The following is a 144,179-nucleotide window of genomic DNA, read 5'->3' as shown; positions in this document are numbered from 1 at the left end:
TCCCACTGGAAGACTCATTTTCTTCTCTTTTACTTTTCTTGACTCTTCCTGTTCCAACAACTCTGCAAAAATTCTCCCTTCCTGATATGTCTGCTTTTCCACTCCCACTCTTCTGCTTGCTCTAGGCTACAGCATTCAAAAAACAGGATGTCAGCATTATTGCCTGATCTTCCCAGCTGACCAGCAGGCTGCCTCAGCTGGACCTGCCCTTCCACCTTGTCACCAGCACCAGCCTTAACAGAAGAATATAAACCCCAACTCTAGAAATGCCATTATGGTGTTTTTCCATCTCCAGCCGATTTTTTGATCAACCCCAGCCACATAACTTGTCATCAGCTGAAAGTGGGAAGCTGCCCTGGCAGTCCCCAGGCCGCTGGGATGTCTCCTCAGTGCACTCCCCTCGCAGCATGCCTGCCACAGTGACAGCCTGCCAACGCTGTCAAACCCACCACCCAGCCTACCTGCACCCAGGCTACATCAGCAGATCCATGAGTCACCCTGAAGCAGGAGAGGACTCAATAAACACACATTATTTTCCACAGTCAGGAAAATAATGAGCATAACACCCCATACCTTTTCTTGTTCTGTTTCCTACTGCCACTTACTGCATGGGCTTAGTGCTAGGACTTCTGCAGGTTTTTATCACAGAATGAAGATTCAGGTGTCTCTGGACCATTTTTTGAAAGAGAAGATAAATGCACTGTGAATGAGAAAGGAGGTTTTTGTTCCCTGGGAATGCTTCCCAGGAGAGCAGATGTCATTGTGAAACACAGGGGGATTAGCCTCCTGTGCTGCTCCTACATCCAGCCCCTCCTCTGCTCCCTGCTGCTCCTGCTTCAGTCAGTAAGGAGGTATCTGTGCAGCCTTTTCCTGCTGTGCTGACTGCCTGAGGAGCTGATTATCCCAACTTCATGTTTTCTTCCCTTCACATGGAATCTGTCTCCAAAGCCACCAAGCCTTAGAGGGTTTCTGGCCTGACTTCCAACCAGCACAAGCTCTTCTTGTGGTGTTGAAAGAAGAGACACTCTCTTTTGTGATCTTGTGATGATAGCACAGGAAAAGGCACTCACTGGCTACCTGAAGTGCTGCCTGTGAAAGTTTTGGGGAGGATTGTGGGCATCTTTTTAACTGTGCCTCACTCCAAGTGGTGATACAGAGCAAACATTTGGATCCCTTCATAGTGGTGTAAATGCCTATGACAAAACCAGACCTCTTTGAGCTGCAGAACCCTTCTCCAGGCCTCTAGCCTCTGCCTTACTCACACTATATCTTTTCTGTTTTCCACTGATGAGACATAGCACCTCGTGTTTCAGTCCTCCTCCCAGGTGCTCTCACTGCTTTGCTGCTTGCCAAAGATGCTCAGGAAAATTCCTGCCTCTCCTCATAACTTGGCAGCTGGTGCTGCCCACCAGACAGCAGCACCAGATGATGCCTCAGAGGCTGGGGAAGCCCAGAGCCTGCAGAGGCCTGGCAGTCTCTCCAGTGAATGCCAGACTCACCAGCTCCCATGCAGTGATGTGCCCAGATTATGCTGGATGACTCAGGCTCAGCTTTAGCACCAGGGAAGACGTAAGGATAAGAAATCCACACACTCATGTACAAGAGCACAGTGATGGAGCAGAGCTGTGAGAAGATAAAAGCCAGAAGGAGCTGCTGAGGTAGTGCTTGGTCACTGTCTGAGCATCGATTCCCTGCTCTGCTTACAGCTCACTTGCTGTAATAAACTTCTCTTCATTTCCAGCTGCTGAACAAGGCCACCAGAGAAGCCGCGTGCTTCTACCTCCCTCTTGCTCCCTTGGACTGGTTTTGGGAGATACTACAGGGCAATGCACACCATCTCCTCTAGATGTGAATGACATACACATTTTTAATGTTTTAATCAAGGCTGCCTTCCACAGCTTACAGCCTCCTTCAAATATAACATACCATGAGCAACCATCACTGCACACAACTTCTCTTTAAGTTCTGCACAGGATGTGCATGTACCAGAGAAACTCAAATACATCTCATAATTGGCTTAAGCTACTATGCCCCTGAACTTTTTCCTTCCCTGTTCCTCTCCCTGGCTGCAATGGTCACAGCAGTTTGGGGTGGGGGGAGGAGGAGAGAAGGTTTCTGCTTGGAAAAGTTCTATCTGCATGGTACAGTCACACTCAAGGGAAGGCAGAGTCACCAGCATGTCATGCTCACTGTGCACCAGGACAAAATGAATTCATATAGAAAGTCAAATTACAGTGGACCCAACAACCACCCACAACATGTGTGCACAAGAGGGACACCATATCCATCCTGGATTATCGAGTTTCATTCCCTTCAACATACTTGTATCCTTATTTCAGCCCTTTATGTCCTAATTACAAACATATAAGGAAGGCTCCCATATTTACAATCTTAGCTCAGCCTATCATAATATCAAGGAGACGGAGACATTACTTTAAAAAGTCTCCACTTTAAACAGAGCCACCAGTTTTGATGAGTTCACAAAAACTGCTTCCATTCTCTTTATTTTATGTTTCACTTCCTTCTCCTTCTCTTCTTCCAGTGTTAATAGATGAAATGTTCCCTCATTGCTTTCACGTTCAAGCACAAAAAGATTTTCAATGGCATTTTGGAAAAGAAGCTGCATGAAAGTTAGTTCTCTCATAAGTATGTCAAGAGGTAAGTACACAGATTTTTTACCTTTGAAGTCTCTCTCGTATTTATGTGAATCCACTTGAAATTCAAAAGTGTGCAGATGAACATGAAACCATGGCACCACATCTGCAGAAGTTACAGGGGCAGCACCTTGTTCTGGACAAAGAAGAGAGATATTTGTTAGCAGTTGGCTTTGGGCCACAGAGGTGTCACAGACAGCATCGTGGATTTAGCATCTACACAAGTTACAGGGAGAACCAGTGATTTAAACCAGTCAGATCATGGGCTTGTCTCTCAGCTGTGTCAGGGTTCCTCTGATGTGTTTCATGGAATTTTAGAAATATTTAGAATAGAATAGAATTTTAGAAACTATTTTAGAATAGTTTGAGTTGGAAGGGACCACAAAGATCATCTAGTTCCACTCCTCCTGCGGTGAGCAGAAACACCTTCCACAGACTGCTCAAAGCTCTGCTCAATCTGGCCTTGAGCACTTCCAGGGATGGGGCATCCACAGTTTCCCTGGGCAACCTGTGCCTCCCCACCATCACAGGAAAGAATCTCTTCCTAACATCTAATTTTGGCTTACCCTCTTTCAGTTTAAAGCAGGTTGGAGTGTCCATCTCTTCTCTCTGTGTCCCCCAACCAAGGACCACTTGTGGCTGCAGTGCCATCTGATTACTTGTGCATATCACCTCCCTTCACCCCTGCAGTGCCACCCTCTTTGCTCCCTGATGCCCTTCACTCTCCCCTGACTGCTCTCAGAGGTGGAATAGAGACTCCCCTGAAGAAGAAAGTGCAAATCCTGGCTCTGGAGCTATTTCCAAGTCAGCTTATAGATGGTTTTGGCTCCTGGTTTGATAGTTTTGATGGGAAAAGCAGGTGATTTTCTGGGATTTGTTTTTCAGCAGAAGTATGCACAAAGTGAGCTCTTCTCACACACCAGAACTTTCAAATTAAAATGAGTTTTCAACAAATTCCCAAGCCATCTGTAAAGGCAGCCTGTTCTCAGAGCTGTGCTTCCTGGGAGCATTGAGGAAAATTTAAAAAAAAAAGCAAAAATGTGTGAGGTGATGAAAAAGCACTGGGAGAATATCGGCACCCCTTTTATTAAACAAAGCTGGCAGGTGCTAAGTTCAAAGCAAGGCAAAGGAGAGGCTCCCTCAAGCAATATCCCGTTCAGCTGTGGGAATATTTGCTACAAGATGTTGCAGAAGGTAAAATTTTATATCAATTTAAAAAATGATGGAATAATCACTGAAACAAAGACACATCCAGAGTTATTACATATATAGATACCAACTCTGGTGCAAGAGATCTCCAAGCCAAAATTTGCCTCAGGCAGGCAGAGCAGTTTGGAAAGGATTGCTACAAGTCTGCCTTGAGCTTCTAGTTTTGTTTGGGCACCTCTGTAATCCAGTGATAGGGACAGGCTCTGGTACACCTCTTGTCCTGATGTGAGACAGTCTTTCCTACATTGTGGGGTAAGAAGAGGAGGAAAGGAGTGGGTGCTGGGTGTGAGAGGGAGATGTTCACTTGCTCTCTGTATTCAAGCCAGTGGCTGTGCCCATCGGGCAGGTTTCCATCCTGCCCACACAGAGGGCCGTCAGAGATGGGCAGATAGTGCAGAACGATGGGCACGGGCAATGAAAGAAGTGCAGAACGATGGGCACGGGCAATGACAGAGGCAGATGCTGTTCTGGCAGTGCCAAAAGCCTTGGCATTAAGGGGGCAGCCCTCCGGTGCGCTCTGCAGAGCGCCCTCCCTCACAGACCCTCCGGCAGCTCTGTCCGCTGAGGGCCCCGCTCCGCACGAATCCGCACCTGGTGCTCAGCAGCAGTGATTAAAGCGGGACCTTCCGGGGAGATGCCCGTGAGGGACGGGACCCCGAAAATGCTGCCCTGCTCTCAGTTCGCCCTCAGCCGGCCCTGCCGCAGGGCGCCGGAGCTGGGCCGGCTCCTCCGGCCTGCCCGCCCGGCGGCGGCTCCGGGCTGGGCGGGCACCGCCACCTAGGGACAGGGACAGGGCCCCGGGAATGGTCCCGACAGCGCTCCAGGGGCTCCTTCTCCGCCCGGCACCGGCGGAAACGCAGGGAAATTCGGCTCACCTTTTTGGGGCACGCTTGAAGTCTATTCTCCTTTTGTCATGTGCCATCTCCACTCTCAGTGTCGATCGCGATGACTCTGAACGCACACAACCAGACCTGTCTGACAGCCGAAGAACAGATCGTCGCCTTGTTTTGCTCTGTTTCAAGGAGCTGTTTGCTTCTTGGAGATACCCAGACCAAAAGATAAGGGACCCGGCACAGTCAGTCCTGCAGCCACGGTCAGGGGCTTCCCAAAACCACCCTCAGCTCCCATCCTGTACATCTCTCTCTGCTTGGGCTGTATCCTTCCTTGCACCAACATCTGCATTTATCCTTGTGCCTGCTTAGCAGAGAATCCCCTTCTTTCCACACTCCCCTCCATGCTGCTGTAGCACTGACTGCTTAAAATCAGTGAAGAGCTTTTCACTCCTCTTATGTCCTGGCCTGCAAGCCTTGCCTGTGCAGGACATGCTACATTGCAGCACCAGTCACATCCCACCTGCATCAGAGATCAAGCAAACAGATGCTTCACCTTTGATTTCCTACTTCCAATAATTTGCTTGAAACTGGAGAGTGCCAGTCTGGTCAGCCTGAATTACCTTCTGTGACTGTGTAGAGGTTAAAGCAGGAGCACAGTAGTTTGGAGACTTAGAAATAAAATAAAATAAAATAAAATAAAATAAAATAAAATAAAATAAAATAAAATAAAATAAAATAAAATAAAATAAAATAAAATAAAATAAAATAATCAATCAGAAAATCAATTAGCTTAAAGGACCTGCAGAACAGCATTTTATTTGCAAACCAGATGCAATTGCCTACAACTTGGAGTTTCCCAGTGCATTCCAGCTGAACCCCACCTCCCATCACAGCACACATGGCTGGGGACTGGTGGGGTGGTGCCTCCCCAGAGTCCCATCCATCTCTGCAGTCTGTGCTGCTTGCTGCTTTCTCCTCAGCCCTTCCAGAGAGGGTTAGAGAACATCACCACAGCTCTCAAAATAGTCTCCAAATGATCCAATTGTCAGTACATAGCAGAGCTTTCTGGCACTGTTTTCTGCTGTAAGTTAGGATTTACACTCTCCTCATAGATGCACACATATAAAAAAATAATAAAATAAATTTGGAATGCTCTGGTTTGGTTAAGAAAATAAACAACATTCAGGCCTCAGCCTCTGAAGGTCCCCTCATGAGTGATATAAGTAAAATTATGAGAGGCTGCAGAATACATCAAAATGCATGTAGGGAGAATCTGAGGCAAGGCACAAGACCTGCAGAGAGCACACAGACAGGGAGTGAGAAGAAAAAGTTTATCAGCTTCTGGCAATTTGCTTAACGGTAGTCTTGAGAGGGAAACCCAAAATCTGTCCATCCTCCAAATCCTCAGGGAAGAAAACAAGTCCTAAAAGGTTTGGATTTTCTTTTTGCCTGTGCTCAAACTCAGGCATGCCATTTTCTGCCCTCTGAGTGTGCCAGCCCACAGAACATGCACTGAGCTGACACCCGAGCTTGGTTAGTTAACAATAGTATTATTTGCTTGTTATCCATGTTTTACCTGTAGAAGTCAATATTTCTGAATTTGCCTAATGAAAAAGGCAAGTTTTTATTTATAAGTTCCTCAATTAAACCTACACAAGTGTGGGAATAGATCACCTGGCTATCCAATCCATGTAGCTCAAGCCACTGCAAAGAGCTGCTTCTCTTGATGAACAACAACTTTCACAATCATCTTGAATTAACAGTCATTAGAGGATTATGTTAATTTTTATGTTGCTTGATGGCATTTAGATAGAGAAGAGTCCTGCAAGTTGTCTTCCCAGTTATGTAATGCAGCTTTTTTACTTATGAGTGTCATTAATTATGTTTCAGCTCAGGAAACTGCCTAGATGCCACACGTTTACAGGAAAAATAGAACTGTAAGTTGAGGGGAAGAAAAGAAAAACAATCCAAAGGTCAGTCTGGGAAGGAAAAGAAAAGCCAGTGATCAAGACATGTCCTTGAGTTACTCAGACTGTTTAGGCATAGCAGCAGGTGGAGAAGATCCTGATAGGAAAACTATTTTCTCAAAGTTTAGGTTTAGTTAGTAGCCTACAGTGAAACTAATCACATTTCTAGGGAAATGTACAGAGGACAGTCTGTTAGTAAGAAATTTGACTTGCTCAGTGAAAAAAAACCCAACCAAACCAACCAACTGACCAGAAAACACCACAAAATAAACAAACAAAAAGGGAATTTTTAAAGACATTAGGATTGATAAGAGGACTTTCAATCAAATAAGTTACATGAAGACAGATTGTGTCACTGCTAAAATGAGGTCATATTGTATGAGGATCTAAGAGGAAAAAGGATATTAAAAAAGACTCTTGGAAGAACTTGCTTGAGCTGAGAGACAAAACAAAGGTCAGGTGGCTTTCAGGACAGCAGAATGGATCACAGCTTGAGATGGATGCTACAGAACATGGTAAAAAAGCCCAATAAACCTGCAGGAATTTTTTACAGAAAAGCAAACTGGAAATTGCAAGGATCTATCTGCAAAATGCAGTCAGAAAGAGCCCGCAAGAAGCAAGAATGAAAGGGTGCACAAATTGTTTAACCAGAGACCAATGTGACTTCCAACACCTGCTTTGGACTTACTAAAGGGAAAATGATATTGAAAATAAAATTCAGTTAAGGAGACCAAAGCTGAAGATACAGACCAAGAAAAAATATTTGCAGAACACACACTGAAATAAAACTTCTCCTTGGGAGTGAGTAAAGACAAAGCTTCCTTCGGTGGTGGGGATATCACGTGTAGACATTTCCCAAGCATTTCTAAGTTGAACACTGGCACACCAATTAATGGGCCCTCTGACATCACTGGAAACCATCTGGAAGGGAAATCTCAGCTTATTAAGAACAGATGGATAAGAACCAGGTCAGCCTTCCCTGCTCCTATTTGTAAGCTAGATGTAAAAGTAACCTTGTAAAGACAGTTTGAGATGCTCTGGGAAATCGTGCCTGGGACTCAACATGCCAGACAACAGGCACTGAAAAAGAACAGGAACAACCAGAAAAAGCTGTTGCCTGGGATCTGTCTCCTACAGGCCCCTAACTAAAGGCTCCTGCCCTTCCCCAAACCCTCAGCCCCCATCATTACCACAGTGATCTGGGTTCATTATTCCCTCAATCTAGAAACAGCCTCATTAAATAATGCAATTGTTGAGCATGTCATGCCAAGAACAATATCTGTGTTTTCTTCACCTGGCACCCATACAGTGGTCATGTTAGGTTATGGGGCTCAGGTTGATTTTTAACAGTTTGAATGTTTTGGAAAATAATATGTCATTCAGCACATTCAATCAAGCATTAGGTTTCTGCAGTTTAATCTTCCTGTAATAAATTCCGTCAAAATTGTTAAAAGGTTTCTTAAAAATACTGAGAAGTCAAACTCGGCACCAGTAAATGAAAAGAAAGCCTGAAAACTTGCTGAGGTGTTATTTAATAGAAAGCCTACACCAGTTGCATGAATATGTAAGCAACTGTGTTAAAGCTAGGCATGCTGTGAAGCCCTAAGAGAACCACAGTAAAATCAATTAGAAATACATTATGAAGAAAAGATCACTTGAGCTTGATCCTTTCAGGCAAAGACAGTACATTTGAACACATAGAAAAAATACATTATCTATATGAGTACAAAATGCATCCATTGATCCTTATGAATAGTTGCTGGTTCCTGAAAAGCAATTGCTAAAGAAATGACTGGAGAAGCTGCTGCTGCCCACAGCAGCCTGTCCAGGAGATGACAAAGAGAGGCTGCTGCTGCAGAACAAGCCCCCTGCAGCCCTGCCCATCCTGTGTCAGCCTGGCTGAGGTAGGAAGAAGCAAACCCCTCAGAAGTCAGTGTTCCTCAGGCCAGATCTGTCCCATCGTGGTGACTGTGAAACTGTCAATCACATGCATGAATCAGAAACAATTTAACCCTTTCTCAAGAGATCTTAATTTTTTTCAGGGGGAAAAAAATGTGAATGAAAAGCCAATAGATCCATGCTTGGTGCCTGCCAACTAGTGCACACATTGATGATGGTTTGCAAGCATTTCTCATCTAAAAGGGTGCTGAGGAATGTTTTCTGCTTAGTACTTTGAAGGCACCCAGGTTCTCCAGAAGCAGCCAGAGGTTGGGAAGAAGATTTAGCAGATTTATGATCCTGAACAAAAGTCTCATGAAAAAGTATTCATAGATTTTCACTTTTACTAGGAGCTTCTGCTCTCAATGCCTCACTGGCTGAAATATTCCCAAATCTTTTAGCTTTAGATTCCCAGATCTGTTTGGGCTAGAGGTTCAGGATCATCTTATGCCAATTAAAAATCATGCTGCAGCCTGCTCAGCATTCTGTTGGTGTTGACACGAGCAGAACTGGAAACTGCTCATGCTGAACACCATATTTTGGGTTTGGGTTTTGTGGGGGTTTTGGCTAGGTCAGTTTTCAAGCAGGTGAATTCCCTGCATCTGCTCCCCCCATCCAGGCATGGGGGAAACAGCAGCAGCACCCACCTGGAGGGGGGAGTGCTCCTTTGAGCAGTAACACGAAGGGAGAGTTGCAGAGAGTGACCCTGAAAGAGCACGGGCTCCTCGAGGAGAACTTCCATGTCAGATCTGGTACTGCAGCACCTGCAGAGCCCCAGCAGTGCCACCCCACTGCACACTGTTACAGCTGCTCACACCAGATCCTGCCTGATCCTCTTGATATAACACCCAGCACCTCATTCTGGAGGCAGCTGGAGGCAGTGAGAAACTCTCCCTCTAGTCAGAAATAGTTTTGACTTACTGGAAAATCTTATTTCTCTTCCAAACTGTGCATGTTTGCACCCGTCCTCTGTTCTCTGCCTGGTTTCCTCTTTTTCAGATCAACAACCCCCTCCTTTTCCTGTGGCTGGCCTGCTTCTCAGCAGGCTCTTCCTTACCTTCTCCTGCCTCTGATGAATTTGGCAATCATACTCTGAAGCCCACCTTGCTGGAAATAACTTTCTCCCACATGATGAGTGGTTTCTTCTGTCATGGAGGAGAAGAATGGGGGAAGATGATTTATACACAGGCATCATTCCACAGAGTATTTTGTATAATTGCAAAACTCTTCCCAAACCCTCCATCTCCCAGCCCCTGTCCTGCCCAAAGGCTGCACATCCAAGTCCCCTTAAGCTGATGAAGCCATGGAGGACATCTATGGAATGTTGCAAGGACCAATGTAGGGTGACAGCTAAAAATGGTCACTGTTCAGTCCCTTGCCATCCCCTTTAAGTCACTTTAGGTGACTTTCATTTTTACTTCCTGACTGTGGAAAGTTCTCTGCTCACCTGTGGCTGACAAGACTAGATCACTAATTTGCAAAAGAAGAAACTTTAGGTTTGTGCAAAGCAGTGAGACATGGAATTGCATGAATTAGTGCAGCTTAGAGACTTACTGCAGTTACCTGTCTTTCAAAATTCTCCAAAGGCACTGATTGTGCCTGAAGATAGCAGCTTTAGGAAAGCTGATGAGATTCTACACACAGCCCTCCTCCTGGTTCCTCCCAGCTATGGCACACACAGGTGAGCTACTTGTGACTCCTCTGCTGAATTACAACTGACACCTCATGACTGTTTTAAAATAAACCATTCATTTTTGTTTCCATGCTGTCACTCATCCCAAATGTTATCCCATTATCCACCAAGTTTCAAGTACTGTGACCACAATTCAAGCTTTCTCCACCATCCATCCTAGCTGGAGCACACACCATTGGGACACTTCTCCATCATCAGAAGTTTCAGGCAGCAGCAGGGTAATCCAGAACAGCCACCACCAGTGCCAGCCTGCAGGGTGGAAAGGAGGTGCCCATGCCCTCACAAAGCCCCTGTACCTCACTGCTGCAGGAGCTGGCTCTGCAGCCCTGGTGGGACAATGCTGTGGGCAATTATTCAGCTCACCATGGACTTCTCACTGCTGCTGTCATGGTATGGTGGGGATCTGACTTCAGCAGCTGCCATATCCTTGCTTTTCTTGACCTGCATCCAGTGGGAACAGAGGAAGGACAGGGTGTCACAGAGACATGCAGACTTGACGCAGCAGAACAAGATAAGAAGAAATGTCAGCAATGTGACCAGGAAACAAAGCAAAGTTCTTTGCCAGCATTAATTACAAAGCCTTCAGGGTGCAGGAACTTCCTGCCATTTACTTCAAAGACAGGCCATGATTCCTCTCTTGAGCACCATGAAGTAGGTACTTTCACTTTTCCTTCTTCCACATTCCCTGCCCAGCCTCCCTTTGGCATATCAGCACCATCACAGGCAGGAATCAAACCAAGGTGAGCATATCAGTGGATCAAGGTAATTTCAACTCAGCAGGTGTCACTGCATCACGGTATGCAAGGCAGGTACGTCCCCATTCCAGGCTAGAGATATGCTGAATGCTAAAGCTTGGCACTGCTTCTGGGGAAAGAATAGCCCCTAACAAAAAACTATGCCCCCCAAACAATCAGGGGATTGATGGCTCACTGCACTACAAAATGCTCTAAAGCTACAACTAAAATTGAACAAACATTTTTAAAAAATGTATTGAAGAGTAATTTATTCAGTGTGAATTCAAAAGACATTCCACCATTCACTACAGGACCACACAGCTGGTCTCAAGGCTGTATTCCAAGATATAGGCAGGGTAAACTTGTTGCTTCTCAAAGATGACAAAGATGGAAGGGTCTGTGGGGTCGTCCACGCAGCTGTCATAAAGTCTGTTTGAGTTTTTGTCTCTGGGCGGAGGGCGGCAGTACTCAGGGCTGCCCCGCACAAAGTCTCCAGCGAGAACCTGAGCTACGAACATGCGGTAGCGCCCACCGAGAGAGGAGCAGTACTCGTGGGAATAGCTGGCATCTCTGGCAAAGTAACTTCCTAGGGAGCAGAAAAGGCCACAGGTCAGCACACCAGCCAAGGGACAAGCACCTGCTACCAGCACCTCGGCAGCCAGCAATCCAACAAGCCCAGCGAGCCCTACAACGTGTGGGGACATTCTTGCCAAGTGTTGCCACACTGGCTTATTGTAAAGTACTGACCAACTCCAGTCCACATTTCACCATCACCTCCCAGTCTCACCTGTCCAAGAGCAGGCACCTGAGGCAAAGAGAGGTGATTTTAGTCCTTCCTGGAATGGGATTACTGCTGTGGGTGCTACCTAAAGCAATGCAGATGTGCACAGGTGACCGTGCCCTAAAGGCAGGAGTATGTGGGTCAGGAACCATCAGTCACTTTGCACCCACATCCCCAAGCCTGGCTGGGGTCTGCAGTCCCTGCTGCTACAGCCCCTACACACTTCTGCACTTGTACCTTTTCCATACATTGTCCCATGAGTCCCACAGAGCCTCCAGTCAAAGTTCTGCTCACAGATGGCAGACACATGGGATGAACTTGTGCCATGGAACAGGAGCCTCTCGTTCACCCCTTTCGATTTATGAAGCTTCTTCATCTTTTCTTTTTGCCTAGAGAAAACAAAAAAAAAAACCCAACCAAGCAAAAAAACCAGAAAAACCCCAAAACAAAATTTTAAAAAACCCACCAAAAACAAACAAAAGCACAACAAAAAAAAAAACCCAAAAAAAAAAAAAAACTAAAAAAACCAAAAAACAAACCCCTACTTGTTTTCCTGGTTCAAACAAGGAAAATTTCCCAACTCAACTCCTCCTACTGCAACTCCTCCTACTTCTGGGTCATGGAGGAACAGTGACACAAACCACTCTTGGTGGGGTTACTGCCTGCTTTGCACTTCTTCTGGTACTCTGCCACAGCGCTGGCTCCTGCCAGCAAAACAAAAAGTTCTCTGCAGCACTATGGATTGTGTCTCCCACAACTTCATACCACATGAGAGAGTAAAGAGACAAACATCTCTGACTAGGAATTGGTCAGTTTCCATGTTATATAAATCCTGAATACATAAATATGATTATAAAACAAGAGCTGTGTGAAGCTACAGTGAGAATTGTATAATCTCTGCCCTTATCACCAAAAAAAACTCTCCTCCTTTTTCTTTTTTTCTCCTAACTCCTATGTGGAAGAGGCTAAAACCAAAAGAATAAACCTGAAACACTAAAGCTCAGTTATGATGAAGGAAAAGAATTTACTTTTTGAATAACACTATCAAGAATCACACACATATCTTGCTAGGGATGAAAGGCTCATTTCTGCACACACAAAAGAACACAGATACAATGCTAACAACTCAGTCACAGAGAGAGGAGCCCCAGTCCCCTTCCATGACTGCCCCAGGGAAGCCTCAGCCTCAGGGAGCCAGGTTTTGGGACAGTCATAAGTCTGGGCCACCAGCCAGACCTGGGCAGAGAGATTTGTGTCAGCCTCACCTCTACTGGACTGCTGAATTTGGCAGCTCCAAATGTAGACTATGGAGGAGAAGAGATCAGGAAATACCAGTCTTCTCATACAGTAAGGATAACGAAATAAAATAGATACAAACCACTGAAAGATGTCCCAAAGTGTTGGGTTCTGAATCCTCTGCAGCTGGTTGATGCAGTAACCTTTCATTGTCTTCTCAAACAGCCTCTTGATTTTTATATATTCTTGGGAATCAGTGCTGAGCTGTATTAACTGAAAAGTTTTAAAGCTCTAAAAATAAGGTATTACTGGGAGTAACAACTCCCAATCCTTTCAAAGGACTCCTCAGCCTTCTCACATCTGCTGAAAAGTCCTTCCACAAAAATCACAAACTGCTTCTGCTTTTCCTATCAACCCTCCTTTACCATCCGTCCCCATGTGGAAGCACAGGCACCAACTGAGGGAAACCAGTGCACTCCCACACAAGCTTCCTTTTGAGGGTGCACCTTCATATCAGGACTATTTTTAGCTCAGAGTAACCTAAAGTTGAAATGCACAGCAGCATTCAGGCTGAAGCAGAGTGAAAGTTTCCCCTTTATCCAACACACTAGTCTACTCTGCCCTACAGGGCTCAGCTGCAGTTTACCACAGCAAATAACATCCTGCCCCAAACTGACAGAGGAAATACCACTTTAAGATACATTTAATCTGGTTTCTCAGGGGATGAAGTGCCTTGGGAGAGTGTAAAGGACAGGTATGAGCAGCAATGGCCTTTCTTACCCTGTGTGGTATTATAGGGGAGATGATACCACATCATTCTCAGAGAGCCTCCCAGGAAATGCACGTCTGTTCTGAATATGAAACTGTCAGTCTTGTTTCACACCATAGCTGCTTATTTTACAAGACACATTTAAAAGCTGGTAACATCTCAATTGCCTTGAATTATGGTCTTGGAAAAAAAAATCTGTACAGGAGAGAGCTCTCCCCACCCACTGGAGAGCTGTAAAGTCCTACCTTGTACCCAATATCAGGCAGTGCAGTTTGGTCCCACTGTGGAGGATAGGCAGGATGTGATAGAGTCATGTTTTGGCTACAGAATAGAAAAAGGAGCCAGTCAGCTGGTGATACTCCTAACCAAATCCCCCTCCTGGTGAATCTAACCATGGGCTCTAAAGCAGCCTTCAGGCATCCACTCACAAGCTATAGTTTGTTTTCTTTTTGAATGAACACACCTTAGGTTGAACCAACATTTTAACTGAACCCTCAGCTTCACATGCACTCTCTGCTGGTGAGTTGCTAAAGCAGAGACAGCTTCTACTAAAAGAAATCAGTAGCACAAATAACATTTATAAGCAGATATGTTTAAATTAAGCTGAACTTATTTTAGAAAAAGCCATAAGATAGGGTATCTCAAGTAAGTGTCTCTAATTCACTTTATTTCAGTGGATTTGACTGTTCTGAGTTTTAGTTTTTCCTCAGCTTTCCCAAATGACATCCACATGCACCACAGCTCTTGGATTGGCAGTCCCTCGCTCCTAATTGCTGCACAGTTTATTTATTAGTGTTGGGGCATAAATCAAGGAATAAAAATTCCTGGCACAGTTGTGTCAGCCCTATGTGGCCTTGCCTCTCACAGAGAGAGCAGATCTGCTCTAGTGGTCTATCACAGCTGCCAGAGACTGCCAGCAAACATCCCTCCAGAGAGTTTTACAGAAGCGTTGCATAATTTACAAATACTGTCACTGCAAAATGTACTATTAAACCAGTCACAAAAAGGTATCTAAAAATTAATTAAAAAAATATAACATTGCATTCTAGGCAGGTAGGAGGAACTTCTTAGCAGAAAGGTGCTGTCCTCTAGAGACACTATTAAACAATGAATGTGTGTTACCTTCCATCTTGTCCATCTTCAGACTCTTTAGGCAGTCGAGTAACACTTCTTTGAGTCTTAAAGAGCACATTTGTTTGGACCATGTCTTGAAAGAAAAACACACTAACTCAATAATGAGATAATTCATTGTCTAGGGACAAGCTCTTCCATGTTAAGTAAAAATAAAAGAGGAGGTAGCCCTGAATATTGCATTGTGGTGCCCTCTCTATCCCACCCACCCCAGTGCAAACTGTATTCCCACTTGCACTGCTCCTACTTGGAGATCAGCAAGGTCAGCCACCTGCTAGCACAGGCTATGAAACTTGGAGGCAACCAAGCACCAACTGCACCTGCACTGGTATTCACATCCAGGCTGCTGGCCAGAGAAAACCACATCTGATGGCAAGCCTGCAGCAGGAAAGAGTTTTCAGTGCAAACCTGGCTTTCCTGGCAGCACAGGGCTGCTCCATGGTGCTAAAAGCAAAGCCTGCCCTCCCTTCTTGGTCCTGTAACAATATCACAGAGCACATGCTGTGTGACATGGCTAATTATCCATTGTTTCCTCCTTTAAACACCACTCTTTACTCATGCCAGGAAACATTTAAAGTTTGGAAAGCTAACAGGAGTTTTAAGATGAGTAAATAAATTAGAAACAAAAAAGCATTTTTCATTTTCCCATTTCTCTCTCTATGCAACCAGTCCTAAATTTTTGTTTGCTGCACTGTGCTTTCTCTCCCTGTAAGAAGCTTCCAAGATGTTCAGTATAGGCTCACTTCTTCACCTTTTGACTTTTCAGTGCCTTTCCCCCCCTCCCGATTTCTCATTCTTCTTTTGCAGGTGTATAAACACAAATATGTAAGCCAAGGTGCCATTTACTCTCAATTCTTCTTCTGAATGTACAATATTGTCAGGTATGTTTTTTTGACTACAGATGCCCCAAGTGTAGAAGCTCAAGTGGGGCATGTCAAAAGTTTAGAGAAATTTACCTACTACTCAATTTCTGCTTGGAGAAAATTTGCAGGAGGAAGAAGAGCTGTTCAAAGAGATGCAGACATAATGTGAAAACCTTCAAGCCAGCTGCACTATGAAATGAAATAAAACAAGGAGATACTTCACCTGCAAAGTCTAACTGATACTGCTGAGAACCAGCCCTGAAGAAAATAACACCATTCTTGTCAGTTTGATATTCATTCTCCAGAAATGCAGATGTTACAGTGGCAGTGGCATGACCTGGGTGCTGCAGAAAGAACAATGAAATTACAGGTGTTAGAAACCACCCTTTGGTTTGGGTGCTACTGTGGGGAAATATCAATGTTTCCCCAGCCCCTATGGCAGGAGAATGTTTTGAAGTCTCTGTGGCTTCAAGCATTTTGTTCTCCAGAGATGGAGGGGTGCCCCACCGAGCACAGCTGCTTCTGACAGCAGCAACAAAGAACCCCACAGCCTGTGTGGTCAGCTCCAGCCAAATGATGTTTGTCAGCTCTGGAAAATGCACCCGCTTCCCAGGCCAGTCCCTTGAAAGCTTTCAGGGAGTTCCAGTCCTGCTTTGAGGGACAATTAAGAAGACAATTCCACGCAGGCACTGGAGCAGCACTGCAGGGGCACCCAGCAGTGCGTGTAGAGCTCACCAGCTGCAGAACAACACGCTCTAAAGAACTCTCCAAAGATGGCTTAACAAAAGCTTTTGGCATGAACAGCAGATGAATTTCACCTCTTTCCCATACTCAATCCACTGGTTGGAATCATCGAGCCAATACCAGACATACTCCATTTTCAGGAGCAGGCAGATGAGTCAGGAGACAACACAAGTGCAGAAGAGCTGATGGGCACCTGGCTGCTTGCTCTGCCCTGCATTGGAAAAGAAATCCAGATCAAAGTAGGGGTCTTTTCCAAAACTGTTAAATTGTGCAGTATCCCTGGTCTGATCAGAAATCTCTTCACTTCTTAAAAAAGGAGACCCCTCCCTCCAATTGGAAAATGCAGAACTGAAGAATTTGTGTTTGGATGCTTATGGGGCATAGTTAGTACCTTACAATGACCCTGACCTCTGTGGCTTGGACCTGTGCCACTGACTTTCTCCAAAATGTATCTTCCTAAAAACACATTTTAAGAAAATACACTTGACACCAAGATTCCCCTGCAGCCCATAGAGAAGGCCATGGTGAGACAGCTGTGCCCCTGCAGCCTGTGGAGGTCCATGGAGCAGAGATCCACACAGCAGCCCATGGGGAAGTCCATGCTGCAGCATGTGGACAGGCCCCGAGTGAAGCTGCAGTCCATGGAGAAGAACCCATGCTAGAGCACGTTTATCCTGAAGGACTGCAGCCCATGGGAAATGAACCCTGCTGCAGCACAGGAAATTGTTGAGAATGATGGAGGAGTAGATGGCAAGTCTTACACACTGAGGACAACATCCATTTCCCTTCCCTTCTGCATTGCTTTGGTAGGAGGGGGTAGAAAAGTCAGGAATGAAGGAGTGAAGTTGAACCTGGGAATCCATGCAGGGGGGAATAAGTGATCTAATTTTCTTTTCTCACAATTTAAATCTATTTTAATTGGCAATAAATTAACTTCCCCCAAGTGAAGTCTGTCTTGCCCAATGTTCACCTTGGCTTTATCTCAGCTCATGAATCTTATTTTCTCCCTGCTGTCCTGTTGAGGACAGGAGTGAGAAAGCAGCTCTCACTTGCAGGAGGGATATCATTACTTACCAGCAAAATCTCTGCTCTGCACTCTATCCTAGACACAGCACCTACAAAGAGAAGAAAATGAAACAGCCACCAATAATTCCAACCCATGGGATTTTACTTTTCTTCCTGCTGTGCTTCACCCTTCATTTAATCTCTCCGTATTGGACCCAGAGAACACCTTTTTAAATGTATCTCACCAATTTACTGCCTCTACAACATCGCCTATCATGGATCACATATCCATAGCCAAAAGCTGCCAGCTATTGAGCTTCCAAGGGTCTGTGACAGAGCTGCTCTGAGCTGCCTGAAGAATCTGAACACGATATCGAAACAGAAACTGGAAACGATCACGTATCCAGCTCTGACGCCCTTTGTACTTTGGCAGGGATCAAGGGTATTCAGAGCAGGCCAATGAGGGGAAATCATTACAGGAGCAGCTCCCTCACAGAGCTGTTTACAGTGCAAAGGTCCCCAAAACAAAGGCGTGGCAGCCCTGCACTGCCAGAGCAAAGAGTGAGGAAGAACCCGGGTCTCCTTCGCAGACAGACCTCGTTCCAGCACTGCCTGTGTACGCAGCAACACCGGCCAGGCCTGATCCTAGAAAAATGCTCCAAACTATTCTTCTCTCCCATTGCAGGGCATTCAAGAGATCCAGCACTACCAGGAGATGTTTTGGACATGGCTGTCCCTTTTTTCCCCTCTGCACAGCACGATGATGCTGCTGCTATTGGCACGGCTGAAGAATTTGAAGTTGGCAGATTTGAAGGGTGGAATTTGAGGAGGGAGGTGGGGAGCGGGGAAATGGAAAGGAAAGCAGGGAAGTGGGGTGGGATGATGTTTCCAGGCAGCTTTTTTCCACTGCTGCCCGACTCTCTCTTCCCTCTATCCCGACTCCAGATAACCGCTGCTAACCCCTGCCAGCTCCCCTGCCGAGACTTGGGGCTCCCAGTCTGCCCTAATCACATGAGCTTGCAAATCTGTCCCCTTGTGACATTCTTTCCTTTTCACTTTCCAGCATTTCTGCTCCATGCTGGGATTCTCCACTAATCAACTAAGCCCAACTAGAAATAAACAGAGGTGAAACACTTCAAAAGCAGACAGAAATGTTTTGCCAGCAAGAGAGGTAGCGTCTTTCACATTTTGCTGAAGATTTTGCTACATGGTCTTGTGCAACTCTGCATTTGCTTTTTATATCTTAACAGGAATAACTTTATACAGAGAAAAAGTTATACTTAAAAAGCAGCCTCATGCCACCTTTTCCCTTACACAAGAAAAAAGATGAATGAATGAAGATACAAACACAACTTACAGCATGACAAAGTGCAAGCAGGTAACCCTCCAGCAGACGCGAAAGCCAAGCCCACAAGCTATGAAACCTGAACTTCCTGTGTGTCCAATCCTCCCCTCTCAGTTGCATCCTGGGAAGCTGTCAGAGCCCAGCATGTGCCACTTCCCTGGCACAGTTCTGTCCTCGGGCTGCCCAGTCACCACCCTCAGGAGCTGAGGGCATCAGCCTTGTGCTTGCCAGGCTGCATGAGCCTACTTAACCCTTGCTCTGCATGACAAAGGTGCCCCGGGTGCAGCAAAGCGAGCCAGAGCTGGCTGTGAGGGTGAGCAGAGCTGTGAGAGCTCCCTGTGGACTGCCCACAGCACATCTGTACCTCACTGTGTCCCTCGCAGCCTCTCTGTGGAGCACGGTGCTTCTCTGCCACAGACCCTTAAGGAAGTGGGGCTGAGTAACATTTCCTTCTGCTGGTTGCGACAGACGCATGCGCTTCTGCCAAGCACGGCCCAGGGCTTCAGCAGATACAGCTGCAAAATCAGTGTCACTGCAAGCCAGCAGAGTTTATCCCTGCTTCTGGGTTCCTGTCATTGCACTTACCTAGAGCCAATTCTTCTCAGCCTTCCAGTGGCTGGGGATATTCAGGACTTGCTCCTCTCTATAACATGCAGCTTCTGTTTAACATCATTCTTGGAAAGCCAACAGCTGGCATTGCCTTGCAAAGTGCCCCCCCAAATCTCAGTGCAGGAAGTGGATGTTGTCCATCCCCCTCTCTCCAGGGCTGTGTGGGCACTGCTGGGGGGTTTGCAGCAAGCAGAGCCACACTGAGCCTCCCAAACCTATGTGTGCTGAGCACAGAGCTCTGCAAGACAGGCTCGCTCAGCCCTCAAAGCTCTGCACCGTCGCAGGTGTTTGTGTTCCTGCACCTTGAAGTCTGAACCTCCTCTCTGCTCCTCCCCACACTAATCAGACAAGGCTTAGGAGCTTTCCACTCTGACCTCCAGCCTTTCAGAAGCTGACAACATTTCCCAGCAGAGCTCTGAGGCATAAAGCTTAACAGCATGTCAAGTAGTTTTAAGATGCAAACTTGTTAAGCCAAAAGCATTTCTTTGACTTTTTTTTCATCTCAGATTGTGTTCAGTTGAACTGCCCAGAACATTTTTCTTTCCTGGCATTCCAGTTATACCAGATCAGTAGCGGCTGAAACACATAAATCTCTGAGTTTCCAGAGAGTGTACACTCTGAGTGCATTCTATAGTCATAGCATTAAAACTAACAAATCAACTCAACAACAACAAAACCCCTAGCACACACAGACAAAAACCAAAACAAAACAAAAAAAAACAACACCACAAATGTGATTATGAACTCACTTTCTTTCGCTTCTGGCCATTCTTGAAGCTCTTAGACCCGCTGAGGCCTAAATGCTTCAGTAGAAATGAGACAGGAGCTTTAGGAAGAGCATTCTGGCTTGGTAGAAAATGTTTACATATCTTTGCTGGGAGCAGCACACCATCCTCTCTAAAAAACAAACACCTCTCTGCAAGCTGGAAACTTGAGCTCACTGTAAACTGATATCTTCTGAACACCATATTTTTTATTTTTATCCTTTTCAATTCCAATGTCATCTGTGGAGCTGTTGAACCTCTGATTTCTCAGTCATGGTACTATATCTGTCTGCATTTTCAGTATCTGGGAATGGAACAGGTCTCAGAGCAGTCTTCCTATGTATAGCCCTGCAAGATCATATTCCTGCACAGTCAGCGGAGGCACCCAAGTGTGGTTTCCCAGCATATGTCAAATGACTTATCATTTACAAAGAAGCCATGGTCCAGCAGGTAGCATTACTTAGTTCCTCCCAGGAATTTCAATTCTTGTTCACTTTTTCTCTTCAGAGGAAACGGACAAAGAAGGGACTTTTCACGCTTTGTGTGTGCCTCTGTGACACGCAGCAGCTCCTTTGCAATTTCAGACTGCTCCAAGGTTTGGTGTGGGAGTCCTGGTCCTACAACACGTGCACACATGTGCTCACAGGCTGGCAGTACCTCATGCTTTTACCTTAAGATGTGTAAAATCCCCTAAGCCAAAGTGGGTGGACCCAGGAAATGTTGGGGTGATTGAGCTCACCTGGTTCTGCAAGGTCTTCTGCAGGTTGGTCCCCCAGCCACCCATACTGGGTGCTGGTCCACCACTGGGTGCTGTGGGAAGGTGTGCCAGGCGGTTCAGCTTCAGGAAAGCCTGGCACGAGGAGGGATTAGCTCTTGTCTGGGATCCTGGAAGCATTTCCAGATCTCACTTGAATCCATTCTATCGTTTAAAGCCAGTAACATCTCCTGTAGGGTGTGATGGTTTCTGCTGTTAGGATTTTCCCAGTGAGACTGTATTTCCTGTTGGACAATGTCCAGTGGCTTGTAAATTAAATTCTTGGAGGGTAGTGGGGAAACAAACCCTGCAACCACACTGCTGCTGTCCCAGCCTAATTCAGCACAGGAACAGGAAGCAATCACTACAAGAATAATAGTTCTCAATTGCTTTGAAAATAACCCTAAAGTTGCGTTCCAAAATTTTACATGTTTCAGTAGATTACATTGGATTTGTAAATGGTACTTTGTTTTTATTTTAAGTACATAAATGTTTGATACAACGGATTGAAAAATGCTCCACATTCTGCTGTTCCTCTTTCCAGCAGTCATTAGAGGAGCCTCAGCATGCTACTTCCCATCTTTTAGGAACCAATTAACAATTACGTGATTGTAAATAGGTAATTGCTGTATTATCTGGACATAACATCACCACATTAATAATGTAATAATGTAAACCAAAGTAATCCAATAATGGAAACCTTTCTTATGCCATTAGTTCAAATGAGCATTTGTGGATTAAATCAGCAAGTCATGCGCAATTGGCAAGTTAAAGCTTGGATGTGAAGTCACTCATGGCTTCTTACAGCACCAGAAGATGCATTTATTCAGGAATCTGCCCAAGTCTCATCAGTGGTCCTGTCTAATTAAAGGAGGAATTGTATTTCACTGGAGCTAGGCCAAATTCTGAATTTTCAACATCACTGGTAAGGAGTGGGTCTGGGAAGCTGGGGGAGGGACCAGGATGTCTCCTGTCATATTCTAGATGATATTTAACTGATTGTTTTAAAAATGCACTTGTACATTTAAAAATGTAATTTCAGAAAAGTAAACTTCAAAGTTGAAAGATCATTTCAAGGCTAAAAAACTCATTCTGCTTATACAAAAATCAAAGCAAAACATTCTGACTTTAGTTTTATTAATACTTGAATTTTGAGTATCTTCTCAGTATCTCAGTCTGCAGTTTCTGGTGGATAAAATTTTATCCCCCTGTATTCCCCTTTCCAATTCATCTGCCTTATCTCTAATTAGCTCTGCCCAACAAGACTGCTGTAGTGGTTCTGTTTGAAACTTGCATTTTGCTTCCATGTATTGGATTCTAAGTTTTGCAACATGCCCACTTCCTCTATTTGCCAAGCCAGGAAAACAAAATACTGTCTCTGTACTCACACACACACACAATTTTTCTCAGGACTGGGCCAGGCTGCAAAATTAGGATCTTGGTTTCAAAGACACTCTGCAGGCAAAGCAAGCTCATTTCAGAGAACTAGTTTGCTTTTCTGAAAAAAATAAAAGGGCAGGAACAGATCCCAGTTGGCAAGCTTAGGAACACTTGCAGCAAGGTTTTGGCTCAGTCATCCTCAGTTGCACTGACTAAAAAGAATAAAAGCATGGACTGCTTTTGGTAGGATCAAAGGTGTCAAAAATGGTGTGAGCAGATTTTTATTGTCTTCTCTGAGTTTTCATGGTTTTCTCAGTAAGTCTTGATTTCTTGTTGGACAACTTCCAGCAGTAACTGTAGTTTGTGTGTAAGATAATCTGAAAGGGTGGGGAAAAAAGGAAGGAAGTTTAGTCCAGAAGCAATCCTGAGACATGACTGAAAATCAAGAGCATCAGCACTGATGGCTGGAGCACTTAATGTTGGCAGATCACTGTATCTGTTTCCTTTCTTGCTATGTGTTGTCGTCTATTGAGTGGTTAGCGATGCACCTCCATCCAACATCAAATCAAAAGAAAACAAGACTTGGAACAGAAACAACAATTTAAAATCAAACCCAGGCTCTCATTTCTGAAAAACCCCTTGTGCCGCCATGCCTACATCCAAAGGAAGTCTGTACTACACTGCCTAGAGTGGAGATGTACTTCATTTCCACAGCTACACTTGTACCCAAACCATCCTGGCCTCTTCACCAAGCACACAGACCTCTGGCAGTACTCTTCTCCTAGCAGTCCTCTCCCCTGCCTTTCAGCAAGCAAGTTTATGCATGGGCTTACAGCATTTGCCTGTAGCCCCTCCATCCTAACTTGTCATCTTTCTGCTCCATGTCAGACAAATTTCACCCAGAGCTGGGATCCCAAAGATGTGATAAAGTTTAGTAGGTACTAGGGCTGGGGTGGGAAATAGACCCTATCTGTTCCCCCTGTTGGTAGACCTCAGCCTTGTCTTTGTTAAAACAAATTTGGCTGTGGAGGCTGTGCCTTGGGAAAGACACCAGAGTGATGCCAGCAGTCATGATTTAGGTTTCATGAGGTCTATTGGTCAAGGAGCAATTTGCATCAGAGGTGAGCCCTGGCAACAAACCAGCCCCCTGACCCTTGGGCATGTTTAGGTCCACAATACTGAAAGTGAAATGCATACTTACAAAACAGGTTGCGGCAGCGGTCTGACATCTGCCTGTGAATGATGAGGTAGTAGACTGGAAAACCACTCAAAACTATGGTGCATCCAATGCTGATGTTCACAGGGTCTGAGTAGAAAGACATTGCCACTGTGAAGAGGCAGATGATGGTAAAAGAGACAGGAACAAACAGGGGAACCTGAGGAAAAGAGCACAGGAGACTATCAGGGAAAACTGGTGGCTGTAGCCGATCAGCCTCTGTATGTGCCAGCACACGCTGTATCCATTTCTCTGCCTAAAGAAAAGGAGAATAATCATAACCTGTCCTGCAGAATGCTTCTGTACTATCAGACTGCAAACAACTGCATCAGCTTCAGAGCCCAGTGTGCCCTGTGAGGTGCATGCCTCCTATATTCATCTGCACCAAAATCTAAACCTCACTTGCAACTGGAAGCCAAGCAGGGGGAGAAGCCACCTACAGCCCATGGCTCTGTGAATGTCCTGCACCTGTGCATGCCCAGGCACACACATACCTATGTGCCCCCTAAGGCAGCCACGGAGGGAATATCTGAAACCAAGAAAGAAGAGACACTTTGAATCAAACTGTTCATTGCTTATAAATCCATGACTCATGTTGACCTGCCTCCAGCTTGCCTGAGACTTACAGTGACTAAACCAAGACAAACCAGACTCCCTATCTCTGTAGTACCTGCAGCAAAAATTTCAGCTTCAGTGACACCATGGTGAAAATCAAAGCAGCACTCAGCTCTTCAGCCATACCCTATTGGATGAGCCAATTCATCTGGGTTATTTGGAGAGCAAATAGGAAGACTGCAATAAATAATAAAACTGTGAAACACTCCCTCTGTCTTTGGATCCAAACTCTGCCAAGCAATGGCAGATGGAATGAAGGAGCTGCTCTCATATAAGGTGAAAATCTTTACCAGTAATAATGATTGTATTTTAGATACTCAACATGCCAAGTTGGAAGAGTTCTGTTGCTCTAGGTATGGCAGCCATCCAGCCATAAAACTTAGGTACTCTTTTCTTTCCAGCCAGAGCATCCTCTGCCAGCCGCTCCTCCATGCACACGCTCACGCTGCACACATCTGCTTGAGAGGTGTGCGAGCGGACTGCTCCCTCCTCTTTCCCGTGTTTTCTCACCGTTTTTAACTCAGAATGCTACAGAGAGAGCAAGTGCCAATGTTGTGCCACGCTTTGCTGTCCCCGGGCACGGCAGGCGACAGCCGCGGGCGGCCACTAGAGCGCAGCACGGGCCCGCGCCACCTGCGCGCAGCCCTTGCACAGAGCTGACAAAAACCAGAGGAAAGGCGAGGGGAAACCAGCCGAACTGACCAAAGGGCCAGTGTTTCCTTCCCTCGTTTAATCAGCATTTACGAGCCGCTAGAAGTCTGAAAACCAGGGCAAAATCTCAGCATCTGAAACCATCTGCAGTGCCAGCCACTAATAAATCTCCCCTGAGAAGATTGGTTTGAAAGAAAAACTAAACTAAACTTATTCAGTTTGGTTCTGGGGGAGTATGCGAGTGCAGACAACCAACAAACTGAGAAGCCTCAAGGTCTCTGCTAAATGCGGAGACCGAGAAGAAAAATGACCCCAAACTTTGCAGGAGGATGCACCCAGCTCAGAGAGGACCCCTGGGAGCTGCAGGAAGCATTTCTGTCCTCTGAGCTCCTCACTGCCAGTGCCCACAACCCCGGAGGTCCTCTCTGTTCCCGGGAGCTGCTGCCAGGGGACACCTCGCAGAGGCGACCAGAGTCAGGAGCAAACTGCACCCGCCTCAAGCACCGCCCCAACCTAATTAATGCCTCCTGCACATTATCCGGCAGTGGGAAAGGTGCCCAAGCACAGGAAAGCTGCTCCAGCATCCCCTGCTGACATGAGGGGGGATCCCAGCACCCAGAGCAGTGAGAAAGGCCACAAGAGGGGCCCACTGCTTTACATGAGACAATATTTCTATTCCAGCAGAAGATTCCTCCCAAGTCAGGTTTGCTCCCAGGACCCCTCCATCCATGCTCCTTTTCCTCCAAGCCTGACACCTTCCTGCTTCTCAGCCAGACCTGAGACTTACCTGCCACTGAAATAACATCCAGGCAAGTAACATCCTTCTTGTAGGCCACAGGAGATGAGCCAGAGAACTTCTGTCTGTACATCTCCCAGTCCCAAGCCTGAAACTTTGTCCCTTGTACCAAGCAGTATTCTAACAGGTGCATCTGGTGAGCCCATGTAGAACTGGCTTGATAGGATTTATCACATCTGGCTGTTTGGGCACACCAACCAGTGCTGGTCAGGAGCTCCTCACAGACATTACCAAGCATCAGAGACTGAAACCCCTTAGAGCCTAAAGGCAGCCAGAGCCATGTGATGCTGTAATTATGAGCAAATCAAGGAGAGGGATGGCAGGGCTGCAGGTTGCTGGCTGCCAGGTCCGTGCTGTGCATTACCTGGAAGGGGCTGTGCAGCTCCGGGTGACGGCAGCGATGGACAATGAGCCCCAGGGTGGCCAATCCTATGAAGAGCCATCGGGAAAAGCTGAAGAAGTTCAGTAGGTGGTAGATGTCTCCAATGCACACCATGGCAGTGACCAAAGGGAACTGAGCGTTTTGAACATGAAATACAGTCATTACAGCCACGGATCACCTCCTCCAAGCCCCCTGCAACTACTTCACAGCCCCAGCATTTTGGAGGTCGGAGAGTTTCACAAAACAGTGTCACAGACTGAAGGCAAAAGATTAAAGGCATTGATCTGTAGTGCTACAGAAAAGAGTGATCATTCCAAGATCAGCAGCATCTTTGATGCTTCATGTCCAAGCCAGGGCAATTAAAACATGCATGATCCAAAAGCCTGCCCTGCTGGTACACAGGCTATCTACAATGACATCTGCTAAGGTTTTACAAGCTCAGCGAAGCTACAACAGACACTGCACCACAGTTGGGATGGAGCTGGACCATTGCCACAAAAAAACCCTGAAAAAACCAAAACACGAGACCAGACCATCTCTACAAATGCTCATTCCCTGCATTTCCACCACACCTGGAAATTTTAAATTTCCAGATAGCCAAAGCCTGGCAGAGATATTTTAATAGGGCAATATCAAGCAGCACCTGTGGCAGATTGTAGGGACTGTACTTTTAAAAAAGGTGTGTAATGTTATAAGGCAGGGACTTCAAGGTTGTACATTTGGATACCACTGCTGGCTCAAGGGGATTTAATACTTTGCAGCCATTTCCTGTATCCTGCCTTCTTTTTTTTTTCTGGGAGAAATTTAATGTCCCAACACCCTCTAAAACTCCTCAGTTTATCCAGTCCTTGCAAGAAAGCCAGGACAGCAAAAGAACAGAGCGTGTCACACAGAGCCAGATCTCCTTACCATCAACATGACAGCAGGAAGGGGGGTATGCCTTCGAATGTGGATCATGGAGAAGAGAGGAGGCCACTGCCCTTCCCTGGAAGCCACAAACAGAGTCCTAGGAAAAGACAGGGAGCCCTGTACATCAACATTCTACAGCCACATTAGAAATTAGATGAGTCACTGGACTGACCTGAGGCATCAAGGCACCCGCTCCCTTCCCCAGCACAAGTCTGCTGCTATTCGAGGCCACAGTTTTGCCTTTAGCTGCACTTTCATAGAAAGTTTGGGTTGGGTTGGAACCCACCCTCCCGCCATGGACAGGGACAGCTTCCACTAGACCAAGTTGCTCAGAGCTCCACTTTGTGGAGCATTTGGAAGAAAACCAAGGCTGAGTTCCCACAGCTCTGCCAAGACCAGTTCAGTGCAGTTCAGAGCCCACCATCAGAGCCACTGGAAGGGTCTCCTTGGGTGCCTCATCTGCAGAGACCTTTGGGCAAGTCCAAAGTGGCCATGAATGAACTCAGACTGGAAACAGGAGTAAGAAAGTCTCTTGCCATCAAAAAAGCAATTAATTTTTCCAGTGAAAAGGAAGTGGAGGGATCACAAACTTCAATTTTTTATAAGAGAAACTGGTGAGTTTATGAAAGGGGATTGTCAGCTTTTAAGCCTATATTCTTATATGTACATATATAGAAAAAATAAAGTGCAATCTCCTCAAATGACAGATGATTTCCAATCCTCTGGTCAGCTGTTGGAAAATACAGTTTGTCATACTGCCAAGAGACCAGCTACACACAAGAACAGCTACAAAATGAGAGCAGAGAGTTCCTTGCTTGCATCCCTCCTTTGACTCGTGAGAGAGCAATTAGGGAGAAGACAATCACATCCAATTTTAGAAATTTAATATCCTCAAACAAACCATGCCAGAGTATCAGCTGGGCTGAAGCAGGGCCCCAAGCAGCTGGGGCACAAGTGTACAACTGGTTTTATTGCTGTCTCTGTGGCTTTGCAGGGGTGTGGCTGGCAGGCAGCCAGGGAGGCCCCATCAGTGTTTATATGGGCTTTCTGCAGTGATTATGTTAATGATGCCAGGATGGGGGAGAGAAGGTCAGTGGGGGACACTGAGAACCTCTGTGCTGCCAAGAGACTTCTCATCCTCAAAGAAAACAATTATCTGGAGCAGCTAATGGGAATGATCGTCCACACCTGTATTTAACACAGGACTTCAGAGTAGTGGATCAGATAATTCATTAGCTTTCAGGCTATGAGACATTCCTTTCAGATCAACTCATTTTTCCCTTTGCAATCAAAGCTGTGAAGCAAAACCCACTGCAGAGAGTTTGCTCAGCTCCACAGGACCAGCACAATGTAAGTATCTTGTCCCTAAGGCCTGCCCTCCTCTCCAATTTCAAGGCTCCCATAAGGACACAGTGTGGCAGACGGTGAAGCTGGCAAGTTTATTTTTCCATAGGACAAAGCTTTTCTTATTGCTATAACAAGACTTCTTGAACCTTGACTATTGCTTTAGGAATAGCCCATCCCAATGACATTTCACTGACTTCAAAGCAAAGTTCTCAAGGGAGAGTTTGCCTAGAGAGCCTCCCAACAGAGGGACCCCATGCCCTCCAGCAGCACAGCTGGGTGAACCCAGTGGAAGAAGACTCAGTCTCACTGAGCAGCCGCCAACATCAACAAAGCCTTTAGTTCACCAGAAACGCTGAAATTTCACTTTAAACTGGAGATTTAAACTAAAGGGTAGGGGAGAAGATAAAAATCTTTGTTTGTGACCAGTCCTGGGTACCAAAGTCTGGATCTGGTCAGAAATAGAAAAAGTAGACTCCTAGCCAAAAGGGACCATCCTGTACCTGACAGCCTGGGAGTCAAAAGCCTTATTTTTCCCACAAGAGTGGCTAAAATGCCACTGTGTGGATGGGTAGTTGCACAGGTTGGTCATGCTTCCCTCTGATTCAATGAGCCAAAATCATAATAGACCCTTAGGGATGTGACCTTGAAAAGGTGAAGATCCCTCCATTCATGGTTCCAAAGCAGGACAGTGCGACAAGGACAGGGACCACGGAGATCAGGCTTTTGAAGGCTCGCTGCACAAAGCTCTGGAAGAAGAGCAAACATGACTTTAGGGAACATGTGGTGATCTCTAGGTGACATCAGGGGCAAAAAAGAAAACTTCTTCCATTGAAAGAGTGTAGAAGTCATAAATCTCACCTTTTCTACTGTCATCTCCAGGTTACTTTTCATTATCTTTTAGGCATCACAACAAGAAGAATTTACTGTTGCCCAGTATTCCAGAGAAATTACAAAGCAATAATGCATTTTATAGGAAAACCATCTCTGAAAGACTTGCCATGACCACAGCACAAGCTGGCCACACTGCAGATATAACAATAGCAATGACAACTCACCACAGCCACAGCAGGAGAAGCCAGAACATCTTCTGTTCCCAGGACTGTGTAATAGGAGACGTTGGTGAGCATGTATCCCACAATTACTGTGATCACAGACACGATGACAGCCAGGGGGATATTTCTGCAAGGAAGGGGAACACACACAAAGAACAAGCTGCTATCCCTTGTTATGCACGGCATTACTGCAGATTTTATCTGGCAGTACAATTGATTGCAGTCAGGTGAACCCACAAAGTTATTCCTCCTGCACTGCACTTGGGAAAGGTGTGGGAGCCCCGAGGCCGGTAACCCAGGGCAGCTTCCTGCCAGCCTTACCGTTCAGGTTTGACCAACTCTTCGCGCACAAAGCCGGTCTGAAACCTGCACGATGGGAAGAGACGGGGTGAGAGTCAGTCATGCTGAGGGCACCCGTGTGCCGCCCGGGAAGGGCCCTCCCATCGCACCTACCAGCCGGAGTATGCGAACATGCCTGCATAGAAAGCCAAGGGGAGCTTATCCAGAACCAGCGACTGCCTGTCAAAAGCATGCTGGAAGTTCTCCGTGTGGCCTGCAGAGGAGATAAACAACGGAGACAGAGCAGGAGAACATCAGAGACAGGCTTCCTTCCATGTAGAATAACATCCCTTGTACCTCTTGCACAGGCCTGGGAAGAGTGTTTGTGATTTCCTGGAGAAGGGTATTCAAATTCATTTAATTGCTTTAACTCCAGTGTTGTTGCTGATATGTTTACTTTCCTACAGTGATATTAAAAACCAAAAAAAATCTATCCCTTGTCCAGCTAGGGTAGGCATTTCAGGAAGGGCAACAACAATAGCTAGTTGTTTCCAACGGACCCTGATGTGGGAACAGGAGATCATGGAGACGAGCAGATCCATCAGATCCATGTTGTCCTCTCCCTCCTTCAGGCCCAAAATTAAGTTGTTGGGTTGACCCCCATGTTCAGTCCCCAGCCCCCTCAGCAGCTGGAGACACAGTCCCCTTTGATGTGGTGCAGCCAGCGAGGCAGCTAACTCAGCTCTCGCTGTGCTCCCTCCTGCTCCTGCTGCTGGAGCACTGACCCCAGCCCTGCGCTGGCCAGAGCATGGGAACCAGCTGCAGGAGGGGGTGGGAGCAACACCTGCCAGCCTGACCCACCACCACTCACCCACAGGAAAGGGCAGAGTGCAAAGCAAATAGCATGTCCAAAGTAGAGGTGTCTCAAAGTAGAGATATTTACCAACTCCCCTAATTTTCCTTCAAGTTCTCTGCTTTAAACAACAAAACAAAACTTAACAAAAAAAAAAAAAATCAAAGTCAGGATTTTCTCTAAATCAAAACAAAAAGATTTAGGGAAGAGAGCAGTTCTGAATTGGCCTCTCATTCAAACACAGTCAGAAAGAATTGCATTCCCAATATTTTCAAATCCAGGTAACCCAAGGTTTGGTACCACATCTATGTTCAATTTTCCATAATAAACTCTCTTCAAGAGGTGAGAAGCTTTCCTAGCTGGGATTTACCAGGCAAGGTGTGACATGGCATGGAGCATGTGGAGAAAGTCATGCCACTTCTGTGGAGGTGCTGCTGCAAGAAGTTCAGTGACAAGATTTGGGCACATGGGCTTGAAACGCCGGCCCAGCAAATCTCTAATATAAGCCTGAGCCAAAGAGCAGGTAATGGCAAAGGAAAGGACAGAAGTGCAATCTAAACAAAGAAGCACAAGGCAAAGCAATCAGGCAAAATTATGTAAAAGCACAAAACTGATTTTTAAGCAGCAAAAAAAAGAAAAAATTAAGTCAATTTGAAAATAGGTTTAAAGAAAACTAACCCAAAATATAGGAGTGGGTCTATTGGGGTACTTTTTTTATGTTCCAAAATGATGGCTGGTAAGTGATAGTGCATGAAAAGGATTTATTGCCTGCAATGCATTAATGAGCAATTTACAGTCCCCCGTGAGTCACATTAAATACAACCTGTCATACTGGAGTCTCTTGGTGAATTCTCCCTCCAGATGTCACCTGCATTTATCCTCCCCACCAGAGGACGGGTGCCAGGGCTCCAGATTGTCATTTGAAGGCATTCCTAACAATAATGGCTGGGGATTCCTAGCTGCAGGGCAGTCCTTTAGTTCAGAAGCCAGCCCAAGGGAAGCTCTGCATGTTCAAAGGAGCCAGCTCCAGACATCAGAATAAAACATGAACACGGAGCCCATTGCCTGTGGTGTTTTCTCTGCAGAAGAAGGTAACAGCATGAAGAGGGAGCAGGCTTCATCCCTTGAGTGGGAATGCCTTGGGTTTTTCTATAAACTGAGGCTTGGATTAAAGCCAGTACTCTTGTATGGTTCACAGAAGATCCTACTGGTAGGGTTTATCTCCCCCACTCTGCATACGGGCATGAAATCCTGTACCAAGTTCAATTGTAAATTCACTGAATTACCACCCATCTCAATCTGGAGGTAAAAAACATTAGCTTGTGCCACAGAAGGGTTAGAGATGCCATTACCAGGGCTCAGCTGAGAGCTGTAACTCATTACACAGCTGTGATTGGCACAGGGGATGCTGTCACATATCCTAAATGTCCATCGAATATGTGCTGCTTTGGAAAGATTTTGAGCTACACTGGAAATAGGCAAGTCTGACTCCAGAGGAAGGTTAGGGTGACCTGGGTAGGTTCACACATCCTCTGGCATTAAGACCCACTAAATTTTGGAGAAAGCACCCCGCAGCCAGGTGCACCAGCCCAGTGCAATGATGCAGCTTGTGCCAGCTGTGCCGGTCTCAGCTCCCAGCTAATTCACATCTGGCACACGGACAGAGAGAGCTCCTGCCAGCTGAGTGAGCACCACACTTGTCACTTGTCACTGATAAAAGCCATGACAGGGGTCACATGGAGCACCCTCCTCAGCCATAGGAGCAGCAGCACCTACCCTGGGCCAGCAGCATCATCCCTGGCACAATGATGAGTGCAAGGGCCAGGAGTTTGACGACGGAGAGAGCCATCTGCAGCCGCGCGCTCCAGGTGACGCTCCAGGAATTGAGGGTCAGGACCGTGTCTGGAGAGGAAACAACACTGCTACAGCTGCAGCCTGGGCTCAACACACACAGGAGAAAATACAGCAGCTCTCCCTGCCCTGGGGATGCTGGGGGAAGGCTGCATCTTTATGCCTTAGAGAGGATGCCTGGGATGAGAGATGCCAGGAAACATTGGTCCGGTATACAGTGTTTAAAGAGGGAGCTGATTTACACTCCTAAAAGGGAGCAGGAACCTGGTTCCTGCTGGGTCATCCACACCTGCCTGGGGGAAAGGTGTGGGACATCTCAGCAGCTCACTTCACAGCATTCCCTGTGCCAGTCCACACCAGTCTGGAGCAGGCAGAACAGCTTCACGGGCTGGATGCACCAGGAGAGGAGTCCAAAACCTCGAGCCTTACACCCACAGCTCATGTGGCTTTTGCACAATTACACATGGAGAGTTTCTTCTCCCACACCTGGCAAAATCCCCCTACCTAGGGCTCCAGCTGGTCAACAGGGAGGCCCATTCCACTTCCTAGAGAATATAGTGGCCCAACACCATCATCTTGAATTGGAACATTTTACTTAGCTGAGGTGATAATACAGCTGTCTTATCCCACAGCTATCCAGGAAATAACACCCCAAGTGCTCCTAGTCTAGGGCAGGGAGGCCAGGATGGACAATCCCATAAATGTTGGTACTTACAGTAGCCCAGGAGAGACACGAGCTTCACTGCAGGGACAGGGGCAGCACAGGGGGCGAAGAACGGCTCCAGCATGTAGCGCCCAAATGCCAGGGAAACCACAGCACTGTTGGCAGGCCTGGAGTGGGGAGTGTGGGGGGAACCAAGCACAAACTGCTCTGAGCATGGCTGAAAAATGGCAGGAGGTAAAACTGCACAAAACTTGGGAAGGGGAGCAAGTTTCCCCATCTGGCTTAATCTTATCACCCATGCAGATGGTGAATCCCCATCGAGTTTTTCTCATTGGTTTTTCTCATTAAATGGGTTAAAAACCACATGCTGCAAAATGATTAATTTCCAACTTGAAAGCAAAAGTTGAGATTAATCATACTGAGCAATGCAAGTGTAGTTCATATGTTCTGCCTCATCTAAGCTTACATGAAGAATACAGGTTATTGAGAGGTGAGGACTTGCTTTTTAATGTTAAAAAAGGAAGTAGTTCACAATGTTATAAATTATTTAGCTTGAGGCTAAGCCAGGAAGTTGTCTCCACTTTCTGAATCTGAAGAAACCAAAAAACTTTCACACTGAAAACATAAGATCTGAAATAAATCTGGCATTTATTGCCAGTCTCTGAAATATACCTCAGCTCTTGGGGGATAGGAACTGCCAGGGCAGAAGAGAAATATTCTTCAAGTACAGAACACATTCAACATTTGTAACTATTTCCACATTGTGTCATCTTCCTTTTATCACTGAAAAATCTTGAAAAATCATTCAACTCTTTCCTTTACAAACTGCCTGGACTGTTACCTGGTGCCATAACTTTTGGTATTTTAAATTATCGCTGCATCCAGGAAGAGGCAAGCAAATCAAATCTCTTACCTGATAGCAAAAAACTCTGCCCACAGGAATAAGAAGCTTGGCAGAGGCCCTAGTGTCTCCAAAATGTAGATATAATGTCCTCCAGACTTGGTGATTCTTGTTCCAAGCTCTGCATAACACAAGGCACCTGGAAAAGTTCAGGTAGAAATGTACCAAGTAAATAATCCCAGGGATTTTTTTTCCCTTTCTGTGTGATTTTTCAGGGATTGAACAAATAATTTTAAATAAGTAGTGAATGAGAGGAAGAAAAATAGGTTTAACAGAACCACTTTTCTCTATTTTTGTGTGCTACTGTGGTTTGAAGTAAGTTCTGAAGTTATTGGCTTACCTGTCAGGTGGAAAGAAATTCTCTATTTTGCGGTTAATGCTACAACATTTCCATGGAAGCTCTGAAGAAAGGTGTGTGATAGAAATGCTGCACAGAGCTACAAGAGGTTTCCTCTGAAAGGTACCCTGGATTCTCACTTCTCCTCACTGTTAGACGGATGAAATGGTGCTCACAAAGCAACTACAGCAGCTCAGCCACAAGCCATGGCTGAACTGGTCATTTCCAGCCTGTTTTTGATCCCAGGCCACATTCTTGTGTCCTTATCTTGCATCTCCACATAAATCCCTTCCCTCCTTTGAAGCCAGTGGTGACATGGCCATGCCTCCAAGTCCCATGGCAATCATGCCATATTCAGGTCATGCAGGATGGTGACAACCTCAATGTTTCCTGCCTCCCTGTTGGAAAATTTGTGCAGAACTCCTGCTCAAAGCATCAAATATAGGCAGAGAGCTCATCTGGTTTATTCCAGTGGATCCCTTTAAATGCCACAAGCATTTAAGCATTCAAGTATTCATGCATATAAGTATGTTGCCGAACTCATGGGATGGGACTTTATATATACCCCACTTGAAAGAAAAAAAAAGCACAAAAGAAAGTAGATCTTTTAAATATACTGCAAAAAAGTGTCAGAGAAATGATCAGGGGAGGTCATCAAGATGATAAAAGAGAAGAACAAACTGACAAATCCAGCTACAAAACGCAATCACTTGGTAAAGAGGCTCCCAAGGCCCTTCCAGGAGAATCTATCAAAGGATGCTGTACAGAGAAAAACCTTTACAAGTGCAGAGCTTGGCTATGTGATTACACATACATTACACACACATTCTCATTTACTGCTCTCATTGGTTAAAAGAAACACCATGCCCACATTATACTGTCAGCTTTTCTTTAAGCAGAAGTGTATAATTCACCAAACAGTCACTCACAGTTGCAATGTGAAATATTGGTATACATATGCTAAGAGCAAGAACAACTTGTTGCCCTATTAACAATTGAATGTCTCAATTTCTAAACTTGCATGTACATGCCAGTGTCAAAGTGAGTGACACTCACTTTGCTTTTTATTTTTTTCCACATGAAGTATATCTCCTTTCTTATTTTTTTCTTCTGGTGGATTTTTTTTTTTTTTTACAAATTACATCAGAAGAAGAATGTTAAAGTCACCCACTATAATAAGCATTCAATTTCTCTCCTGAGCTGGGAGAACTTGCAGTTGTCCTAATAGCACCTTTAGAGAGTTTCTGAGATGGTGTTTTTTACAGTTAATGAAAGAAACTAAAAGCCACATGTTTTATCCACTGTAACTTAGAAGAGCAACATTATTTCAAAAGAACCAGAATGAAGTTGTCATCAAAAAGATCACCTCTATGAGAAAAGACTGGTAGTAAATGACAGAAATGAAGCCAATAGTAACACATAGAAAGTGGGACAGCATCAGATATCTCCACACCATCTCTTACAGACACCCAGCAGCCCCCCTGGGCTGGTGCATCCCTGCAGCTCCCCAGGCACTCTGCTCCAGCCATTCTCCCTGGCAGAAAGGGGTCCCCCCATGGGGCACATTGGGACTCTCCCTTCCTCCTCTCTTCACAGTGAAAAGCACAGCACAGCCCTCAGGTTCCCTTTCAGGTTCCCTCATCTCCTTTCTGCCTTACAGAAGGAGTCCCCTCATTCTCTCCCAGCTTTCCTGGCACAGACCATGCAGTCTCCACTCACAGTCACTGTCCTTCCCCTGCCCTGGACTTGTATATGAATTGATATTACAGACCATAAGTGCTAGAACTTTGTCCATTACCCCAGGGAAATAATTTGAACTAAAAACTCCTAGTGACCATCCCCTGACTTCTAAATCTTCGTTACAGCAGGAACTAGAAATTTTGGGTTTATTCATCTCCCAGCTTTCTAAACATAAAAACGTGCAGGCTCCCCTCACCTCCCAGGTGCTTCAGCAAGGGCTCCAAAGCTCAGCACTCACCAAACATGGAGAGGAGCCCACAGGAAAACCAGACAAGCAGGGAGAAGCCCACGCTGCCGGAGTTTTTCAGGACTCCCTTGGGGGAGATGAAGATGCCACTGCCAACCATGCTGCCGATGAGCAGTGAGAACGCCCGCAGCAAAGTGATCTTCTTCCTCAGGAAGACGGCCTCTTCTTTCTTGTCTTTTCCCATAGCTTTCTTCTAATCACAGGGGAAGGTCACACATTCAGGAGCTACAGTCTCCCAAGTGTCCTCAAGGTTCACCTGTAAGACAAGGAGTTAGGGATTCAAAGATCTTCTTTTTGGGACAAAATTTTTTTTCAGTAACTGGACAGGAGCTGTTGAATCTGTTCTCCTCAGCTGCAGGAAGTACCAGCCAAACCACAGGTGAGCAGAACACCCTTGGTATCATCTATCTCATCAGTACAGCTCCCAAGAGACACTTCAAGTGTTTTCTGCTTCTTCTTCCAGGCAGCACAGAGTGTTACATGTTGCATGCCAGCCACACCTCAGGATGATGCCCAAATTTGACTTGGAGTAACGTCAGATTGCCCAGACTGGAACTGGCCAGTTTGGGATTAATTTAATGGGATCTAATAGGGGGATGCATTGATTTCAGCTCACTTGCAGAAAAGAGATTTAAAGTTGCCAACCTAACCATCAATACTTTGAGAATCTCCGAGATAAGAAAAACATTAAGCTGCATTAGTTGGTGCACAGAGAGGATTTAAGCTTTTTTAACTTCCTATCCACCCTGGCTGAATGAACTAGCCCCAATTTCTCACTAGAGCTCCATTTAATCAGTGTTTCTTAATATAGTGTCAAGCTTTTTTGCTTTCAAAGTACTGCAGAGTCAGGAATAAATACTGTTTACAGTTGTAAGACAGAGCTTAGTCATTACTAACAGACGTGCCATTTCTTCTATTAATATAAAAAATTTCTTGGTAATAACAGCAGCAGTGAAGTTTTTCCTAGAAAAGAAGGAACTTCAGACACTTCAAGGATCAAAAGTTGATCCAGATTTAGTTCTCACAAACTGCAGCAACTTCCCCTCCTCATCTCTCCTGTCTCTCTCTATCACCCCTAAATTGGCAGCTTCACCAAGAAACTCACATTCTGCTTAGGTAGGTAAGATGAATTCAGGTCAGTTACTACAGCCTAATTTGCTGTAGCAAACATAGTTGTAGTTTTCCTAATAGCAAGGTAGATGTTTTACACTAGTAATTATCCCTGGAAGAGCAGGCAAGACAAGACTGGAGTGGATAATTTGGCTCTTGTCCAGCCTCCTGCCACACATCCCCAACAATGCTCATGCACTCAGTTTCAGTGCTTTTCTTTTCATTATTCTAACACAGCAAATTTCTTTATGGTGAATATTTGCCCCAGCCCCATGGTTGTATGTTATCGCAAAGTTAAACTTTACATGAGACCCTATTTTATGGGTTTCTTGAATAATTTAGTAATTGCAGTGGTGTGTCCACAAGGAGACAGTGGTCACCTCTAGGAGCAGACCTAAGCAGACACAAATTGCTTCCTTGGTAGAGAGATAAAAATGTTCCCCTAACTTTGAGGGGACAATTCTTGCCACCACTCACCCATGATACTTCTTTGCCTGCCCTGGGTAAACTCAGTGTAACCAAGGTCTTTTCTCCCCCCTCCCTAGCTCTTTTCCCACCTGGAAGCTGGTGGGAGGAAGCAGGGTTATCACTTTCTCTGCACACATATGACAAGCACATGCAGAAAGCCCTTTCTCCTGCCAGCAGCATGAGCTGGTTCCTCTGAGATTGTGCCAAGCCTGCACAAGCATCTTCTCAATCAAACCAGCCAAGTTTAGTTACTAAACCTCTAATGAGTCCCATAGGGCTCTTTAAGGCTCAGATGGGTCACATCAGCCTCGTCTGGTCCCACAGAGCTGCTCCTCAGAGTCCCAAAACCTCACAGGGCTGCTGGAGACAGTGGCTCTGGAAGAGCAGGGATAGACCCCAGGGATCCTCCCAGCCCTCAGCTGCAGTTCCCTCAGACACCAATTAATTACCTTAGTGTGAAATACCAATATTGTCTGGTATTTCTCAGCTGAAGTGAAACCCACACAGCATTCATTTGCAGGGGTGAAACACAGAGCCTCACCAAACTGGAACTGAACTGAAGAGAGATGCTGTGCAGAGCTACGTCTAAAGCACTGTTTGGAGAGAATTAAAAGTGCACTTATCTGTTTGGCTGGGTTTTAAACAAAGCAGGTGCATTTACAATCCATCAGACTCCCATTTCTTGCTGGGATCCTGAAGCCACAGAAGACAGCGTCTCTTTGCAGGCTCTGAAATTACACAGAGAGAGCAGGCGAGGAACAAAAAAAAAAAAAAAAAAAAGGAGAGATCAAATCAAATTTACAGACCAGGTTAATGATCCAAAGTAAACACCAAACTGTACTTCTGTCCCCATGCTTTTTTTTTTTCTTTATTATTTTTTATTTTAATACTACTGCCATGCAAAAGTACATGGAGAGAAAACAATCCAGTCCAGTAAATTTGAGAAACATGAAATGTATCACTACTTATTCCAGAAGGGGTTGAAGGAGGAGGGAAAAAGGTGGAAAAGGGAAAAAATGTAAAGAGTAACAGAAAGCTATTGAATAGAACTTCAAAGAGTCACCTAGCAGAGCCCACAGCCCAGAGAGACCATTCCTGCCTGCTCTGCTTTCCCGCTACATTCCAGCACCAGGCACATTAAAATTCAGGGATGTTAATCCTTGTGGCAATGCTTAAGAATATTCACAATGTGCTTAGTGCAAAGGAAAGAGGCAAAGCTGCTTTTTGTTCACCCCTCTGACTTAAAGGACAGGCTCACACCCTTCTCTCCCAAAAGGCAGCACCTTTACACGGGAGAGATCATCAGTCACCAGGGCTGGAGAAAAACACCACTTTAAGCTATTGCACAACTTATCACATATACTGGATCTTTCCTTCCTTGTTCTTCATTTACACTGATTTTAATGTTAGTTTGGGGGTTTTTCAGCTGTTAATCTTACCTCACAAGCATGGACGGAGAAGGTGGAGACAAGCATAAAGGGAGAACCATGCCTGTTACTTGTAGTCGTGTCTGGAAGCTCCAGCCAAGAGCAGGACCCACTGTGCTCAGCACAGAGGCAGAGGGGATATTGCTCTGATGAAAAGCTAGTGAGATAAACAAGCAAGCTGGAAAAGGAGAGGAGAGAGACAGCATCACTCTCAGCTGGGAGCTGAGACCTAGAACAACGAGTGACCTTTCTCTTCCTATCACGCAGGGAGCGAGTGGCATCCCTGGGAAAAGAGACTACACCTCCAGAGTCCCACTTCTATGACCTACCCCCTAAACAGCACCCCAGCTACTAGGGAATCTTCCTAAATATTTACAGCTGTATTTTCTTTGCATCCTCAATCAATGTCACATTGCCAAGAACAGGTTAACCCCTTCCTTTTTATACTGCAAAAGATGCAGGTGTCAAACTTTTCCTCGCAGTCTCGCTATTTTTTTCTTTTTGGTGCCAAAAATGTCACTCCAATTCAATGTCTACCACAAGGCAAGAATCTAACTAAATAAAATCAGCAGTGAATGGGAGCTTTTTTATTCATGCATGAAAGTAACATAAATAACCTTTAATGAGGCTGGTGGTGGTCTGTTCTGGGAACTCAATCAGAAAATCTATTTAGGAGACCTGAGAGATGTTTGTTTATAGACCAAAATGAACACAAGAAACAGGCTGAAAGGACAAGACATGCAGCTCAACTTCTTTTCAGCATTCTACAGCTGGTTTGCCACCCTGGATAAGAAACCAAAAGGGACAGTAGTTAATAAATCAGTCTCAGGCTTGCAGCCCCAGATGTAGTAATAAATCCATGCAATTGCCTTAGGTGTAAATGTAAAAATAATTTCCATTGGCTTCTCTTTCTACAGAGTTTCACAAATATCATCTTGGGAACTGTCTATCAAAACACTACTATTTCCTAACACTTCTGTCTAAATGAAAATTTTTTTTTGCCTTTACAGCAAAATTGCTTTTGGCTCAGGTCACAGAATTTGTCATCTCATTTAGGCATTTCCAGTTGTCCTTCCAACAGGGGCGATTTTTCTGGAAAACAGGCTGATGGTATGGTGAGTCTGGACTGCTTGATGATATGAGGATGACCTTTTAATTGAGAACTTAAAAGTGTGGAATCCACACTTTGGCTAAAAATTGGACTAAACCAAGACCAAGATTTTCAAGCAGCTAAATTCCTGTTGGCTTGAGAGTTCCTTGCTACCAGGATTAATATTCTGCACCAAGTTTAAAATTCTTCATTATGACCAGTCTGTCAAAGCAGACAAATGGAGATGTTTTATAACCATAGTGCTGACTGATTTCCAGGATGCATGGATCATACACCATCATCTCACTTTTCTATGCATCCATAACTCTCCATTCAGCTGCCACAAGGAACTTGTACTTCTGTGTATCCAGAATTGATTTGCCATTAATGTTGTTGTGCAGGAGCATTGACCCTTTCATAAGTATTTCTTCCTCACATGTTGCCAGTGACATGCAAAACACAAATCTGGAGACATGCACACCTGGTTAAAGAAGACCCCAGTCTATATCAGGAAGGTGCACCAGCATCCCTGTAAGACGAACTAACATTATTCCTCTTTCTTGCAAGCAGGAGCTGAGAATAACCAAGGCACTTTCCTCCCAGCCCATCAGATCCAAAGGAGCAACAACACCCAGAGTACCAGGCACTGGAGCACATGAATCCTAGGAAAAGAAAGAAACAAAACACTTAACAAGAGACTGTCTCACATAGTTATGTTTCCTGAGGCCAGCATCTTGGCTCTACATTATCTCTAGTGGGGCACCGTGCAGGGAAGTGTCCTCAGAGCTTTGTTCTTTTGTGGATAGTCCTCCAAGTAGCAAGCTGTTTTCACTCTCCAGATCAGACCTCCTCCCTGGAACAAGACAATTTGTCCTATTCAAAACTGTTTTCTTAGCTGCGTAAGACAGAACACAAACAAAAATAAATCTAAACGTTTCTAGCAGAAGACACCCAACAGAGAAGTCTAATGTTGTAGCAAAGTACAGCCAAACTTTCCCCAAATGAGAATTCTGCTCATGCACTTTAAATTAAAAAAAAAAAAAAATCCAGAGAGAAATATCCCTCCTCATTCCAATGGTTTGTGGCACTGCATCAGTGCTGAGGTCTGGGGTTTGTCTGCCTTTGATCTGAGATTGGGCAGTGCCAGTGCTCAACAACTCTGCTCCTGCAGGTGAAATTCCTCCATGAACCAGGCCTTTGAGGGCTATAAAGGACACTGCTTCCCAGCCACTGCTTGGTGACTTAGGAAAAAACAAGTTTGAGAGACTCAGGCTGCTTCATGGAAGCTGCTACTCATCCACAGGGCTGCTGTGGTGGGCTCTTCATCAAGGCCAGCATTCCCATCAGCAATAGGCCAACAGCACCATCATCCAGAGCCAGGCAGTGCTCTGGAGCTGCACACTGATCCCTAAGCCTCTCCATACACATTCTGCAAGAACAAGACACATTTCCTGGATGGGGGAAAATGCCAAAATGGCCACACTCATCACCAGCTTTCCTTACCAAGAGGTAATTTCTCACTAATACCAGCAATCTTATCCTGCTATAGGTCTCTCCTAGTGAAACTCCTGCTGGAGTCAGAAGAAGCCCTCTGCTGCTTTTGCTGTTGTCAGATGGTGGGCCCCACCAATAGGGGTTCCTGATCTACCCTGCTTTAACCATCTGGAATGGAATCCTTTGAGAGCTGACTGAAGTAATAAAATTCCTCTTTCTGTATTGGTTCATATATTACATTAGTTTTCCCCTCAATCTCACTGCAGTGCTGATGATTTATCACCTCAGGCCTCCAGTTCCCCTCAGACTCGACCTCAGAGCCTGAGTTTGCTCCTTCTCTTTCCACCTTCAAGGAATTCAAAATGAAATTTAAACATTAAAAAACAACAACCCTTTGCACCTGCATTAGTCACTAACTCTGGTTGCTACACAGTCTAATCCACAGTTAAGCTTCAGTGTTTTATGCTAAATCACCCACTCTGGCACCTGACCCACACACAGCCCCAACCTCTGCCTTGAACATACCCCAGGGTGGGGGGAGTCTCTCCTTTTGGCCTTTCTGCTCAGCTGTTACTCATTTAATAAAATATAAGCCAAATATACAATTATGCTGGAAGGAACATGTTTCCTTGTTAGGCCTTTTTGGCTCTTATCCAGCAATTTGCAGGCAATGGGGATTTATATTTTACTACACAACATTTCAGATTAATTCCTTACCATTTTCCAGGCCCCTGATGGAAGGAAGGGGAACAAGAAGGGTTTTCTCTGACCCCAACCTCACCCCCCATGGGACAGCACAGGAACACATGTCCTGGTCTGTCCTGGCTAACAGGGAGCAGTGACTTGTAAAGACAGCATGTGTCTTTTTATATAACATGGCACCATATCATCTCAGGCAGTGCAGCCCCTGCCAGCTCCCCAGAGCCACAGGGATGGCACCAGAAACTAATCAAACACCTAACTCCTATTTTTTTTCAGGTAACACACAGGCCAACCCCCATTTTCACTTGTATTTAGTGAGAATCGGATTCTAGGAACAAGCATGTCAACAAAACCAGATCAACATGCTCACTGGGGAGGTTAAGTCAACACAAGGGCATGTTTATTCAATTTTAATGTAAGGACAGTCATGGAGGTATCTGCTGGGAAGGATCTCTGGGTGCATCTGGCCCTGTCCCCCATAAGAAGCAGGATTGTTGCCAACACTTGCTCAGATCATCCCTTGCCTTGTCTATCAAGGCTTAAACCCCCTCCAGAGTCCCTGACCTCTCTTGGTAACCTGTTCCAGTGCTGCACGACCATCCTGTGGAGAAGCTTCTCCCAAAGGCCACTCAGAACATCCCAAGCACTGCTTGTGGCTGTTCCCCACAGCCATGTCCCTCCAGAGGCCTCCAGGAGCTCCCCTCAGAGATCAGCTCATGGCAGCCTTTGCTGATGGTCCTTGCCAGCCCTCCCTCTCCAGCAGCCAGGGCTCCACCAGCCCCCAGAGATTCACTTCTCTTTGTGTTTCCCTGAAGCCTGCGGACTCAACATAGCTGCAAGTTGTGATTGCTTAAGTACAGAGAGCTGCAGGAAATGAAAGGCACCAAATGGATGTTCCCCCCCAATCTAGAGGCTCCAGCTTGCCTCTGATGTCCCCTGAGCCAGGGGACTGAAATAAACTTCAGCCTTGGAAACTCTATTTTTGGTGCTTTTTTCCCCCCCTCCCTCTCCTTTTTCCATCCTGGACTTTGAACCTCCCTAGGTCTTGTTGGCTGATTGCATCATTCCTGGCAGGTAAGGTCAGCATGAATGGAAGGAAGTACAAACAGCACTTCACACAGCACCAGCAGCAGGGAGAGCCTGCAGCCAGCAGAGGTTATGGACCCAGTCAGCTCTAATAAAGACCTGCATCAGTGGAGGGGCAGGAACTACACCAGGATTGTTCATGTTGAAACAGAGGTCACTCCATCTCCTGCTTCAGAGGCAAATCTGAGCCCTGTGGGATGTCTCAGGAGGAGATTTCCTTTGCACATAGCACTGAGCCAGGGCAGCCCAGCAAGGCTCCACTGCAGGCTGCACAAAGGAAGAAATACCACGTGCTTTCTTTCCATTGTAGCTCAGCACAGATGCAGAATACACATGGAGAGGAAGGCAGGACTTTCCCTCACAGGACTCAGCTGTCACCCTGTGAGGCCCTTGGATCTGGGGTCACTGTGGCCAGTGCCAAGGAGTCACCACCCTGAATATGGAAAATCTGAATTCAGCTCCTCTCCTGGATGCCTTGAAACAATACCAGCCAGTGTGTCTCTAGCTCCTGGCATCTCCACCTGGCTCCATCTGCTTCAAACCTCTGCTTGTTTCTGTCCCCAGCTGACTTGCCATGTGAGACAAGGAGAACAAGAGGACTGCTCAGGGCACCTACAGCTTCCCAGGTAGTCAGGACAAGGAGACCATTACCTGAGGAAGGTCACTGCTCTGGCAGGGCTGCAGCACTCTCAGCAGTGCTGCTTGCCTCGTGGGACACCCCCTCCGTGGCATCAGTGCTTTGGGAGAGGTGCCTCATGCAAGTGAGAACATTGCAAAATTCAGGACATCTGTACAAATTCCAGATTGATGCAGCTGCTGAAATGTAATTATGAAAAGTATTAGCCCTTGAATTGAGAAGGTATTACAAAACATCCAAGGAGAAAGAAAATAAACTAGCATGCTGTGATTGATGTAAGCACGTAACAGCCTCCACACATCACTGGGACCAGCACAGGCTGCACCAGCTGAGGCTCTCCTTCCAGAAATGGAAAAACTTCCAAGGGGAGCAACTACACAGCTGGGGCCAAGCCCTTGTTCCCTGTCACAGTGATAGTGAGCCATGTGGGCCTCTACTGCCACACAAAGATGGGTTTTTGGGGGCACAAACTGGCCACAGTTTGGGCTTCTGCACTCGTCAAAGCTTGGGACTGAAACATAATCAGCTGGGATGAGTTAAACAGATGTCAGGAATACTCCTCAGACCTGTTCAGAATTGGACCTCTGGGCCACCAAGAGTGTTTGCTTTCAATCAGAAGATGCTGAGCATCCCCAGACTCCACCACCACTACCAGTCCCTGCCAGCCATTTTCCATCCCACTGCAGCCTCAGATAACTGCTGACCTGGCCCTTTGGTGCTGGGCTCTGGAGAGATTCAGGGACAAACAAAGAGGTAGGTCATGGTCAGTGTTGCTCCCTGGACTCACCAACGTGGCCAAGGTTGTCAAACAATCACCCTCTCCTCTCCCAGTGTCTCTTTGGATGACCCCAACAGGCATCCCAGTACCAGTTTGGTGGGAAGTGTTACCATTCCAGCTCCAACAGCCCAGATCCAAGCCCCAGGTCAATGGGTCATGCATTATGCAACTGTACTCACATGCAAAACACATCTAGCCTCCTGCTGTACTCTCACAAAGTATATCCAGAAAGAAGATGCAACATATCCTGCATGTCACTGGAGACAAGACAGTAGGAGCAGTATTAAGAGATTATTCCACATGCATCCAACTGTTTCTATTTAACAGGTGGCTGCTCAGCAGCAGGTACAGAGGATACCAAATCACTAAGTCCTGGCAATCCCTGTAACTCTCTCATCCCTCCCCAGCCATCTGGTGCTCTTTTAGGTGAAGGAAAAATGAAGGAAAATGTTTCTTGGGTTTTTTTCCCCTTCCTCCTCTACACTCTTTTTGTTTTATCCTGAGAAAAGTAACCTAGAAAGGCACCAGCAGAATGCCACAGACAGGAAACTGATGGAGAAGCAAACCATAATTTCAGTCCATGAAGAAGCCAACAAGTCTTTCCACAGGTTTCAGCAAGTTTTAGGTAAAGACCTCTAGGGTAAGGAAGGAAAGAAAACAGAGACCCTTGCACTTTGATCACACCCTGAAGCAGTGAGGAGCCCGGGATCCTCGAGGTGAAGCTTTGGGGGTGCCCTGTGCCCATGCCATGGGGAGAGAATGGAAGATGTTTATCCATGAGACGGAACGAGCCAGCAAGTACATCCGGCAGTGAGATGGTTTTGCTAGGAGGCCTTGGAGACAGCCTGAGGGCTCTGCTGCTGAGCTCTGAGCCAGGCTTTCTGCAGCACAGGCAGAGCCCCTGGCACTGAGCCCTGCAGCTGCACAGGGTCTGGCACGAGCCAGCACGGCCGATCCTGCCGCTGCCACCCGCCCGCTCCAGCCATGGCATCCTCTCGCATCCTCTCAGCAGGAAAGGCTGAGAAATAGGCACCACAGGACAAACCACAGGAAACACAGCCCTTTCTGGGACAGAAGGGACTTGTTGTACAGCACACGCCGTAGACATTGGGACACAGAGGAGGGGGTGTGGATTTGGCACTCGAGTGCAAACGCTCTGTCCCTGCTGTGCCACATCACTGGCTGACTTACCCTTAAATATTTTGGTTATTCATCTAAGGGTACATGTTCTGAAATATGTAATTGTCAGGCTTTTCTGGAAGCTCCTCAAATGCAGAATGCCTTGGTCCTTCCTCCCAGACAGCTTCCACCTGCAGGGAAAGACAACCTTGTTACTAAAAGCCTCATTTTCAGCTGCCACCAACTGTTCATCTCTGCAAAGCAAGCAGCCAGGGCCACTTTTCTTCCTGCTTTCCTGTAGGCCTTCAGAGCAAGGAGTTGTTGAGCATGAAGGCAGCACAGACTTTGGCCAAGCTCTGTGCATGCCACAGCAATGCCTATGTGCACATTCTCCTTCCTTACTTCTCTTTGGACAGGGTTGTCTTACAAAGGACTTGGGGCAAGCACAGATACAATGCCAGCCCCCAGCCAGGTTTTGGTGTCTCCTGAAAAGCCCAGAGCCTGTGCATGCCAGCTCAGGTGTTTAATACCTGACTCACAGGAACATGGTAGGAAAGGCAGTGCAACTTTGTGGCTGTATTTTCATTTGCTGTGTTTCCAGAGCAGCTCCTCTCCTTTGGTAGACAGTGGGAGTGGGCAGGTAAAGCTGCTTCTGAGGGAAGCAAGTGTCTCACCTCTCAAATGTCTCACTCCAAAGGCAAAGGCAGGGGAGAGACACAAGTGAGAGCAGCAGCTCTGGAAAGGGAATCAACAGGGGAATTGGAGATTAAAACATCAGATTGAAAGGAACAATAAATCCCTGTTGGGGAATATAAATGGGGGTAGAGTTGGAACAGAATGCAGCTCAGTAATGAGGCAGATGGCATTTTCTTTGGAATCTGCAAATCCATTTGGGCTTTCTAGCAAACAAAGATGCCACACTATCCAGAAGTCAGCTTGATACATGACCTGCCTCCCCCTCTGCTTTCAGTGGCAAAGCTGCTGGAATGAGCAGCCCTGGTAGAGCCCAGCTGGTCCAGCAGCACAGGCTGAGGCCAGTCTGCTCTCACAGCCAACTCCCTGCTCTGCCTGGGCCACGGGGACAAGGTGACAGCCAGGCTCAGTGTCACAGGCAGGGCCCAGACACAAGGGGCTCTCTAGAATCATTGAGGGCTTGGGGCATCTGGCAAAACAGTGTCCTGCTGCAAGGTCCTGGCAGTTCTAACACTGTGGCTCCTCATCGTGCAGGACAGCTCCAGCCACGTAGTTTGCATCTGCAAGGGCTGCAAGGCAGCAGTGCAGAGCATTCCAGGATAGGACACCCCTGGAGCAGGGATGTCTCTACCAGCCATCAGTGTTCTGGCAGTGCTGAGGCATTCTTGCAAAACACTTCCAGGGAAGGAGAGGGAGGAAAACCAGCAAGCTGCAGATGCTCACATTGAGCCCCACCCCTCAGTTCCCTGTATTTCATTAGGCAAATAATGCTCAGGGTCAATAGCATCAGCCTCTTTCCTGGAAATGAAATAGCTACAGCCAACTCTCATAGCCAGGCTGGGGACCCAGGGGGGCAACAGAGCAGAGGTCCCTGCTCTGCAATCAGCTTATTTTGGTGTCTTCAGCACTGCATTGCTTCAATGTCTCTCCTTTGCTGTGGTTTGGGTGACACACATGTATGAGATGGGGCAAGAGCTCCCCCCCACACATTCCTCATGGAAGTCTTGGCAGAATACTCTGGAATAAATGGGTATCAAGTGGTGCATCAGCCCTTGGAAGTTCACCTTCCCATCAGCTGGCATGGGCCCTTCCTGACTAGCAGTCAGCTGACACCGCAGCAGAGGGACAGGCACAGAGCTCACCTCACAGCATTTTACAGAGCCCCTTCTGATGCAAAGAGCCAAGACTGTGCCACACGCAACAATTGCAGACTGGCATTGTGTGCCTGCAAATGCACAAATGAACTTCCCTCCTCCCTGGCTGCACATCCATTATGTGCTATCACCAGTTTTCCATGGACCATCACATTTAGCTCTTGCATCTTCCTCTCATGTACAAGTTTTCATCATTCTTTGGGCTCAAGCTCCCTGACACTTCACAACCACCTCTGGCCCTTTATTTCAGGCTGTTGGCTCACAGAGGGTGCTGTGTTTCTGGCTGGAGCTGGCACTGCACCCAGTGTTAAGAAAAACTCATCTGTAAGCAAGCAAGGTCAGGGCATTTTCTGAAAAGTAACAACAAATGGTCAGGCATTATTTAAAATGCATCTCAGACTTTCAGTCACTAAGGTGCTCTGCTTTATCAGCCTTGCTTGCAAAGGACTGAGTACCAACCCCTGTACTTTGGTTTTTTGATGCTCCTGCCTTGTATGAAAAGATGCTTCAAAACACCTCTCTGTCCCAACTTAAAAAAAATAAAAAATGAACTAAAAAAATTGTGCTCCAGTCATAGAAAAGCAATGCAAATCCCCATGAGCTGATTTTTTCCAGGGAGATTCCTTACCTCTAACACTGTTGATAGAAAGTCAATGTTTAACAGAGTAGATGCCACAGAGATACACTTCTGTTTCTGGAAATAAACCTGAAGGCCATACTGGACAGCCCTCACATCCCCAGCATGAGAACCTTCCCACATGGCCCCAAGGACAGCCAGAGCTGCATCTCAGAAAGCTGGCTGGGTTTAGTTGAGGAGACATGAGGGAGAATAACACAGTAAATTGCAGTCCTGAAAAACTGCAGTAATTTCAGGGTCTACATAAACATTCTTCCAAAAGACACTGCAAAATCCAAGGGACAAGTGCAACATCAACTTTCTCTAAGTATTTCAGTGTGGAAAACAAGTTGCAGAGCAGAGGTTTTCCATAGTTTAAAGTAGCAATAAAGTGCCTTCAGGGGTAACAATTCCTCAGCCCAGCTGAACAACACATGGCTTTCTAGAACTGGTGAGACACGACGTGTAGCTTTCACTGGGAACCATATTTTATTTCTTCACTTCTTTTGAATTCCCTCCAATCTTTTCATTTTAATGACAGATAGATTGCAAGATGGATCCCAACAAAGAGATACTTGGACTTTTTCTTTCTTTCCTGTGACACTCAATACTTAATTTAACCAACAACCATAAACCAACAGTGAAGATGGCATTGGATTCTCACCTGTGCTTCCTCAAGGAGTGAATGCCTAAAAACTGATGATGGTTCTAAAATCCTTCTGAAAGTTTTACTGCATGCACAAACACCTGAGGAGTGAAGCAGGCATGGGGAACTCTGTCAGGCAACCTGGAGCAGGAAAGCTGCAGGGAAGATCAAAGAACCAAGTGAAAAATAAAAGGCTGTAACACATTACACAGGGAAACCCAGCAGGAAGAGGCATTTGTTCTGCCTTCACATGAGTATCTTCAACCACTGACAGCAACAGCCAGCACTACTATGCTGGGTTTCTGATAGACAGGACTGCTGAAAACTCCAAGCCTACCAGAATAGCACAACCCCCGCCACTTATCCAAAACACAAAAACTGTCACAAGTTGGTTTTTTCACTTCCCTCCTCTCTCCCACAGCCTTGTCCCCAGAAAAGCTATTGAATCAAAAAAACAAAAAAAAACCATTTTGGTGTTATTTTAGGGCAGTGGCTATTTTAAGCTCAAGTTACTTTGAAATAAAAATAGAATTGTTTGCTTCCCTCTCCCTCCCCCCACTGAAGGAGAGCAGTATTAAAACCTAATCTCCTTTCACACACAACATAGGTGCAAGGAATTTGCATTTTCCCTGCAGAAGAACGCTGTGGGAAATACATCCCATACACATCTCCTGAGTTCAAGGGAACTGGAGGTAAACTTGAGGACCAGCTGAGAAATGCAATAAAAAGATTGGCTTTATTCTATTGTAGGAATATCCCTTTGACTGTGACCCTGCCATTTCAGTCATGATTTCTCTGGGGTACCTCGTGCCTAACATCTCCCACTGTACATCCCTGAGAGCAGAGGAAGTGCTGGCCTGCAAAGCTGTCGCTGTCCTTTGTTTCCACCGGATATTTTCAGGGTAGCACAGAAAAAGCAATCACATCTGGGACCACCCCAAGGGGCTGCTGGCAAAATTCCAGAGACTCCACAGAAGCAGCAGCAGATTGCGGATTTCGGGGCCTTGGGCAGGATGTCTGTTTCCACAATGGCTGGGGAAGGAAGCAATATAAAGGGAGATGGGCTGATAAGAACTCAGCTATGATAAAAAAGACTCTGTTCAGTACTGATTCCTTTCAGCAAGAAGAAAGGTACCCACAGTCACTGGGTTACAGACATCAGTGTCTTGCCTCAGTGAAAAGGGAATGGGTTAGTCTTGAGGCAATGTTGAATACTAGATTTTAAAACAAGTACAAAAATAGAGAGCAGAACAGATGTGACAGACAGTGGGTTCTTCTCATTCATCCTGCAGTTTTGCAGAAAATTGTTAAAATAATTTCTTCATCAATTTCCATGCTGGTGGCTCTGTCCTGTTTTGTCATAGAAGAGGAAAATCAGCAGCTGCAAGGTGAAGCTCTGTGCTCTGTGAAATCAGGCATCATTTCCACAATAAAAACTTCCAGGCTTTAACTTACAAATTTGTTCTGCTGCCCTGGATAACTGGGAACATTCACATTGGTGAAGAGAGTGGCATTACTGACTGGCCTATAAAGAGCTTTACTAAAACTTTAAAAAGCACTGTACCATGGGAACACTCCCCTCTTCTGGCTGCCAGCTGGTGTTTATGCCACCTAGTCTTTTATTTTTTTTTTTACCAAGGGAGAAAAGACAGATTTTGGAAGTTTTGTTTGAGGCCAGGATTCTCTGTATAAACAAAGCCATTCGCAGCATTATGGATAATCACATTCTCTTACTTCTCAGCATCAGCCCATGGCATTGTCCCACTGCCCTCGGGTTTGGCTGGTTTTACCTTTCCAGGTGTAGTTTTATTTTGTGCATTCCTAGGTCAAATGGCAGCACTGACAGCATCAAGGGGTGGCTGCCCCTGCACTGCTCCCATTGAAGTTCCCTCTCTGGAGGAATCCTGGCAGGCTCGGAGGCTGCCGGCTGCGGCTGCAGGCTGTGTCTGAGCTCCTCCTGGCGGTCAGGAATGCCGCATTAACTTCCCTGTGCTAGGAGCTCAAGGATAAAAATACAGATTTCTGCGACTCTTGTATGCTCAAGAAACACAAAGTGGAAATGCAAAATGAGCCACGTATTCTGGGAGTGATGTAAGGCTTTCATTCCTCACTGCTTGCACATGTGGCTAAAGGGTATGAACACATCCTTACCCCTCATATTTGGAGAATTTTCATAAAAGTCACAAGTTTCACATTTTGTTCCAAGCAGAAGAATTGATTTCATTTGCTGCGCACTTTCCAGTCTTGCATGACCCACAGCCAAGGAAATACATCCTTCCTAAACATTTATGGAATACATCCTTCCTAAACATTTATGGCTGTTGGAGCACTCTCCATGCTGAGTCTGCAGGACAACAAGAGGGAAAGGGGAAGGAGTTATCCCTACCATCTTCTGGGGTTGGAATGGAACAGATAGAATGGGAAATTCTATCCTAATCAAATAGCATGGGTAAAAATATTACAGACAGTTGAATTACAACTAATCCTGGTCCAAGGTGGTATCTGAATCTCTTTGTTAGGCACTGCACAATGATCCAGCATCCAACAGCTGCCATCCCAGAAAGGACACATCACAAAGGACAAGCAGTGACACCCTAGTGAAACAAGAGGGAGGAAAGGAAAGAAAACAAAATAAGAGTTTTTGCAAAGACTGTCACTTAGCAATGGTTTCCACTCCCTTTGTGGCTGGCCATGAGAATATGACATTATAGCACTGCAGAACACCTTCTGGTTTCTTTATAAAGATATTTAAATATATGAATATGTGAATACATGTATAAATTAATTTATATTTATTTATTATACACACTCTACCAGCCAGGTAGTAGAAACATAACCTTGGCACCACATCTGCCTTTAAAGACTCAGAGCCTTGCCATCAAAAAACAACAGGGAAATTTCAGAGGGAGGCATCAGGCAGTTTCCTCAGGGTGTGCCAATAGAAACTGTTGTTAATCCTGCCCATTTTCTGTACACACCCAAGATGTCTCACATCAGAGCAATTAAATGCAGCATCTTGCACTAGAAAAGCTCCCTTTAGAAATGTTTTGTCCAGCACATCCTTCTGATGACTTGGCAGAGAATTGTTCAACAGCTGACCTATGTAACATCAGAGGGTTCATTTCCCCCCACAATCTTCAGCATCCCTTCCTTTTCTTTTTTCCCTTGCTGCTTCTACATGATCACTGTCCCTTATTCCATACCTGAGGTGCAAACCATGGACTTCCAAAACCTAGATTTTGCTCAGGTTCTGCCACAGAGCGAGAGAAGTGGATTACACCATGGCTCAGAGGGACAGCCTGGCCCTCTGTCCAACTGCATTTACCTCACAAATCAACCCCTACTTGTGGGAAAAGCATGGATTAAATGTGCTGCATTCACATGGACACAAATATGCATCTTTCCTTCTGCACAGCTCTAAGATACCTTGCGAAATAAAAATTATGCAGGTTCTATGTCTGAAAGTGGTCTAAAAGTCCTTGCCATAACATCTCCAAAAGAGAAAAAAATCCTTTTTTCTAAATTTTACTGTTACACTTTTAAAATTTCCTAGGTATAGATGTTATTGATGATGATTTGATGATGTTGATTTGAAAGTTCTTTGGGCTGTTGAGTTGTACTAGCTATTCACAGGTATGCCAACCTTTGGGCTCACACTGTGTCATTAATTAGCACTTCAAAATATCAATAGCATTTGAGGAGACAGGAAAATCAGCTAGCAAGAGTTGCACTCAGAAACATCCCCAAAGATTTGGGGAATTTGAAAAATGTGAGAAGAGAAGGCCAGAGATGTCTTGGTATACATACGAGAATCACATCAGTGAGAAGGAATCAGTACTTCACTGCATAAATACTGCAAAGCATAACCAAAAATATTAACTGGAGAAGAAGTAAAAATCAATATAGATCTATAAAGTGCTCATTGAGATTCTTTAGCTTCCAGCTACAAAAACTAAAAATATATAGAAATAAGCCATTTAAAATTTATCAGATTTTTCATGTTTAACTTGTATCAAACTTGGTTGCAACAGTATACAAGTCAAGCCATGAGAAATTAAAGATATATTAAAAAAAAGAGAGTCAGTAAATATCCTCCAGTTCAGATCCTTTGCAAAGCCAACCAGAGTCTGGACCCATTATAGCCCAATCTTTTTGGCAGCTAATTAAGAAATTCAACCAGAGGGATCCAGAGTTTTTAAACAAGTCTCCAAGAGATGCTTAGTTTAGAAGTTTTTATACGAAAGCAAAATATCTGTTCAACCTCCTTCCATCCTGTTACTGCAGTGGCAGAAATGATGATTCAGGGCCACTAACAGGACTTTCCAGGCAAAGCTGCTCCACTATTCTGTGACTGGAACACCAGACAAAGTCACATTCCACTCAGTTTCAAGGTAACAAAGGAAGGATGAAACAAACCAAAATGGCAATAGTTTAGAAATAACTTTTCCAAAATTGCAAAATTGAGAGGTTCACTTCATATTATGACAGTAGCATAAGTCACTTTGGTTTGGAAAAGTAAGACTTCAGTAACGCTTCAGAAAGCTCCAAACCCAAGCTGACCTCAGGGATTGCATTTATAAGAAAGCTCCCACCATTCCAGGTACAGCTTGGGTAACTCCAGGTTAGTTTTTGTCATGTTTATCACAGGAATGTGCTTAACCTCTGCAATCCTGACATCCATGCCAAGGACAAGAGGAGGCCACTGAGGGGAAGGAGCACCAGAAGCCCTTCCCCATCCTCTCAGCTGCCCCAGGCGAGGCTGCTGCTCACACCCCGGGCAGGGGGAGGCAGGGATGTTTCAGGGTCCCACCCTTTCCATGCCATGCACACAGGGGCTGGCAGGGTTGGAATACTCTGCTGACCTGCGATTCCTCTGACCCCTTCCCTCACTATTACACCCCAGTGGTCCTCATCAAATTAGCAAAACAAAAGTTTTGATTCAGCAGCACAATCCAAAGCCTTCACCTTCAAAGAATTCCTGCATAGGAGAAAGCAACTCCCAGGCACCATGGAAGGTCATCTTGACTCCTTCCCACAGCAGGCTAGGACAAAGCAAATCACTTTTTTCCAGAAGAGCACTGGGAGTTCTGAATCATCCTAAATCTTGACCAAGGATCCCAAAAGAACAAACCACAGCATCACCTGAAAACCCTCAGAGGAACAGGGACATATTGAAAGATACACCACTGTATCAGCTGAGGCATTAATACTAATCTCATCAGAGTTATCATATGCATGTTCAGTGTAAGAACTGGTTAGAAGTAAAGGGTAGACATGGTGTGCAAATCAAATAAATTCTTCCCTAAAAAACCAAGCCAGTGGAGCTTCTAGCTAGAAACCAACCCTATTATAGCCCTGCTACTTGCAGTGATTTCTATCAACCTAATCTTTCAGGATTAAGCCTGTTCAGTTCAACTCCTTCATGCAGGTGAGAGTGAAAAATCTAGTATTCCTGTATACAATTAATAAAAAAATACTTAATTTTATATATATGGTTTCCTTTCTATTCTCTACCACTATGCACATTTTGATCTGATGAGTCAACATGACACCTTTAAGATATCAAGTTATACCTGTGCTCATTTGCTTCATGACTGGAGGTATGGGCTCCACAGAATGTTTAACAGATCAATGATTTCTTTTTTGTGTTGTTCCCAATCTCTAAGTCCTTTTCAGTGAACCACAACAGTGCAGCACAGAATATTAACTCAGCTTTTTCTTCAAGCCATGAACTGTAAAATATAGCGAGAGCTTGCATCAGTGCAAAATGAAAGAAAAAATACAGAAATGACTGAATGTCCCAACCAAGGTGAAAAGAATTTAAGTATTTTAAGGTATTGACAGGACTATTTTGGTGTCTACTGAAATGTGTAATAAAAGGATTAGTGAAGGCATTCCTTTAATTATAGCTAATATGACTAGAGTTTGAGAGTTTGGTAGCTAATATTTTATACTGTTCAAAACTGATATTAGTGGCAACAGAAAATTAATGCCAGCATTACTGAAAACAGTCTATAAGCCATCAGGGCATAGCAGTGGCCCTGTATTGTGAGTACATAAGGTTTGTATGAAGGAAATGTCTTACATCACAACAATGAGTGCTGCACTGGAATTCCCACTCTCCAAATACTTCAGTTGTTCCAACACAAATCACTTCTGCTTACAGACCTCATTCACAAGGGAGCTGGGATGTATTACACAAAGTATCTTTCATGTTCTGTATAAACTGAACTTCTTAAAGTGAAATCCTCTTAATAGTGAAGAGAATTAACAGAATCAGTGTCTAAAATAACTTCCTGTAGCACCAGAAGAGGTTTGTTACACAGTGGTTTTGAGTTTTCCCAAAGCATCTCACAAATTCCTCTTTTCTGATCTGCTGCAAAAGCTGGAGAAAGAGGCACCCTTCACATGCCATGTCTCATTTAATGCTTGGTGTCTCTCCCAAGACTACAGGTCAGCACCACTTGTGGTGCTTAATGCCAGGCACAGCTGTCCAGCAGTGTCTGCAATGCAATCACCCCAATTCACAGCAGTGCACTGCACAGCCCACAGAGTTTTCTTCTCCCCACTCCCAACAGACCTGGGCTGAATACAAACAGACTGGGAAGCAAAATGGTCCCACTCAAGGAAGAACTTCATCTGAACAACAAGTTCTGACATTACTTTAAGGACAGCTGGCATGGGAAATACACTTTGAATGCTCTCCTTTAAGAGGTGCCATGCTTTAACACATGGGAACAGCTCTGTTCAGTAACCACATCATGATGGAATTTAAAACTCTTTCTACGGGAGCTGGTTGAGCACAGGAAAATTTCTACTGGGTCAGAACTGTGACAAAGCAATTCAAACACCTTTTGTAAAAAGTAAAAAACACTTTGTAACTATAAATCAACTCAAGAATTAAGCACAAGATTTAGTATCTTCATATTAATACTTGGCTGAAACTGCTGCCAAATTAAGCCAAAATTTCCACAGCCCACAGCCTATTTGAGGAGACCAGAGTAGCAGTTTCTAGAGTTTTGTTGGCTTTTAGCTTAACCAGAAAAAAAAGCCAACTTGTATCTTTATGACTTACCACCAGAGTGTATGATTCGTGGGCAAATGTTTCTTCCAGACAGATATCACATTCTCCAAGTATGGATGGGAACTTTACTCACACTCATTGCAGCAAAATTTCTTACAAGGAATAAACTTCGGGGCAAAGCATCACAAACAAGCAGACTGTTTGTATACTGTTTTTTTTTTTTTAGTTGACTTAAAAGTTCCAAAGTAGAGTATTTTTTCCAAGACCAAAGCAAATACAGCAGAAGTAGTACAGATAAATAGATCTATTAAGCCAAACACAATTCTTTGAAAAATTGCAGTAGTTATTCTAAAGACTGAATATAATTGGCTTTTGAAAAATCAGACCTTAGTCTAGACAGAGCAAACTGTGCTATTAGCCAGCTGTTAGGTGGAATACTACAAGCTCTGGCAATGACAGATTTTATTCACTGTCTTGATCACCAGCTGTTTTTTCTGCAGATAAAAATTTCAGTCACTACCATTGCAGAAACCACGGAGTTCAACAATCCTGGTTGTATCAGGAGTTACAATAACATTCTGGTTTTACAGTTTCAGTCCTCATTAACTTTTGGCTTGAGACAGCTGACATTACTTACCAGCACTAAAAGTGTAATTTCAAGGGCTCCCAGGACAAACACTTCTATACAAAGAAAAAACTAAGTTTCTACAGAAACTAACACTCAGCATGATTGACTTTACCATATTCATGCTATTAGTCATGTTTCCATCATAAATCCAAAGGTCCTCCTAAACAAAATGAACCAGAAAAGGTTTGGTTGAAGATGTTACCTGATGAGCCACCACCACAAAAGCTTCACAGCTTAAGCAGGTCAGGACAAACCCTCTGGAGAGAGCTGAACTTCACTAAATGTACAGAAATGGAAAGCCAGTATGTAGGCACTTTACCAGTGGGTACTTTACCTCAAACACAGCAGAATGCTATTGATTAAATACCAAAATCAGTATTTCAGTCCTCAGATACCAAGATGGGTATCTTGTTCATTCCCTGACTTTAGAAATTCAATTCCTTTGCTGGATTTGGTAGCCTTGAAATCTTTAAACCCCTTATGTCCCTCAGGAAAGAACAATCCAGGTAATTATTTCTCCATTCTCTGCAAAGAGAAAAGCAGGAGACCAGAAACTGACTTTTAATGAAAATACGGCTCCAGCTGCTGAAGGCTGTCCAGCAGCATTTAAAGCAGCACTTGAGATATTTCATGTTTTCCAGTGTATTATCCTGTCATCCACTAAAATAGCTGAGACAGGAAAAAAAAAATCTTTTAATTGTAGCTGGCAAAAAACAAAAGGCCAAATAGTAAAGTTGCTTGTTTAGGTTTTCATACAGGCATGGAGCTTGTATTCGTGGCCCACTAAGGAGCTCTCTTAAGTCTATCCCTTGAAGACCAAAACATTGGTCTGAGCAGTGAGCTGAGTGTGACAGATCCAGATGAGTATTTGATGGAAATGCATAGGCTGTAGCATTGCTATTCAATCACAGTGATTAAGACCTTTCCAAAATATGCAGTTGCTCTGACAGACAAACAGTTCTTTCAGATCTTTGGCAAATCTTGGGCTAACCAAATTTAAAATCAGTTTTAACAAATCAATTGAAAAGATGTAAAGGCATGTCAAAATACAGTGGGAACAGATATCTGAAGTATAAATATTGTATCATCAACCCCTGTACTTGACTCTATTTCTCCCTCCACCCAAATGAAATTTGTTTTTGAAACGGCATAGAAGTTTCTGCTCACCAGATCTGGAACACTATCATGTTTTAAACTTTAGGTCAAACAGCTTCCCAGTTTGCCATGGGTTTTCAACTGTCCCTTTAGGCAGTACATGGTTTGATGAGGCCAGCATTCTTGTTCTTTTCTGTAAAGCACCTGGCACAATTCAGATCTCCTAGTCATTACTCCTAGTCACCCAGAAATTCTCTGTAAACCAGAAGCCAGGGTAAGCAGCAAACCTGAGCAGGTTGCTGATCTCAAAACCTTTTGCCATCTGATTGTTCCAGTGCCCCTGGTGCATCATTTATCTCAGGCTGACTGACCCTCAGCAGGGCACTGCAGCAGCTCAGTGGGGCACAGGACAAGGCTGCACACCAAGCTGCAAACCAGGTGATGATGTCAGGAGGGAAAAGCAGCAGGGAAGTCCTCCAGGACAAAAGCAAGTGTGGCTAAGCACATGTAAGTGTGAAAGAGAAAGCTCTTCTTGCAGAAACTGCACACACTTCAAGGAAAAAGAAAAAAACAAACCAACCAATAAATCAAGAGCTGAGTCAGCCATCAGTAGCATGAGACAAACCTGAACAGAAACGAAGAGCAAGAATACAAAAATACCATTTGACACCCTTCTTACAAATCTAGATCTGATAATATGATGAATCACAAACACTTCCACCTCCTTTTTATATTAGGATTCAAAAAGAATATACACATCTTCACAAAATGCATTTAGTTGCCATATAATATACTTGGATTGAAATGAAATTTGCACTTTGAAAATTTTTTTTTAAAAATGGTATGAGAATATTCCCTCACATTTCTCCACCAAATTTCTTCTTTAAAATATAACAAGCAAAGGGCACAGAGACTGGACCTAGAAAAGCATTTTTTCTCCTGATGATACTCTGTACATTTTACTGTATTTACACTGAAGTAAATGAGCAGAAGTCTGAAGAAATTAAACGCTTTCCAGTGCTAAAATCAAAACATAAGCATACAATTTTTTAATTTCAGTATTTTAAAGTACAGAAAGTGGAAACTATGAATATCAAATACAAATTTAAACAAAGCCACTTGTCCTCCCCTAGAATAATCAATGTGAACTACTTATAGAAACTTACAAATTTAAAGTAAAATCAAAACAAAATAAATACTGTACATACACTTTCCCTGCCTGCAGGCAAAAGAGGATGGGAAATACTGTTATGAATTGAAAAAAATGCTCTTAAAGCTGCAGCATCCCATTTCCCAGCCAAATACTTAACACAGTAGTGCGTTTCTGTAAAAAGGAAGACACACATACACCGACCCCTACTGAGCAGACAAGCTAACATTTTCAGAAAGATTAAGAAGGAAAGATAGAAATTAGACTATGAGAGTAGAAAAAGGAGGAAGAGACAAATGGGCCAGCAAAACATTACTACAAAACTAGTAAATATAGCCAAGAACTAGCCCCATTTTTTGTTTGGTTTTTTTTTTCAAATTCCATGTTTGTTTTTTTTTTTTAAAAAAAGATTCACCCAAGCATTGGCAGCAATAGACATTTCCCAGCAGGTGACAATACATATCAATATAATCTGTTAAAGTGATCCCTTTCATTCCCTTCCCACAGCATGAAACTCTTATGGCTTAATTTATATTAAAAGTAGAAAAAGTCTTTTTTTTTTTCCAAACAGAAATGCAGCCTATGAAGAACATGCATCTCCTTATCAGTGCTACTTTCATTTCCCATCCACTGCATGACTTATCATTCATACTCTCCCACAAAGAGGGTTACCAGGGTGGTTTTTTGTTGGGTTTATTTTTTAGAAAAATGGATGTTGCAGCTTTTCATCTTGTTTAACAATAAACAGTAAGGCCCTTGGTTCCATTTGTATTTCTTCTGTCAAAGAGTAGTGCTGGGCTCACTCAGCCCCAGAACTACAAACAGCTTTTAATGGTCTGGAAGTGTTCTGTGACTGACATTCTGGAAAGACACAAGGCTTGGGGGTCGTGGTGGGAGTGTGAAGGGACAGGTGGGCACGTGGAGCCTGAAGAGGGCACAAGCCACTGGGTCATTCTAGTTCTGCTTAGTCTCCACAGCTACCAAAAAGTGGGTAGGCAAGATTCCCACCAGCTCTGGCTTTGAAATCCTGCAAAAATTTTCAACACTTGCAACTTTGTGGTCTCATGAGTGAAGGTAGCTTATGCCTAAAGCAAAGCCAAAGTGTCAAAAAAGTGGTCGTGACACTGGGCTCTCTTACATCTCTACCAAAGGTAACACGAGAACTTCAACCACCAAAAATTAAAAAAAAAAAAATCAAAACCCCAAAGCCTCTCATGTGATCAGAAAATAACAATTTTAACTCTCAACATCTAACCCTTCCAAAATTCTCTTTAAGAATGAATTCATGTAGAGTATTATAGGTTGCATAGGTAATCTACCTCAGAGGTCAACAAAGGCTACCCTGTAGCCAGGGTTTATTAGCAAGTATAATAGGAAAAGAAAAGGGAAAGTTGCTGGAAGAATCTTGGATATAGCTTCTAGGTGGTCTTTCCATTTTCATATTTGTTTCTTTTTCTGCAATTGTAGGAACATGAGAACTTAAGAGAGTGGGAAAACCCCTACAATATTTCATTTCCTATTGTTCTGCCTACAAACAAAAAAATTGAGTTTTATGCCAAATGCAAGTTCTCTGACTTTTCAAAAAATATTACCCTTGAAAAAAGTTACCATAGCAGGTGTCATTTGCTGTTGTCCAGCCAGTGTTCCCTACTCCCTCCCTCTTCCACCCCAAGTGAGACAGCAAAGAAAAAAATTGAGCTTTTTCTCTCCACTACAATAACACAAGGTTCAGGCCATCTACAGAAAGACTGGTGCAGAAGTGATTGCAGCTAGAATACAATAAATATAACTCTACATACAAGTACACAAAACAAGTGAGGTCACCACATCCTCTTCATCAGCTACCAGGAGATTTCTTTTTTCTTGTTTGTTGTTTTTGCTTTCTTTTTTTTTTTTTTTTTTTTTAATACTGCTCAACATGGCAATTTCTTTTGAATTAACTTGTTCTAAGTTGGAACATCAGATTTAACTTCTGCTGGAAGCATGGATATTTGAAGAAAATGGGAATGAACCTCTGCCTGTTGACAGCCTGTGAAGAGACTATGACATAAATTCATGACAGTGGAGAGCCACTCAGAAAAAAAAAAAGAAAATTAGAGCAATAGAAAGGATAAAACCACGAAGAAATAATATATATGGGTCCAGCCATATCTATATTTCAACTGTAAGATACAGATAAATAGCATGGATGGTCAGAAAAGGGACTCTGTATAAACCAATCACATGTACAAGAAAGCATACTCTGTATTTGAAAATTCCTTACTCCAGATTCTATTCTGGCATACTTTTACTTTAGACAAAAATCTGTCTTTAAGGAGAGAGAATTCATTCTTTATTCTGCTCTGAATCTGATTGCTGCCCTAAACTGGAATTTTCTATCATTAGAAATTGCACAGCCAGCAGGAAGGAAACAGTTTGGTTCAATATGCTAAAGCTGAAACAGTTTCCAAAGCCTGGCAGGCATTAAACCCATTTGCTCAAGTTTAAATGAAGAGAAAATTTATATGGGTATATAATTTTAACTAATATTGACAACATAGTTTATTTCTTTTACTTACTTTGGTGAGAACATATTAGAAGATAGTTAAAATATTCTCTTTTAACTATTTCCATCTAGAAAACATAGCACCTGAGAACTGCAAGTCCTTATAGTCATTTTCAGCACCTGTAGAATACTTCTTAGCTTATCTTCTGCTTTTTAGAAATCCTTGACTACCTCCATTCCCAATACTCTAAAGGTGGATAACTTGTGTTAAATTAAAAAAAAAAAAGACTAAAAACTTGGTTTTGTGAAACATTAATTAGCAAACAAAAAAATAGTTTAAAAATTCACCTACACAAGTCACAGAAGAAGTAAAGTCATCATAACAGAAAAGCAAGGCTGCAAAAAACACTCCTAAACTATAATTTCCAATCTCCAGACAAAGTAAAGCTATGAAAGCTACCTGACTTTTTTTGCAGTGGCATTCCATTTTGATGCTTCTCCATTTAGAAACAGGATAACATAGTGCTAACTGGTTCTGACCCTGCAGCAATAAAGAACACCTGACATCAGAACTATTTCCACAAATTCCTAAACTCATTCATAGTCTAGCCTAAACAAAAATAACTCTGCACAAATATTTCGGAAAATAAAACTGACTTTGTTTTTAAACCACAAGAGAAAATTATTCCAGTATAGGATATGGAGGAAGGAAAAATTGGTGTGGAAAATTAAAATCAATTTGATGACTTGGACAGCTATGCAGGAGTATTTTTACTCTTACCAATCAAAAAACAAAAACCATAAATCCCAACCAACAATATTGTTGTCATTAGCATATTGACATTTACATTTTGGCTGGACCCTGCAAAATGCCCTTTTTCCAGAATCAAGTAAAAGTATTCCCCTTTCTGCCTTCATCCCCGACCCTCAAAAGATAAATATTTAATTTTATATTACAGAAAAATACAAATTTTAAATCAAAATTATTTACAATAATTCAGAATTGGCATTTGCTATCAGCTCTGTATGAAGCCTGACACAAATGGTCATTCTGATACCAGTAAGCTACTTAAATGCTTATATATATGGACCAGTTAAGACTTTCCATTTGCTGTCTTGCCCAGCTTTGAAAGCAGCACACATTCTCCTGCTTTCATGACTCCTCAGTAAAATGTGTTTAACATACAATAACATTTTAATGCTTCTTCCATGCTACATTAAGTAAAATGCCAAATCTTTTAACTGCAATGTGTATCTTATGAGTTATTTGAGAGCAACTGTTATGAAGAAACTTTTATCTTAACTGATGTACTCGTTCCTCCAAAAGATGTAATGGGTCTTCCTCCTTTGTACTAACTCTTAAATAACTAGTACAAATACAATTTCAGGGAGTCTTTTTACACAAGAAAATCATCACAGACAGATCATCAGGAGGAAAATATGAACTCAGATTTGAAGGAAAGAGGTGTATTTTAAAACAAGTTAGCTACTGGACCAACATAAGAAAATTCTTCTGTCTTTAGGAGTCTCTTCTAGTCCATTAAATAAATAAATCTGATATTAAAAAGGACAGGTCAAAAAATAATCAAGCTGGCAGAGAATATGCAACTTGCAGGTCAACAGAAGCCCAGCCAATAGCTTACAAAAAGCAGGAAAAAAAATAATAAGATTCCTTATGCCTTAATTTAAAAAATAATTAATAATGCATCTCACCCCTATTTAAGACTATAACCTGAATATCAAATTTAGGAGTCCAGACTAATCACAATTAATGTGGCTCTCCACTGCACCAAACACACATTATCAAAACAATTTAAAACTTTCACATTATTAAATCTAAATTAATAACCCCCCCCCACAGAAAAAGTCTTCCAAATAAATAGTTTCTTAAATGAATTTTAAAGTTGTGAAAAATCTATCAGAAATAAATTATTGATAAACCACCTTCATCATCTTCCCCTCATTAATTTAGGTCAGAAACTACCAGCAACAAATGATATTCAAGCCCTGATGAGAGACTATTTCTCACAGTCCGTGTCTCTCTGAAGATTTCCCCGTTCCCGTATGGTTATTGCTGAGCAGGTGTGGCACAGTGAAAATGCAGCATTGGGTTGGGTTTTTTTGTGTGGGTTTTTTGTTTTTCCTTTTTTTTTTTTTTTCCTTTTTCTTTCTTTCTTTTGTTCATCAGGCAGTGTTTTCTATGGTACATGCAAGTCTGCTTCAAGCAGAGGAATAACAGCAGCTCCAGGCTCTGTTGCCCTCAATACTGGTCTGTAGGAAAGACAGCAGTAGTACAGGTAGCAGCTACATTAAACAAAGAAGCGTGCATGGCCATTCCGGTTCAGCTTCAGGATCTTCCCAAGGCGCTGTTTAGCAGTTGCCATTCCTTTCTTTGGACGTTTGCCTGAAAAACCCAAGCAAGGACTTCAGTCAGCAATTTCAGGATCAATTTTAATTATTGTAGAACAATGGTGAAAACCCAGCTTTCAAGTTGAAGCAAGCCAAATTTTCACTGGAATCAGTTTGTAAAACAAGCAGGGAACCAGAGTAGTTAGAAAGAACACCCCCAGGAATTGTTTATCATAAATAAAATGAGTGCATTATGGCTATCAGCTCTGTATGAAGTCTGACACAAATGGTCATTCTGATAACAGTAAGCTACTTAAATGCTTATATATATGGACCAGTTAAGACTTTTAACATTTACAAATATTTACAAAAATATTTACAAATATTTCCAGTCTAGGAAGCAGAGTGGGTGTAGTAGGCAAGAACTTAAACTGAGCTTCCTGAATTTTATTCAAGTTATTCTTGAGTAAACTGCAGAATATAAACTAGAAACCAAAAACCTACATAGTATGCTCATCAGACTGTTTCTGAAGTGTTAAGAGTTTCTAAACATTTTATTAAGCTTATCTGATTCAGACTAGTTACATCTCTCTTAATTCCACCTGCCCACATTCTGTACCAAAATCTGAGTGTCCACAGCATGCTCACTTGGTATTTTCCCTCAAGGTCTAATCCTATCCTTTACTCAGTTTCTGCATTCAGTCTGTTACTTCCCTCCCCCAGCCCTCTTTGGCAAGTCAGCATTACCTTTTGTTGCCTGGTTGCTGATGGGGGGTGGGTTTGATGCTGGCCTCTTCGTTGGGTGCAGTGGGACAGACAAGGACGTTTCCCCATAGGGCCTGTCGGGGCTAAGGCTGCCATCACTCAGCTGACACTCTGCTTGCATCAGGCTGGAGTCTCGTGTGTATTTGCCATGCTGAAAACTCAAGCTGTTGCTGTGGACTATGCTTCTATTTTCCTGAACTTTAAAACTGGGTTCTGATGCACCCTCCTTCTTGATATATTTTTGAGTTTTATTTGCATCCTAGTATGGAAATGAGAAGAAAAGATGTACAAGTTAGTAGCTTCTGGCTACAGGTTCACTCCAGTTTTTCCCATTATACCACTGTGAAACAGGTACTGTTTGAAACAGGCATTTCAGTTCCACCAGTATCTGGCCATTTTATGAGTCCATCATTTCTTTTAGAATAGATACCTCTTAAAGATAACATGAAAGCTTTTCCATATGCACCTAAGGGCAATGCTATTGCTTAGGTATACATACTAATGTACTCCATTCCCCTACTTCCTGTTTTCAGCTTGCAGTGACCAAAACAAATGCAATTGTTCTTGATTAAACCAGCCACTATAACAAGCCATACCATAATCACTGACTACTTTATTGGTAATTTGTTTTCAATATTCAGCTGATGAAAGAATAAATGCTAAATTGGGAATTACAAACTGCAAAGGAGTACCATGCAGTCAAATATTCTTACAAAGCATATACCACAAAGCACACAGTTAAAAAGCCTATTTAGTGGCTGTAATTTTGCAACTTTAGTTGTTTTAGTTAATTATTCTAATACTTCTAATACAGACAAGTTCAGAAATATTAAAAAAGTTCACAATGTAGAAAAGCTCAGATTGTCAGAGTGTAAGGCACACAACCTTTCATTCCTCGCTGGATTCCATTTGGACATCAGAAAACAAAACTATTTCTACCTGCTAGCTGTTGAAAGCTATCAGTTTAGCAGTACCAATCTCCTAAGCAAGCATTTTTACTATACATACTATCAACAAGTTCCCCTTGTTCTAATGTTCTGGTAAGGAATAACAATGAATAAACAAAGTGCTTCCCCAGTTGGAATTAATACAAATTCACACATTTTTAATGCAGTAATTTTTATTTTTCAAGATATTGTCCTGAGCACCTTAATATTAGGCACTATGAGAGAAAAGAATTTGAAAGGAAAAAACCCAAAACAACAGTGAAAAAATCCATGACAAAAATAACCCAGTTACCAGAACCAGAAGTATCTGTGAGATACACAGTGTTTAGAGACCAGCCCACCATGCCTTCTGTACTTAGAATTTCACCATCTCTTCTCCTATAAAAATGTGTCCAATATATTCTAAGTATTGCTTTACCTGAGGGGTAATCCTCGAAGCTTCATTCAGGTGTCTAGTCCATGCTGAAGTTCCCAAGTCTCCTTCCTCCTCCTTCACAGACCTACCTAAAGAGAAGTTTAACAAGTTTAAATTTTAATACTTTCACTCTAGCCACAACTTTCCCATTCTTGTAAGTATGCCACAAAACTTTTAGAAGGAAATATTTAGAAATATTTAAATATTCTGATGATAAGCTAAGTTTGCTCCAGTTTTCAGAAGTAATACTTACTTTTAATAGAAAAATACAATGCAAACCCACAGAATACACCTTTTAAAATGTCAGTCTGATTTATTTAAAAGCTACTAATCTAATAACTACAAATCTAAAAATGTAACTTTAAGTGATTATTCTGAGCACTGTGCCGAAAGCAGGGAGCAGCAGTTCCTCAGTTCAGATACCTACCACATTCCATGGGTTTGTGGCTCTGGGATGGCTGTCTGTCTTTATGCCGACTCCTGGGGTAGCTTCTGTGTTCCTGAAGAGAGGTTCTTTTACTTGTGCAGTCTGTGCTTTGAGTATGACCTGGTAAACATGTAGTATAGTGCAATCCTGCCATAGAAAGCATGCCCTGAATAGCTTCTTCTTCTGTACTTGTCGAGGTAGGACATTCCCTAGGAAAATCAAGGGAGTAGTGAGCAGTTCAAACAGAACCCTTTGAAGGACTGATTTTTACATTGCCATAAAGTAGAACCATAAATACATGCTAAAAGATCTAACAGTTCATAAAAAATGCCCACAACGTGCTTACTTTTTACTGGGAATTTCATTTCTGGATGGCTTCTGGGTATTTTGACAAAGGTCTCGTGTGACCTTAGATTCCTCTTTGAAATTGGATGTTACTTCCTGCTTCTCTTCATCACCTGAGCTTTCTGACTCCTCTGTGGAGGAATCCTTCTGCTGAAACAAGAAGAAACAGTATGCAGAATGGTCACCAGACCTCCTAAGCAAAGACTGAGTTGATGCCTTAGGTTTTAGCTTTTATATTTTTCAGATTCTGTACTGTTTTAGTGTGTAGTTCTGAGCTTCATATTAAGGGTCAGTAAGCTCTCTTCACAGAGTAGAAAGACAAAACAATTCCTCTCCTAGCTTGGCACCAAGGACAAATGATCCAAATTCCAGGTCCAAGAGCATCAACAATGTGAACTGAAGAAAGAAAAACAAGAAGGATAGCACTTCCTAAGCTAAAGCTATAATTGGACAATTAACTCCAATATGAAAATGGACCAGAACTTATTGAAGTATAAGACCCTGTGACTGGCTGTGCATTTTGTGACCATTTTTGAGTCCATCTTGGGTCCAGCTCTGGTTGGGTTCTTGTGCTGCCCAAGGTGGATCTATTGAGGCCTTTTATTAAACATCTACTGTATTCCTTTAGCTCTATCTAGCCTCTGTTCTAGGTCAGCCTTCACAAGGCAGTGCTACCTTAATTTATGCTAAGTGAAGAACTCAAAAGTTTCAGGGTCCAACTGTTTTTATACTTATAGTATCCAGAATGCAGTTAATCTGAATACAGCAGCTGAGATGCTACACATTCAAATTTTGCAATACTGATAAGTACATGTTTCACAATACAGAAGGCATCTCCAAAAATCCATTTTTTACAAAGCACCTCACATATTACACCATACACAAATCACTGCTCTTTAATGAGAGCATTAATTATTCTTATCCTCAATATTCAAAGTACAGGATAAAAATACAGAAGTATGGTTCCAAGCAGCAGACAGAATTGATGCCTACTATATATAACAGGACACATTCTGCCCCACAGAACTGCTTCTGGTTCCTGCTCTCACAAATATAACTTTCAACAGCACCATCTCTGATGAATGACAGATGCTCCCAGGTAAATCCAGAGGACAGCAGGAACACAGACACAACAGCTGCTGCCTCTCTTACAGAGGCACAGCCTCATTTCATGAATGAAAGAGCTTTTCAGCTCCTGCTGAGATTACAGCTTGTATGGGCAGGAGCTTCTCAAAGGTGGAGCAACCATATGTGACTCAATATGCCTTTACAGGAAGCAAGGGCTACAGTACATATGTTCCATCTTGGTAATTCAGACTAATCTATTTTCAACAAGTACAGAGAACATCACTGTTTTTTTTCTCAAGCCAAGGAGTATATGTGATACTCAACAGAGGTTTTGAAAACAGAAGATCAGAACATTGATAATTCTTAAAGACTGACACTATTATCCCCACCATCAAAAACAGAAGTGGAATGAATGAAGTGCATTTTATCACCAAGAGGTATTTTTATATAATAGTTTCCTTCACACAAGCAGCTTCCTAAAATTAAAAAGCAGGAGAACATGGAAAAGAGAGTAAGTACAGCATAAATATAAAACATTCACTCATTTACAAAGTCACACAAAACTGGCTATATTCTCCTGCAAAGATGAAATGTATCACTTCTGAGCCACCACTGATTCTGTGTCTTAGAAAAAGAAACCTGAGCCAAAGCTGCTAGCAATGCAGTTTAGGAAACCAGAAGAAATCACATCATGAAGGTTCCTATCACTTACTCCAACATTTAGATTATGTAATGATGAAAGACAGCAAGTATAAAAAAAAAATCTTGACCACCATGGAAAAAGTAGGAATATGAAGACTTCTTGTAAAGTCATATAATAGGCTGACAACTGAAAGAAAGACCAAGGCATTAGCCTTCCAGAAGCATGAAACAAAATGTCAGGTAATCACTTCACCTTACTGCTAACCAATAAAAATTTAAATTACTAAGTACAAATCCAATTTGCAAATAAAAAATAATTATTTATAGACACATTCACACATCTCTAAATTCTAGAGCTTGTATTAAAAATGTGTGTAAATATCTACACATATATGTGCATTCATACTTCATTTAATTCTGAAGAAATCACCACAATCTAGACCCTCAAATGGAGGGCTCCCATCTATTTCCAACAGTCTAAAATCCCTGAAAAGGATTTAGTCACTCCAGATTGTTTATAAAACTGAATACCTGTAAGATGGTTTCCTATTAACTGTGCTCTAAAAGGAAACTGTGTGGTAGATACTCGTAATTTGAATGAAGAAATTTAGACTTGTTATTGAAGAAATAAATAAAGCAACTGGGACCTGACTTTCCTCAGACTATCTTTGTTCCAGAGCAGGGTTCATCCTCTGCCAACCCCACAATGACAAAGAATATGAAATTTCAAGATCGTATAGCTTTTTTCTCACCACTAGAATAAATGAAAAATGAAGCAGCACATTGTTTGATATTAATCTGAACAAGAACTACATCCTTTGTTATTGCTGCTTTAATACAAATTTTGACCAGACAAATATGAAGTACATGAGCAAAATTATATTTAATTGCTTCATTCATTTCTGAGGCTTTTTTTATATGTACCTGTGTAGTGCAATCAGGCTCAGATTCTTCTGAATCAGAAATATCAGAGTACTCTGAGGATCCATTCCTGAGTTCTGATTTCACACTTTCAAAGAACACTGCAGAGAGAAGGATTAAAATATAAGACACAACATTAACTATGTTAATATTTAACAGCTATTTTTGAAGCAAAATCCAAGAAACACATATTTTTACAGTCTGTAAACAAAGGCAAATCCATACAGTGATCTGGCTCACAAGTTTGCTTAGGATGACAGTCAGTTTTCTACTGCTGACCAACAGACTCCTCAAGCAATTGAGCAGATGAAGACAGGAAAAAACAGTTTATATTTCTTCTTTCCCTAAGGGCACCCACTTCAGAGATGTCACTTGGGTAGTTTCTGGGTTTTTTTGTACAGGCTGGAGTCAGAGCAGTTTTCACCAGCATGTGCCCTTAAAAGACTGCATTTGTCCCAAGGAACCACAAGCAGGAAACACATTGCTAAGTGTTTGGATTCCAGGGCTCAAGGCCAGGAATGAGCTGTATGTATACCTGGGTCAAGGCTGCTGGCAAAAATTTTGATTAAGTACAAATTCATTAAAGATGACAATATGCAGTTCAGTTAGCATAAGTTTTTTGGAGAAAAGCAAAAAAGGGTAAAAAAATAATGACTGTGTGTCAAGAAAATAGGATCTAAAGAAAGAAACATTACTTTAAAAGTATTTATAGTTTCATACAAAACAATGCTGAAAGCAAAGCTGAACAAATCAGAAACTAACTTTAGAATGAAGACAAGTAAAATTGAAATGTTGTTTGTTTTCAGCATAGTTTTACATGAAATCACATAAAAACAATTCTTCCTAACTATAATTATGCAAGCATAAAGGATGTACCTGTAACTATGTATACAGTGCAATTCTAGTTGAGGTTTGCTCCTATTGAAAACTGTGGCAAAGATCACAATTAGGCATCAAATATATTTGAAGGGATATTATTGATTTCTAAACACTGCCCAGTGATAACTATTTTTAGAGTCAGAAGGAAACTAACATGAGATTTGTCATCAGAGAGTAAATTGAACAGCTGGGACCAAAAGCTAGAGAAGACTGACTAAACTTAAGAGAGTATTAGAAAGAACCATGAGGAATATCCAAGCACATTAAATGAGCAACACCACTCTATAGGAAATTAAGCTTTATAAAGTAATGCTCAACATATAACGATAAATTAATGCTTTTAATTACTGCAGCTCAAAGCAACCCAAGGGATTTCTGACTATAATTCATGCCTCTGGCTCATTTCAAAAAGGCAAATAAGATTCTATGATAAGGAAGAGTATGAACAATACAGAAAACATAATTTTAGAGATCAAAAGAACTTTCCTTTAGACTACTATCTTTTCCAAGAAACTATATTGCTCTGTATGCCTCCAGAGACAAGGAGGAATATTCCCCAAATTGGGCAAGTGAGAGTAGTCATTATCTGTGAGATCAGGCTAAGACACTGTGAAGTAAGAAAGATCTCAAACCACTTTCCCTTCATTCACACCAAGTATCTTGCTCAATTAAGGACAGCACTTGATCTCTGTCCCTGTGCTAACACTGGGTCACCATTTAAAACCAGGATCTTGGCATGACACACAAAGCTAGACAGAGTCTGATCTGTTTAAAGGCATCTGTCTGTGGACATTCCTCTTGGCCTCAATCCCAGTAAGAACAACCAAAGTTGGCAGCTGTTCTGGGAACAGGTAGTTCCTCTGCCAGAATTCTCTGCAGACAATGCTTTTCTCCCCTCTCTCTCCAGAGTCTCAGTTAAGGTAAAATAATCACACATAACACAAACTCAGGGAAGTCTGAAGACACTCAATATTCAATTAAAAATATCAGGATTAGTCCTGAGCGCTCAATTTTTGGAAGAACAATTCCAACATTCACTTATAGTTCTAAGTACATTTAATGCATTTGGGTACTCGTTGCCATATTCATTCTGTATCAAATAAGAGCAATAATTTTGAAGAAAAGTTACCATTTCTCTGTATGATTTAATCTTTGATTCAAGTGCAAAATTTAGTTAGATTTACTTAGTTTAATTTTACAAGTTGAAAACCACTACAGTAAGCCTTCACTCAACAAGCTGTTTGCCCTGTTTCAAGAATACCCAAGAGAGACTTCTCTCATGTGCAGGTTTTTTAATACTGTCCTCTGTGACATATGGAAGCACAGTCAGCAGGGATTATATTTTGCCTTGTTAATGAAAATAATTAAATATTTTATTCAGGTTGACAGCAGAGTCAAATGGTATGGCCTGTTGTGCAGGAAACTCAGAACTGGAAGTCTCCAGAGGAGTCTAACCATCTTTTAAGTGTTGACTTCAGTTTTGTAATAGACACCTTCTGAGCCCTTTTAAGCTCTACTGTGAATGGATGTGACTTATAATAAAGCAGGGAGCTGAACAGCTATGTCAAGGACTAATTCTATCTGCATACAGGTAAGAGCTATTAAAAACAGGCATTGGCAACAGGCATTTAGTATTGATACTTTACTAATACACTGTGTGATCATCACTGCTGAACACTTGGCAGGAGGCTACCAAAAACCACTAAAGATTAGTTCCCAGTGAAGGGTGGTTTAAAGGACTGGAAAGTGGAATGAAAGTGTTTTACAGATAACCTAAGTTCTTTCCTAACCTTGCAGATTACAAAGTTCAAATGCATAAGATTTTACTAATGTTAAATTATGTCTTTTCACTTGTATGGAATAAAGCAATTCATTAGTAAAACATACAAAATTGTATGATCAACTATGAAATTGCCAGGTTTAAAATTTGCTATGTATTTTGATCTTTCATTCTCCAGAGTGAAATGATGATGAGTTTTTCACAATGAGGTATATTTTGGTTTTAACAACAAAATCCAATCAGCATTCTTACGTTATGAAGCAGACTTAGAGTAACAAATACTCATCCAGAACACCAATTAAATCTCCACTGTGAAAAATGCTCTCCATAGCATTCATGACAGCACTAACAGAAAAAGGTGAGTTTTACTTTTCATCTCTATCCTGTTAGCTTCTTCAGTAGACAAATACTTAAGAAATGTTTTGTGTAACTTCTAATACTACTGCTCTGATTTATTTCTTTATCATCTATATACTCAATCAGACTGAAATATTACAAAAGGTAGTTAGACCCTCATTGAGACCATCAAAATGTTCAACTGATAGAACATGGAGACAATCTTACTGTTCAGTGGTTTCTGGGCATCTGCATTCCCTTCTCCTTCAAATCCTGAGGGCTGCTCTTCTACCTTCACAGCTGTCTTTTTTGACCTTGTCCTGTCATCTTCATCTTCACTGTCTGCTGTGTAAAGACTTCGATCTGTAAATGGACGCCTCTCATCTCTTCTCACAAGAAAAAAAAAAAAGAAATTAGTTTTTACTCTTAAAAACCTGAAGCAACCATTTTCCTTCCACTATTTACAACACACTTTCAAGACATAACAGTAAGATTCTCTTATGCTCATCTCTTCATTCTGAATTGTAGGTATTCCCACTTACTTCCTATACAACTGTCATTTCAATAAAGATATGAAGTTTAACATCAGAGTACTTTTAATGAGAAGCACTCTTATAAACAGATACAAAACAACTCTTTCTACTTTGAAGCATTCCCTTCAGTACTGAGCAAGTGAATGAAATGCTGTAACAAAGGAATATGCAAAGAATCCCTTCCTCTTCACTTCCTAACTGTGGCTCCACTAGGGGACAGCAGACACAGACACTCCTGTTTTCCTAGCCAGACTCTTACTGGTAAGAACTTAAGAGCTCTACAAATAGAAATATTAACAATTTGCATACTCCAGACCATAATAACCAGGAAAGAGTGTTCACAAGCAATCCTTTATACCTAATTATTCTTCCATTTGACAGCAGAAGGCGAAGATCATTGTCTTTTGTTCTCCATTCAGGTACTGTAGAAGAGGGCTGAAAGGGCTTGTTAAACCTCCCATTCAGTTTTGAGCTTGTGATATCCTAAAGAGGTAAAAGTAATCTTGCTTATTATTTCCTCCTATGAACTCAATTGGTTTTTTCTGCACTCCATAAAAGATTAAATTCACTACTAGCATGGTTACCACCTGGAAAACCAACTGAGAAAAGCTCAGACAAAACATGTTTGGATTTAAAGAACTTCAGGAGATGACTGCACCTTCTCCTTCCTTGAATCATTTATACTCTCCTGAAGCACCTGAAACAAATACAACTTTCCTAGAATACTTCTTTTATGTTTCCTTTGGAGAAATACCAATACACTAAGGCAAACCAGAAGCTGGGCTTGGAACTGCTACAGCAACTCCTGGGTTGGGTGCGTGCTCCCTGATATTAATATCTCAGAACTGATTTAAAGGACAGCAAAATATCAATAATGGATAGTAACTTGCCTTAAGCAGAACTTTCTTAGCTCAAAGCAATTTAAATTTGACAAACTCTGAAACAATATATCCATACCACATATGACAGAGTTCTAGTCTGTATTCTTACGCATCTTAAAATCATTTTCTTTTCAACAGATTAGAAAACTACTCTGGTTTTGTTTTTTCTCACACACAACTCAATACTTGCCTCTTCCCATGGTGACATCTCCAGCCTTTTCAGCACCTCCCTAGTGTGAAGTTCCAGGATGTCCAGATTGGAAGGAGTTTTGGTAGCATGGTCTCGCAGCTTCCTCACCCTTCGCCTGGAGTGGTGAGGGGAAGCTGTTTCATGTGAAGATCGTGAACTTGGAGACACACCAAGAATTCCCTGAGTTTTAACTAATTTGCTGTTTTCCTCCTGTAATTAAAAGCACTTTTCAGAATAGTCTCAGAGGAATAAATCCACATATTTAAGTACTGCTTCTTATTCATCTAATTAAATGTAAATTATGTAAGGAAAATTGTTAGACATTTTAGATTAGTAACTACATGTTGCATTTGGATTTGATGTACAAAGTTTAGTTCTACTGCACCTTTTTTTCATTTGAAGCTTTTATGCTATTCCACCAGAACAGTGCCACCAAAACACATGGTTTTATTCAGGAAGGCAGCACAGGGTAGACATGTATTGTACACAACAGATCACATCCCCTCAGATTCATTCTCTTCACATGGAAACGTGAAAATTTTTCAAGAATCAATAACCACTGAAGAATAAAGGAGCAAAACACTGATATGGGAAAGCAACAAAAAAAAAAGCCACCCTCCCCCACTGACTAGAACACACAGCCACAAAACAGAGGAGTGAGCAAAACAGATGACAACTGGACCAGAACTAACTAACACAATAATAATAATTTTAAGCAGTTATAAGTTACTACACTTTAGAAATGCTAAACTACAAATAATTTCACCATTAAAATCTAAAAATCAACAAAAACACATAATTATAAAAATAATAAATAATCACACTGTCCTTTTTCTTTAGCTGAAATACCCATAGCTGAGTATTCCAAAGAGTTTTCCTCTTGATATTCTATTATTAAATAAATGGTAAATAAATTTAAAGGTGCACATAGTCACCCAGAAGCATAACTTTGATGGAGTTGCCCGATTCAAAGATTTATTTTCTGAAGACTTATGTAGGGCTGCCTCTGTTCTTACCTCTACAGAACGAATCACTTTAGAGAGCTCTTTGATGAGATGCCCAGGCCTAATGTTGTCTGGAATTTCAAAGGCATGCTCTGTTACAAGCTGTGTGCAAAGAGAGAAGAAAAAGATACTTAGCTTTGGGGTTTTTTTCCCAGATAAAAGCAGAAATAATATGAAATAAACAAAACTACAAGGGAAAAAATAAAAGTAAAATAAAAACCAGATTCATTTCTGTAATAATCATCACAAACTGCCAGGACTGATATACACATGCAGTAGCTTCCAGTCCAAGCTTTAGTAGCAAGCAGATATTCCTCAGTGTCTCCAGCATTCCAAAGAAGAGGTAACAGAAAGCCATACTGACAACCACTTTATTTTTTTTTTATCCTCAGTACAGTAATCTCCTTTTTTCCCTTTACCATGGTCAGAATAGAGCAATACTTTGACATTCATTAGAGTCATGACTTTAAAAACACCTTAAGACTAAGGGAATGTCACCCTGACAAAAATTTAATCTCAAGAATAACCAAGATGCAGATTTTTAGATATCTTCGTGACACCCAATTCTTAAAATTTACCTTCTTAGTTTATTTAAAATCTAGCAGGTTGGAAAATGCAACTCAGAAAAAAAATGCCTATTCCTTATAAAAATATAGGAAGTTGTAAGAGTTTATGTTCCCTTTAATCCTCTGAAACCATATCAAAGACAGATTTCATATATACACACACAACAAGAGTTCAAATACTCATTAGTTAGATCCAGCAAAAAATATTTTGTATGTAGTTGAAATGTCCATTTAGAACACTTTTAGCTAGAATTAAACAGATAAAACATCACTTAACACACAGGCTAGAATGACTGCCTTGAATTCCTGTAATCAACTACTTAAATGGAAAAACATCCCAAACACTTTCAGCTACCCACATTTCAAAAATGAGATTCAGCAGCAAAATGATTGCTAGAAGCAATTCAATACTGTATGTGCATTTCATTGAACCTGGCTTCCTCTCAGTCATCAAAACAAATGCTTTCTCCACGTCCCAAAAAAAACACAACACCAACATATAATCATGATATGATTATTCATTTCAGTGCCCCTAATTCTACAGGGAAGATTAGATCAGCTGCTATTATTTACCATTGTTCATTCTTTGAAGGTATCACACCTCTACACATTCACCCTGGAGAAAACAGTAGCTCTGTCACTAAAACTGTGTAATTTTTCCATCAAGTTATTGGTCATTTTAGGATCATTAAATCCTTCCTACTTCACTGTCTCAAAAGAAGATGAGCTTGAAATTCTCCAGAAAATGGCACAAACCAATTCTCTAAGATAATTCACCTATGTTAAAAAGACATGCTCCATGACACAAATGTGAAAGCTCATGAGAGGGGTTCTCACTTGAGGAGCATGTATTTGCCATTTTTCAGGAACTGTTTGAAATCCTCAGCAGGAGCAGCTCAAACTGCAATGCACAAAGCTCCTCCTGTCCTCACCTGCCCACAGCTCCACACCTATCACACACATGGACTGGCTCAAGGAGGAAGCAGCAGCCAGAGAAGATGGGTGTAGGGTATGAAACATGATAGCTGGTGGCCAGCAGACATCACTGTGGCTGAATCACTGATGCTCTGCACTTCACTCACAATGGCTGTGTCTGCTCATCCAGTGGTTTAGGAATACTCAAAGGTCTCATTAATAAGCATTCAGAATGCAGCAAGTGCAATTGATTTCTCTTCCACAGAGAATGAGAGAATGTACCACATTCCACATGAATCAAAATACTCAATGACCTACTAGACAATACACAAATGCTACAATACTACACTACAGCAATCTAGAAAAAAGGAATGCCAATCCAATTTCAAACCAAAATAAGGATTTATATAGGCTGTGTTTATTATCCATGCCACAGATGCAAAGATGGCTTGGATTCACACGTGGTTCAAGAGCTTAGGCGCTGCAAACACTGAGACATTGCTTGCTAACAAGCCTTCATCCAGAAGAGCAGAGACCAAGAGACACTGGAGAACCAACTCAGAGGGCCAGCAGAGTTTCATCTGGGATCAGTAATGCTACACAGGCTGGACCCCAGCACATTCCACACATAAAAACCACCTCTGCATTTGCACCTCATGTCCAGTTCCACAGAGCTCATACTTTTGGATGCAGTATTATGCAATTATCATATATAATACCATGCAATATGTATGTATGATAAGTTCTCTTACAAGTCGAATTTGTGAGAAGAAAGAACAGAAAGATCTCAAAGAGCCAGTTCAAGTCTGGCTTGTAACAAGGCAGTATCACAATCAGCAACAAAGTAGAATTAATACCCTCAGTCAGAACCAAACTGCCTGTCAGTGAACAGCACTTCCCAGGAGCACTGCTTCCAAGAGGCTTTATTAGCACAGGCACATGAAAAAACACATGGAGTTAGGCCAGACCCAGCTCTGTGCCAAAACAAGCTTTCCTGGAGAAAAGAGCACCAGCAAAGCCAGCACTGATGGCATACTTATGATTTTACAAGAGTCAATCAATGTTGAGCAAGGAGAGTTTTCAACTGAAGTTAATATTCCTCAATCTGAATTTAAACTGACTCTTCAGCAGGTGTAGCTAAAATGTGCTTTCCACACCACTGACATGAATGGAAAATGGAAAATGCCATGGTATTCAATCCCTCCACTGCCTCAGATGACGATTAATTGAATGTATTAACATATTTCTTAGAAAATTCCCCACCTTATCACCTTATCCTCTGGCACTCTTACCCTATCCTGAGGTAAAGCAAGATTCTACCTCAATCAGGTATAATACTGGAGCTTATTAAATGGCCTAACAGACTTGGAATAATCATGGAATCATGATTATTGGAATGTGAGTCTTGATGAGTCTTGATGCCAAAATCCAATATAAACTTTACCCTAGCCATGGAAACATCAGGTTTTTTTTTTTATGAAGTTTATAGGTCATAGGATTGTTCAGTGACTAATCATGGAATAAAAAATTGTCACTAATCATGGAACAAAAAATTGTCATTATGATTCTTCCCCAAATCAGCAGTATATACTTTCAATAGACTTTTTCAGTACTCATTAACAAGCAGATAAAAATAATCCTAAACTTTAAAAGGGCATAGATCTTCACTTAGTTTTAAATCAAAACAGAGCTCACCAAAATAGCAAACAAAATCACTTATACGTACTTCTTTTTTCATCCATAATTTTAAAGCAGTAAGTAAAGCCTTCACTCCTTGCACTAAATAGCTTGGAGGCTGGAAACCATCTTCCCTCAGTTCTAAAAAGGATACAGAAACCAATTTAGAAACACATCAAGAGAAAAAAAAGAAAGATACCTACCCTTCAGCCAATAAAGTTGCCATTGTGCAACAGCACAGTAAAGGAAAAATTTTTCAAGCAAATGAAACATGGCATGCTGCATTTATGTGCATACTGTAACAAGAAAGACCATGAAAAAACCAAATCCAACCCCAGAGTGATTCTACATAAAACTTCCCTTTTTTAAACTTTTTCTTGTATTAATTAGGGTTAGTTTACAACATACTAAAGGTCATTTAGGAAAAAAGAATCCAGATCTAAAATACAGAACAAAAAAAAAAAAATAACACATTTGAAGAAAGAAATCACTTTTATTTCATTGAGAAATATTTTAGTCAAAGGGGACCAGCAGGATGTGGGATGTATCTCTAAATTTGAATTTGCATTGCTTATCTCCATACATATGCAAATGGCTCACACTAGCATACTTCCACTTCCCAAACATTTTGTCACCCTTCCCATTATCACAGTTCTCCCTCACATGGTTTACATCATTTTTACTCCCAAAATCAAAAGGACAGGCGTGGAAACCACCCTGCTTCAGAATCTTCTCTTCTTAGGGAAGTTGTGTTCCCAACTGATTGCAATTCTATTTCATTCTCTCTTTGCTTCATAGGGGTAAATAAAAGAAGGGAAAAAATAAATCCTCTATAAACAGTCAAAAGTAGATTAAAACCTCTCCTCATGTTCCTGATAAATATTTCCACTTGTCAATAGCAAATGGATCAACACTAGAACCATTTGGCTCATTTTATCCCCTTAAAAGAACACAGTAATAAAACATCATTCTTACGGATTTTGTATTAGGAAGCTGGCAGGAAAAGGAAGGTTCTGTGAGTAAACAGCTGCTCTTCTCTCCAAGGCCTCCTACTTATTAAAGGGTATGAGAGGTACTGGCAGCAGCAATCTTCCTGCCCATTAGCTGACTTAGTTGGCAAAATTTTAAGAATACAATGGACTACCACAGGCTGAATCTTGTAGATGCAATAGAAACAACTGCATGAGTTAAAAGTAATTCAAATTAATGAGTACAGCATACATGAACTACAGCACACATCACCTATTTTGAAACCCCAAGAATTAAGAAAATTATTTAGGTGAATGCAATAATACTTATCCTGAAACACCTTCTGGCAATAAAAAGTCAAACTGTTTATGACCCTGTTACCATTCTATAAAATGAAGCAGAAAGACATGCTGTGCTGATTTTGCTCACTGACCTGAATTTCATAAAAAGTACTGCTAACAGCTGGACATCACCATTACCCCACAAAACTGAACTGGCATCATCCTTAATTCATAAAACAATGGATTCTGACTAGCAAACACCTAATTCATATGAGCCTTGATGCCAAAATCCAATATAAACTACACCCTAGCCATGGAAACATCAGTTTTTATTTTTTGTGATGCTTATAGGTCAAAATGCTGTTCAGTGACAAAACATCTGCTAAACCAAAGATTAAACATAATAGGAGAATAAGCTTCACAGCTCTTCCCTAAGACACAAGGGGCTCATAGCCTATGGACTCAAGGAGTCATGGGGAAAAAAAAAAGGAGAGGGAAGAGTGGGGTGAACAGACACAGCTTATAGTTAGCTAGATCTTACAGAAACATATGTGCTTTTCCAGCAGGAACACAGTTCCTATGGCTTCTGACGAGTTTGTAAACATTAAATATGCATGAATGAGAGAAACCAAAGCAAGCTTTCAAGATAAAAATACTCCTTTTGGAAGAAGAAGTTTTCTCTAAGTTTGTACTGTTTGGTAAAATTTCTGAGCTGCTCTGGGGTCACTGCAAGACTTCAAATACTCATTTCAGGAATTAAGGGCTGTTCAATGTTTTAATTTGCTGAAAGGAGAAGAGAATTTTCAATAACTTGTACTGTTTTCACATTAGAAACAGTTACATGGAATTCTGATCTATTACACAACAGAAATTGAATTCAGCAGCCTCCTCTGAAGGTTGACATCTGTCCTTTGAAATACACTGTATTATTAAGATTAAACAGAGCAGGCAGAGGGCAAGATACTTGAGCAAAAAAAGGTGAAGTCAGATAGTCAATCTCTCAACTATACATGAGTACAATTACAGCAATTAAGGAATGGGTGAGGAAGTTTGGAGAAGAACAGCAGCTGTTAAGAACTGGAGGCTGTTGAGGCTTGGATAAACACTGATATGGTGATTTAACACAGCCCATAGGAACTGGTACACATCTTTCCTACAAAAGCCCTCACAGACATCTTTCCTTCCACAACCAGCAGCAGAGGACAGCAAGCACTGTGACTGGAAAGGTCAAAGAAAATTGTAGAAGTGCAAGAAAACTTCTATGTTTGGTTGTGAAGCCACCAAGAAGAAACTCACAGATATAAGTTAGGGGGATCATTTCACAGAACTCTTTGCTTAAAGTAAAGGCTATCAAAGGATATTCAAAGATCTTAAATTATATGAAAGAAGCCTGGGAGAAAAACTGAGACCATGGTCCATTATCATTTACGAGAAAAAGAATTATAAAAGCAGGTGTATGTGCATGTGTTAAAAAAAACATTCATTACCTTTCAATGTTTCCAGTAAGTTTTTGGCCACAAACCAACAGATGGCTTCAAAGAAAGGAAATTTGAAAAGATCCGGGGTTTTTAGCCTCTTCTCCATTTCATAACACCTGAATAAATGCAATTATTACAAAACATGAATGCTTTAATTATCAAATTCATTATTCAACTATGTAATCATTCAAATTGACACAATGTCCAAAATAAAATGAAATAAAATAACCATGGCCATGATAAATAAAAGAAGTCAAGTACCACATAGTTAAACCCCAACAAGACCACAGACAAGATTGAACTCTGGTCTCATTCAGGCTCTGACCTTATCAAGTTTGACTGCGGCACTTCTAAGAATAAAGTTGGACTTCATAAAACTAGGATACAAACCCAATGTGTGATCTTTTAACAGATGGAATTTTATCGGGATTCCACTGTAATAAATAAAAACAATATGTTTAGAAGACAGCTCTACATCTTGGACAAAAACTAAATACAGCTGCCCTTAGAGCAATGCTGACTTGAGGATGCTCATTTCAACTCGGTGTCGCACACCTGGGCTTGCTTAGTTTTGTTTTACTCACTTATACTAATCTCCAAAGTAGATTTTTTTCTTTTTTTTTTCCTTCTTTTAGTCACTTAAATTCTTGCACAGCCATCATTTTGCTTTTGAAACAAACTTTGCAGAAGTAAAACAAGAGAATGTGCTTGATACATTCTAACTGAAAATGCCACTATAGTCTGTTAGAGAGCCTGCACCAATTTGATCCTGGTTAAGTGCACGAAGAAAAATCTCTATGAAAAGAATATCCTACTTACTGGGGAACAAGTACAGGAAGAGCTGAGACTAACCTGAGCTGCATGCCAATGTTGAGGTTGTGCAAAAAGTTTCCTCCAAAAGCCATACAATCCTGAGATGTGAGCACAGCATGAATCCAGCCTGAAATGACAGATTGTGAAACTTAATGCATACTTATGAATTGTTCTAGGACTGTTCTTAAATACACATATAAATAAAAACGCTGTTCCTGAAAGAAAAAAAGCAAACAGATTTGTATTCTGTGCTAGGAACAAGTAATTTTAACAACATGTAAACTACAGTTTTTCAGAAATCTAATGGAACTGTAGTTTTCTGAAATAATTAAGCTTAAAACATTTATCGCTGGGAGGGGGCAGTAAGGATGCAAAGCCAACTTGTCAAGTAAAAATTCCAAAAGTTTTCCCTCCAATCCACAAATATAAACAACTCAGGAATAGAAAAATATACTGAACAAAAGATCAAGTCATAAAAATAAAATTATATGTCTTTCAGTATTTACATGTTGCTTACAGTAACTGGCTTGTTTGAACAACATAAAATCATTTAGCAATACTGAAGTTTCTCAAATAGGAATTCAGAAGTGGTCCCATAAATTATTCTAAATACAGCCATTCTAAGTCAAGTGAAATTATGATCAGTTTAAAACCCAGTCTAGACACGCTATAAACTTTGTCACATAACTGAAATATTGTCCTTCAGAAATCCACTATTCAACACGGTAGAGCATGGCCAACGTTACACTATCGATGTAGCTAATTACTGGGGGATAATTTCAACTAAGCACACAAAAGAACACATTACATGAGCTGCCTGATTAAAAATAGTTATCTGTGAAAGCTTTAGTGTAAGTAAACTGTGGAGCTTTAGTGTAAGTAAACTACAAGGAGACTTTCTCTGTCAAGATCTGATTTTGCATGCCTACAGATGCTCTTTGACACAAGGTGAACTGGCCAGACATTTGCAGACTACTTCATGCTTTCACCGAGTGTAGGCAGGATGGACAAACACAGGAAGTTCCCCAATTTGAGGAAAGATCAGACCAAATCACAAACAACTACATATTACAAACTAGCATTAAATCTATGCCCTAATTCAGCTAATGATAAGCAGTTTCACGGCATACCTGTATCAACCTAAGATATTAATTTTTTTTCATTCCTGCTTGCTATTTTTATGCTGCACTTTTGATCCAAGTCTACATAACAAGGAATGAAAATTTGGTGTAGACCACACAGAATATCTTGAATAATATTTAAATAACTTTGAAGAGCCTCCCAGTAGATGTTATTCACCTACATGCAGAATTAATTTTAGATAAGACTACACTGAACATATTTCCAAGATTATAAAATAATCATGACATCCACTAGCACCAGTGCAAGCAGAAACAGCAAGTGGTTTTCACCAGAGATCAGGGGATTTTTTGTCAAAGTATTTCCTCAGTCTTACAGATAATTTCCCATTTTTTTAAACACCTGTCTTGAAACCTAGTTTAAATTACAGGTTCTTCTGCTGCACTCCATCATATGTATATGAATATGTGTGTATGCACATACATGCACGTGTGTATTTGGAAGTACTCTTTTATTTGTACACACAATGAAATACATGTACACATGAGAAATTATCATCTGGTGATATTTTCTTCATGGCCATATTACAGTGATAGCTCAGATTCAGCTGATTACTTAGAAAGCTATTTTCTGTCAGTCACAATAAAGTTTGTCATTCTGTAATTCTGCTTTCTCTGTTCATAGATCTTTGCAACTTACATACATGGACAATGAATGCTATTTCTTACTGGAAATACTTGGTTTTAGAAGCTCTGGCTGCTCAGGAATATCAAAAGCACATAGAGGGCCTCATCAAGTAGTACTTATTCCGCACAAGCTGTGAACTAGAACAGTGAACACTGAACCTCACAGGTACAGAACTGAGCTATGAGAAAAATGAAGTAGTCTAGGAAGTACAGGATGGAATAATGTACTGATCATAATCTTCAAGGTTTCTTCCAGAACTAGAACTGTAAACCATTTTCTTGCTCCATGTATTTAAAGCTTTCGTTCCAGTCAAAAAAGAGAAGACAGCACCCAGTACAAATTTTCAAGAATAAAATACTAAAAAGTATTTATAGGGACAGGTTGGATAAGCAAAAATACCAAAACCTGGCAGTCACTTTATTGGCAAAATATTGTTTGATTTATTAAAGACTTGTAAGCTTATGGCATTTGGGAGTTTGTGTAGGGTGAGGTGTTTTGTTTGAAGCATTTGTCTGGTTTTTATTCTTTTATTAAAGAATTGTTTTGACACTTCTCACAACAAAAGCAAACCAAAAAACCCACCCAACTTTTATTCTTCATACTCTAGCCTACAGCATAAGAAGTTTATGCAATGTTTCTGTAATAATTAGGCTTAGCAGGCCTTGCAATACTGAAATCTGTAAAAATAAAACTGTATTATAAAATTAGGATAAGAATTCAGTCTGAATACTTAATAGTGAACAATCTGAGTTTATTAATCGGAACTACTTCCCTGATAATCAAAATCAACTTTAATTTGTTGTCTTCTAATTGAGTAACAAATACCCCTTCATTCCCTGATAATTGCTATGACTATCAGTCAATCTTAAAATCTAATTACTTGCTTTGAAAATCTACAGTTCTAATTGTTTTATTATTCTCTTTTATCTATAATTTTAGAGGATACCAAATGTCAATAATCCAATTACTTTACAATATTCATAATTCCTGGTGATTAAACTTGCTAAGTCCTAATACCAAGAGTAAAGTCTTACCTGTTGGGACAAATAAAGTGTGTCCTTGCTTCACAACACACTTGTAACACTTGTCAACCTTGTCCCCAAAATATACTTCACTCTGGGTGACAGATGAACTCCAGGACTCATAGAGAGCCAAATTTTCATCAGTGGGCTTGATCAAATAGAATATCTTCTCACCCTATTAAACAAATACACCAAACAAATAAATTAATGTTTTCCTAGAGGTACATTAGAACCTCTGAATCACTCCTAATGAAGTAACAGATTGATCTAACTGTAAAGTATTCCATCTTCCACTATGGCATGTTCAGGCAGTGTCTCACAAATGCAATCCACCAAGAGCTTAGATACAGCATATTAAACAGGTGGTGTCTTGTGATTTAAAGGAAGCAAACAAACCAATCAGAACTTTTCATGGGAATACAAAAATATCCAGATTTTATAAACAATTCATGGACATGTCCACACCTACCAAAGGAGACAATGAATGGATGAAACCACTTTGCCTCTTCTATGATGTACACATGGTCAGATTTTTGAGAATAAAAAATTGAGTATGCCAATGATTTTCATTCAATTATTTTTTCCTGCTAAAACCTTACTGTATCACTCACAAGTCTACTGAAGTGATCAGTCAACCAATTACAGTCTACAAGTCATGCTAAAATAAAAGCATAAAAATGCAACACCAGAGATTAGTAATTCACTTTCAACCTCCTCCCTTAGCATTGCAAGCCCAAGGTTTCATGCAGGTGATAATGCTACAACAGAAGGCTGCACACTGAATAACTTTTGTTTCACATAGTCAAAGACATCCAGGGAGTGGCTGGGCCCTGGAACAGCTCCCCAGCAGAGTGGGCACAGCACCAAGCCTGAGAGAGCTCAGGAAGTGTTTGGACAATGCTCTCAGGCACATGGGGTGACTCTTGGGCTGTCCTGAGCAGGGCCAGGAGTTGGACTTGATGATCCCCATGGACTCCTTCCAACTCAGCATATTCTGTGACTCTGTAAATCAAGCAGCATTCATACCCAGAGAACGTGGTACCAAACTGATGTTCCTCCAAAATCAATATGAAAATCTGTATAGCTGTCCTGGACACCCATTAAGCAATACTTCTGAACAAAAGGCTTAGGGAAGACAGAATCATCTGGCCAATAATTTTCCACCCACGAAAGCTTTCTGGCAATGTCTGGTACTTCCACTAATTCAGACATCCTTTTAAAACACAAACAAACAAAAAAGAACTGTTAATATAGCAGGAGTGAGCACACCTCTTTTTAAATGACAGCTTCCTACAAAGACATTACTTATGAACTAATAAATATGTTTTATACCCACATTACATGACAGTGGCTGTCTACATAAAATACACCTCCTCCTGTCTTTCCCACTACAGGCATTATATTCCTACACATACTGTTCAGCTTAGTGAAAACCACTTCCTACATTCAAGGAATTGAAGTCAATACTCACTTTGTGTCCGAGAACTCCAGGCTGATCACATTCATTACTTTGGGTCGGTCAGGATTTGTGAAGTATTTAATGTAATTATGGAGCTTCATTTTACTGTCTGCTTGTCTTGCTACATCTATGACATCTATCACTTTGTCACCACCTGTGAAAAACAGGAGGACCTTCTTAAGGCTATCACAGATAAAAGACATTTCAGGAATTTAAGAGAAAATTAGCTTTTTTCCAGTCTTCATCAAAACATTTCTGCAGAAAAACTCTACTACTATCATTATTCTCTTGGAAGAGAGACAGATCAGTATAAACCAACTTTTTATTAGGTTTAACTTTAATTACTATAATCAGCCGAGGACAGAACTGAAAACACTCTAAAAATAAATCCTCTTTCCTGTGGTTAACCAAAAAGAAAGAGTAGTATAGAATGGCTGCATCTGTTAAAAAAATTAGGTTTATGGCTGCAATTGCAAAGAGCAGCATGGACAAAGTTATCAAGGCAGATCTCTTCCTCACTTTTCCTACCAAGCACCACCAACCCCCCACCTTCCTTAAATACAGGCACAACTTGCAAGCACACAGTACTTTCACTGAATAATTATCATGGGTGTGTTTCATTTCTGATAACAACAGAGAGGGGGTCAGAGACCATGTGTTCTGAAGTGATACACTTAGAGAACTAGACAGGCCAAGAGAAAGGACTAACACCACCACTATAACAGCAATTGGTTTATGTCCTTTTAGTTACACAATGGCCAAGTTTGACACTTGATTTTGGAATGTTGGAAACATGCCTAGATGTAGATTATAAACACATTCACTTTAAGAATGTAGGTTTGTATCATCTTGATAAATTCCAGCTGAAATAGTACTTATTCAGTTTTCTTATTTTTAATTTCAATAATATGAAGGTATATCTGTGACATTCCAATTTTTTCCCTGAGCTGGAAAACTTGGCAGGTCAGGATGAGACAGTCAAGTTTCTATGTGAATCCAAAGAGGCAGTAATCCAGAAAAAAAAGATTCAGAAATATCACCATAATAATTACTCTTTAAGGCAGAACAGACATTTCTATTTATCCTCACAATGGTGACAACACTGCATATTCTGGTGCCTTTGTAAAATATTGATGGACAGAAAACCTACTTTCAGCACACATCATTAGATCAGGTGATGGTGAGAACACACTCAGAATCTCAGCTATACCATGTGTTACAGGAAATGTCCTGCTGCACTTGCCTCAGCCTCTGTCTGCACACTTACATCAGGCTGGCACAATTACACACTGGTGAGAGATCTGATAAGAAAGAAGTGGCCCTTGGGAAGCCTCTCCTGGCAAAGGATGCCAAGGTAAGAAAATTTCAGGAAGATTTAACTCAGAAAGGCCAATATATTGAGTCCAAAACATTAAGTTTTGTCATAGCCTAACTAATGATTAAATTTATTAATCCTAAGAGTGATTCATTCAATTCTCATTATCCTTGGATTACATGTAGCAGAAAAAACCTTCAGCATTCCACATATAGCTTGTCCTGAAATTAACAGGTTTGAAAGTTGAGACATAAGGCTGTAGTCTTATCACACATCTACCAAACAGACACACACACAAAAAAAAAAAAAAGGGGGGGAAGAAAAAACCACAGCGCTGATTTTACACTCTCCTAGTCTTGAACTTAGAATAAATATTTAGCACTCTGGAAGCTCTTATAATCATTTAGTATTTAATCATTTAGTATTAGAAGAATTTATTTTAATTTAGAGGCAGGACCATTTTAGTAAGTACTCCAGAGTGACTCTTACCCACATAGCGTTCCACATCTAAAACGGAGAAAGTTGGTGGAGGAAGTCTGAGTCCCAGACCATCTAATTTAGGAACCATAATGGGAACATCAAACCCATGTTTCTCCAGATATCTTTGTGTTAACTGGCTTCCATGCATTTTCAAAATTACTTCATCAGCACTGGTGGAAAGAAAGGATGGAGTATTAGCAAGAAAAGCATCCTCCAAGCGCTACTGAAATAAAAAAGTCTCAGTTTGGGGGAGGACAGACAGGCATGGCTACATCTGAATCAAAAAGAACCACAGATTTTACTAAGCATTTAACTAATAGACCAAGGAAACAACCTCAACAAGCAAAGAAATTTTTACTGTAACGCATCATCTGGAAACTCGCAGTCTTTCTGTATGACCAAAGAGAGTAACTTAAAAGGATGGGGAAAAGGAATTCTCATATAAGGCATTAAAGTACATTCTTCTAACAACAACCACCAGCTGCTCTAAAGAATTGTAAGTCATTATGTTTCAGTGAGATAGCCAACCAAACTCAGGATTAAAGATTAAAATCATGTTTCTCCACTTTCTTCTAATGCATGCAAGGATAGGTAGACTCTACCAGTTCACGTGAATGTTCTATGAAACTGAGAACTAAAGGAATAGACAGGCAATATTCTTACATTAAGAGCACCAACACACCCAACAAACAAAACCAAAACAAAACAAAAAAACCAAAAAAACAAAAAAACAAAAAACACCATTAAAAAAAAAACACCACCAAATCAACCCCAAAACTCAAAACCTCTCAGACCACCCTGCAGCAGTCCCAACAGACAGCCCATCCCAGTGCAAAACTGAACAGCTACTGCATGACAAGGGAAATGTATCCATCTGAAACAGGGATGCACTGGGAAGAAATCTGAAGAAGGAGGAAGTCATCCTCAACCTTCACAACATGAAGCAGAGAAATGTTAGTCACTTCCTTTAAGACATACTCAGATGACATTTCACTGTGTTTTCCCACCAGAGTATGTAAGGAAGGTTCTGTACCTTGGGAAAGAGCGAGCCCGCAGCTGTTTAACAAAGGTCCGTGTTCCAGCCTGCACTGGTTTGGAGCCATCATCTGGCTCTGTGTAGTCATGTCTGTGCCAGTTTCTCCTCTTCTTCACTACAAGTTTCAGAAGGATTAAAGATGGAATTAGTTAAGTCAGATGGCTCAGATTAGCAGTCATCCCATCAGTGACACAGAAATGCCTCAATCACATTAAAAAAAATAAGGTTTGTTAGTCACAGTAATCAGGTGACATTCTACCTATTTCCAACAAATGACATCTGCAAGACACCAGTAACTCCGTACTTTTATGCTCCTTCTACGTGAGAATCTCAGTGCACACTATACATAAGTTAAGACTCCATATCCAGTCCAACACAAGTAAACAGGTGCAGCCTGAAAGCTGTACAAATCCAAAAAGACAGCTATAAAACGAACAATCGAACTTTAATTTCTTAAAGCTCAGACATTTTTTTAAATAAACAAAAGAATCACAGCTCTTGAAAAGCCAGAGACTTCATTTTACATATTCACACAAGGTTACAAGACTTAATCCCACTGTGCTATTACATCCCATAAACACAGCCATATCCAGTCTGATAATATTACTGCTATTCACTACCATTTCTACTGCTTATGCTACAGTTACAGTTTTGTGTGCAAACTGTTTTGGGCAGGTGTGACCTTGACAATATGTGTAACAAAAGCACTGCACTCCAAAACATACAACTTCTTAACAGTTTGAAGTTTTAATGCACTGCTGCAGCATAGTAATAAAAAATAAAGAATAAATGAAGTTCTATTACAATTTCGGGAATCTGGAGCTGAGAATTCAATAGTAGCAAAATTACATTCCTAACTGCTCCTTATACTTAAAGGACAAGGAAATTGAAACACTAGACATTCTCATAAAAACTTGTTGTGATGATCTCCCTATGACAAATGACAGATACCCAAATGAAAAAAAGCATATGTAGAAAAAGTGTATGTACTTTTACAGAATCACAGAATGGTTTGGGGTGGAAGTGACATTAAAGATGATCTAGTTACAACATTGTGGCATGAACAAGGACACCTTCCACTATCCCAGATTGCTCAAGGCTCCATCCAACCTGGCCTTGAACACTTCCAAGATGAGACATCCACCACTTCTCTGGGCAACCTGTGCCAGTGTTTTACCAATCTCACAGTAAAGAATATCTTCTTTAATCTAAATCTACTCTCTTTCAGCTTAAAGCCATCACCCATTGTCCTATCACTAAAGATCTCGGTAAAAATTCATCTTATTTCTTACAAGCCCCCTTTACATATTGGAAAGTTGTTCTGTAAAACTTAGTAAGCTGTATACAGCCTCCCCATTTAAATTTTTTGACCTTGAGTGAAGGAGAGGACAAAGTGACATATGATATTGTGGTTAACTCAACTGCCTCTCTTCCAATTTTCATAATTTCATAACAAATCATTTCACAATGGTTATTTCATTGATTTGGCTTCCTCAACCACTCATTTTTCATCTCCATTTCTAAAGAGCACAAGCCTTGAACGGAAGCCCTTGGTTGTATCATCTGTTTGTTAGTAAACTGCTCTTTGGAGCACTTCCCTCCTGTACAAATAATCCTCTATTTCTCATCCTCAAACTCTCAACAGGCTGAGAAGCCCTATTAAATCATCAAGAGGTGTCTCTGCAAAAGGGATCACCATCTCACCATTTGGGAATCAACCTCCAAGAGTGCTGAACTTCCTATCTTTATCACTTACTGTACTAAGGAACACACTATGGGTCCCATAATTTTAAGGCTGCATTTCAGTTTTTCCTAAAAAAGCCAAACTCTGCTCCCCAGCTAGACAGCTGCTACTGGAAGACTGCCCCAAGAAGATTTACTGACACCCGATCTGTAATTTAACCACTAATGTTAAACAGAAATTCAGTTACATATGCTCAGGAAATTCAGAAGAGGACAAAGCCAAGGTTATTTGTCAACACAAATAATGTTTTACACTTGTCTGCCAAACAGCCTGAAATACGACATCCAGCAAAACCACTGCATTAATACAAATTTTAACGTCATGGCAGAGCTCATTCTTAAATTCACTAAGTCATGATGCACCCAAAATGTAAAAAGCACTAGTAATACTGAAAACATAGCTCACTATAATAGGAAGCTGAGGATGTATCAGAAAGAGGAAAATAGTTTCTAAAAAAGAAAAAAAAAAAACAAACCAACTTGCTGCTTCTCCAGATAAAACAGTTGTTTATACAGGAATAATGGACATTTATAGTCATTACACATAAGAGGGAATAATTCCTATTGGTGTGCTGTTTCCCACAGACATGACAACATGGATCCTTTAGATGACTTTTAAGAGAATAAACTGACATTTATAGATCTTTGCTGAACTCAAAACCAGTGCTGCTTAATGAGCCAACTATCCAAATACTGTAAAACTTCATAAATAATGAAGACAGGTTTATTAAGTTTTCAAAGTTATTTTCTCAGTCATAAATAATAATGCAAGAAATTAGTGGCTAATACTAATTTTCAACAGAGTAGTTTCCCATAAATTCACCGCTGTTACAACAGCTCATTAAAATTGTAAGATGATACAGCTGCTTAAGAGATTTTATAGCACAGACACACTTTTTAAAGTCTGTCTTTGCAACACTTACAAATCAGAAAATATAATCATTCTTTTGCTTGTACTTGGCAATGTACATCGTCCTTTCATAAGAGAGCACTGAAGAAGAAACAGTAATGAAAACTTCCTCTGTTTACCTATCCCTTCATTCTAGAGTTTTTTAACCCCTTAAGACATTACAGAAACAACTGCAAAATAAAAACATTTTAAATGAATGGATCCTAATGCTCAAATTAAGGAAGGAACCAGTGTTCACCCTCGGTGCTTATAAAAATTGACGTACAACCTGCTGTGACAACACTGAGCACTACACAAGACAGTTGCAGGGAGGGTGAGGAACAGAAAAGTGTGCTGGAAGTTTTCATGAAAATTAAGTTGAAAGATTGCTTTTTCTTTTCTTTTTAATTATATCCATTCTACACTCAAAACAATGGGCCAATAACTCTACTTAGGCAAACACTCCTCCCTGCCTTCTTCCACTACTGGACTGTTTCCCACAGACATCACCATCTGCTAGGCTTCAAATGGACACCATCAAGAGGTGTACACATGTACCATGAGCCCCCAGGTCCTGGAAGGGGTACTGGGGGCTCCCAGAGGGGATTCCCAGAGGCCAAAAAGGCAAGAGAAATGTTGGCAGACTGCAGGAAGACTGCAAGATTTTAAGGAGCAGGCAGTAAATCACAGCACACCCTGCTAAGGCCTGGTCCAACATCTCATTCGCAGCTCAGACCAAGCACAGGCATTAATACCACAAACAAAAAGACACTGGTTGGAGGGTATGACAGAATTGAGAAGGCAAAACCAGATAAAGAAAGTGATGTCCTGACAGCTACAGTCTTATTAACATTTACTGAACATTGTGCCTTCTCAAAGCTCTGGACACCACAAGCTAGTGACACAGCTGACTCAGCATTCATGCAAATAGAGCATTTTTAGACTTGAGAATCATTGAGAAAACTTTGAAACTAACAAAATTAATATGAGTACTCTAAATCAAACAATCTTAAACACCCTCCACCGTATTTTACTGTTTTTTAAAAATTTTTCTCTTTTTAAGTTACTTATGATTTTAGGATTCATTATTCAGCATTTTATACACATGGCTGCTTGCTAAAGGTCTTGTAAAACTGTTCTTTCAAATCATGAGGAGGATTTTTTTTTCTTAAATACATGGAGAAATTGAATTTTTTATATCATTTTCCCATCTAACTATGCAGTAGTTTTCTTTTCATTACTGGAACTTTTACACAATTCATTTTGTAGGATACTGAAAGTAACCACCTATTTCTACTGTAAAGTATGTGTTTCTTGTATATTTTAAATAATTTTTTGCACCACCTCATTTGATTACATATTCTGTTGAAACCACAGATATACTTGCCCTCTTCAACAGCTGAATTTTTGTCTCTTAAAACTCTTTGGCAAAGGGATTTTAGAATATGAAGCTGTAAATTAAAATGCCTTTTTTAAACTTACATACAAAATTTCATATGACTGAAGTACTCTGGAACATTTCTGCATTACCTGAAGTCATGAGACATTATCAGTCTCTTTAAAATCTGAAGGAAGCAGGGCCCAAACCACAAACTACCATAGATTTGATTCTGACAGCTGAGAACAATTAATGAAATTCAAGGTGAAGACATATTTAATTATATCACCTCTGTCTGGGTTGGTAACTGACATGTCTGAAGTTTCTACTAAATCTAGATGATCTACACACTTGAGGCAATATGAAATAACAAGGATAATTTTTACCACAGCTTCTTGTCTTTTTGAAAAGACTTCCAAAACAAAAATCCCTCTCATCTCACTGTCTAATTGCTGCAGGTGAGACAGCACTTACATTACAGAAAAGATTATTTACAGGCATCAGGGTAAAGCAGACTAGTTCTCACTGATAAAGAAAAGAAAAGAAGTTTCAAATTTACTAGTTTATTCTTTTGAAAAGTCTGATATTATCTCTTGTCTACTCTTCTTCCTAGTCCCTCTATTCCACAGGAAAAAAAATAAGAGAGACAGAAGTTAAGGGAAAAAATGGCTGTTGTTTGTATTCTGATTTATAAGACAAACATGCAGATTTTGAACTGAAAATGACCACTGGAATACTAAAAACTACAAGCACATAAACCAGCATTTACTTTACTTTTTAGCTAACAGACCATGAACTCATATATTACAGAAAATACATATCATGCAACATGTATTAATTATATCAGCTATTGATGCTTAATCACTTTGTTCATAGTCCACAAGACTATCACTGAGGGTGGTCTTAATCTTATTTCTAAATGTAAAGTAAATTTAGATTTGAAAATATTTTTTAAGTCAGTATAAACTATAAAACATTATGTGGTGTCTTCAAGGGGAAAACAAAACAAAACCAAAAAAACAACTAAAAAATTTCCAAATAAACAAAAAACAAATTAACAACAAAAAAAAAAACCGAAACAAAACCACAACAAACAGCAAAACCCACAAACAAACCTGCAGTAGGAAACACAAATGACCATGGCTCAGTGCTTGGAGAGTGATAACACATTGCTTATAAATACTTTTCAGGTCTGAACACAGAAATTTAATTCATGGTTGGAAAAGTAATTTTTTTTTAATATATTTTTTACAACCCTGTTTCCATTTGAGAAGGGCGGACATGGAGGAAAATCTAGAAGAGTTGGATAAAGCAGTATCCTTTCAGTAGTTAGCAAAAGAAAATCTGTTCCATTTTGCCACTGCAGATCTCTACAGCAAAAAAGAGATGTCTCTTGTTACTCTGTTTCAGACTTTTCTGGCAACTCATTTTGACCCTGGTGGAACCTTGTTCATAAATCAGAAACCTGAGATTTGCAACTGTGTAACTTTTAGGGACATAAATGGGGGGAAACAATAAAATCAAAAACAAACAACAAAAAAGCACAAACAAACACCATTCACAGGATGTTCATATTCTGCTGTCACTGTTGAAAAGCTGTGTTTGACTATTGTAGCATATAGCCTACAACCATCAAAAAAGGAAAGACACCTAACTTGTACATTTTTTCAAACTTGCCTTCCTAGGTACTTATCAGAACTTGGATAATTAAAGCATAGGACCTTTGAAACCATCTTTTGTATTTTCCTCTTTTTTTTAATTATGATTCCCTAATTTTCATTTTCACACTTTCTGCCAAGTCCAGATTGTTTTCTACTTACCCTGTGCACTTTGATTTCTCCAATCTATAGCTGTGCCTTATATTATATTCTATCTGCATCTCCACATCAGGGAACATTTCAAGATGGTTTGTTTGTTTTGCAGGTTTTTAATCAGCTCAGAGTTAGCCATGCAGAACCAGTGCCTTCTAAATAATCAAACTCATCTTGAATATTCTTCTGAACAGTCCTTTGCAGTTGTATATGGGAAGAAAACAATCTGAAGGTGTAAGAGGAAATTTGAATAACCCATACTTACTTAGAGAAGGTCCATGGAGAATTGCACAGTTGGGACAATGGTATAGATCAATGTCAACAGCATGGTGCTCCTCTACCCCAACGCAGCTGGAATAATATTTTTTACATGTTAATGAGAATGCACACAGGGTTTACTTTTCAAGCTAAAAAATAATTAAATCTTGGGTTTTTAATAAAATGTGCTTACTCTACAAAATTATAATGAGATGCCAGATTATCTCCACTACTGGGCTGCCACATAAATTTTGAGTAACAATTTATCACTGAACACAGAATGCCATTTAAAAAATCATAAACATGAAACAAGAATCAAATTCCTTTAGAAATGAGCAAATCCACAATATATACACCATTACCCCCAAAAACCTTCATCCTAATTACAGGAAACAGTTTTTACAAAACCATTCAAGCAATTTCCCTCACAGAAGCTATGAGTTAAAAAAAAAAACCAAAAACAACTGAGGTTTATGTGCTGTTAAATTATAGAAGATATACTGGATTTTTTTTTTCTTGTCTTTTTTTTCTTTCTGCAAAAATCATGTAACTGACTCCTAGCTCCTAAGACAAATTAATGAAGAATACTTTAATGTTATTCTTGAAATCTTTACAATAGAACTGAATTCATAAACTACACAAGTGACCACATAAATAACTTAGAAGAACTGGTTTTGGTTTAAAATAGCAGCAAGTATTTAAAAGAGTGCTTGAGAGATGTAATGTTTTCTCAGTCCATATTTTTTCCAGATAAAACAGTCAAAATGTGATTAAAAGCAAAATTTTTACAAGTCATGACAAAGCATCTACTCTGCTGATACCTAAACAAAACAATGTTAAAGTCAATTAAGTACATTTTGTTAGAAGCTGAAACACTAGAGGTTAATTGGAGAACATGTGCTTTTGCACAAAGTTCTTAAGGAAAAAAAAACAACAAAAAACAAGTAATCCCTGCTTGCTGGTCTGAATCCTGGCAGAGTTCTTCGTTCTGTGAAAAGTTCACTGACACTTACAAACTGCTGACTTTACAGTTAATACAGAAAAACAGTACAACCCTGAACATTTCCACCAAAATGAGGTATGTACACTCAATGCACTCTAGCAACACAAGAACTGGAACAGTGCCCCAGTCACGTAACCCATTCCATATCAACTGTAATGAGTGCTTATACACTGAAGCTTTGAAATGATCCAGCTACACAAAGTCTTTTCCTCAGCAGCCCTGTGCCAAAATGCTGACACGCTCCAGCAAGTGTCAGTACATGCTGCCAAAACAATACAAGAAACAGTCTAGCACTGGAAGCACAATGAGCAAATCCAATCTGAAACTGAGGAGCATCTCCCATGTAACCATCAATGGGAAGTGCATTCCAAGTTCCCCCTTAAACATTCAGCTGGTTCTACTTCCCCGTTCCCTACATACCACATGAAATCCAGAAATTATTTTGCTTTTTTTATATGCATAGTATATTAAAATCTAAATACAAAACTCAGCTGCCATAGTTCATCACAATTCTTGCAATATTTAGCATCTGCTATAAGACCACAGCTACAAGAATCATTGTTACATGAAAATCCAGCTGACATATAAACAAAAAGGAAGGCAGAAGCAGTCTTTAAAAATGCATGTCCCATTTCCTTCTGCTTGTGTTCTCTCTCTTTTTATAGAACAGATGAATGACTCATAATCCTATGCATTATAAGAAAATTGTTTTAAAATGTACATTCTAAAAGCCCCAAATCAGAAGGTTGGTTTTATACATCTTTAGGAATCTCATTATTTTAGCTAAATTTCCAATTTTTGAACAGCTAAAGATATTTATGTTGAACTGTATCTTGATCAAGTTTGCACTTCATTTATTCCCTTCCCTTTTCCTTAGTGTTTATCTGATACATTCATCATCATTCCAATCAGATTATCTTGCTAACCACAAGAAATTTGCATAAAAATATAGCAAAAAATAGCTTTGACAACTATTTGTCCTATTCTGTTTAAGAATCTTAATTCTATTGTCTCTTATCAAATGTTACAGATAACAGAATTTCTGCTTTATTTTCAGGCTTCGTACTAACGATTAACTCCATAACCTTTCAAGAAGGCACATGGGATTTTGTGTACAGAGACTGGAATGGTATTATAATGTCTGGAATAGCCATTCAATAAGGGAAGCACACATTTTCAGTCTATTTATCCTGTAAACCCAGCACTGGAAACACAAAACACTATCTGGAGATCATGGAAGCGAATCCAGCCGCAGATGCCTGACTGAAGCAAAGGGCAAGCGAGGTGCCAGCACCTGCAGGAACAAGCACTGCCAGGGATGCCACAGAGCACATCAATCACACACAGCACCATTACAAGTCACTTCCCCGTGTCCCTTTCTCCAACACACACAGATGAATCTGACATTAATCACTCTGGCTACTAGCAAGCAATCAATTACTGTGGCAAATGCAACTTCAGACCTCACGCATCAAAACAAGGTCACCAAGAGGTAGCAGAGAGCCTGGAAAACATTAACATACTCAAACACTGCAACTTCAAATCTACTGATGTTCTCCTGTATGAAATATTATTACCCTTCACCTTGCAATCAACCCAATCCATTTGGGTTGAAATGTCTTGAGTATATATTACCTAGCTTCTGAATTGCTCATCTCCTACAGGGACTACACAGACTAATCCTCAGGAACACTGGAAAGCTTACAGTGTTAAACAATAAAATACAATAATGCTAATTAAAAAGAAAAAACAAAACAGCCATACAAGACTGTTCAAAAATACACCTTTTATTCTGTTCATGAAGGTGAAAAGGTTAACCAAGCCCAATTTCACTTGCAATGCTCTAGAAGGAATAGCAAGGTAGAAAAAAGTTAGTTAAAAATACATTCCATTACATCAGCCTCCGACTGGTGAGACATTCCATACCTCCCATGGTATCTAGCATCCCGGGAAGGTCAACAAGAGGTAGCAGAAGATCTCAGAAAGTGGAAAGTTTTTTCACACACAAGAACATGCCCATCCCTCGCATCTGAAGAAATCCCCTGCTACTGTAAGTCTGAGGAACCCATTCTCCCAACTTAAGTCTCTCTAGAAGGTGCCTGTGCATGCTTTTGACTTAGTCTCAGCTTTCCATTTGATCATTACATTTGTACCTATGTAAAAGCAGCCAGTATAAATCAAAAACAATCAGAAGATGACTCCAACATCTGACAAGTACCAGTAGACCCCTGCTTTTCAATAAAGGGTAAATAAGGCTTCTTCCACAGTGCAGGGGGAAGTCCAGCAGAGGCTGTTCTCTTCTTCAGTATTGTTATTAATTTAGACTTTAAGAGATGGGTACTGATAATTCAGAATGACAGATTAAACAACCATTTCACAATTATGCTGGAATGTCTTGTACAAGGAGTTTGCACAAGTCCAGGACAGTTACAGGAACTTTCATCCCTGGAGACTGCATGGCTGTATATTGTGAGCCACCCAAGGCACCTGGCACATCTCCCCTACAGCAGCACAGTGTGAATAAATATTGGATCTGTGTCAGTCACCACACAGGCTGCTGCACCTTCTGCATCTAATACCTGCTTGCTCTCAAGCCAGCCTGGCTTTTCTCTCCCCTGCTTCGGATATTATCAAGCACAACCAAATCATTTTTAGAGATTGCTTAACTACCTTCACTAGTATGACTGAAAGAATCCTGATTTAAGAAAAAATCCAAAGCACTCTTGATCAAAAGCCTTATTGTCAGTGTTCTTAAGGGTATATGACTATTTTAAACACTAATTTATTAAAGCAAATAGTGTATGCACCCTATCATTATACAAAACTCCCAGTGTAAAAGGGAATGCTTACATAAAAAAGCACTCAAGAAATCAGCAAAGTGTGGATGCCCATTTTCCTAGTTTAATTCCTAGATGAAACCAGGGAGCTATTCCTACTAGGAATATTCCAAGATTTCCTGTATATGAGGCATACTGAGAATAAAATCTTGAAAACAGAGATGCAAGCAATTCTCAATGATCTAATAAAAAGACAGCAGAAAACAGATGAATCATCTTCAACAGAAAAAGAGCTAACTTGCCAAGAAGCTGGGTTGTAGACGGGACATCATCCTCTTAGATACCCCTCTTGTGTTCCCTCCCCCTACTGATTCAATTCCATAAGGTCCTTTTCCACCTTCCATGTGCAAAACAATTGAATAGGCTCACCTTCCTAGATGCACTTGGACTTTTTAGGAAGTCTCCCATAACAGCTTCCACTCCTCTCCACACCAGCACCACATTTTGCACCTACTAAGCTTCACCTAGCAGATGAGGAAACAGGGCAGGCCATCACAGCATGTCCAGTATTACTTCAATGGATATTGTTGGATAGATATTATTTTACAATTAGATGTTGATTTAAAGCTGAAAACTAGCAAATTTTTTTAAGTTTTTTACTTATTGGGACACATGAAGTTCAGGCCCCAAGATCTCTTGGTTTTCCAGTGTCTAACCTGAACAATCTGACTTTTTTGTGGTCACTGTGCAGCAAAAATGCAGGTTAGAGCTCTTGCCAGTATGTTTAGTCAAGCACAAACCCTTGCATCTTCTCCAAGCTAAAAAATTACTAAAAATTACATTTTGCAAAATCGCCTTATATCCTCCATGAATAAACACTGAGGACAACCTTCTCCTTTCTGTACCATCCTTTGTTTTTCTGAGCAAGAACTCAGCACATCCTTGTCCACCCTTGCATCAGCACCCACAACCTTTCCCTGATGTGCCTCAGTGAGCACTCCAGGCTTTATCTATAAAAGGAAGGAAAAAGCACAGGTCTTGACATCCAGTAGGGAAAAAAAAAAAAAAAAAAAAAAAAAAAGAACAAAAAAGAAGAGTGGAAAAATACTAGGGGTATTAAAGCATGCTCCTGTTACCAAGAACACAGGGCTACAGACAATTACTAGAGGTATAGGGATGTTTCCTATTATCTGCCAGAGCAGATGGCCAAAATCCTTTTTCAATTTCCAGTCATCCACAGAGCAGCCAAGATACAGAGATACAGATTCTCTGCTGGGTCTTAACAGTGATGAGGACAGGACCAAGGCAATGCTGGAGGTAGCAAAGATTCATTAGTAACAGGATAGCCTCAATTGTCCCAAAACCAAAGTCACTACCACAGGGTACAGTTTCTCACTGCATTGAAGTGAACATAGTTGGTGCTGCTGAAAACAGGCCCCACCATGGGCTTCCATTGTTTCTCTCACCAGATCTAAACCATCAGGCAGCCACATGACAAGTCAGTTCAATAAGCTGATCTAAAAAGAAAAAAATGCCACTCAACTCACTTTTTCAGATAGGTTTTAGAATCCTTGACAGTAAAATTCCATAAATAAAAAATAAAATTATGCACATTTCACTTATGTGCAGTTACTTAACAAATATACAACAATGTTATTTTCAAGAAGACATATGAAAGAAAATATTGTTACTTCTCTCTTCTTTCTCTTTGTAAAAATGATTTTTCAACAACAATAGCCATCTTATGCTGTTAATGTACCTTTTACTATCAAGCCTTAATACTGAATTTCAAATCACCCAGGATGAGAGCTATTTCTATTAATATACTGAGCATTATAGCAAACTTTTCATTTTACCTGTAACAAGGTCTGCACTTGCTACTTTCAGTACTAATCTGTTTGAGCACAACAAACCAAAAAAACCTATTGTAATTATTGCCAAAATTAGTTAGCGAGCTTGCAAGTTATGCAAACATTAGCTTCTCCTACTCCATTCCAAGAATGCAAATAAAAATATAGGGTAGGAAGTCTGTCTGGCAGATTTTAAGTTAAATGACTAACCAGAATTCCTTAAGTCTATGCTCTCCAAGTAGGAAAAGGATGCCAAGGCAGTATTTACAGGTTAAAACAATGGAAGTACTAAAGATGTCACTGCCACAACCAGCCACATCTGCCACTTGTTAGGGGACAATATTAAAATGCTTAATTAGGAAGATAAAGACAAAGTCAGTGTGACAATACTATGGACAGACTCCATACCATCCCATAGCACAAGAACAGATGAAAAAATGAAGTTTATTTGAAGAAGAGTTTAAAACTTAAAATAAATGTTGTGAGCTTTTAAAACCTGGACCTTAGGCTAGATAGAGCTCCCCTCCAGCCCCACTCTTCAAAATGCATGCAGTTACACCAAAGAAAACAAAACAGACCAAAAGAAGCCACAAAGCAACATGGCGTTTTTTTCCAATATCTCTCCATCTTACCATGATAAGCATGGTAACAGCTTTAGAAACACAATAAACTTACAAGGATTTACTTCAGAAATGAAGCACTTTTTGAAAATTACAAACTTCTATACACTAGGTACTGAATTACTACTTTAAATTACAAAAAACAACAAAAAAACCTCACATAAAAATATTTGAGGTTTTGCTTTTTCCATATTCACTTTGCAAAACAAAATTCCTTTTAAAAGGGAGCAACTGATATCAGACACAAAGAACATGTAAAACTGCACTTCAAAATTGTTTATAAAATAGCAGTTATTCTGTTTTTCTTTCTGTAGAAAACTTCCCCTAAGTCATTTTCTCAGAGGAAAAAAAAACAAACAAAAAAACCCAAAAACACAAACAAAACCAAAACAAACAGCCCACAATGTTTTAAGATATGTACTGAATAAGTGCATGTTGGCCCAATAGCTTACCTAGTTTTTCTGCACATTCACTCACACACATTCCACCAAGTTCTTAACTACAGAAAAATGACATGTAAGGCCAACTCTCAAAATACCTAAAAATATACTAACTTAGTAAATATTGCATCATCCTTCAACACAGATAATAATCCCAAGAAAAATAATGCTGCATGCCATAATATACAAAAACCTCTGACCTCTAACTGCTCAGACACATCTGTTCTGATACTTCCCAAGTCCTAAGAGGCCTTGGTCTACTTATGATTAAACATCAAATTGCACATTAAAAATGTTAATGTTCATTACATAGGTTTAGACCTCCCTAATGTAATTCAACCCTATTGCTTTTAAATTATGTAATATTTATCTGAAATGAAGTATTGCAGTAACACAAACATGCAGACAGGTGTATTATCTATTTTGAATTCCAAAGGACCTTCCAAAGGTTCAGACTTCCTGCACCTTCTGAAATAAAACTTAAAGTCTGATAGTGATGCTAGTGCTGTCCTTTCAGAATACACTTTTAATGGCAATACTCTTGCACATTTTTCCGTTGAGAAAGAAAATCAGTATACATAATTCATTCTCAAGAAACAGTGCTTTTCACTCCCTCAAAGCCCAGAGGTTAAAATAAATAAAATCAGTATGTGATACCTTGTCAATGAAAGCTTAATTCTAAAGAATAGACTCTGAAATGTAGAAACTTAATAAGAAAATTATGGTCAATAGAACAAAGCTATCGAATTACATAATGAAATAGATTCTGTTACAAATACAACAAACCACCTACCTGCACTGAGAAAGTAGCCACATAATCTACATACTCATCGTGTCACCTGAAATGTCAGGGAAAAACAGTGACGTACATTATTTGTAAACTGACTCCTCCATTCCACAATTCCAGTCCAGTCTGAAAACAAACTGGTATGGTTTTGAAACTCAACACGTTTTTTCCAAGATCTGTTTTTAAGTTCAATTTAATGAAATTGCTAGAATGAAGGTAAGAAAGTTATTACTTTTGCAAAATACTTTGACAACAGAATATTTGGCATAATCAACATGTTCTTATTTCTAAGCATTGGTGAAAAGATTGTGTGGAAAGCTGATTTTCCAGACAAGCACTTCATGTAACAATTAGGAATTTAAGCAAAAAGAAGTCATAGGACTATTCAAACTGAAGTCAATTACATGCTCAGAAAATCCAGTTTTATGTGCAAAAATATACACTGAGGTCAAACAACATTTTCACTACAATGTATGACTTCTAGGAAGAGATACACAGTCCAAATTAATCCATAATGGCAGCCATCATCATGTATTTTGTGCAGCACCTTTATGAGAAGTTACTTTTCCTAATGACAATTTCCTGATAGAGCCAAGTTAACATTACTGAAGTACTTTTGATGTACTCCTTCTGTTTAGTATCGTCTATTCAGCATACAGCAAATTCTTCATCCTTCCTATGCCAAATGAAATTTTTACTTATTCTTCCCAACCAGACTGCTTGCATCAATCTGCTTTAAAACAGTATTTACAATTAATTCTGTTCAGATTCTTTTAAAAGCACTGCTTTAAAGAAATGAAGGTCTGAAGGAACCTGAATCTTCTAGTGTAGATTTTGGCAAAATAAGCTGCCTCAAGACAATCAAAGAAATAACACTTAAGAAAACTACAGCAGACCTCAAAACTAAACAACTTGTCAGAGAGCAGAGAAAAAAAAGAGACATTTTAAAAGCAGCTCTGATAGCTGAAGGCCTTATTTCAATGTGGAACTATTGAGAGAAACAAAGATGATACCAGCCAGTGAATCAGGACACAAGATTCATTTGAAAGTAAGAAAAAATATACATTCATCAGACATGAAGAAATTCTTTTCAGCACTATAAAACCAGTAATGTATGTAACCCTACACATATGAAGCAAAGCACGCTGCTCAAGAATTCAGCAAGACTCTGTAGAGCAGTTCAGACTCCTCTGTCTCCATTCATTTTCCCAGCATGGCCAGACTGACACACCAAAGAGAAGAAGGAACAATAGTCCAATCTGACTTCAAGCACTGTGTCTTAGTGAAGTTGCAACTGCATGAAGCCTGTTGAAATAAATGAGAACTATCCTGTCCTTCCCACAACTGATGCAGGAAAAAGGATTAACAATGGATTTCAATTAATTCTAGGAACACTGGAGTCCCAATTTATCTGACCACAGCCAGCATGAATTTCAGTTCTGGTTACAATGCACAGTCTGTAAAAGCAGTATTAGGTACTATGGGCCCTAAACACACAGAAGAAAACACATATTAGTTATTTCGTTTAGAGAGAGAGGGCTTTGAAAGGGAGAAACAAAAAGAGAAAATAACTGCTTCTGTATACACTAATGACAAAGGCTTTCTAGGCCATTAAAGATGTTCTTCAATGATATACTTTTATCTCCTCCTCAAGAGTTCAAGTCAACAGTTCACCTCTTCCCCACTAAGATAAGAGAACCTAGTAAACCACCCTGACACATAACTACATCTTATTTAGGTAATTTCTTTATTTCAATTCCCAGACAGGGTTATTCTAGCTGTGCTTAATAAAAAAAAAAAATCTTGAACTTACAATAAGCAAAAATAAGGTACTTTAAAATAATACTTTCAAATCAAACACTCTTGTCTGAATTCTATAAAATAAAAAACCAACCACACTACAAAATCTTCAACCATTTAAAGCAGCCTCCATATCCATCTTGAAACAGAGCACCACCTATCCATCTTATCATCCACTGAGCACCTCTGTGTGGCTGCATTCTACCAAGGCACAAATTACTACCCAAACCTGCTGCCATTATTCCTCAGTAGAAGCAAGGGAGAAATATCCTAAGCTCTACACAGATAACAAAAGGGTGGAAAAAGGAAATTGGTATACAAGTTAATTAAATGTTCACTCAGGAACAAAGCAACTATGGCAACTTCAACACAGCAAGTTAAAGCTTCTTATTACATGTCCCTGATTATTAATTACATGTGTAAATATATATATATATATATATACACGGAATCAACATCTCTTGGTGTTCAAAAAACATGTCGATGTGGTGCCTGGGGACATGGATTAGTGGGGAACATGACAGTGGTAGTTTAATGGTTAGACTCAAATGATCTTACAAGGTCTTTTCTGACCTTAACAATTCAATGATATACAGTCTACACTCATTTGCCTGCCTCAACTTTTAGATTCTCAGGTTTCTGTCCTAATCTTCCTCAGCTCCAACTTGTGCACAGACTCCTGTCAATTCTCATTAGCCACCTCAAAGAAATACTGCATATTAAATGGTTTTAAGATCTATTTGCACCCCAACCAAGTCTTTTGGCCTAATAAACAGGAATTTCAGTTCCATTTCCAGCACAGTTTCCTATCAGGTAAAGCAAGGGCTTTTACATACAGAAGAGACATATTAGTTACTTGTCTCAAAGAGAGAGGGCATTGGAAGGGAAAGAAAAAAGACAGAAATTGACAGAATTATAAAAACACACCCTGTGAAGAGAAACTGAGGTTCAATCCAAAATGACAAACAAATGACATGACATAGCTTGCACTGAATCAATGGCTTGCAGCTGCTGTAACAGAGCAGGTCACCCACTCCCTTCCAAGCAAGCACTCCCACTCCCCTTCCCTGCAATGGCCCTGACACCTGCCTGGCTACAAGGCAACCTGTTTTATTCACTACTCTGACAGAAACTAACCTAGCCAGTCTTTTGCCTGTTTATCAAGTCATAGTTGGGCAACTGTGAGAGGCAATCCATGAGAGAGGGACGAGGACTATGTAACCTGGAGAGGAAGGTATGGGAAGTAGGACTGCTGCTCCCAGCCAGCAGTGGAAGCCACTAGTTCTGGCCAAGCCTACTGTTGGGACTTCATTATTCACTAAGACTCAGAACTACTGTGGTCTAACAGATACACTGCCAATAATTTACTAATAAGACTGCAGGGAACATCCCTGCCTACACCTGAAGAGCCTCCTCAACTTTATCCATACACCTGCACAACATCAAGAGAGGCATTACTGAGTCCAAGAGACACACACACCAGCACTAGATGTCATATGTAACCAAGGTTTTTTAGCACAGCATTAAGATGGTCTTAGTCTGGCTTCTTTTAGGCATCCTTCTCTGATGAAGTGTCTAATCAGTTCCTTGAGACCAGTTACCTGTAGCTCCAGCAGTAGCTAAGGAAAGTACCCAGCAGGTGTATGACATTATGCCACTACCAATATATTACTTGCCTACAAACACTCTTTCCAGTAATGCACTGAAGTACAACAGGAACTATAAAAGTAATCCAAACAGTTTGGAAGCTACATTTCTAAACCACATCAAACACAGTTTTCTGTAAAGCAGGAGAGGATCAAAAGGACAAACCTTCAGCTAAATTCCCACCTTCTAGTTTGAGAGACACATAAAGACCACCACTCTGAAGTGGGAAGATACCTGTGTTTTTTAGAGACTGATCAAAACAAAATCTCACTAATGGTTCTTGCATACTCACTGACTTGCATACTCTCAGCAGTTTCTAAATTCCATAATTACCTACATCAAAGCCTCACAAAAAACCCATTTATTATATAATTTTTATGTAACAAGTGTCTCTAATATTAGTTCAACCACCTCTTTCAGGCAATCTGCACCCTAAGCATTTTTTAATCCATTTGGGAATTTTTTGCCATGTCTTCAGCAGCTCCATCTCCTTCTCAACAGCTAGAAGCATTGAATGTTCCTCATCTACAAAGAGCACGGACTGCAGACTCCTACAGAGAGAGTACAAGCTGGTTATTCCGGTTGTCTAATAAAGATGAGTTGTTTAGAAAGATCATGTTGCCTAATAAAGATGAGCTGTTTAAAAAGATTGTGAAGCCTGACAAGTACTATCAGCACTGTTATTTTATGCAATACACAGTCTGCAAAGCTTATGACATCCTGAGTAACACTGTCAGTAGACACCATCAGATCTGTCTTGTTCTCAAGTATCTCAAGTGATAAAAAAAGATTTGGAGGTGAACAACAACAAACCCACAATGACTTCCTGGCCTGAGGGGATTGATTAGGACACTTATGGTTGTTTTTACATTGTGCCAGCCACTTCAATTGAAAACCAATGTCAGGAATTATTTGAAAATAGGAGCTAACAAATAGGACGCACATTCTTCTGTCTCCCACATTCTAGCCCCAGCAAACAGTATTACCACAACCTTTAAACTCCATTGCTGCAAATCCCTTACTCCTGAGTTACTGTGTGTCTGTTTGTTTCCTTTACAGCCTGCACCAACAGCCAACTTGGCTTCAGCCTGCTTTACACACCTTTAAATTGGCTCCTTACACCAAAAACACTTTACCACCTAACTGGGTTAAAAAAATTCTTAACCAGATTGGCTTTAAAGACCTCCTGGAGCCATCTACTAAGTAACTTAACACTCACAGTAGCATTCAGAGCCTCTACAGCTGTACCTGAAATAAAGCTTCCTGTGCCTTCAAAATTCATTTAATTAAATAGTTCTCCTTTAAGAAAAATAAAACATTAAAAATAAAAATCAAGAACATTTTTCAACTCACCTTCTTCTGAACTGAGTAATTCTTCCTCCAGCCTGCAATATTTTTCAGACATTGCTAGGGACTTTTAGCAAGCTTTTTATTAAGCTGAATAATTTCTGCATCTTCTAATCACAACACAAAAATTTACACGATGGCTCCTATAGCTTTGAAACACCTTACTTGTATAAGGCACATAGATTTGCAGTCAAGAGCAAATAGAGACAGATGCCTCATTTCTGAGGAAATCTGAGAGCAAACTGGCTCATCTCTAGCTCACCATGCTCGTTTCAAAAGCAGATGGAGTATCTGATTACATTAACTTCTATTTAAGCTATGATACAAGCAAACTGTTTCAGATACACAGATAATGAGTCTAAATATCAGATGTTACACTGGCTGGCTGGCAGAGCAGTAAGTAGAAAAAGCTCCTTCAATCAACTAGATAATGCCTGTAATTTAGAGATCTTTATTGGATTCTCAGCTGTTTATAGAGGTCCAAAGGGGCATGCTGGTCAAAACTGCAACCATGCAGTCTATAACATATCAAGAAGTTACTTTTACACATTATTCTAGCTACAGAAATCTAACTGTTCAATCCTCTTCAGATGGAATTAATGAAGCACAGTAATTTCCAGACCATGTGGAAACTTCAAATAGTGAAGAACAAAGCTAAAAAGAGTTTGGGGGTTGAGTTACATCAGCACTGAATTCTATCTGCATCCATTATTTTTATTCTGGATATAATTGGACATACTGATTTTAATCTAAAATTCTTATGAGTTCAGATCCAGGTTACCAAAACCATTTTTACTCTATCATATACTACCTTAAGAGTAACCTGAATTATTTGCAAAAGCACAAATCCACATGTTTTAATCTAAATTTGACATACACACATTTAGAGGTAACCTTGACTTCACAATCTGTGCTACGCAGCTCCAGTGCTTTTATATGGAGAAAAAGAAGATTATTTTATCCATATATCAGTGTATGTGTAGTGTGCATATATGTATCTCTTAAAATACCTTTTCTTCATAGTGAGCAAAATTCCCATGACTCCAACAGGCATGTTCAAAGAAATGCACAAGAAAAATATGAAGCATGAAGCAGAGGGCCTATTGCCAAAGGTGCCCTGGAGATGAATACTGATTTACCATTCCAGTAAAAATTACAGGAGACATTATGATTCACTGATTGTTAAAAACACAAAATTAATTCTTTGGGAGAAAATTTCTGACCTTACCAATATGTGTAAATATCAATGTGTGAAAATAGCCCTGATGGAAGGGCAAAAATAACAGACAGGACAAATGTCAATGGCCACAGATGAAAGCATATGAAATCCATCTAAACAGCAGGGGAAAAAAAGAAATTACAAGAACACAGAAGAAATCATTCATCCATGTATGGCTATTAGGGCAACATCCAGTTAAAATGCTGGTCCCTAAAGCCTACCTAAACTCAGAAGAAAGCTAATCTCAGAAGTACCTACACTCAGCTAGCACCTCACCACTCACCCAAAAATCCCATTGTGCTCACCCTGTGCTCCCACCCAGCCTGTGCCACGCTCCCTGGTCTCTAAGCCAAGCTGACAAAGTGCTGGGCACTAAAAAGTTGTTTCGAAGGGAGAAGTTACTTTGTTTTTCCAACCAAGATGTGCTTATTCAGGTTATTAGAGTTCAAGCACACACAGATCTCAGGGGAATGTTCACCTCAAGCTCACTTTTTATGTAAAGATACCCTTTATCTCCCCCACTTAGGACCTCTTACTCTACAGAAAAGTATCCAAGAATTTTGGGCCCTGAACAGAATGTAACATGACCCCAGCACAAGGGTCTGGTTAAAACCCTCAGACACTGACAAGATTATCTTAAGTTCTGGTCCCTGCTCCTGACATCAGTGAGTAAGTAGATAAAGTGAGCATGAACTGCAGCACAACCTCTTCCAAGTTTGAACACATACTAGTATTCTTTTTAGTCTTCAGATTTAATCTGAAGGAAGCACTGCCTACAGAAATATAGCAGTCTATCCCCTGGGCTACAAATGCACCTGTTTTCCTTTTAAAAAACGCAGAAGTGTCCATTTCTCTAAATATTTCAGGAACTGGCAAGGACTTAAAACTTGCCAAAGACATGCTGCATACCTGCCAGGCTTTTTGGAGTATAAGTAACACTTAACAGGTGTTGCTTTTCTGGCTTCAAAGTGATAATGATGTTTTGCTTTTCTTTACAACCTCCACTAACATAATGTGAAAGTGCCAAAGAGGTTCTTCTTTGATAATTAGGAAAAAAGTAGTAAATACTTGACAGAAGAATAATCTCTTACAAGAAGTGTTTCCTAGATAAAGATTTAGAGGTCAATGAGCTCTAAAGAGCCTTTAATGAGTTTGACATATTGCTGAATGTGAACTACTAAGCTATTTTCTTACAATTCAATTACAGAAGAAAAGTTTATTTATCAGTTTGTTTATATTGCATTAGCACCAGCTATGAAACTAACTAAAAATAGAATTAAATAAAAATTTAAAACATTAAATAAAAAAATTATTCCCCAACCTTACAATATAATGTGTAGTACATCAATTTAAATACACCCAGTCTTTAAAAAGGCATCTTTAAAAAGACATATTTTCTCCTTTAGCAATTCAAGACATAGTTACGTAAGACAACCTCAAACTATGTATTTATCTTCAGAAATGCAGTAATTAAAACTGGACTAGCTGCAGCTGATTTAGGTTAGATTCCATTCAGAGAAAGATACTGAAAATTACATTTTAAATTTGAAACTATGTAGATCATCACTCCTTATGTTCTGCACACCATAAAGTAGTTTCCATCCAATCAAAAACTCAACCATGCATTTGTATCAGCAAGTTTCACCAAACCCACTGGCTGCTTTAGAACCTGGATCTTCCTCACATCACTTCAGAGTGACTGGTCACTGCAGCAGACACTTTAGCACAGAGGCTTTTTTCAGTCACAAATTAATGTTCACATTTAAAACTTCACACTTTTGCAGTACAAGTCAATATTCTCCACATATTCTTTGCTTTGATAAGTTTTCTTTACATTGTCTTTCTTTCTCCTCATTTCTCCATCCAGCTTTTCACCTACAAGACTCCTTTATACAAGGCTGCTTACCCCCTTTGTAGATACCCCATATGAACAGAAAAATCTTCTGATCTCAGTTCCAATTTTTCAGACACCTGAAAGCCATAAGTTCCATTCAATTATTTTGTGTCTGGTACAGTTTTGAAAAGGAAGTATCTACTTTACTCCCATCCTCTTGGCACATAGTCAGTATGTTTCCAACAATGGTAATTCAGAGATTTACAGTTTTTCTTCTAAACACATGGCAAGCATATTAAAGGACAGAGCACATTTCCTAACAAAAACTTGTTCCAAAATATTGTGCACAAGCTTCATAGAAAGCTGATGGGTTTCTCATGGGCTCAGAGCAATGCATATGCTCACACTAGAAAGATGCTCATCCAGCTTCCTCAGATTGGTATAAGAAACAGAATTTTATTTTACTAGGTTAACCAACACATTTATATACAACATTTATCTGCAACTTCTTTCTCCAAATTCATTATTACAGGTACAAGAAAAATAAAAAAAGGGAAAAAGGAAAAAAAGCCACCACACCAAAAAAATAGACTATTCAAAGCATTTAATAATGTGTCATGAAAATCATGTCAGAGTTTACTATTGTTGCCCTGGAATGGACTGGAAAACTGCAAACAGAGGCTTTAGTGCTTCAAGCTCCTCTATGGTCCACTAGCAACTCCCTGGGAATTTTCCATGTAGCTTGCATTGAGAACTGCCACCACACACTGCAGGGATGCATTCACTCCCTTCTCAGCACGGGTGTACCAGGAGCAGTGAGGAATGCACTGCAGCTCACTCTTCATCACATGGTGTAAATGCACCCATGCCTGTTCCATGTAAGTCTAGTCCAGACAAACAAGATGTCTGCTCAACATCATTTCACTGATCATAATGAAAGGCTAAAAGCTTTTTTTTCTCCATGTTTTAACACTTGTTCGTGATATTGGCTCATTTCCTTGTCCCAGTCCCCACATAGCATCACTATTTCAGACATCAAAGAAAAAAAGGAGAATTAGACACAGTGAATCCTATGAAAAACAAAGATCAAGCCAACTAGACACAAGCATTCATATGCTGGGGGAATGAAAAAAGGCACAACAGCACTAATGTGCAATAAGCAAACAGGGTTGTAGAGAAATGGCAGGTCTCTTCCCTTATGAAAGGAACTACCTGCAGGAAAAGACCACTTGTATGCAAAGCATCTTCAGAGGAAGCAAGTAACAGCACCTGACACTGAGAGGCTGAACACTGCTACCAGTGATATTTTCCTTTCACTAATCTACAGGATTTTGTTCCCTCTTACAGTGATAGATCTATTCAGTATCAGAACCAACCAGGAGTATAAAGGTTTATTCTTCTCTAAAGTGAGGGTTCGTAGTTTTTTCATTAGACAATAACTTAGTTTCCACAGTCAAATAAGGACCAGGAAACAGAATGCTCAGTATATATGCTAGTTGAGCCATCAATTCCAAAAACTAAAGGGAAATTAGAATCTGCCCTTACTGGTTAAGATATAAAAGCCAGGAGGTAACATTTGCAGAAGGTATTCAGAGCTGGGGGAATGAACCTTTGCTTCAGCAATTGCTCATCTACCCAAATGATGCTCTAACCCTAGTTCATACCTAAATCCTCCAGTTTCATGGTGCTTCAAGCACAAGCCAGCTGACCATGCTGCAAGTGGAAGGTACAGCCAAGGCATCTGCTTTCACTCAGTTCTCAAGTGCTAAATAAGCACTTCTCAGCAAGGACATCAGGCCAGTCACTCAGTGCTCCAGCTGCTCCATCCCTTCTCAGCGAGAGCAAGAACAGCATCCTGAGCTACTCCTGTGACACCCATTCCACCAGGGCAGCACACTTTACTGCAGGGTTAGGAGATGCAAAGGGATGCCCAGAGATGATCCAGCTGTTCACACAGGAGAGCACAGCATCAGAGGCAGCAAGTTGCTGCTCACCTGTGCCTCACACTGATGTGTCCTATGGGCAGACAAATACTGTAGTCAGAAGGTAGCTTGAGATTTAAGAGATTACATGTGCACACCAATTTCCTTGACATGATTTTGGTCCTCTGTTACATAAGCAATAGAAGCACAGAGAAATACCTAGGACAGAGTGGGCTTGAGGCTGTGATATGTCAGCACTGCACACTTCCATGGAATAAGGGATAACACTATGCTGAGGGGCAGACTGTTAATATTTTCCTGAGCTCAGAGCCCCGTTAGCACAGCTACCTTGCTTTTGGTACTGCTCTAGACTGCTCCCTACAGCACTCTGCACCTCAGAGATGTGCCCAGCAGCACCCTGAAAGCCCTGTGCTGACTTGCAACACCTCATTTCTCCTCTTCTGCTTGCTCTTAACACCAAGTTGTGCAAGTCAACAGCATGATGTAATCTTTCAGTGAAAAGATCCAAATATTCTTGTTATTGAAACAAAACTAAAAATCTGTATGTTGAGCAAGACAACCTCTTACAAGTACTGCTGGGTAATAAGATACAGCAATTTCTTTGGCTGCTCTTCATTTATCTCATCTGGACTTTGTTTATTGGCAAACATCAATATCTCTAAGGAAAAATGTCACTCTCTTTAGAAAATACTGCCTGATAAGTGGCAAGAATGACAGAACAGAGCAATCACATATCTTCAATATCAAAGATTCCATTTCTCAGAGAGTCACCTTTCCTTGCACTCATTTTCATGAAGAGAGCTTTAAGAGCCTTTAAGTGAATAAAGTATTCATGTAAATGGAACAAACACAATTAAATTTACGAAATTAATTTCCCAGCCTAGCTACAATGTCAGCCAACAGTTTCAGATGAAAATAAATAGACTTCAGACCACAATATATTAAAAATCTAGAACAATCATACTTACTCCAATTGGCTTTTAAGACAGAATAATGTGGGAGGATTTAAAAAAAAAAAAAAAGCTTTCTTGCTTTTGAGGTGAACATCAGCATTTATGCCTGCCTGAGCAACAATGAACTCAGTATTTTCAAAAAGAAACACCAGTTTTGAAGTCTACTTTAGTTAATGTTGAAGTAATGGAGAAAACAGTATTAAATATTAATTCCATTCAAAAGCAGAATTGACCTGAAGAGGGTTACCAGCCACATAAATCCATATTACCACCACACAGCAGACATCTCAAGACAATTCATACTCCATAGATTGTTAGTTCTGTGTATTCATGAGCTAATGTTGTAATACATTAGAAAGGACTGACAAAATGAAAAATAGCTTAGCTTTTTAAAAGCTATATATTTCACTAAAATACCTCTCATATGTTGATAATAAAGCAAGAGCAATGCTGTTAATTGAATTTTCATACTTGAGCAATGAGACAAATGTAAAATTTGAGCATGTTTATGGTTTCAAGTATGTGCATTGCACCTATGGAAATCTTTACTGATTACTCAGAGCTGTTTTGAGACAATGGTATTTATTTTACATGTGATGTAGGGAAAGTACAAATAGTTACATGAAGACTATTAGTTCATCTTCAATTTGCGCAAAAAAAAAAAAGCTAGAAACCACAAATGAAGAATGAAAACAAAATTAATGTGATTTTGCCCACTGGCAGTTAACAGAGTGATATTCCACTGTAAGGCTTAAGCCATTTGACTGCAAATGTGCTGCTCTAAGAGAACATATCATTATCAACAGATAAAGATAAGTTTAAAATAAAAAGAATATACTTCACGTTCTGCACTGTAGCACTTAGTAGGTATATACAGAAATTAGGTGCACCAAGCAGCAGTCCACAATCAGGCTCCTCTCACCTCTCCAGTTCTTAGATACAGAAGTCACAAAGCTGAGCCTTCTGAAAACATCTCAATTCCTCAAATCATTTATGTATTAAACATAAAGGGAAAGGAAGATACTGAAGTGCTTCATGAGCATCAACAAATAACATTTCAGAATATAAAATCATCATAAATTAACTAGCTAATAAAAAATTCACTACACTTACAGTGCCTTCATTTGCACAGTCAAGACGAAAACAAAACAATTATACCAAAAATGTAGGTGAACTATAATATTACAGAAAATTAGAGGTAGCATTTAAATAACTCTTTTAACTAACACTGAAAAGGTAATAATTTGTGCTTTAGAAATCAGAACTATTACCATTAAATAACTGCTTAGAAACTCACCAGAATCTTGTTGGACTCTAATTTAAAAAGCTGAATTGTGTACCATTCAGTCCTCTTACAGATCTTTATTGGACAATGTGTTTTTTTCTTGTCCTAGTTGCTTTATCAGAAGGCATAAGCTGAACCACCTGCTATGTTTTATTCCAGAACAAATGAAAAAAAATTACAAAATTACAGATCTCAAGGAAAGGAGTGTTAACTTTCAAAGTACACCTACCTCCAATAAAGCCAGTTCTTCAAGAAAACCATAAAGAGAAACTTGCACACAGTTCTACATGTTATTACACAGTTTCAAAAATTGAAGCAATTTGAATACTTGCAACTCTTCAGTGCTTATTATGGTAGAACACATCTAACTTTAATATATATTAATAAGTCTTCCCACTTCACAGATGGGAACCAAGACAAAAAAAAAATGGTTTGTCCAAATGAAGAATATAAAAGGATTGGAAACAGACATCCAGTTACACAAGTGCTTGTCTGGCATCCTCATTATAACAAGCCTCTTTTCAGTTTAACCAAAACTGTTTCAGCTTTTGTATTGTTAGAAGAGCTTGAAGTCACTTCAAGTTACTTAATTCTTTGGCAGAGGGCACCACAGCTCATTGGACTGAAGTTGAGACTTCCATCTTACTTCTGAGGAAACATAGCTAAGCCAAGGAAAAGTAAAATTAAACACATCAGCTTTCCCTTGAGGTCTAAAACACTTCCCTAAGATGCACCAAATTGCCACATGAAGGATTTAAGGCTCATACATCACAAGAGCCAGAAAGTTTCAAAGTTCTCTGGTGCCGGACCAGAGCTCTGTAGACCAGACAAGGACTTGTTGATTCAGTTCAGGTCCCTGAATGTTTTTAACTACAAGGCCTTAATTTTCTCTAAAGAGAAGGTCTGCACCAGAAAAGATTTGTAAGCATTTTCTTTGCAACCTCCACATTCCCTGACAGGAGCATCACCATGCCTTGTCCTCCAGCTCCATGACAGACACCAGAGCTTCACCTACCCCTGCAACAGATGATGTTCTGGGGTCGTGCTCCTGCACCTGCACTGGAAATGCCTTGATTCCACTGGACCCCGGGCAGAATCACATATTGTGACTGAAACACAAAAACAAGGCTCTACAAAACTGGGTGAGCTATCAATCCCAAAGTGGGCAGTGAGGAAAAAAAATTACCAACTCTTCTGTCTTTTCCCACCAGTATCATCTCCAACAACACATTCCTTCAAGTGTTTTGCAACACTCTGGGACTCATCCGAGCCTTTGACAAGCCCACTCAACTCAGTAACCCAACAAAAAGCTAACCCAGCAAGAGAATGGGCTCTGTCAGTTTTGTGAGCAGAGTTGATTTACCAATCAGGCAAGCACTGAACCAGCAAAAGAGGAATTATAGCAGCACACAGCCAGGAGCAGGACAGCCTCTTTCAGCAGCAAAGAGTTGGCAAAGCCCATGGTGTAGAACCTCATGTATAAAGCTCCAAAACAAAGAACCAATTCAGGAGAAGTAGTCACTATAGCACATGCATTTCCTTCTTTTCTTAAGGAGAAAGCCTGCCTTCAGAGTACAAATCAGTGTGCTCAGACAGACCTGTACCACAGAACCTAACAGCTGCAAGAGGGAAACCTGGATTTTACATCGAGATCACATGAAGGTGAGGATGAAAAGTTTTGGGTTTCTTCAGCGACCAAACAAAGGCACGTTCAAACCCATACGATATCAGAAAGAATATGTTCTATGTGAACTTCACTCAGATGTGACTTTGGCACTGAATTTTTCCTCCATGTGAGGAAAAAAGGCCTCAAGGCATCTGCAGTTTAAATTCTAATCTTCAAACGATACACGAATCCCCTTTCTTTTCAAATTATGTTGTTAAATGTTTTCTAATAGTGACAAAGCTGTAAAAAACATCAAACACCTAATAGCAAATTACCACCAATGAACTGCTGTAGGAAAGGGCAAAGTTAATTCTTTCTAGATTATACAAAATACCAAATTAATCCTGAGAGCAAGAGCTACCAATTTAAAAACAATTCCATATAAATTTAATCAATTTGACTTTGCTTTGCAACAGAAGCATGTTCTTATGTACACTACATACAGATTAGTCTGTACTTCCCTGACTGCCCTCTAAACTGCTCAAATTAAATATTTATTTCTGTAAACATAAAATATATTCTCCTTGAGGAGAAGACACCAAAGTTGACATCATTATGAAATTTTCAGGTAAACTGCTAATTTTGAGCAACAACAAAAAAATTATGCTTTCCCTTTCTCTAACTTCCCCATTGCTCTAACTTTGAAGAGTAAAACATTTCCTTTGTTTAATTTTAAAAAAAACCACCTTTTTGTAATGTAAAAATACATTAGAAAAGTTGCAGGCATTTCAAAAGGCAGAGATCTCTAATTGAGATGCACACATTTGATAATTTCTTAACCTATTCATCATTGAGACATGTTAGAAGTTCACTGTAGGTTTGTTGAGAAACAAAACATCCCCAGAAAAGTGCAACACACAAGACTTCATAGGGACACCTGCATTTTTAATTCTCAGTTTACCTGACTTCTTGACACTCCTTTACAGCTAGTACAGTACCAGTGCAGCTTTACAAAGCCAGCCTGCTCAAAAGGCAATTATAATTATACAGTACTTTACTTCTGAAATATCACAGACAACCCTACACTGTGCAGACAAAAACTGAATTATATGCCTAAACTTCAGTTTGTTCTGACCTGAGATCTAGTCTACAGGAATAAGTCATATCTATGCAAGGCATATAAATCTAGTTCAGTACATGTATCATGGACAGAAAAAAGAACAAAAATTTCAACAGGATTTGTGCAAACTTCACAAATATATTTCAAGAACAGAGCTGACTGCAAGAGCAGTTTAAAAAAAGATATGTAACTTTGGCACAGAATATATCACAGCAAAAAAAACACAAACAAGATGACAGCATGTTGTTAACCTAATAACTGAGGCAAAGCATCAAAAAATGAAGGAAGGCAGAGACAGCACAAGAAGTATCATAGAATGATACATATCATTTGAAGATGAAACCAAGAAATTAAAGAGGTTTCAAGAGCTGCAGAACAGATCCAAGAAAAGTTGAACACACAGAGCAGCATAAAGGACTTCTTATGCTTCATTCTAGCTGGAGTACATTCTAGACAAGTCAGAAAGCGGGAATCAGCTTAATGTGACACTTTCATTTAAAGCAGATAAAATGATGGGGAAAACACAAAAATTGCCTAAAACATAAATGGCTTTGCACGTCTGAGAGCTTTGACAGTTTGTCACATCTGAAGCTCTGTAGTCTCTGCACTCTCACAAGCCATTCAGGAAGGCGACGAAGCCTCAAACAGCGCTCAGGCACCCGTGTTACGCTCTTTTGTTCACAAGGGGTAATTACACCAGACTGTGGCTGCATGTTAGGCCCACTCCGAGAGTAACTGAAACCCACAAAGCAGGTTCACAGCCTTGCCAGGCATAACAAACACATCTGCTTTAACACAAATATTCGCCAAAAGCAATAAAATTAGTACTTCATAATACTAATATATTGATAACAGCAAACCAAAGTACAAATCGTTTGAAGACCGAGAGTGCAAGAAGAACACACAGGAAAAAAAAATCACATAAAAATTTGAAGGGACTAAGTAACAATGTGCCAGAACAGACTTTGTACAGCCTCCACTGTACTGTTCAGGCACTCTCTTGACTATACACAGGAAGGCAGCAAAGAGTCCATAATCCAATAACATGCACTAGGTATCATGCTAGCACACCACAGCCTGGGTTTATGTTTCTTAAGATAGAACACACATCAGTCTCACTCCACAGGCCAGGGGAAAAAAAAAAAATTAAAAAGAAATAAAATCAAGAACACATGAAACTAAGAAGTTCACCAAAAACTTCAAGATTTGAGAGTGTGTGTTTTCTTTCACAAGCTATGTAACTGTCCTCATACACTCTTACAGCAAGGGGAAAGGCATTCCCAGAGCAGACCACAGCTGGCAGGGGGAAAGGAGTCTCCCAAAAACCTGCCCCTTGGTCATGAGACTGGGTGAGCATGCAACTAAATCCCAAAGCAGCATGGCTGCTGCCAGCTCTTGCTGGCCTGCTTGCTTACTTTCCACTCTTAGGGTTTCAGACTACCGAGGCAGTTCAGTGCTAACAGGCTTCTTCTACCCAGTACATGACAGAGCTCAATCACAGGAGCCTGTGGGGAGCTTTTTGCACATCAAGATCCAAGAAAGCTACCAAGTGGTCTGTCCCACCTTTAGATCAGAAAATGCTTTCCTCCCCGTAACAATTTCAGAAATCTAGTTCGCCCATACCCCAGCAATACTGACGCACAGGACTGGCATTTAAGTTAAGCCTGCATGGAACCTGAGCAATTGCCAGGACACTCTGAAAGAGCAACTACACAAATGCAGAAGAAGACTTGGAAGAGAAAGAACCTGTAACAAACACTTCAGGCAATGCCTGCACCTTCACTGCAGGCAGTGACCGAGTTCTGACAAACTTCTATTAAGCTGCTGTAAACCGAAGAGCTGCTCTGTGTCTCTCTCTAAACAACAGTACTGGTAAGAGTAGTAGCAGTCTAGTTAAAAATATTAATTGGAGGTTGTTTTTAAGGTACAACGATCCTGCTTTGCCAGTTTTTATGGTTTACAACGCCCTTTTCACACTTTCTACTTCACTGCAGCTCGAGCCGGGAGAAGCCCATGTACAAAGAACAAATCAAACAAGTAAACATCTGAAACGCTGCGAGCTTTCCTTTCCTCCTCAAACGTGGCAACAAAACACCCGCGTGTAACAATTACTGTTAAGTAACACCTCAGTACGCAACCTACTTTCGGTCGGCGTTTGTCTTTTGCCGTTTGAGGGAAAATAAGCGAAGGGAAAACAAACCAAAACAAGTACGACCCCGCGCACGGCCCCCGCCGGGGCGCTGCGAGCGCCGGGCCCGGGGGCAGGCTCGGGGGGCGGCGCTGCAGGCCCTGGCCGGCAGGGGGCGCGGCGCGGGCGGCCGCCGCTGTTGTTGTTGCCGCTCGGGGTATTTAAACGCCGGGCTGTCAATCACGGGCGCCGCGCGCTCCCCGGCGCTCCCCGCACGGCGGGGGCGGCACCGAGCGGCCCCGCAGCCCCGGCCCGGCCGAGCCGCCGCCGCCACCGCCGCGGGCCCCCAACTTGCTCCTTTGTTTAACTGCCCGTGAATCCCCTCCGCCGCCGCCGCTTCCTCCCGCTCGCAGCCGCTGCCGACGGGCCTTTTATTATTCACACGCTCGGCTCGCAAAACACACGCGCGGCGGCGGCGGCCGCTCGGGACTGGGCTGGAAACGTCAAAGCGGCGAGAGGCGCGGGGCGACCCTCTTTCTCCGCTTCCGCCGCTCCCCGAACAAAACGCACGGGCAGCCCGGAGCTCGCACCCGGCCGGGGACAGCCCCGGAGTCCGCACTTCTCCGCCGGGAGACCGCCCTGTCCCGGGAGAGACCCCCGGGGGGCGCAGGGGGACACGCGACGCCTCTGCAGAGTCGGCACAACTTCGGGGTGGCCCCGGCCCCGCCAGCCCCGCATCTGTTGCTCTTTCGTAACCAGCCCCCCCCGCCTGGCCCGGCCCGTCCGCCCCCTCACAGCCGCGGACCCATGTGCCCGGGGACGGCCGCCGGCGCCGGCACTGTCCCCGCGGCGAGGGGGGGCAGCCGGACCGGGCGAGCGCCCGCCGCTCCCCCCGTGCTGCCGCCGCGCAGCCATTGTCCCCCCCGGCGGGAGGGGGGAAGGCGATTGCCACCGCCTGTGCCCGGTGCCGCCCGCCGGCTGCCCCGCCGCGCCGCCCGGCCCCGGCGCGGCTCCCGGCGCCTTACCTGCCGTGGAACCAGTCCTTGCAGATGTCGCACTCGATCATGAAGCGGCTCACGTCGTAGGGTTCGCGGCACACGCAGTACACGGGGGTCGCGGCGGCGGCCGTCGCTCCGGCCATCTTTAAAGAACTCCCTGACTGAGCCGCCCGCCCGGCTCCGCTCCGCTCCTCCCCGTCCCGTCCCGTTCCCCCCCGCCCCGCTCGCTCCGCCGCGGCCGCGGCGGCGCCGCCAATAACAACAGCGCGCGTGCCGGCCCCGCACGCCGCGCGCGCCCCCCGCCGCCGGCTGGCACGCGCACGGGGCGGGCGGCACGGGAGCGAGCGGACAACAGCGCGCGGGGGCGCGCGCACGTGCGTCACCCGGCCCCCGTGGAGGCGGGAGGAGGAGGAGGACGGGGACGGCGATGGGAGGGGGGTGGGGGGGGAAGCACCGCCCCGGCCGCCCCGCCCGGCGACCGTCCCCGCCGCGCCTGCGCCCCGCCGAACGGCTCGCGCCCCGCCCCGCGCCGCCCGAAGCGGCGGGGACTGAGCGTGCGCGGACAGGCCGGGAGCGGAGAGGGCGATTTATCCCCGTGGAGCGCGCGGGGCGGGGCGGGGCGCGCACGTGCCGCCCCTCCCGGGAGGCGGGCCGCGGGGAGGCACGCGCTGGTGTCACGCGGGGAGGGGCGGGGCGGGGCGGGGGTGCCGCGAGGACACGGCAGGAGGCGGGCGCGGGACGCGGCGCGCGCCGCCCCCCCGTCCCCGTCCCCGTCCCCCCGTTATGTAACGAGAGCGGCGGCGGCGGCCGGGGCGGACTGCGCTGCCCGGCCCGGTGCTGCCCTGCCCTGCCCGGTGCTGCCCCGGCCCGTCCCGACACCCCCCGAGGAGCCGGTGCTTCCACGCTGCCCAGCCGGGGGTGGCAATGGTTTATTTCTTGTCAAGCTCTCGCTGCCTACGTGCGCATCATGCGCTGTTCCGCTCCATGCCGTCACCCTTTCTTTCAGGACACAAAAGTAACACTGATGCTTTCATTATGTGTCATCGCGAACAAAAAAGTTGATTTAAAAACAGAGTTGTTTTTTTCCCGGCAGCCTTTCAAGGACCTATGGAGATTATATTGTATGAGGGAATGGAGAGCCATGTCCTCCACACTGAATGTACCGATTTAAAAGCGAAACAATAAATATGTCCAAGTGCATGTTACAGTGATCATAACTGTAATAGACACTCCCTACAGCATTATAATTTTACAACCCATGGCCTTAACCACTAGTAGCCACAAAAAAGCAAACGCTGTAGGTTTGTTTGCCAGAGGGAAGCTCAGAAGTAAATGTTTCCTTTCCAGACTGTTATTGTGAAGCTTGCTAATGTTAACATTTATATAAGACAAGCAACACGAGATGATGATTTGGCAGCAAAATGGACAGCAAAGAAATGTAAAACAAATAAATCCAGCACGCAGGCTCTGTGACTGAATGGAGAATGACACAGAGAAATAAAGGAAGTGTAGAGGATATGTTCAAGAAATACCAGATTGTCGAACGAAACCCTGACCTATTTAGAAAGTGCACAAGGTTCTGACCTGCAGGATGTTGTTTGTGGATGTTTCAATACTCTTTAGTTTTCCAACACACCTTGGTATTTCAGCAACTCAAAATGGGGCCGTAGACACTCAGTCTTCTAAAAACCTGATGTAAATTTATTAGGGACAAGAAACACCAGTAAGGCAACAAATGACAATTTCAGAGTTTCAGGAAATAATACATACCAAGAGGCTCTGTCATTAAAAATACTGTTTCCCTTTATTAATCTGATTCAAAGACATGCAGGAAGTTGCTTTCTAATAGTAGGGCCTGCAAACTCTTGCAGAATCAATTACAGATAAGGTAACGACTACCAAGAGAAGTGTTCCAGTTAGAGTGGTTACTCTGTGTTTGTGCAACAAAGTGTTGGCACATGTAGCCACCCTGGAGCCTGAAAATGGGCGACTCCTTGCTCCTTAGCTGGGTGTTTCTTATGTTGTCACGGGGTCAGTCTTATCTGGAAGCTGCAGTTACCAGCTGGAGTCATGTCTTTATCCAACCCGGCCATAAAAATGCAGACGTGTTGTGTATGGGGAAGTGTCAGCAAAGGACAAACCCTCTGAGTCCCCCTTGGTACTTGCAGTGGGAATGGGGTGGGTGTTCCCGGGAGAGATGGGCTGGGGCTGCACTGCATGGGAGGGGACCTGGCCGGGCTCAGGGCTGGGTGAGGAAGTTTTCACTTGACACAGAAGAAAGCAACCCATCAGTGAGAGTGCAGAGAATGAGGAAATGGGCTGGACTCAGCACCCTGTGGGACCTGCCCTTTACTGGCCTTGATTATGGGAAAAAAAAAAAAGTTAGTTTGTTTGTTTTTTTGTTGAAAAAGAGTACTTGTGATTTAAGCATGCAAAGTAACACTCGCTGTTTAATAAGCGCTTTGCCTACTGCCACAAGCAATGTCGTTTTGTCACTGTGATTTATTTCAGAACAAGGTGTGTTAGTGATTCAGTCTGCTGCACCTCAATCAGGTGGGGAATGCCAACTTCATCTGTTGCAAAAAAAGTGGCATAAACCTGCTCCATCTCCCTCTGTCTGACCTGCTGTCAGCTTTTCTCTTTCCAAGCTGTCTTTCACCAACAGTAGACTATGCTTGAATGTAACATAGCAAAAGTTCAGGAAAGCTGAGCACCACACACCATAACAATTACAAACCCCCTTTTAATAAGTATTCTTGCCAGAAACTTGGAGAGCCTTTCTATGACAATCTTACTAAATACAGTTCAGAAACAAAAATACCTACCTTCAATACCTACCTTCAATGTAAAAAACTAAATGAAGCAAGTTTAAAGGCCAATCCCAAAAAAACTTCAGAAGCAAGCTCAATATTCACAACTGCACAATGATGCCTGAGGACACCTGAGGACACCTGAGGACATAGCAGTCTCCATTCTTGTCTCCCAACCAGCAAGACACATCAATGTGAAATACAGTGTGCAGACCACCTTCTAGTAGGCAGCATAGGGTTCATATGATGGGCCTCTGGCTCTGACTGCCGAATCAGGCAAGGCAGCAATGACAGAGAGCTGGGGAGAGCTGAACAACCAGCTCTAGAGCAGCTGGTAGCTCTAGAAATCCAAAGGCTGGAGGAAAAAGGCTGGAGACAGTGATGAAGAAACAGTGGAAGGGCAGTGAGAATTAAGAAGGTGGGAACAATGAAGCTTGTTTTAGGAAAGCAGAGCGATCAGTGCCACAGACCATGACTGCCTGCTTGCTCACTGATGTACAGATACTGTCACTCTGCCCCATGCCCTGTCTTGTACCCAGCCCACCATCCCCTCAGCAGCTGAGCAAGCCAGTTAGTTCTTCAAGCCATGCCCAAACGTAATCTTTCCACCCTAAAATCCACCAAGACATGCTCTGCCCCATCAAACCCAATCTGAAAAACACAATTTACAGCTTGTACACCTAGCAAGTCCCAGTGACTGCCCCCATCTCTGTGCCTGGAATCCAGCAACAACATTAGAAACAGTCATGGATGGGGCTGGGGCTGGCAGGGTGAGTGGCTCTGGCACTCAGAGTACAGGACTGTAAGTGAGGAGCATTGGATCTTCATCAGACACTGAAGTCAGGGTTAGAGACTGGGGCACCAGGGACTAAGCACCACCTCTGCTTGCTCTTCAGGACAAGCCTGAGTGCTGGTGCTCAGTAAGGCACAATGCTTCTGCTTGTGATTAAAGGAATGCTGGCTGATAGTTTATCCTTAAGGCTGGAATCAGGCTGTAGGCTAAAAAGGGTTTAAGTGTAGGATTCTTCCTGAATTATGTGAGGATTGTGCAGAAATTATAAGGCCTGCTACCTGTTTCTTATCATTATGAGATAAGCCTGCAAAGGCACTCGAGTCAACCACGTCAAATGGCTTCCAATGAGATCTGTAGGGATGATGGATCTACTCAGGCCTAAGTTTGGGGTGAAATATTGCCATGGCTGGACAGTGGAAGGTAGAGAATAGGAAGAAAATCTTAGGACTGAGGAAGAAGAATGATAGGAAGATGATACAGTTGTCTAGTACTGTAGTGCAAGCTTGTGAATAAATGGGTCAGGTTCAGCTCACTGTTGTAGGGGCCAGTATGGAGTCAGGATTGTAGTGGGGTTTGGGTGCCAAGTACAGGTCACATTAGGCCATTGCTAGGGACTGAGTGTGGCGATTCTATGGTTGAAATTGACAACCAAATAAGCAGAGTGTATGGAATTCATTTCACTCTGCACGCTCTACAGAATGAATCTACAGGCACGTCATCTTCACAGACAACCTTTGCTGTGCAACATCCTTCATCCACTAGTGTGTTATCCTCTAGCCATTCACAGACCCTCAGCAAGGTCCACAGGGCTGAGGGCTGCTATCAGCACAGAAAAGTGGTTTATTGGTAGCCCTGGAATGCTGACTGCAGGTGAGGGTCTTAGCCAGAAACCTCTTCCTATCAAAGACATAATCACCAGCACATTGCACATTAGTAGAGAAGAGGGTATGGGAGAAGAGGGCACTGATTGTTGCACAATAAAAGCATCCACAGCCCATGCCTGGCTTTGTGTATCTCCCAGAGCACATGGCATACACTGTACATGACATAAAGGGAGGATAAAGTAGAAGAGCAGGGCAGGGAGGTTGCCAGAAGGGAGAAAGGGGAATTTTCTGGTACTTCTGGCTGAACCACATACAGGTACCCACAAATATGCCTACTTATCTCTTGGCAGGAGGGGAGAACTCACAACCATCAGCCACAGGACGGTGACTGTCACCCAGCAGGACATGGATGGCCAAATAAACACCAGAGATGATATCCAGCAGAAAAAGAGATGGCCCAGCAGCAAGTCAGGCTAGGGAGAATCAGAAAGAAAAATCAGACATTGATAGTCATGAAAAAAATCAGATAAACTGTTGGGAAAACATGGGGGTAGAGGGACTTTCCCCATGTTTGGTCATTTCTTCAGTGTATTTATGTACATTTTGGCAAAACACTCATTTTTAAAATCACTTATTTTCACATCAATAGGCTTAAGGCTGCTGAAAAACAAAGCTCTGGGCTGAAAAACTGTTCCAGTTCTCCGTAGGAAACTGTCTGAAATATACCCAGAATTGGCAGTGTGATCTTTGCATCGGCAGAGAAAATACTGAGTCATGTTGTCAGCCCACACACATTTAACAAAAATAAAAGCAGACCAACGATTCAAAATTCTCCCACTCATCATTTAAAGAAAACAGAAGTCATTCAGTCATGCCTCATGCTTCAGAGACCTTTAGAAAACACCCAGTGCAGGGAACATTCGCCCACGCCGTGCCCACGCAGCGTTTCAAACCCACGATGTCATTTGCAACTTGTTCACTCCCAGGTCTGGGCACTGTTTGCTTCAGCATCCTCACAGGAAGTCGCCAAGACTTAAAAGGTTTCTGCTGAAAATGTGACACCATAGCTGGAGCCTCAGCCCTCCTGAGCTGTGAGCAATGCTGAAATGATGTAACACAGCATGCCTGGCTTGAGTCCCTGGAGGAAGCAGGAAAGTGCCATGCACTTCACGACAACACAAACTTAAGCTGCAGTTTGAATAAGAGGCTACTGTGCTCTTCCTTCGGGGGTTAATCTTGTACTGAACCATTGGCTCTGCTGTGCTGAGCTCCCCAGTCATTCATTCAAAAGAGAGGTTCTTGCACAAACATCAAGACTGGGGGAATTACCTAGGAAGTCCTCCTCCTTTCAACTCTTCCCACAAAGTCCTCTGGCAAGGAAAAGCTGGTTTCTGCATTTCACCCAGCTGCTGGCAGCATCTCTTCCTCCTTCAGTTCTAAAAGCTGCTTGAAGTATTAGCAGCTGAACCTGGGTGAGTGGCAGCCAGCCCGGCTCATGACGGAGGGGGAGACGTCACCACACAGAGCACGCACAGATGGAGTTACACAATCTCTGTGGTGTTGAAAGCCGCAGAGCTGGAAACTTGTCAGCAGCCCAAAGGCCAGAGCTAATTTGTATTTCCTATTGCACAGCATGATTTTAATCAGAGCGAAAAGCGCCCGGTTGTGTTTTATGTACCAAGTGTTATAAGCAGAGACAAGTTAACAGAGCAACTAGGGGCAGGACATGCTCTGAAGACAGCATAGAGGAGCATTAGATGGGAAATATAACAAATTTATCAACATTTCCTTTATTCTTCAGGATGGCCATGGGCTATGAAGCAAGAGAATAGGAGGCAACTTGCATCAAAATTCTGTGGTTGCCCAATTCTCTTTACAAGAAGAAAAAAAAAGTAAAAAAGACACCTGCAAAAACCTTAAAGACAAGCTTATTTTAAAAACCTTTTTCCAAAAGTTTTAGATATGTCACCAAGTAAAATATGGCATTCAGGAAACCCATCTTACTTGCAACCAGCATTTGACAGCAGTCAAATCAAGGTGATCTCTAACAGAAGCTGCTTTGGCTTCAGCTGCAGATAAGGGTGTGCGAGTTCCTTGTTACAATTGAATTTCTGCCTCGTTGAGAGCAGACAGCACAAAGGACTGGCATAGCCCCCAAGCACCACTGTTCCCAGAACAGGCTCACCTCCAGCACCCCTTTTCCATGCTGTGATGGCTGCAGAGCAGGAGTCGGGAGCCATTTGGTCACCTTGCCCCAGCTGGGCTCACAGCCATGCTCCCTCCCCAGCACACAGCACTGGGACACACCTTTGTGTGCTGCCAGCGTGTGCCAGAGAGGGAATGGGGCACCAGGTTAATAGGACAGTAAATATCCCTTGACGTTTCTGGATTGGTTTGCTTTGTACTCGCAACAGATTTACTGGAAACTCAGAGGTGGGGTTTGCTGCCCAGGGAGGGCTATCATTGGAGAAAATCCTTCATTTCAGCCTTTCTCTCTTTATCCACTGGGAATAAATGCTCCTTTCCCCCTCAGTTCAGCTTTATTCCTTGACAGCTGAGAAAAAGAAAGAAAGGGGGACAAAAAAAATCAGACCTTGGACCTTTATTTTGCTCTAGAGAGCCAATGTCTGTTTCAGAGTGGGATAAGCTGCATGTCAGGGATATAAAAGGAAGGCTGTCAGACTAGCATATCTGTAGCTTCCTATATTCAGTCCCTGGACATTTTCCCCACTAGCAAGCCATTGCAGCCCCTAAAATCAGCATCCTCTCAACTCTCATTCTCCTCCACATGCTCCTTTAACCCCTCCCCCATAGACATTTGTCCCCCAACTCAAACAGCTCCCCAAGGAGGTCAGGCACCACCTATGTTCAGGGAAGGGGAAAAGAGGAGAGCGAGTCAGCTGAATATGCAAACAATCCTATTTGCACCCCAGCATGTACAATCCCGTTCTTTGTCAGCATGATGGAGTGCACTCTGTCCAGTTTGTTTTCTTCTCTGGGATTATCATCCACACCCTTCCCGCATGAGCATTATCAAATGCTGTACCTGTATCAGCCTTTTCAAGACAGGCTGACTGCTGCCTGCTTAATACCTGTCCACCAGCTGCCTATTTGATTTGTTTGAAAATTATAGCCAGTCATGAAATGTAACGTGACATCTACAACAGCCATAAAAAAAAAAATAAAAAAAAAAAAGGAAAAAATACCGAGGGTATTTTGCTGGTGTCACTAAGGCACTGGGTGGAAGTGGTTTTAGATGCACAAGCCCTCCTTGGACGCGGCCCTGCCCGGACACCCCACCTTGCACTCAGAGGTGTTTGGGGAGCGGCCTGCTGCCCACCTGCCTTCTCCCCTGCTCAGCAGGGACACACCTGGGGTACCAGACAGTCCCGCCGCTCCCCGGCCTGGACATACGGACACGCCGGGCGGGAAGGACGGCGGGGCGAAGGTGCGAAGCGCTTTTGGGGCTGTGGCAGGCGCCGGAGCAGCACGGCAGGGCCGCGGGCCTGGCAGACAATAGCTGTCTCCCTGCTCGCTCTCCCTGCCGGCCGCATCCGACGGAGGAGCCTCATGAATCAAGGCGAGCATCCAGCGACAGGCTGCAGAAATGCATTAATATGCGGCCGCCGCCGCACGCCGCCAGCCCCCTGCGCGGCGCGGCGCTCACCTGCCCGTCTCACCCCTGGCAGGCAGCGAGCGAACAAAGGGGCGGCCGGCAGCGCCTGCCCCCGCCGCCGAGGGAGGCCGCGGCTGCACACAAAGCCCGCTCGCCCGCCGCCATGGGTGTGAGGAGCGCTCCCGCTCGCCCCATTGTCTGCGCTCCTTTGTGCTCCTCCGGCCCCCCGGTCCCCAACCGCACGGGCAGGAATAGTGGGAGCAGGACAGACACGGCTTTGTTGGAGGGAGCCCTGGGATGCGGAAAGCTCCCTGGCCTGGCCCTGCCGTGCGTGCCCGGCTGGCTCACGGGCCCACGCTGGGCTCACGGGCCCACGCTGGGCTCACGGGCCCACGCTGCTCCTGCCGCACGGGGCAGGTAAGGAGCAGGGCAGACAGACAGACGGACGGGGCACGGGTGTTTCTCCACGCACACAGGGCACTCGGCAGCCCCTTCTTGAGCATCTTCTCCCTCCAGAGAGTGCCTTTGGGAGGTGGGGAATGGTCACCAGGTCCTGCAGAAGTGACCGTGAGGGCTGCCCTAACCCCCCACCACTGATGAAGGGCTGGTACTGCTGGCTAGAGGGAGCAGTGAGGGAGTAGTGAGGGAGCAGATCTGGGAGCACGGACCACCCATCACGCCACCTGTCTCCCTCCCAGCCTTAGGAACAGCAGAGACACCTCTGCCAAGCCTCCATTGCTTTGTCAAGCAGTAGCTGTGGCACCCCCTGTGCGAGCCATGTCTGTGGCTGCAGCGTTGCAGCCCCCCAGGTCCTGCAGGGCTGGTGGCAGGATCCAGATTGCCTGGTCTCAGGGCAGAGCTGTAATTGCCAAGCGCTCCCGAGGGGTCAGTCCCCAGCTGCAGCACACTGCCAACTCTCCTCCCACTGCACGCTGGCATTGGAATGGCCAGGGCAGAGAGAAGGGGAAAGCCAGGGATGCTCTCCAGCACAGGGAGCAGGGTGTCCTCGCGGTGCCCATGCCACTGCCCAAAGGACAAAGCGCTCCTGGTGCCATGGCAGCTGTAGCACATGGATCAGTTCCAGCAAGAGAGCCCCAAAGAGGTCTGGCTCACCGGGGCTCAGCACTCTGCCTTGTGCAGTCCCTGCCCTGGCCACCCTCAGCTGTCTCACTCCTCTCCACTGGCACTGCTCACACAACCAATCCTAGCAATGCACAGAAATACCTGCAAGGATCTGGAAGTCATTCAAACAATATGGCCAATGGAGCAAAGACAAAGAAAGAGAGGAAAGGCCCAAACATGAGGGACAGCACCTAGGACTACAAAGGAGCCCCAGCACACTCCTGCTCCACAGTTGTGGCAGCAGTGCTGAGTGCTCTGGCACACAGAACAGGGTCCAGGTACAAGAACCAAGACATTTGCTGCAGGGATGCTGCTAGTGGAGCCTGAGGGTGTCCACAAGGAACAGGAATGGTGAGGAGGCAGCATGCAACTAAAAAGTCTCATTTCTCAGGCTTGTTCTGGGGAAACAGTTTCTGACATTTTCTGGTTCTAAGGAGTGTCATTAAAGAGGAAGACTCTACCCAAAGTGCAGTTTCTCTTCCTATATTTTCATTATATTTGGTATATTTTAAATAAATTATAAATAAATTCTTGAGAAAAACTTCTATGACCACCAACAGGGAGGCGTCCAGACAAGCTTTGTTCAGGAACACATTTTTCCTAAAGAAAACTCTAAAATTCTTACTTCAAAATAAAGGTAGAAACCTTGAATCTAAACAGCATCACTTTCTGCTTCACAGTGAAGCCTCAGGAGATCTTGTAAAGTACATTTGTGCTTTATAAGCAAGATTCATACTAGGTTTGATGGACAAGAGATTCTCAGCAACATCTAAGCTGCAGAAGGAAGACAGTTGTTCCTAAAGCCACCAAATAAGACTCTGAGAGCAGATAAAGCAAAAAGCCAGATAGAAGCAAAGGGCCTTCATCTTCAAAAAGTCAGAGAAAGGGAAAAGGGGAAATAGCTGGGAAAGAAAGGGGAAAGAGCTGCTGGGCAGCAGGTTGGTGGCAGAGCTCCTGGCCTCTCTGTGATCCCTCCCTGTTTCCCCAGGCAAAAAGGGACACACCAAGCTGCAGAGTGGCATTTCAGCAGCTGGAGAGCTGGCTGCTGCATCAGCCCAGAGCTGAGCTAATACAAGAGCCCTTGTGAAATCCAAGCTTGGAGGGGCTGCCTGAGTTAATGAAGCTGATGGGATTGAGATGAGGTGTAACAAGGTGCCTCTTACTGAAAAGCAGAGAACTTCCCCCGGGCTACCTTTGGCTCCTGCAGAGCATTCAGGTCAGTTTGTAACTTATTAACACCAGCACTCACAGGATCAAAGTTCAGCATGTGTTCAGTTGCTCTTCTGGAACAGCAGGCTTGAAACGCATATCGTGCAGGTTTCCTAGGAATAAAAGAGACATGCAGAGAAAGCATCCACTGCCCATCTGCTCAGAGGCAGCCACTGCACACCACCTGGGGTCATGAGACAGGCTTCCTTCACCACCTCGTGCCTGAGGAGCCAGCCCTGCTCAACTACTGCACCCCTCTCCTTCCTCCTCTTGCGACAAAACAGTTTTGCACCCAAGTGACGCCCAAAAGGGTCCCCAGGTTTAGGAGGAAATTCTCTGTCAAGAAGGCAGATTACACTGTTTAAGTGTCTCTATCCCTTGCAGCTGGAATTGTACCTTAATCTAATCACACCTCCAGTGCTCCAACTTAAAGCGTTCAATAGATGATGTCACTTGAAAAATTAACCAAGTGGACAAGCAGAGATGGGTCGTGGAGTCAGTGTGGCAGCGCAGAGTCCCATGAGAGCAACGGGGTTGTATCCCCCAGCACTGGGAATTGTGCAGGGGGACTGCTGGGGTTCCCACAACCAGCCTCCTGTCAGGCCATTAAGGCCACACTAGGCAGCTTACCTCCAAAAAATGCAGTTCCCAGGGCTGGTTTTCTATCTGCTGCTCCTGAGAGGCCTTTCCTTTGGAGGGAAAAGTGACCCTGGCAGATGTGGAGCATGGTCACCCCGCTGGATGCAGTGAGGGTGCACACAGAGCACCTGCAAAGGATCAAACCTGGGAGAGAAACATTGATGGATAAAGCTGAGTGCAGTCTTTCAAAGGTGTCACTGGGCAGGATGGCCCCAAAACCAAAATCAAATCAAGAGTTTCTGAGCAGGTGGCATGCTTTGAATCCTGCCTGGCCTGGGATAACCACTACTTACCCTGGTGTATGTCTGTTGCAGTGATCAAGTTACCCAGCCAGAAGAGGTTACACAGCAATTACAGGTCCCTCCCCACCAGCAGAGCAACCAAAGATCCCATACTACCCTCGTCTTCCCTGCAGGCTCACAAGTTACAGAGCCAAACAGGTTCCATTTGCTGTGCAGCTGCTGCCCAAACCAGTGTGGGTGACAGCATGGGGCCTGATTGCCAACAGACAAGGCTGCACGGAATTGCAGGGTGATGCACAGGTGTGCTTGCTTGCTTATCCCAACCTGCAGATGTCCAGAGAGCATATAGTTCTGTTGTTTACACGGGGTTTATGTCCATACCTTATAATGAACAGTATAATTGGATTATTCTTTGTAAATATCTGTGCCCTGTGAAGGTCAGAGTTAAAAACACCCAAGTAAAGTTCCCGGAAGCATTCTTAATTTTTAAGCATTTTGTTGGAACAATTGGTGATTTATCAACCACTTCTGGGATCAGTTGAGAACACACTGATACTGCTTGCTGTGACCCAGAAAGAGCCACTATTTCAGCCCTATTAGAAGTGAGATGTTCATTGCTGTATGCAGGCTACCAGTGCCTAGTGCCAAACCTGCACACACACATCACCTGTCATCTCTAATCAAAGGCAGGATCTGGTGGGAAGGAGGTTCAGAGGTGATTCCTTTCTGTGTGCTATTACAAGGCATCACTAAACACTCCCCACACTTACAAATGGACATATGGTAGGAGAAATCATCCCTCCTCCCTCATGTTTGCAGAAGCAAATACAACTGGAGAAAGGAACAAAGTTCCACTTCTGCAGCCACTTACCAGAAGAAATGGTGTATTTTGGCCATCAGGATCATCTGTTTTCCCTGCAAAGATGTATTAACAAGGTCCTTGTTTCTCAGTGACTAAGGAGGAGGGAAGAGGAACCTTGACCACAAAGAGGAACTCAGTCTCTGGGAAAAAGGCAAAGAGGATGCTGTTAAACATTTCAGGAAACACTAGGGAAAGGATGGGGGCAGACAGAAGTTTTGATTTCCCCAAGAAAATAAACTGCCTATTCTAACTAGAGGAGAAATGGCTTGTGAGCCCTCTCTCCTGGAGAAGTTTCTCCAACAGTACTCAATACTGTAAAGGGCTGCAGAGGAGGGAACACTCTTGACTGGATTAAGTTACAAGGTAAAAGTGACTCCCCAGGGAGAGTTAAACTGGACTCATGTCTTTGATGAAGAGTGTTTGAAACCATCCTGCTTGTACGAGGAGCACAGGAGCTCCTGCCACTGCAGCACAGGCATTGCTTAGCCCAGGACCACCCCAGAACTGCCTGAGCAGCGTCTTTGTGGGGGAAGTTAAATACTTCAGATTCCCTTTTCACCCAGGCTACTTATGCTTTGGATCTGTTTTTGTTAAAGCCTTCTTATTTTAATTAAGAAAGTACTTGTTGAAAAGCAGTACCCTGCCCCTTTGGTTACCATTAACATGTGTCTGCTGAGACCGCCAGCAAGCCTTTGAGATGCAGCAAGGCTGAACTCAGTAGTTCTCAAGGAGTTATAAAAACCTTTTAAATGTAGCTTGGGAGAATGATCATACTCTCAGCAAACTGAGGATAAAAAACAACCCTGAGAAATTCAGTTTTTGGGTCAACAGCAGCCTCATGGTGCACAGGAACAGGAGTGCAAAGCTCTGCCCTAGGCAGGAGTAACAACAGGCATCCACATGGGCTGGGAACAGACTGGCCAAGTAATTGTCCAGTGAAAAAGGAGCTGGGAGTCACAGGCTTGCCAAGCAGTGTGTGAGTTAGCAGTGTGTCTCACTGCAAACCCAAACTGCACAGCAGGCAGAGTCAGGAACAGTGTGGCCAGCAGGCCTTGGGGAGAGCATAATTCAGCACTGCTAGGGCTGCATCTGGAACAGAGCTGGAATAGCATGCTTCATGGGTGTTATGAATCCCAGAAAAGTGTTCATAGAACTCCTAGAATATATGTTCATTTTTATTATTAGAGGGGGGAAAAAACACACACAAAAACCCCTCAAAAAACAAAGGAAAACCTCAAAAGTTACTATTTCCCCCCAGTTCCCATGTCTTGACTCCCAGTTCCCATGTCTTTATAAGTGGGCCTATACCACCAAGTTTAGGATGTGTATCTGAGGAAGAAAAGTTTCCTTTCAAAGGAGAGTTTCTTGTAGGAAGAAGAATTGAGAAAGGCTACTAAGCTCTGTGTTTGTCCAGGTCACAAGACAGTGCTGCCAGCAGCCCTCCTGCCAGCAGAACATAAGGAAAGGACAGAAGGAAAAAAAGAAAAATAAAAACCACAGTTGACAACCCCTCCCTGCCCTCCTGCAACCCTACCAGCATCATAGCAAGATTCTTTTGAGACAGCAGTGTACTAATAGGTGGTTTTCACAGGGTAAGGTGGAGAAGATCAGATAGGAGAAAATATGTCTGCACTGGAATAGCTGTGCACTCTGTGATCTCCTTTGAAGACATGCATTGCTTTTAACCACCATGTGCCTGTCCCCAGTGCAAGCCCAGTAGGTAAACAGACACAGACAGTGTTTGTAGCAGGAAGCCAAACCAGAAAGGAATTTTATCCACCCAGAACAGGCCCCTGCCTGGGGCAGCTGGGAGACCTCTCCAGCAGTCAAACACTGACACCAGTGAAGGTCTCACCTGCTCACATACCTACTGCTTCTCTGCTCTTACTGGCAGAGGGCTGGTTTTCACCTCTGGAAACCAAGACACCCATCTGCATTGACCAAAATCAGTGTTCAACAACAATTATTAAAGGCAACTGCTGCCCAAGCAGCACTGAGAAGAATTTGGCTGGCCATGCTGACAATACTACAGATAATGCAGATGAGCCCCTTACTCAGGGGCTCATGGGGAACAGCCCTCAACTCCCCACTTGGGCACTTGCACACAGCCTACAAATCTCAGCTGTTGGACTACTGCTCATGGATTATTATTCTCCCCTCCCTTCTTGCCTCTCATCCCTCCATGAGCCCACTGTCCTTCCAACACAGGACAGATTTTCTTCTCTTCTCCACAAGACCTCCCAGGCACCGGAGGTGATGGACAGCAAGACAGCAGAGCCTAATCCCCACATGTTATGTGGTTTTTTTCATCCCATTGCCTTCCTTTTACAGCCCAAGTGTGAGAGACTCAGGCCAGACCTCAGCCTCCATCTGCAGCCTGGGATTATGATCTGAAGCATAATATTTCTTTATGAGCAAATTATCACCAAGACTTCAATGTGCTGTTGGCCTTTTAAAAAACTAAGTGTTTAGTATTTTTATTTCTTTCTGCTCTGCAGTTTATGGCTCCCATAAATCAGATGACAGGCTGTGGAACAGAGGGCTGATCTGATCTGTGGGAACAGGGAAAAAGGCGGGAGAAGGGAGCACTGACAGAGCTGTTAACCAGGGGGGACCTCTGCACCCTGCTGTAAGCATCCCCATGGGGAAGGCAGGATGCTGCCCACCTGAGGCAATGCTCACAACCATGCCAGCTCCTTCTTCTCTGACACAGAGTTTAAAATCCTCATTTCTTCTATGCCACACCACCTCCTTGCAAAAATTGAAACCCCAGTTCTCTCGCTCACAGGATCCACTAGGATTCACAAGGGTGTCAGGACATACACAAGCACAGTGCTGACCCACTGCACTGGTACACCAACCCACACATCTGAAACAATCAAATCTGACCCAGTGTATTGCTGATCTAGAAGCCTTACCTTGTAGCAAATTAAGGATGCTGCCATGGTTAAAAGTCCATTGGAGACTTCCAGAGATGGGAAGTTGGTGCTGAAGTCCCAGGTCTCACAAGTAAAAAACCAAATCCCTAAAGACATTTATTCACTCAGAGATGCACCAAAGGTTGTGCTAGGAAGCATTCCAGCAAGCAGCATTCAGGGAATCCTCCTCCCCACATCTCTGTGCTTCCAAATACTGTTAAAATCTGAACTATAGTCAGCCTATACCCGCTCAAGGAAATGACACACATTCCCACAGCCCTTCCCTTCTCCTGCTCCAGTGACTTGGATTCTACTTCAGGACTGACACTTTCCTATATGCACAATGTGCATACCTAACACTGCTGATCAGGCCATCACCTTCACAAGGACCTCACAAGACAAATAATATATAATATTGCCAGGACTTTGTTGGAGTGGGGCTTGCAGGGCTCTTCAGTGAGCCTGGGTTTATTGCTAGCTGTACTGCTGTGCTCATTGATAAGAACTGGTCTTTCTTCCTCCGTGCTCAACGCTGCTTTGCTAGGGCAGACTTTGGTACTTTATCCTCTTGGCAGTGCTAGGTTTATGGTTGCACTTGATGATCTAAAAGGTCTTTTCCAACCCAAACAATTCTGTGATACTAAGAGGAAGGGAACACAGGTAGCTTAATGCTCTTTCAAGTGAAGGTCTGTGGCAGGTAAGAGGACTTCTGCAAAGATGAGCCCTTCCACTGGCTCATGTAAGAACAGAAGGTGATGGTGATGTAACTTCGTGTGGCAATACTCTCTTAAACACTCCCAAAATGCCAGTCCTTCCTTGGGTGTTTCCAAAGCAGTAGAAACCTTCCTCAGGAATTTGAAGTCCCATGGATGTTTTGCCTACTGAAGCAAAAAATGGTGCTCTTCATTGCCCTGCCTGCAATCCAGTCTCTCCCACTGTTGTGCCCTTGACCAGTAAGATTTTACCTGCTATAAAATGCTGGATAAGAGGCAGGGATTTCTGCCATCCTCAGCAGGGAGCCACCCTCTTGATGAGTGCTGGCAGCTCTGGGCTGTGCATCCATCCATCCATCCATCCATCCATCCATCCATCCATCCATCCATCCATCCATCCATCCATCCATCCATCCATCCCACTGTCTGGGTGCCCACAGTTGTCCATACAGCACTCAGTGTGACAACTGGAGCCAGGCTGTGACAGATAGAACTCCCAGGTGGAGAGCACAGGCGAGTCAGGGCCCTGCCAGTGGCTCATCCCCATAGCTGGGGCTGTCACTGGGAGTAACAGCATTAGCAGAGAAAAGAGAAAGCTTCCAGGCTAGGAAGAAATAGACAAAGTAAATAAGGAGTTCAGGCCGTGTTTTTAAGCAAGTTTTATAAGTCTCAATAATAATGAGACTTGAGTATTTTTTTAAAAAGGGGCAAAAGGAGTAGCAAGAGACTGCTCTCTCCCAGAAAACCATGTTGCTGCACAGAGCAATTCCCAAACACAGACACCAGTCTGGCCTTCCCAAAACCCGGCTGTAAAGCTAACTGCTGTGCTATTAAAGTGCTAGATAAGCCAGGCGACAGCACCAGCCAGACTCCTGGAGCTTCAGGACATTCTGGGATCACTCAGATGCATCAGCTTTTATCCTGAAAGTATCAGAATCTAGGAGTGTTAAGACCAGGGTAAACATTATCAGTTGTTGTTCTGCCCTCCTGCAGTGACTACAGCTGATCTGTTTGGACAGAGGGCTGGGAAGAAGAAAAAGCACCAATTTCAGAAAGCTACCTATTCTCTCCCTGAAAGAACTTTGGGGGAATGGACAATTCACTGTGTGCCTCTGAAAGTCATGCAACTGCTTTCAGTGCTGAAAATGTGCATCTTGTTTCCAGTGCAATGTTTTCTCCAGTCATCATGTTGTGTCATGGCTGCTCCTCCATGGTGCTGGACACCTTGGCTCCAGGTGGGTGCTGGCAGCCTGGAGCCCTCACCACCCCAGATCATCCCCCCTTGCCACAGAGTGGAGGGGCACATTAGGACAGGGAAGGAAAAAACCAAAAAAGAAGTTAATTAAAGCCAATTAAAAGCACAGGAAAAATGCAGGGAGGCAGGTTGTGATTACCAGAGCTGGAATTTGGCCTGGGTGCCATGGAGATGAAATCTGGCAGATGGTTAAGGTGCACACGGGAAGCACGCACGCAGCACCTGACTATAGATTTATGACCAATTAATACAACAAAAGAGAAATCTTGACAAGGAAGCCAGAGACCTACAAAATGAGTAAGTGAACCATGAAAAGGGGTGGCTCTCCCATCAAAAAAAAAAAAAAAAAAAAAAAGCAGCTGAGTGTACAATACCTACAGAGCCGTGAATAAACTGAAGTTGGAACAGATGGAGAGAGAAACAAACCGCCGTGTGTATTAGTTGGCTCCCAAGTAAAAGAGCCAGCATGGGGAAAGAGCTTCCCCACAATTCAAGGAGAGAACAATAGGCTCCAGTTCTGCAGCAGCCCCTTCCCCAGGTGCTCAGTGTCCTTCCTACAGCTTAATTTAAGGCTCACAAGCTGCAGCACTCTCAGATACAAGATCCTAACAAACAACCAGCAAAGAATATTCTTTTAAATAATGAACCATGTGTCTCTAATTAAAAGAGCCCAGGCACAAGGCAGCAGAGACAGGAGCCTTCTCTGGCAACCCATCACACAGAGACAGACCTCCAAGTACATGGCCTTGCCTCAGACTGCATGTGAACCAGGATCAGGGATAACAAACAAGGGCTTTCCCATGGAGGGTGACTGCCCTGAAGTGGCCATGGTTGCAGTCTGCTGGGCAAACAAACATTTGGTAACCCCCAGCACTGTTTGGAGGCACAGAAGAGACCTTTGCCTTTGCAGGCAAGAGCAGCTTGGCACACCAACATTTCCACTGAATTTTGTCTGTCACCTGTAAACTAAAGCCCTGCTTTAGGTCAGAGATGAGAAAACAAGCAAGGAGGAGATGAGCCAACCCACTCTGGGAATGGGAGTAGGGAGAGGTTAGTGTGGTGCAATTAAGCACAGGGAGAGAAGCCCCTCACTACAAGGCTATTTCAAATCTCAGCCATGAAGAAAAGGAGGGATGTGTGCTGTGGTTCTGTGGAGCACCAGGCACCTCTGCCCCACAGACACCCTCGCCCTGACCCGAGGGCAGCAGCAGCAGGCACTGGGGGAAGGCTCAGCCCCCTCCTTGGGATGAGCGCTCAGCTTGCTTTCCCTCCAGGTCTGCGAACTCGCGGCCGTCCCGCCGCCGTATCTGGGATGTAAATGCCAAAGATAACAAGGCAGCTCTACAGACAACATTTATCACCCACTTTAAAGACAGGCAGCTAGGGATTAAGCCCTTGAGGGGCACTCCCCGTCCGTGGCAAACTCAGCCTGGAAGAAACAAGTTTCAAGTCCTGCCTTGAAGGTGGTGGGCTGAAACTTAACTGAGTTCACAGTGAGAGGGCTTTTACAGAGCCATGTGCTCGCTGTCCCCAAAAGCCCCTCCTTTTGCCCATGCTCCCCACAGCCCCTGCATGCTCATGCATCAGCTGGTTCACTTCTTCTGGGGACACCAGCATATTTCCCCCCACTGCACCTGAGTTTATACAAGAACACTGTCTGAGAGGCAGCACCTGTAATGAGCCCAAGCACAGGCACAAGCTATTAAAACCTCCCCCCACCTGATCCCCTCTGTGGCTTTAAGCAAATTGCATAACTTCTCCTCTTTAGTTTCTGCACCTGGGAGAGAGTAATATTTACCTATCCCAGAAGGGCGTTTAGGGGGTTAGTTAATGTTTGCCCAGCATTTTAAAGGATAAAATATTCTGTATTAATTCCTGACTGCCAGAAAGAACTGACATGTGTGACTCTCATTAGCTCCACTGGAGGATTTTTTACTCGAGTTGGGCTTTATGTTTCTGAAAAGTAGAAGCAAGATGATGTGACATTAACATCTCAGAGAGCACCTGCAGCATGGGCTGTAAAACCCCCTTCTCTTTTCACTGCCAGCAGGTTCCTGCTGCATGGCCTGTTCTGCACAGGTGCAGCCGTGCCTGCTAAACATTAAAGCACTCCCAGCCCTACACGGGGCTCTGGGCTGTGCCAGCAGCAGCAGGTCCCCCCCAGGTGGGGATCCCATTGGGGAGCTGCCCTCACCTGTGAGCTGGCCTGTGAAGGGTTAAATACAGCCTCTGCTTGACACTGTCCCTCTGCTCAGGTTTGTCAGCTCTTATTTGGAAGCCAGGTTTGCTTGCCATGACAGCTGTGGGCTGCAGGTGGGATTGTGCAGCACCACACCTGCTGGTGGGTGTGCCAGGGGAACACACCGGCTGGGTGGGCATCCCCTCTGCTGCTGTGCCACCGCTCTGGTTGTGTCCTCTGCCACCTGTACTGGGCAGAAGAAAAAAGCATTGGATAAGAGCTGGGCTCCAGCAGCACCCAGCTGTCTCAGCTGGCTTTGCAGCCCAGGGCACTCATAGTGCATGGGAAAATACAGCGCTGCACATCCCTCAAATCAGACCACCCACTGCTCAGGCCCTTTACATTCTCCATGTGGCACCAGCAGTACCACAACATTATTGTTCCCTCCCTGAGCACTGGACACCACATTTTTCAGGCTGAGGACAATGAGCTGCCACCCTGGGCTCATTTCTCTCATCTGTTTCTCAGTGCTGGTATCCCATATGTGATGGGTCCACATGGGGTCTCCACTCATGTGGGCAGCAAGTGGAAATGCCAGCAGCCTTCGTGTGCTCCTGGGATGGAGCAAGGGGAGGAAAAAGGCTGGCTTTGTCCCTTGGTGCCTGCAGTGCTCTGGGGCAAACAGGGCTCTGGGCACCACAGCCAGCCAGAACCCACCTGCAGCAAGCCCTGAGGCTGTGGTGATGCACCTCTGTAGGCCTGGCTTCAAAAGCAGCACAGCAGGGCTGAGCCCCAGGCAGTGGGGAGGGGGACAGGGGGCTCCTGAGCCCACCGGAAAAGGATTTGGGTCTAACGTGTTTGAAAACCCAGCTAGGCCACTTCAGACTCATGAAAGAACAACGCCACCAAAGCAGCCCCACAGTTTCAGGGAGGGAAAGCTGGTTTGAAACCTGAGAACAATGGAGCAACCTTCTCTTCCTTTCTTCTGGCAAAGGTGAAAGACCTTGTGGAGGTGTCCACCCTGGGGAAGGCACTGAACAGGAAGCCCCACACCAATAAAGCATTCCCTTGTGCCTTCAAACACCACATCCACACACTTCCCAACCTCCATCACTGCTGACTGCTGGCAGCACCAGGAATTCTTACCCCTTGCTGTGCAAACCCTGACCAGAGGCAATGGCACAGCTGTGCTGCCATGGAGGGCTGTTTGCCAGGCTGGTCTGGGCACTCCCCACCAGTGGTGGGGCAGAGCAGAGGGTTTAGTTCTCCTTTCCAGAGGGATCCTTTTGTGCCCATCACTCTCTACCTCTCCTGTCTTGCCCAATGTCCAGGACAGCAGGCAGAGACCATGGCAGTGCAGACAACTGCTGAGCAAAATCAGAAGCACAGACTGAAGCATGACTAATTTCTAACACATCACAGCCTACGAGTCAGTCTGTTTGTGAGCCTCAACTGCTCTCTGCTGCTTGCATACCAGCTCGTTTCAAGGGTGAGTAAGCAGACAGTGGCAGACATGACTTTTATTATTCCCAGAGCTTTGAAGCTCTACCATTTCCCTGTGGTTAGCTGGCTGCATCAGCTGTCTGTAGTGACACATTTTGAAGAACTCAGCAATGAGACATAGGTAGCCAGGCCAAGCCGAGCTGGAGCTCAGCAAGCTCCGTTGGCAGTATTTCATGGTGACTCAGTGGTTGCCCACCCTCTATTATTCTTTGTTTTTACCCTGTCATGTTATTTCTATATTCTTGGCTACTTTCAAGAAAGCACTTTCACAAGTAGAGAGGTCAAAGGCAACAAAAACAGCTTCAAGTTGTAAGTGAAGCCCATTTCTGTTAAAGTGAATTTTGGGATGAATATCCTCAGAGAATAAGCAGCACCATATGAAGAGAGAAAAAATATAGAAAAACTGAGCTACAACAGTGTGAGCATTTCATGTATTTATACATGTGTATATACTCATACATATGCAAAAGAATAAATACAGAAACACAAGTATCTTTGACTAGAAAGTGAAACTTCCTGCATTTTTCAACTACTCCCTTAAGCCAGCTTAATATACAGGTATTTTTTCATATATATCTTTAAAAATGTAACACTTGCACACACTTTGGAGAAAATGGTAAGTTTCCTTCCATCCCAGGTTAAACTCCTATGGTATTTTCCTGCTGCTCTAGTACTTCCACAGTTCTCATCTATATTTCTACATTTAACCACTTCTACTTTGAATGGCTGAACATTAAAAAGTATCTTTGCAGAGCACGAAACAGCACAAACATCAAAGTCCAAGCAAAAGCACCAGATTGTGATTGTGGCTTTTTTTGCACAGACTAGTTCAAATTCTACTTTTAATTCCACTGCCAAAAGTTTAGATCTTGAGATAAATCACTCCCTCCCCTTGAAAGGGGCTGATTGTATTTATGGCCCATTTCAGAGTCCAAGGGCCCAGGCTGAGATGAAAGGCTGGGGGCAGAGCAGGGCGATGCCCCACAGCCAGTGCCACATAAGAAGAGGGTGAGGGCTCTGGCCACAGTGGGAGGAACTTCCAGATGTAGTTCCCAGCAGGGCTCAGCCCCTTTGGGTAACCTCAGATGTGTCATTCAGCCTTCCTCTGACTCAGTTCCTCAGTACTGGGGAAATAACAGCACCACTGCACTACGTGGGAGTTTTGGGCAGATAGACACCTTTTGATTGAGTACTGGAATCCACACTAGAAGTGTAACTAAAATAGAGATCAGTTGCAATTCTAAAGAAATGACACGAGTGTGGGCTAGGAGGAAGGGATGAGATGTATAGTATGAACACAGGGAGCTCCCTACCACATTCAAAAGGGCTTGATCATGAACTCAAGCACAGGAGAGATGCAGTTCCTGGGTTAGGAACCCTGCTTTGTGGCAGATCCTTGGGTACCCTCAGTGACTCTGCAGTGCCTTCACCTCCTGGTTGTGAAAGAAGCACTTGCTGCATGGGTCCCATGTCCCTGCTGGGGCTACTCAGTCACCCAGGAAGGGAAACAAAACACAGTAGGTTTCCTACAAAACCGGAACACCTCTGTCCGTACCCTACAACTCCCCCAAAGGCAGGTGGCCCCACCTAAGTCCCCATGTTTGAACCTCTGGGCCATGGCAGGCTTTTGAACTGATGTCATGTTTTGGCACATCAGACATGACCCAGATTCTTCTACCTAACCATGGAGCAGATGCCAGGGCAGGTCCCAGCCCTGTTAGTCTGGCAGGGTCTGATAGCATCTGACAGCCAGGGCCGGTGGAGCAGGGCCACCTGGGCCAGAGTGCCTCGCTGTGTGCTCTGCATCACCAGCCACAGCAGCAGCCAGCACACAGGGAGGCACTGCACGGCTGGTGAGAGTTCCAACAAAGTGACCTCACAGCCTGTCCCCAGCACTGAGGTTTCCTCCTGGTGCTCTGTGGCTGACCACAACCCCCCTCTCACCCTCAGCACATTGCAGTGGGCAAGCCAGCAGAGGTAACAATACTCCTCTTTTTTCACAGGAGACAAAGCTGCGGAAGACGCCGATTCCCATGGCAACAAAGGCAGAGAAGTGTCCCAAGATGTGATTTGCTGTCACTATACCCACCTCGCAGCAGATAAGGACAAGTGATAGCTCTGAAAGGAACTGTTTCCATGCGACCCTTCCCAGTGAGCCCCCACAATGACAACCAACCATCAGCCACAGCTTTCAGCATCAAACAGCTCTGACTGGAAGGGAACAACGCTGCTTCCTGCATCTTGTGTCCTCTTGTGGGGGACAGGGATCTGCTCTCTCAGAGCCTGCCTAACCCCCAACAAGCCACACTGCTGCTCACTAATCCACTTACCCAGGCAATTACACTGGGAGAGCAGCCTGCAGGGAGCCTGCTCAGCTTCTCAGCTAAACATCCTCCTGGGTTTTTTAACCCACTGAGTGGTATCTTAGGCAATGGCAAGAGCTCCTCACAGAGCACACATTTGTTCTTAAGCAGCGTGGCCTATGTAAGTGCATTTCCTTCCCACACTTCCATTTATCATAGTTCTTCCCTCCCAGTCCTGCCCCTTCAGTTCCCTGGGGAAAGTCAGTGAATTTATGAAGGAGCAAAGTCACCTTGAGCCTTAATCCACACCCCAGCAGAAGGAATACATCTGTCGGCAATCACATCCACCCACTCTGCAACAGCATTACAACAATGCTCACTTTGTTAGCACAGAAAATGCTGTCTCTCCTTCTCTGGTCCTGCACACAAGCTACCACAAAGGCTGGAGCAAAGAAAAGGCTGGGGACAAAGAACATGGCCCTGTACATCTGAGGTCAAACAGGTAAACTGAGGTGGGACAGTGGAATCAGGAAGAGAAGAGCAAAGAAAAGACTCCACAAACTTATGATAAACCCTCCAAAACAACTCCCTGCTCCCTTTCTGCATGAGAAGTGAAGGCAGTTGAGAAAATTGTGCTTAATAAAGTTGGAGAAGACAGACAGAGATCCTCATTCAACTGAGAGCAAAACAGCAACCAAAGCAAGTCACAAAGCAGTGTGGAACCAGGTGCATAAGGCAGTTGGGATTTTACCAGTTGGGATTTTGGCAGTTGGGAGCAAAGGACAGATTCCCTCATAACCAGGCTTGCTGGAGCCATGGCTCTGTGTTCCTCTTTCTCCTTCCC

General features: G+C 42.7%; 3 protein-coding genes across 8 annotated transcripts; all 3 read right to left on the bottom strand.

Moving 5' to 3' along the window:
* Nucleotides 1-11,291: 11,291 nt before the first annotated feature.
* Nucleotides 11,292-21,428, bottom strand: LOC131082844 (protein mono-ADP-ribosyltransferase PARP12-like). 5 transcript variants are annotated; one of them, XM_058023000.1, is made up of 9 exons: nt 21,015-21,428; nt 17,627-17,667; nt 16,627-16,763; nt 16,032-16,152; nt 14,937-15,021; nt 14,060-14,135; nt 13,188-13,318; nt 12,047-12,198; nt 11,292-11,614 (listed from the first exon to the last, which is right to left on the bottom strand). In XM_058023000.1, exons 3-9 carry the CDS (start codon nt 16,684-16,686, stop codon nt 11,334-11,336), a joined length of 906 nt encoding a protein of 301 aa, XP_057878983.1. In that variant the 5' UTR covers nt 16,687-16,763; nt 17,627-17,667; nt 21,015-21,428; the 3' UTR covers nt 11,292-11,333. The 5 variants fall into 5 exon arrangements, with proteins under 5 accessions (XP_057878983.1, XP_057878985.1, XP_057878984.1 ...); XM_058023002.1 differs by lacking the exon at nt 21,015-21,428 and adding an exon at nt 20,261-20,869; XM_058023001.1 differs by lacking the exon at nt 21,015-21,428 and adding an exon at nt 19,267-19,315.
* Nucleotides 21,429-21,475: 47 nt separating this feature from the next.
* LOC131082843 (cystine/glutamate transporter-like) lies at nt 21,476-38,544 on the bottom strand. Its single transcript, XM_058022999.1, has 12 exons — nt 36,241-38,544; nt 33,938-34,064; nt 33,076-33,191; nt 32,286-32,411; nt 29,831-29,930; nt 29,699-29,743; nt 29,381-29,504; nt 28,968-29,071; nt 26,979-27,075; nt 26,052-26,201; nt 23,611-23,785; nt 21,476-22,786 (listed from the first exon to the last, which is right to left on the bottom strand). Exons 1-12 carry the CDS (start codon nt 36,431-36,433, stop codon nt 22,722-22,724), a joined length of 1,422 nt encoding a protein of 473 aa, XP_057878982.1. The 5' UTR covers nt 36,434-38,544; the 3' UTR covers nt 21,476-22,721.
* Nucleotides 38,545-58,930: 20,386 nt separating this feature from the next.
* Nucleotides 58,931-120,529, bottom strand: KDM7A (lysine demethylase 7A). 2 transcript variants are annotated; one of them, XM_058022340.1, is made up of 20 exons: nt 120,375-120,529; nt 94,998-95,083; nt 88,909-89,026; nt 87,885-88,045; nt 86,093-86,234; nt 85,648-85,834; nt 84,634-84,796; nt 81,872-81,959; nt 81,029-81,135; nt 78,341-78,432; nt 75,146-75,235; nt 74,130-74,339; nt 73,417-73,541; nt 72,754-72,911; nt 69,534-69,631; nt 66,901-67,049; nt 66,555-66,763; nt 66,131-66,216; nt 64,748-65,024; nt 58,931-64,055 (listed from the first exon to the last, which is right to left on the bottom strand). In XM_058022340.1, the coding sequence occupies exons 1-20, from the start codon at nt 120,488-120,490 to the stop codon at nt 63,961-63,963; spliced, it is 2,757 nt and encodes a 918-aa protein (XP_057878323.1). In that variant the 5' UTR covers nt 120,491-120,529; the 3' UTR covers nt 58,931-63,960. The 2 variants fall into 2 exon arrangements, with proteins under 2 accessions (XP_057878323.1, XP_057878324.1); XM_058022341.1 differs by having other exon boundaries at nt 66,901-67,046.
* Between the last annotated feature and the right edge of the window lie 23,650 nt (nt 120,530-144,179).

This window comes from Melospiza georgiana, chromosome 4, assembly GCF_028018845.1.
Source record: "Melospiza georgiana isolate bMelGeo1 chromosome 4, bMelGeo1.pri, whole genome shotgun sequence".
Classification (NCBI taxonomy): Eukaryota; Metazoa; Chordata; class Aves; order Passeriformes; family Passerellidae; genus Melospiza; species Melospiza georgiana.
The sequence above is the reverse complement of the archived record's forward strand: the minus strand, read 5'-3'. Positions and strand labels throughout refer to the sequence as shown.

Coding starts and splice junctions, on each gene's coding strand:
- LOC131082843 (XM_058022999.1), bottom strand. CDS start 36,433: ATGGGAAAAGACAAGAAAGAAGAGGCCGTCTTCCTGAGGAAGAAGATC. Junction 27,076..28,967: donor GGGATCTTCACCTTTTCAAG/GTCACATCCCTA, acceptor GTCTTTTCCTAG/GACTCTGTTTGTGGCTTCCA. Junction 23,786..26,051: donor AGCTGCACAGCCCCTTCCAG/GTAATGCACAGC, acceptor TCTTTTCCTCAG/GTTCCCCTGTTTGTTCCTGT.
- LOC131082844 (XM_058023000.1), bottom strand. CDS start 16,686: ATGGAGTATGTCTGGTATTGGCTCGATGATTCCAACCAGTGGATTGAG. Junction 16,153..16,626: donor GGATTGAGTATGGGAAAGAG/GTGAAATTCATC, acceptor TTCTTTCTGCAG/CACCCAGGTCATGCCACTGC. Junction 11,615..12,046: donor TGGGACAATGTATGGAAAAG/GTACAAGTGCAG, acceptor TCTGCTCCCTAG/GAAGTTACTTTGCCAGAGAT.
- KDM7A (XM_058022340.1), bottom strand. CDS start 120,490: ATGGCCGGAGCGACGGCCGCCGCCGCGACCCCCGTGTACTGCGTGTGC. Junction 85,835..86,092: donor CTGGAGTTCTCGGACACAAA/GTGAGTATTGAC, acceptor GTGTTTTAAAAG/GATGTCTGAATTAGTGGAAG. Junction 84,797..85,647: donor TTTGGTACCACGTTCTCTGG/GTATGAATGCTG, acceptor TTTGTTTAATAG/GGTGAGAAGATATTCTATTT.